The sequence below is a fragment of the Lynx rufus genome, unplaced genomic scaffold (assembly GCF_022079265.1).
Source record: "Lynx rufus isolate CCGP_SWC_20201006 ecotype Redwood Valley unplaced genomic scaffold, mLynRuf1.p SCAF_31, whole genome shotgun sequence".
In the NCBI taxonomy this organism is placed as follows: domain Eukaryota; kingdom Metazoa; phylum Chordata; class Mammalia; order Carnivora; family Felidae; genus Lynx; species Lynx rufus.
The window spans coordinates 1,882,671-2,026,276 of NW_025814847.1; the positions used below are offsets into that span (position 1 = coordinate 1,882,671).

Genomic DNA, 143,606 nt, shown 5'->3' on the forward strand with positions numbered 1-143,606 from the left:
TCTTTGCCGAATGCTTTTGGCTGCTTGACGCGTAATTTATCGAGAGCGTTGTGCTGTCATCTACTATCACAGTGATTCGTCAGTTTATTCCTGCAGGGACCATCACTTTTTGCGTGTATCTCTACTGAGTCTATTTAATAACGTGCATCCGTGTTTAGAATTGTTACATTGCTTGGGTAACTTTAACCTTTTTTTTTTAATGATTATTTTTTAGAGAGACAGAGAGAGAGAGAGAGAGAGAGAGAGAGACTGAGCACGAGTGGGGGAGGGGCAGAGAGAGAGGGAGACACAGAATCTGAAGCAGGCTTCACGCTCCGAGCTGTCAGCACAGAGCCCGACGCGGGGCTCGAACCCACGAACCTCGAGATCATGACCTGAGCCAAAGCTGGTAGGCGTAACCGACTGAGCCACGCAGGTGCCCCTTTGCTTTCTTCATTTAAAAAATCCTCTCCTAGGATCAATATTCATATATTTCCCTTGACCCCCGCTTCCTAAATCTCACGTCACAGATTCTGTGGGGATGTGCCATTTTCTTAAAGTCCAACCGAGTTGTTTCCAGATGCAGCCTTTCTGTCTACGTGTTTATCAACAAGTTTTTTTTTCTCTTTTGTAGATCGAGGTGAAACTCACACACCATAAAATTAACCATTTTGAAGGGAGTAATTCTACAGCGTGTCGTACAATCACAGGTGTCGCAGCCACCTCTGTCTCATTCCAAGTTATAACAAGCTCTCCCCTTGTTCTGTTCTATGATGTACAGATGGTCCCCAACTTACGGTGGTTTGACTTGCAATTTCTTTGACTTTGTGATGGTGCAAAAGCACTATACATTGAATAGAAACTGCACCTCGAGTTTTGAATTTGGATCGTTTCCCAGGCTGGAGACACTCCCTCGTGATGCTGGGCGGCACCGTGGCTCACAGGTAGCCACGTGATATCCTGGGTCGACCATCAACACAGTGTCAACCATTCTGTCTCCATACAACCCTTGTGTTTTTTTCAGTACAGGATTCAATGAGGTCACATGAGATATTCAACACTTTATTACAAACTAGGCTTCGTGGTGGATGGTGTTTCCCAGCTGTCAGCTCACGTAAGTGTTCTGAGTACTCGTAAGGTTGGTGAGGCTAAGCGGTGATGCTCGGTAGGTTATGTGTTATAAATGCATTTTCAGCTTATGATGTTTTCCATTTACAACAGGTGCACCAGGATGTAACCCCACTGTAAGTCGAGGAAGATCTGTATTTTATTAGGCCTCATTCTGAGTTCTAATTTTGTTCAAAAAGATCTATGCACACCCCGTATCTTCTAGAGGAGGGGTGGCTGCCCTTGCCCTCAGTCCCTGTCCACTCTGCTGTTAGAATAACCATACATCTCAGCTGAGGTCAAAACGCAGATGAATGTCTCCAATCCTGCCTCATCTGGCTATGGTCGTTGTCCTGAGCTAGGGTTAACTAGGGTGGCTTCTTCTAACTCAGAGGAGTCCTGTCCTACTGACTTTATTTAATTTGTTTTTGCTTTTCGAAATTGACATACGATTAGGGGGCCTGGGTGACTCAGTTGGTTGAGCATCTGCCTTTCATTTCGGCCCAGGTCATGATCTCACGGTTCGTGAGGTCGAGCCCCGTCTGGGGCTCTGTGCTGACGGTGCGGAGCCTGCTTGGGATTCTCTCTCTCCCTTGCTCTTTGCCCCTCCCCTGCTTGTGCTCTCTCTCCCCAAATAAATAAATAAATAATACTGCTTGCTTGTTATAGATGCTGAGTGCTGGATTCCAAGAAAACCACAATGCCCACTAAGGGTTGTTGCTAGAGCACTGAGTGACCCTCCCCAGCTGCGTGCATTAGAGTGAGGGTATGTAATTCCCACGCATGGGATGGGACACTGCGGGGATCCAGCACCCTCCCCCCTTCCCCCCACTTTGTCCCCGTTGCCCTCCAGACATCCCCATAGGCAGAAAGGAGGGGGATGTGAACAGATGGCACTTTGGCCACTAAAATACAGACACACAGGAGGGGAAGGGTCTGATTTCCTCTTTCTGTTTGGTGCAGACCCCACTTCTGTAATCTGGAGCGGTAGGAATCGGGGGAGGGACAAAACGTCTTCCAAAGGTTCTGATTGTAGGTGACAGGTTTGGGTGGGATACACCAGGGCTTCTGACTGCTCTTGCCGAGGTGTTCCGGTCAGGTGCTCCCACTCTGGCAACAGGTTGACTGCTGGCATGAGAGCCTTGTGATTGTGGTTGCTTATTTTCGCAAATTTTGCATTTGGCTTTCTTGTCATAAATTCTTTAATCCACTGGAAAGTTGGGAGGGCTGCATCAGGAAATCTGCAGAGTTGTTGTTGCTGCTGTTGTTGTTGTTAAATGATACTCTGAGGCCCATACACCCCGGTACCAAGGGCACAGCATGGTGGTTGGTGGGGGGCCGTCTGGAAGATCGTCGAATTGGGGCCTTTCATGAATAAATGGTGCCTGAACGTTTGATGGCACTCAGGTTCTTGTTCCCGAAGCCTCCATTGGATAAGGGGTCCTAGGATGACTCTGAAGGCACGTTTCATGCGGAGGAAGGGTCATGGTCTTAGTCTCAGCCACCTGGTCGGACATCAGGAAGAGACTGAAGGGAGAACCCCCAGTCACCGCCGTGTCCTCTGTCCTGTGGGCCGGTCACTGCACAGCCATGTCCCATGACTTGGCAAGGTCACCGCCGCCCTGGGAGGACACACACACCGTGGGTTCTGGAAATTCTCACTTCTTCGCAGCTTCTGCAATACTGTTCCCTTCCTTCTCCAGGGGGATCACCCACAGCCCCCTGTGTATTCGCAGGTCCATGGCAGCGACCGAACAAGAGAGGCAGCTCCGATGACCTGAATTTCATTTATAAGCTCAGTCATTTTACTTCGCTTCATTGATATTTTTTTTCATGGATCTGATCACCACCTCACACATATTTTTTTCTATTTGTTTCTCCCACTAAAATAGAAGTTTGCTTTTTTCTGAACTGTATCACGATTGCTGAGAACATGGCAAAATAAGTTAATGATGACAAGAATCAATATCCGTGGCATTAAGGCAGGTCTTTGGGTGGCTCGAGTGGCAGTGGCGTAGAGCTGGTTGTCAGGACGCCCGACGCCCATCCACGGCCGGCCCCCTTGCTCCTCTCCTGAAGAATGGAAGAGTGCTGTCTTCTACGTTGGCTGGCCTTGGGCTCACTCTCCTGCTATGAGGAGCCATCTTGCTGAGCGTGTCAGGCAGAGTCAGCCCTGCCCACACCTCAAGGCTCCTGGCTCACAATATCAGAGGAACGGCTTTTGGCTTTGGAGTTGGCATTGGCTGGAGCATTACATTTTTAGCAGCTTTTTTTGGTTAATGTTTATTTTTGACAGAGAGAGAAAGAGACAGAGTGTGAGCAGGGGAGGGGCAGAGAGAGAGGGGGACACAGAATCCGAAGCGGGCTCCGGGCTCCGAGCTGTCAGCACAGAGCCCGACGCAGGGCTCGAACCCATGAACCGTGAGATCATGACCTGAGCCGAAGTCGGACGCTTAACCGACTGAGCCACCCAGGTGCCCCAACAGGCCACATTTTTAGAGGCTTTTTAAAGTCTACCCGGTCTCAGCCTGAGGGCACACTGCTTTTGTGCACATACCCTTTCCTGAGGACTTTTCTGACCATTCGGTATGGTTTCTGAGCCCAGGGAGAAGTTCATCTACATGTGACTTCCCAGTTGCCTTAAATGAAAAGCCAGAGGCCAGACTGTTTTATTAGTAGGGCCACTCAGTCATCCTGGTTTGCCTGGTTTGTGACTATTGTCCCAGTGTAATTATTTTTTTTTAATTTTTTAATGTTTATTTTTGAGAGAGAAAGGGAGAGCGAGAGAGACAGAGAGAAAGGAAGAGAGAAAGCATGAGCAGGGGAGGGGCAGAGAGAGAGAGAGAGAGAGGGACAGAATCTGAAGCAGGATCCAGGCTCTGAGCTATCAGTACACAGCCTTATGCAAGGCTCGAACAAATGAACCTTGAGGTCATGACCTGAGCCAAAGTCGGAGGCTTAACCGACTGAGTCCCCAGGCACCCCATGTCCCAGTGCAATTATTAAAGTCCCTGTTTTACTCTTGAGTGGATCTAGTTTGGACAAGAAATTATGTCTCCTCCTCCTCTTAGGCTCTGCATGATCCGCCCACCCCTCCTGACGTACTTCTTTGTCTGTATCTCCTAATATCACCCCCCTTCCTCCTCTGCTGTGGCCACACTCAGCTCCCTACTGTTCCTTGAGCTTCTGGATGCGTTTCCCCCCCACCCCTTCACAGGACCTGTTCCTATTTCTGTGAACCCTCTTCCATGGATATCTGCATAATCAATTCGTTCAAGTCTTAAATTTTACCTTCTCCTCGAGACGTAGTCTGACCACCCGATGTAAAATCGCAACCCTCCCTCCTACATCACTGACCCCCTCATTCCACTCCGGTGTTTCTTACCTCAGTAAGTTTCTATAGCCTTACGTGTACCTCATGTTTATTGTTCCTCTTCCCGCTAGGAAATGGGCTCCGTGAGGGTAGCGACCTCGTGTTGTTCTGTTCCCCAGTGTAGCAGAAGATCCCAGAATGCCTCACACAGAGCGAGCATCAATACACATTTGGTGAATGAATGAGTGAAGGAAGGAACGAAAACTTACATTGTCTGTGTTCTGTTTCCTCAAAGACGTGGCAGGTGACTGTCTATCTGTGAAGATCCAAGGTGTTACTAGCTGGTGACAACTTACTAGTTTCCCTAAACTGCATATAGCTTTTTCATTTTTATTTCCCAGGGGAGCTGCACCTTTTCACGGCATAGGGCTTGGCCGTTTTCTCACAGACCAATTTAGGGGAAATTCGGAAGAGAGGCAGAACTTTCAGAGCCCTAGAAACGATCCCACAGAAGCAACTCTCTATTTTACCTAAAAGACAGGCTGAACCAGCAGAAATGGTTCTGGAAGTAAAGAAAGTATCAACGTTGGCATCATGCCATGCGGTTTATGGAGCTCTCTCAATCCCACTATCCAACGGAATCCTGATTGCAGCACTTCCTGCCATCCCTCTTTAGTTCAGGCGGAAACAGAGCCAGAGGAAACGATGACTTCCTGTATGATATATGGCTGGTTCAATGGCAGAGTGGTGAAGTGCCAAGGGGACTTCACACCCCTGGTTTAGTACCACACTGTCTGAGGTCCCTTCGTAACTTCTGTCAGGCCACCTCTGCGTTACGTGTGCCTTTTGGGGTCTTCGGGAAAGTGTACAAGACGCAGAGCGTGTCGCGACCCACAGTGTGTGAGAGGATGTTGTCTAGTTCCGGGATGGACACCAAGGGAGCAAGGCCATGGGCGTTTCCTACCCAGATGCAAATGGACATTTTATGCAAGATTTTCATGAGAGACAAAGACTCTTTCTTGGGACATTTCGCAGTCCCCTCCTAGTGTCTTTCTACCCTCAGGACCATGACAACCGCACACACAATAATAACGAGACTTACCAGGTAACAAGCACTATGTGTTGTGGGACTGTTCTGAGTGCACTGCACCTGTTAATTCGCCTACATCTTACGTCAACTCTGTGTAGCATGATTATCAGCGCATTTCCCACGAAAGGTCCCAAAAGCACATTTGAGCCCATGCCACAGCTAGAAATTGGTGGACAGGGGATTTCAACCCACGTGGCCCATGCTCCAGAAAAGTGCCTGCTGTCCAATTGAAATATAATGCAAGCTGCATGTTTGGCTTTAAAAAAAATTTTTTTTAATGTTTATTTATTTTTTTTAATTTTTTTTTTCAACGTTTATTTATTTTTGGGACAGAGAGAGACAGAGCATGAACGGGGGAGGGGCAAAGAGAGAGGGAGACACAGAATAGAAGCAGGCTCCAGGCTCTGGGCCATCATCAGCCCAGAGCCCGACGCGGGGCTCGAACTCACGGACCGCGAGATCGTGACCTGGCTGAAGTCGGACGCTTAACCGACTGCGCCACCCAGGCGCCCCAATGTTTATTTATTTTTGAGAGAGACAAAGAGACAGAGCGCAAGCAGGGGAGGGGCAGAGAGAGAGAGAGGGAGACACTGAATCCGAGGCAGGCTCCAGGCTCCGAGCTGGCAGCACAGAGCCCGACGCGGGGTTCGAACTCACGAACCATGAGATCATGACCTGAGCGAAGTCGGACGCTTCACCGACTGAGCCACCCAGGCGGCCCACCGCATGTGTGGTGTTCAATTTTCTAGTAGTTACATTAAAAAGGGAAAAGAAACATCCATGTAGGTACCTAGGGAGTCTTATGCTGAGTGAAATAAGTCAGAGAAAGACAAATACCATGTGATTTCACTCCTAGGCGGAATCTAAAAAGCAAGCAAACAAAAGCAGAAGCAGGCCCATCGATACAGAGGGCAAACCGGTGGTGGCCAGAGGAGGGGGGATGGGAAGAGATGGGCAAAACGAGGGAGGGGAACGGGAGGTACAGCTTCCAGCTCTGGAAGGAATAAGTCACGGGGATGAAAGGCACAGCAGAGGGAACACAGTCAATGGTGCCGTAATAGCCTGTAGGGTGACAGATGGCAACTATGCTCGTGGGGAACGTGACATAATGGATAGAGATGTGCATTCAGTGTGTTGTACCCCTGAGACTAATGTGACATTGTGTGTCAATCATACTGCACTAACAAATAAGCAAATGTACAAAGAAACAAATGAAGTCAATTTTAATAAAGTGTGCGATTTAACCCAATATATCAAAAAATTAATACTTCAACGCACAGTCATAAAAATTATTCGCATGATCGTTCACGTTTTGGTCCTAAGTCTTCGAAGTATTGTGTGCATTTTACTCCTAGAGCACGTCTCAGCCTGGATTCTAAGTTTTAATCAGAAATCCTTAATCTGTATTTAGATTTCATTAAATGTCTGGTTGAAAAAGTAGGTTTACATATTCAAGTTACTTCAATCGTACCCCAGGTATTCCAGTAACCGGATCAAGTACGAGTTTTTAAATTAAAATTAAGTACAGTGTAAAGTTCAGTTCATCTACTGCACACGTGGAGGGTCCCATTGCCCCTGTGGTTGGTGGCTGCTGTGCAGGGACCACCAGCTCCCAGGCCCGTACCCCTGACGCCAGACTGCTCTGATTTCTGGGAGAGCCTCCTGCCCCCCGCCACTGTGGCTCAGCCCCGACTTCCCCATCCCTCAGCAGCTCCTAGGATCTCCTCCCGAGCTTTTCAGATCTTCCGTCATTCGGCCCATAATCCCCATCTTTATTTTTAGCATTAACATCAAACGCCTTGAATTACACAGATGCCCACATCATGGGTGGAGAGGGCCGAACAACATCATAAAACTAAGAAACAAATGACTGTGTCGGTTTTCCCTGTTAGCTCTGCTTAACATATGCGAGAATTCAGGACAAGGTAGGACTATCTCTCACCTGCCCCCGCCCCCGGGGTGGAAATAATAGCTAGATTAGTTTGCATGTCAGAGCCTCTGCTTAACGAGGGTCCAAAATAGCTCCTTTGATGATGACCGAAACTCCTGCACAGCCTCTCTGCCTCGGTGCGGGCGAACTGGGGAGAGGGAGACGACTGGCAAGAAATGGAAAAGACGAAGCGGCACCTTTCCGATCTGGTGTTCAGGGAGGAAGTCCTTGCCTTTCTGCAGCCGAGAGGGCAGAGAACAAGAAGAGAAGGGAGATCTGTCCAGCACTGGGAGGGTGGTTCATGCAACTGGGGAAAGTACTTTTACTCTGATTTGATCTCACTCGGTTGTAAGTTCCAACAGCCACATGTGGTCGGGGCCGCCACGCTGGGGAGCACACAGAGGTCTGTAGGGACAGACAGACGAGGGACAGCGGCCCCTCTTCCGCTGTAGACCCCGCACGAACTGGACGTGGTTGAGCCCTACTGTGGTGAGATGGGGGCCGAATACGAGAAACTTCTGTTTCCTGGGACTTGGGCATCTGTGCCCGGAGCTCAAGAGAATGCAGTCACTACCGTGTGTGAAAAGCCTCAGACGTGAGCGGGCAAAGCTGCAAGGGCCCCAGGTAGGTGAGTTCCTGATAGAAGACGCTCATTCTGCTTCTGCTCTGAACATTAGGAGACGTTCTTTATTTTTTTTTTATTAAAATGTTTTTACTGTTTATTTATTTTTTGAGAGAGAGAGAGAGAGAGAGCGCGAATGGGGGAGGGGCAGAGAGAGAGGGAGACTCAGAATCCCAAGCAGGCTCCAGGCTCCGAGCTGGCAGCACAGAGCCCCATGCGGGGCTCGAACTCACAGACCGCGAGATCGTGACCTGAGCGGAAGTCGGACGCTCAACCCACAGAGCCACCCAGACGCCCCAGGAGACATTCTTTAAAATGGACTTTCATGAATCGTCTGACGGTCTGTGAAATAAAAAACAAACAAACAACGAAGGCTGTCCCTCCCCGGAGTGGAACGCTACCTCAGAGGGAGAAGGCATGTCTTCTGATGGCCTTTTGTGATTGGGTGGCTGTTGTGCCTACGGTTCCCGAGACAGAAAACGGATTTGCCAAGGTGGCGATGTGAACCAGTGGGGTTTGAGCCACACAACAGGCACTGATCTGAGTGATTTATATGCATTCATCTGTGCGACCCTCAAGTTCCGCTATTATTCCATTTTCCAGGTAAGGCAATTCAAACATGGGTTAAGTGACCTGCTCAAGGTCGCAGCTGACGCAGCCAAGCCCAGGAATGGGGCTTGAACCCAGGCATCGCGGTCGCCTGGACAATCACTGGTTCCCTCTCGCTCTACTGAGTCCGCCTCTCGGGGGTTTGCTGTGGCTGTGACACTGTGTGTGGCTGTGACACTGTGTGTGGCTGTGACACTGTGTGTGTGCATGCGGGGCGAGCCTCCCAAAGACGGTGCATTTGTGCACAGCCTGGCAGGCGAGGAGCTGGAAGAACCAGGCACGGGCCATCGGTGCTGCCGTCGAGTGGGAGAGAATTGGCCTTGGAATTGGAGCCTCTGGTTTCGTACTACTGAGGTGCTGGGAAATATTACTTATTTCATTTGGCTCCTGAGATTGCATAAAACATGCATGCAGAAGGGCTTTGCAAAGCATACGGTAGGATGGATCCTGAAGAATCCAGAACACTGGCCCACTGGCCATTAAGGGATGCCACAGACGTCTCGGAGATGACACGGTCACAGGACTTAGTGGTTTACCTAAGATTTGGGCGCAGTTCTGAATTTTTTACATCCTGCAGCTCAAGGATTCCTCCCCCTCAAGTGTGAAAGAGAGGCCTGAGGGCTTTCTTGTAATTTCAGATTTCCTGTGTCTTTGAGTTGCCTTCATATCAGGGCAACCAAACGTCTGGTTTGTGACCCCGATCGCAAGCAGCAAAGCGATTCAAGAAGAAAGGGATCCCTTTGTTTATGTCACCACAGGCCGGCACAGCCCCTCAGAGCCCGTCCCGGAGACCGAAGGCACCTGGGTCCCGGGTGGGTGTCGCGTGTGTGCGTGGCTGCCACACCTCTGAGGCGCCACGCCTTCGTTGCGCCTGGCTCCAGCTGCGACCCGAGTGAGGGGCCCTGGGTGCGTCTCCCGAGCGTGCCACCATGCTGTGTGGTTGTGGTCACACCTCGTGGAAGAGCTAGAAGGCCATGGACATACGCAGAGGGTGGGGAGGCTGCCTTACCAGCAATGAGTTTAAAGTGTCCCTTAAAGCTGGAAAAGGACACTATGGATAAGTTGCATCAAAACCCATAAAAAAATGTTTGCAGTGAGAAATAAAGGGCAATTTGTCAGATCCTGGAGGATCATTCCCTGGTTATACGTGACACAACGGGCAATGGTTAAGCTCAAACGGTGGGCTAGCCTTTGGGCTGCAGAATGTTGGCACGTTACCTTCCTCCTCTTCCCCACATTGCTGCAAAATGGGCGTTATATCTTCCTTGACGGAGAAGACTCAGGCTAAGAGATATCCCCAAAGCCCAGAGCTGGTGACTGGAAGGATGTGTTTTTGTTTGTTTGTTTGTTTGAAGCAGGTTTCATGCTTAGCACGGAGCCCAACACGGGGCTTGAACTCACCGCCCTGAGATCAAGACCTGAGCTGAGATCAAGAGTGGGATGCTTAACCGACTGAGCCACCCAGGCGTCCCCTGGAAGGATGCAAAGATATGTAAGAGTTGTAGAGTCCCTGCTCTTTGCTCTACACCTGCTTGTCCGCCTTGAGTCTCAGGTGAGAAGCCTTGGGTAACCAGTTCTGGGGGATATCTCTAGCACGCAGTGACACTGTTGGTGGACAGCAGCAGATGACTCACCAGGTTCACAGGACAGCTTAGGGTATATCAGGGACCAGCCCCCTCTTTCAGTAGTAGAGACTTCTTAGTGCCAAGGCCTACTCCACCAAGAGGAGTTCCAGTCTTGTGTATGCTAACGGAGGGAGAGTTTCTAAAAATGCATGGGTGTGATGTGATGGCTCAGATTTTGTTGAGATTTAATATGTGAAACCCTGGTCCAAATTCTATATTCTCTGCAGTTTCTTCTCAGGTTGGCCCTTCCGATCACCATAATAGCCCTGGTTTGAACAGGAACGTCTATAGTCATCAATATGAAGGACAAATCCAGGCTGTGATGTTTTCCTTTTCGATGTTCTTACCTCCTTCTTAGGGAGTTCTTGATAGTATGCAATGTACAACGTTGCCAATTAAGTTATTAAAATTTTAAATGCTTCTAGCCATTACAGATTTCCAGGCACCCATTATGACATTTTAAGAGTAGGTCTGTCTACTTCAACGCAAGGGTGGTACTTAGAGAGCTCGAGTTACAGACACTTTGGGTATCAGAGGAATCAGGTTCAACATGGGCTGTAAAGGAGGAGGACAAACGGGGTGAGGCTATCGTGAGTGGAGCCTGGGAAAATAGAGAGAGCAGAGGGAGCTGTCACGTGGACAGAGGCCTGCAGGCTGGGACGGCACCACTGGGCATGAGCCCTCTTGTCCTGTCCTCTCACTTCCAGAGCCCTGGGCACAGACAGAGCTTGTGGCTCAGCTCTGTCCCCACCGAGTGAGGCAACCACCACCATCCAATTGGCATGGACCCTCACAGGGGCAACTCTTCTCCATCTCAGCCCTAGTTTGGTAAAACAACGGGATTATTTTACAGATCCCTCAGGTCGCGGAGGCAAAAGACAGAGGGCAGCCCAGAATTTTCTGCACTTTGAATTAGATTGACTAAATACATTACATTAGATTAGAAGACATGTGTGACAAAACACCACTCTTCCCACGACTACAGGAACTCGTAGCCAGTGAGGAAAATGGTCTGAAAGGCTTGCCACAGAAGGGTTATGGGCTTGTCTCTCTCTGGACGGTGGGTCATGAGTGTTGGTTTTTTGCTACTTTTGTTGGGCTACATTTTTTGATTTTCAGTCAAGACTCAAATTGCTTTTGTAATAACAACAGAAAGAAAATGGCGTGCACTTAATGAAAGAAATAATAAAATAACTTTTTGATATTCAGGTGGTTTTACTTTTGTTTTCTAGCATAAACAGTCGAGAATAAGAATAAACTGGCTGAAAATAAATTGGACTTACAAAACAAAAAGGCAGAGCAAAATCTTTAATTTTAGAAAAATTTTAAAAACGAAAACCTTGGGGTGCCTGGGTGGCTCAGTCGGTTAAGCATCCGCCTTTGGCTCAGGTCATGATCTCAGGGTTCGTGGGTTCAAGTCCCGCATCCGGCTCTGTGCTGACAGCTCGGACCCTGGAACCTGTTTTGGATTCTGTGTCTCCCTCTCTCTCTGCACCTCCCCCATTCATGCTCTGTCTCTCAAAAATAAATAAAAAACGTTAAAAAAAATAAAAAACAAAAACAAAAACCTTTCTAAATAGCTGCAGGAGAGTGTTATGGTGTGCCATACCACCAATGCTAAAAAAAAGTATCGAAACCTTTGATTTTTCAAAATTGTTAAATACTGCATAGATACACACAGCACCTGCTTAAGATGCAAAAGGTATATTGGCACAATAAATATCTATGTGCCTGTCACCCGATTTATAAAATGCAGTATTACCTTGATTTCTGAAGCTCCCCGGTTGCCCCTCCAGTCCCACCTACCTCCTGCTCCCCTGAAATAACTACTATCCTAAATTTTCTGTGTTTTTATCCCTCTGCTTTTCTTTGAAGTTTTGTACCAATAAATATTATTGAATCTGTACATTTTTAGACTTTAAATAAATGGAATAATATTACATATATTCTTCAACAACTCACTAAGATTCATTCATGTTATTATTGTGACTGCAGATCTTTTCACAGTTGTATAATATTCCACTACGTGACTGTATGGATATACCACAGTTTATTTCTCCATTCCACAGTTGGTTACTTTTTTTTTCTTTAACAAACAAGCTTTCTTTAAAAAGCTTCCCTAGGACTTGGAGTGCAGTGTCAGAGGATAGGTGTATCTTTAAAATTAATATGTAATGAATATTTGTAAACCACACATCTGATAAGGGTTAATATCCAAAATAAATAAGGAGCTCATACAACTCAATAGCAAAAGAACACATACTCCAATTTCAAAATGGGCAAAGAACCTGAACAGGTACTTAGCCTCGTCAAAAAGACAAGAGGTTACAAGTGTTGGCGAGGATGTGGAGAAAAGAGAACCCTCACGCACTGTTGGTGGGTTTGTAAGTTGGTGCAGCCACTGGGGAAAACAGTACGGAGGGTCCTCAAAAAACTAAAAATAGAACTACCATGTGAGCCAGTGATTCTACTTCTGGGTATAAACCCAAAGGAGAGGAAATCACTGTCCCGAAGAGGTACGTGCACCCCCCGTGTTCGTTGCTGCATTCTTCACAAAAGCAAAGGCGTGAAAACAACCCAAGGGTCTGTCAGTAGATGAATGCGTAAACATGCGGTGTAGATGCACGGTGGAAGGACATTCTACCATTTGAGGATGGACCCGGAGGGCGTTATGCTAACTGCAATAAGTCGGAGAAAGAAATATTATCTGACCCCACTTACATGTGGAATCTGAAAAAAGCCAAACTCCTAGTAATAGAAGTCAGATGTGTGGTTGCCAGAGGCAGGGAGTCAGGGGTGGGGGGACTGGGTGAAGGTGGTCAAACTTGCCGTGACAAGATAAAAACCTCCTGAGCATGTAGCGTCCAGCCTGGTGACAGTGGGTCGCAATCCTCTATTGTACATCTGAAAGTTGCCAAGAGAGAGCTTAGGAGTTCTCATCACAAGGAAAAAAAATCGTAACCATGTGAGGTGATGGATGTTATAGACCTATTGAGGTGATGGTTTCACAAAACATCCAACTATCAAATCATCATGCCATATGCATTAAACTTATAAATACTATGTCAATTTTATCTTTTTTTAGGTGTGTTTATTTATTTTGAGGGAGAGAGAGAGAGAGAGCAAGCAGGGGAGGGACAGAGAAAGAGGACGAGAGAGAATCCCAGGCAGGCTCCATGCTGTCAGTGCAGAGCCCGATGTGGGACTCGAACTCACGAACTGTGAGATCACGACCTGAGCTGAAATCAAGAGTTGGACGCTTCACCAACTGAGCCACCCAGGCACTCTGTCAGCTATATCTTAGTAAAACTGGAAAAAAAAAACCACCCAAATTCATAGATAACACCACAATATGCTCCAAACACGCTGTGTGGACGTGTTACAGCCTGCAGTTACAAGCTTTTCCGTGTGGCCACATCTTCAGCATATTTGGATTTGTCAGACCTGTATTCGCGTCTCTGCCGATGGGGAAATACGGCCCCACCGTGGTTTACGCGTTCATGTCCTTGATGACCTGTACTGAGGTCGAACAGCTGCTCATGTGTGAGTCTCACAGCTGTGTTTTCTCCTGTGCCGCCCACACCCCTGGCTCATTTGTCTGTTGAGCTGCGTGGCCGCCTTCTTCGAGATTTATGGGACCTCTGTGTACGTTACGGGCCTGCACACGCCTTCTTCCAGTTTCTGGCTGGGTCTTCCCACTTTCTCTGACATGTTTTAATTAACAGACGGTGCCAATTTTAATGCCATATAATTTATCAACTTCTTTTTCCATGGTTTTCATTCTGGATCCGTCACCGCCCAACTGCCGTGAAGCTACTGGTTTATGTCTTCTCCTAAAAGTGTTATGGCTCTGTCTTTCTTAAGTTTTCAATCCACTTGAAACGGATTTATGCGTGTCGCTTCCTGTCTATTTCATATGGAAATAGGCACCGAACTGTTAACCCAGTTGGTCCGGTCAGACAAGCACTTACACAGATCAGGTTCCATAACTTCACTTGATGAAAATGGATTTTGCCAACTTCTGGTGCCTGGGTTTTTTTCTAGTCCTTTTAGGTTATTTGAGACTTCTACTGTGCTAACCAACACAGGCAAGCTTCCCTTCCTTCTTTGTGTTTTCAAACATGTGTGTTGAGTATTTTCTGCAGCTCCAAGGGAAACACAAACAGCTTGATCGGAACAGAATCCGGTGGCAAGCCTCTGCAAATTGTTCTTCCAAATGGATTTCTCTCCACTAATCAAAACTCTAGAGGTGCACCTTTTCAAGCACCTGCAAGTTCACTAGTCAGTATTACGAACTGACTTTCTTCTAGGTCATCTGTTGCAAAGATGAAGTCTAGTTCTCCCCCCAGAATCTGACGTGCCTGGCTCCGTCACTCCACTGACCCTCAGGAAATTCAGGGGCCTCTGACGGTTCTCTAGCCAGGAGGAGAGCTGAAATCACCTGCTTCGCTCTGTGGAATCAGACATGCCTCCACGAATATTTTTTCCATTTGTGAATGACATGGGGGGGGGGCGTGTGCGGGTGCGTGTGTCTGAGCATCTTCCTAGTATTTTATTTGTGCAGAAGCAGACTGGTATTTGGTTAAGATTTCAGGTCCCGGAGAAGGACTACTTGGGATCAAGTTCTTATTCCTCTACTAGACCTTTGTGACCTTGGGCAGGGAACGTCATCTCTTCACATCTTAGTTTCTCCAGCTAGACATGGACACCAGAATTGTTGCCATCCGTGGGGGGGATGTGGTTGGGCCTGGAGAATCCCCGAAATGGCATAAGGGTGCACCCCCTCCCTCTCAGATCCCCCACATGGGCTGTGTCCCCAGCCCCCACGTCTTCTGCTCCCCCGGAAGAGAACGCCTGCCTGCTCCTGTCTGATGGTGACGGGCTGCAGAGAATGGGATCCAGTCTCTAAAGTATGTCATGTGGGGAGTGTTTTGTTAGGGCTGAAACTGCTATGAGCTGCAACAAGGCTTTGCTGCCCATATATTCATGGCACTTAGGTCACCTTGTAATAACGCAACACGGTAAATCAGTCGTGTGACACATGTGTCACATTCTTCCACCGCCACTTTGGTGGCTAGTCTCTTAGTTCTGTGAGTTCAGGCATGTTTTCATATTTTACTGTTAGAATTGTGTTAGGGGGCACCTGGGTGGCTCAGTCAGTTAAGCATCTGACTTCGGCTCAGGTCATGATCTCATGGTTCGTGGGTTCGAGCCCTGTGTCGGGCTCTGTGCTGACAGCTGGGAGCCTGGAGCCTGCTTCGGATTCTGTGTCTCCCTCTCTGTCTGCTTCTCCCCTGCTCACGCTCTATTTCTCTCTTTCTCAAAAAATAAATAAACATTAAAAAATTACGTTAGGATGAAGAGCCATTTATTCAAGTATGAGCTCACATGTGGGTTTCTTAAGTTGAATACTGACAAGTGGATTGCCGGACTATAATCATTTGCTCTCCCTTTTCGAGAATCTTTATTTTAATGCATTGTAAGACCCAGACCAATCTGGGGGTTTCACATCAGTCGTTTCCTTCCTTAGTTTGTGCGTTAGAAGCAAGGGTGTCTTTAGGACGTGTGTGTCTTTGGACAAAGCACCCTCTTTGCTCCCGCTGCCTCTATCATATCGCAAAACTCCAGGGACACCGTTCACTTTCTGTTCTATGTGTCCCATAGAAGTCCCCTTTGTGACAGAACATTTTTACAGGTGAGATGGGTTTAAAGGTCCACCTCTTTAAGACGAACTTTTCAATGGAGAGGGACAAAGCCACTTCTTTTGGTTTGGAAATTATAGGCATTTCGATGAACAGCACACACACACACACACACACACATACACCCACCCCACTGGTTAACGCTTCCTTTACATTTTGGCCTCCTAAGGTACTTTCCAAATAAAAGGCAATCCAGAGAGGAAACCTTGGGCCGTTTGCCTTGATTCACACCCTCCTACGGATTGCTCCCCATACAGAGATAATGAGGTTACATGCAATGATTGTATCTTATAAGTGTGTAGTTTTATTCATTGTCCTCGGTGACCTGCCATCTGCCCTCAAGCATACAGGGCGCTCTTGTAACTTGGGAATCTTCAGGGATCACGAGACCTCCTCCTCCGCTTCCCCAGAGGGCACAGTGGGAAGGAACCCAGCCTATCACATGAAAATGGAAACACGGTATTACCGTGAACTGACTCTGCCCTGCTTTTTTCAGGGGTCCCGCAGCCACACACGGAAATAATCCCTTTGGAGAACAGCTTTTCTGTCCTTCGCACCTGTGAGGCCAAGACTGGCCGAATGTAGCAAATTTAACTTTTATCTCATAATTTCTTTCTACTGTATTTCCTACATTACTTTATCTTTTACTTTTTTTCCCCCCACTTCCCTCCTAAGTTCACCCTTGGCTCAGGACGTCGCAAGCCGAGTTCTACAAACCTTAAGATTCAGAACGAGATGTCTCACTTAACCAATTCGTCTTTGCTGCTTTCACAGCCCGCGTTTCGAATTGAAGAAGAAACTAGAAGGAAGGAAGGTTAGTGGGAAACTATTCCAGAAGAGCTGGAGGCTTTGAGGCCGAGACCCTTCATGCCTATGTGGTTGAATAGACTGTTTCCTGGCGAACGTGTTTAGTACCCACTGAAAAGAGAGCTTCCCCCCAAAGGGGGATCAAAAGTCACTGCCCCAGGGGTTTCCTAGAGCTGAGACTTGCCTTACCCGTGTCCCATGCTGGCACTGGCAGAAAGCCCCGAGTCCCTAATCACAGCAGGGGACGCCAGATCCGCAGCTCAAGGCCAAAACAAAACGAACACACAACCTTCACGCAACCTTCTAGGAAAGACAGTGAGAGTTTTCCCTGTGCAAATTTAAGGTACAGTTTTGGACTCGGCCTGGGGTGGTCACAGAAAACATGTAACGAGACCCTTTCACTGAGAGATTAAAAAGCTGGAGGTCAGCCAAGTCAGGTGGCACGAAGGCCATTACGACGTCATCGAATGTGAAACCACCGCCCGCTTCTAGCGCTGCAGGACAAGGGCTCATCCCCCGCGGTCCGCGACTCGTGTTATTTCCACCTTCTGGCATGTGCCCTTGTGGTAAGTGCCTTCCTGCTGCGGTCCTGGCTTTATTTTAGGAGGCGGTTTCTGTAAACGCCGCGGAACCAGAGCTGAATATTGTCTCAGGCCGGTTCCCCAAGAAGCAGACAAGATTTGCTGGAGGAGGGCTCTGGGCAGGTGTGCTCGCGACCCCTGGAAGGAGGCACGGGGGCAGACCGGGCAGAGGGCGAAGGTGGACGGCGGTGCAGCTGGGACAGGGGCCTCGGCCAAGCTCCCTGGGTTCCCTGGAGTTGGGGAGGCTGGGACTTCGAGTTTCCACTAGACCCCTGGCTGCCGGCGGCTTCCAGGGCGGGGACAGGGCAGCTTCCTCTGGCTGCCCCCGCGGGCAGCCAGAACCAGTGCTGTGGTCGTGGGCTCCGGCAGCCGGCTGGCTGCAGCCTCTGGCCAGTCCCCGTCATGATCTGGTGATTCAGAGGCTCAGGGAAATGCCTTTGTCCAGGCTGCTGCAGGATTTGAATAACCAAGCTGAGCGGCCCTGTGGTTTGGGTTGCATTAGCTGTCCTGAGCGCGAAGGGATGAAATCAGGAAGTGTCTTCTTAAGGGAGAGCCGGATAGTGAGACTGAGCAGGGAAACCTGCATGTAGCGGGGCTGGACTCACGACCCCCAAGAGGGGCCTCTTTAAGCAAGACCCCCCTCCGGGTCTCCCACCTCCTCCTGGAGGTTGGTTCCTGTTGGGTCGAGTTGTACTTCTGCACGCTGCCACCGGGCGGCAGTGTTGTGTAACCTTTAGCAGCAGGTGCTCCGGAGATCAGACCCCGTTTCCACCCTGTTCACGTCACCTAAACCGCGATCACCTCATCTAGAAAGCGGGGATAGTAATATCGCTTACTTTGCACGGCCGTTAGGAATATTGATTGAAATATACTTGTAAGCACCTAGATGAATGGCTCGGAAATAGCTGGTCACTCAGGCCAGAGGGTGCTATGGAAAGCGGGTCCATCTCGAATGTGAGTGACAATCCTTAGCAGGTTTTCTTAAGAAGGATGCTGTCTTTTCTGTGACTGAAAGACAGAGGTGGGCAGAGAGACGGAGTGGGTTGGATGATGGACGAAAATCCAGCTTGAGAATGGAGATAAACTGAAGAACGGCTACTTTTATTTTTTTATTTACTTTTATTAAAAAGTGTTTAATGTCTATTTATTTGACAGAGAGAGAGAGAGAGAGAGAGCAGGGGAGGGGCTGAGAGAGACAGGGAGACACAGAATCAAAGCAGGCTCCAGGTTCCAAGCCGTCAGCACAGAGCCCGACCCGGGGCTCGAACCCACGAACTGGGAGATCATGGCCTGAACTGAAGCCGGACGCTCAACTGACCGAGCCACCCAGGCGACTTAGAAAAGCTACTTTTAGCCAACAATACGTAGGAAACAAGCTGCACAGCGTCATTGACCTGGGGGTATTTGAACAGCACAGCGTCATTGACCTGGGGGCTGGGCAGAGGAACAGCATTTGCCTCGTGGGAGGTGTATGCTTTGGGACTGAATTGGGATAAACCAGGCTGAAGGTGTAGGTCGCGCCCTTGATGTCATGACCCATCGGACACCAGGCTCCCAGCGCCTGCACACCTCCGCCCATGAAAAAACATCCTGGCCTCAGGGCCAGGGTACGGAGGGTCCAGGCGTCAGAGACACAACTTGCGTGCTGCACCTACACAGACGTGACTCCATCTGCCGGAGCCACTTCTGTCCCCCTCGATGGTCAGCGAAGGCTGATCGTGTCACAACGACCCGATGCTTTTTTCTGTCCCGTCCCCTCTTCCCGCCCTCCGGATGTCCTGGTGAGGGCCGCTCTCCCCTCTTACCGCAGGCGGGATTCACTCAGTACATCGTTTCTGTTTTCCCTCAGCGGTAACAGAAATAGAGGAGCCAGAGTAAGCTGGGAAGTTTCTGATGATGCAGAAAACCTTAGGGATCAAGGACCTTTTGGCCCTGCAGACGTCTGTCTGTGCGACTTGTCCCTTGTCAAGTTCAAAACTCGAGTCTCCAGAAGGACGGAGAAGCCTGGGGTTGCCTTTCGTAACACACAAATGGCGTGACAGATTATCACCATTAAAAATCCATTAATGCATGATTAATATGAATGTTGGGATTTAAATACCCGAATCACCATGCTGCTCCCTCTGTTCTTGTCTCAGCACAGGATGGTTCCTTCAGACGGGCTTCCCTGGGGGTGTTTAAAGGAGAACTTAGCGTCAGGAAGGATGATGGTTTTTATTTATGAAAAATAAATATTTTTCCGGCTGCCGTCACCCCCACCCTCACCGGCCATGTTGATAGCTGTTCGTGTGAATGGTATTGGCCAGATGTGGGGGCCCAAGGAGGAGGGCAGAGCTGCACAAGACCGTGGGGCCGGCGTTTCGCCCGCTGGGGGGGTGGGGTGGGCGGTGGAGACTTCACGCACAGGAGGGGTCAGGAGGCGAAGGTAAGAGAGGCCCAGATCGTCGCTGATCCCGGATTTGCTGAGGTTGGATTCGTCATCCTGCCCCTGGGTGGAAAAGGCCAGTGTGACCTTGTGACCACAAGCCTTGTGTTTTCTGGTGGCGGGGACGCTTGGTCCTCTGCAAACGGGGTTATTTTTTACACGGAGTACACGGGAATCACATATTTCACAAATTTGCATTGAAGTCTTAAGATAGTCTAGCCCCTGTGCCGATTTTCTTTTTTTACTTTTGTTTTTCAACAGAATGGATTCAGTTTCTGCCCCCCCCCCCCAGGGTTTACATTTCGGTGAATAAGGCGGACGCGGACAAGACATCAGGCCGCATAAATCGGTGCATCGATATGATGGCGGCGATGATGCTGATTATTGGTACCGGACTGCGTCTGCCGAGAGCCGTGGGCCCTCAGTCACTCGGCTCAGTGCTTCAAGCGCATCGACTCTGTACGGTCGAGAGCACCTGCGTGGATTCGGTGCTCTAGGTTAAGAGACTGGCCCCAGGTCGCACGGTCAGGTGTGCGGCAGGACGTTTCATGCGTGCGGCGTGCGGCCAGCGCCCGGGTGCTTCTTTGCACGCTATTGCCATTGGAGACGTCCCGGGTGCGTGCGGATGAACGGGAGGCGCAGTCAAGCCAGAGTGAGGCCGGCAGGATTTGAGCGAAACGCAAGGAGGGGAGTGGGAACTAGTGGGATGCAGGACGGTGAGATGGATGGAGGGGGCCACGCGGGCTCAGGGCGGCCTGGAGCTTAGTGCGCTGGGGTCCGGGGATGCGGGGAAAGGCCTGGGAGGAGGTGGCCGCGGGGAACAGAATGGCGACCACACGCCGCAAACACACGGTCCCGAGCTCGCGGAGAACAGGCCCTGAGAACTCGGGCAAACGTGTAGGATGCAAAGGCCGGGAAAGCGTCAGGGTCTCCTCTCAGGCTGACCTTTGCGTGGCCCGTGCTGACCTTTCCCTGCTCCGGGTCAGTGCGCGGTGAGCCGGCATGAGCAGAGCAAACCAGACGGAATCACGGAAGGAGGGGGGAGATGCGGAGGAAAAGGACAATTATGGAGCGACTCTTCCCGGGAAGGGTTTGCTAGGTCTCAACCTCGTTCTTCTTGAAACTCTGGCCTTCAGGGCCTCCGGAAGTCCCCCTGGCCTACGCTTCCTCCTGGGCCCGATGGCTTACTGTCCCAGCCACGGGGGCCTGTAGGCCCACCGTCTCCTCACTCGCTGGCCCCGTCCTGGCTCTCGCCCTGTTCACCATCACCTGCCGCTGGAGTCATCACCAGGAGTCCGGGTCATGGGTTCCATTAAACACCTGCCTTTGCATACCTCACAGGGGCCCACCCCCAAGGACTCTCGCACCCCCCTTTCTCTGTAATGACCCCCCTCGTTATGGCTTTATAGCAGACACCTGCCGTGCTCGTGGGTGGCCATGGCCAACGTCTTTTACATACTTCGCATGTAGGAAGTTCACCTCCGCATTCAGAAGCCAAGCTCTCCAGCCCTGTCCCACGTGGGAAGCACACCGCCGGGGGGTGAAGTCTTGCCAGTCCCTTCCTTCCGAGGGAGGCCTGGTTTGGAGGTCGCCAGGCGAGCCAGGCTCCACGCGGGGCTTCGGGCCGGCTGATGCAGCTGGTTTCAGACGGGTCTGGGTTTGGGGGACAGCAGCAATGACAAGATGGGATCCCTGCCCCGGAGGTGACGTCAGGACTCACAGGTCTCAAGGCAGGCGGGTCTCCACATCCTGGGTGTGGCCGCAGAAGCGCTGAGCCCGAGTGGAGCTTTGCTGCCTGGTGTGGCGCGTCCTTGCAGGCGTGGGGGAGGGGAGGTGATGGAGGCACAGGGGTGGGTTTCCTCGGCCTTTGACTTGACTGCCCTTCAGCCTTCCCAGCGATCAGAGAGGTTCATAGTCCCACTAAAGCTGCTTTGTATACGTGCACTAAATCATCCCGTTGCACACCTTTAAAAACATTACATGGTACCAAAAAAAATTTTTTTGTTTTAGATAAAACAAAACGTTGCCGAGCAGACCCTTGTTCGCAGCGGAATCTCCAACGGTTGGAGACTTTTGCCTCCTTCCCCGCTGGTGGAGAGTCGAGCTGAGTGCCAGGCTGCCTAGCGGTGAGGGGTGTGGTGGGCATCGGCTTCAAAGGGCGGGTTTACTTCTGTTTTACCGTCCCTCGAGGCTGTGTCACCTGGTGTCCCTGAGCCTGTGTTGTCCCTCTTAAGCTTCAGCCTCCCCAGCGGTTTCCCTACCAGTCGATTAGTGACAGTGCCCTTTATGCCACGGTGCCCCTGGCGGGGTCCCCAGGCTGTGACCCAGTGATCCAACTGACGTGACTCAAGTCCTGCATAGCACCTGGAAGTCTCTCAATAAAGAACGTCTGTCCGCACGCAGCGCGAGGCCCCGTCCTCCTGACCAGAGCGTGAAGCTCCGGTCTTGCTCACTGGGTGACTGGAGCGACTTCAAGGCCGTTTCTTTGTCACTCTCACCACCACCACGCCCTTGCAGCCAGCACAGCTTCTCTGTCCCCCCCGCCCGTGCACCCACCTCCCCGAAGTCCTCTTGTCTCTGTCCTTTGGGGAGGCATCTTGTTCATGTTTGTTTATTTATTTTGAAAGAGAGAGAGAGAATCGCGAGCAGTCTCCACGCTGTCAGCACAGAGCCCAACGCAGGGCTGATCCCACGAACCATGAGATCATGACCTGAGCCAGAATCAAGTCAGACACATAACCCACGGAGCCACCCAGGCACCCCAACATTTTTTGTAAAGTTTATTTATTTTGGGAGACAGCACACGCAGGCACACATGCAGGCACGCGCGCGCACACACACACACACACACACGCACCAGCAACGGAGGAGGAGCAGAGAGAGGGGGAGAGAGAGAATCTCAAGCTGGCTCCAAGTCAGTGCAGAGTCTGACTCGGGGCTCGATCACATGAACTGTGAGATCGTGACCTGGAACTGGATCAAGAGTCGGACGCTTAACCGACTGAGCCACCCAGGGGCCCAGGGGAAAGCATTTTCAAAGGATATCCACCCACAGTCTCTTTGAAGTCTGGAATCCAGGTTATCACACCCCCCCCACCCCAGGTAAAACTGTTATTTGTCACAGGAATATCGCTACTATATACCTACTTCCGTCGCGTTGGTACTGATGGCTCACTTTGATTGAACGGCTGCTCCCCCCCCAGACTCTACTACACGGTCTGGACCTGCACGGAATCATCCGATTCCAATGGTATCCTTCCGTGCAGGTTGATAGCATTTTCCCCGCTTTACGGTCGAGGATGTAGACACTTTAGGGAGGCTATGATTTCCCAGGTGAAACGCGTATATGTAAATGGCCAAAGCAGGATTTGCCTCTACGTCTGTCTGACTATATTGCCGTCGGCCTTAGGAGGCAGGTTGGCATGGCCTGAGATCCTTGGGGGATTCGGAAATCCTGGAGTGAAGATGGAGACCACCTCTCTCGCCCGGCAGGTGCCACACGGGGAAAACAGCGGGCGGGCCTCCTTTACACAGGGTGTGTGTCAAACAGGAACCCTTCTGAGGTATCGCTTCCTGAAGCAGTTTTCACTCCGGTCTTCTGCACCTCTGATTTTCTACCCCTGCCAGATCCTTCTCAGTGGCGTGAAAACACCTGCCATGTCTCCCTGGCTGGGAAAGCAAGCAGACCCAGAAAGGAGCCTCTCAACCCCACAGCTCCCTCCTGCTTCCAGCACATTTGCTGGCCCCTTTGCAGTCCAAGCACTGGGTTTGCTAATCTCCTCCCTCATCTCTCTGCCTCTCCCTCAAGTTCGCCCTCGTTAACGGCACCCAGGGAGGCCACACTCAGTCTGGCATTTCTATAGGCCTCGTCTTGCCTGGCATATTCAGAAACGTGAGCGGCTTGGTCCCTTCATCTCAAGAACTGTCCCCTCTTAAGACCTCGTCCTAAGAGACTCTTAAAAACTGATAACAAACTGAGGGTTGATGGGGGGAGGGAGAGGAGGGTGGGGGGTGGGCGTTGAGGAGGGCACCTGCTGGGATGAGCACTGGGTGTTGTATGGAAACCAAGTCGACAATAAATTTCATATTAAAAAATAAAAGACCTCGTCCTGGTTTTCAAACCCTCCCAGAGGGAGTGGGCCCCCCCCCCACTTGGCTCTAACTCCTGCTACTCGTATGCTAATGACTCCCAAACTGGTCTCTCCAGACTAGCATTCTCCTGGGACTCTGCCTGCGCCCCTGAAAGGGCGCCCTTGAAGCTCCCACAGACGTCTCAAGTTCACACTTCAAAACGCAAATTCCCGGACCCCCGACACACTCCACACCTGCTCCTCTGACATCCTTCTCGCTGCTCAGTCCAAACACCCAGGTGCTTCCCTTAACTCCTCTTGGACCCTCCACATCCACCCTGTCCGTAAGTCGCATCTGGTACAAATCAAACCTGTCTGACGCCCCATCGCTCCTTAGACTCGTCACCGGCACGCGCCCAGAGCCGGGCACCCGCACCTGTCACCTGCGTCACAGCAGCCCGTGAGCCGGCCGTGTGGCTTCCGTCCTGACTGCGCCTCGGCGTATTCTCAGGCAGCCGGAGAGATGTGCTTGAAGACATGGGCCACGTCCACCGCGTGGAACCGTCTAATCCCAGAGAGCAAGTTGCTTACGGGGCCTTCGGGAGCTGGTCTAACTCTTCCTCTCTGGCTTCCTCTCCATTCTTTCTTCCCCTTGTCCCCCCCCCCCCCCCCCATCCACGCCGATTTTAACCCCCTGGAATGTTCTGGAAACACTCTTGACCAGGTGCCTGCACGTCCCGTCCTCTCTTGTGGAGCCGCGTTCCCTGTGAAGCCGTGGGCTTGCCTTCCTCTCCCCAGTCCTCTGCGTACATTCGGCTCTTCCCCTCTCCCGTCTCCATCTCTCTACGGTACCAACCGCACCCGTCGCTGTGCCGGCTGCCCGTCCCCGCTACGCCTTCCGCGTGGGCTCAGTACCATCCAAGCTGTTTTTTAATACTTGTCTGTGTGTTTCTCGTCAGCTTCTCCTCCCGGCAAAGACGCTCTGTGTGAGCTTGCTTCTTCACGGTGCCAAGAGTCATATCATATCTCTGGCATTTGTTAAATATTTGTTGCATTTAATGAAATGGGGCAACAAGCCTCTCATCCAGGCTTGCGAAAACACGCAGGTGTCTGCCTGTCTGTGAGCGTGTGTGCGTCTGAGCGACAAAAGCCAAACTTAAGGGTTGCAGACGATATTATTCAGCTGCATCACCTAAACCACAGACCTCTGTTAACTCGCAAGTTCCAACTCCTTTCTATTGTCGTTTCCTTCAGGGGCTGAAGCCCATGGAAGTCCTGAGCCCTTGGTGGCCGTGGCATGAAGGACCCAGCTCCCAGAGGAGTCTAGAATTTGTCTCGCTGCCATGGATCGAGTTATACACATGTAACTGCTGATGTTTTCTGGCCCCTCCTATCCCTCCTCCTGATAAAGTCCCTGGGTTTGTACCATGGGCTGCCTGCCTCTGCTTCCCTGCTGGACATTCAGTCCTCCCGAGAGTGAGATTCTCCAAAGCTTAACTTGCCTGGCAAGTCCTCGACTCCCACCCCCTTACCCGAAGCCCGATTTCTTGTGCACCTGCTGCTAAGTAAGATGCTTCTGTGTGAGGTCAGACGGCTTGAAGTCTGGCCCCGATTTCCTCCTGACTCTGAGTTCTACATCCTGCCTACACTCTTGGTTTAAATCAGCATTACTTCCTGCCGCATCGGATCGTCCCTGTCACTGATACATCCTAAGCCAAACTCTCTTTTGCTCAGGGGGGCAATTGCACAGAAATCGAAATAGAGCGAGGGAGCAAGCTGTGCAGACGTTGCCGGCGAAGAGAGGTAAATGGTTTAGGCAAAGAAAAGAATGGCTAATGTTAGAATTTGAAGAGGGGTAGATATTGGGGCGGACGGGATCCTTTCACATTATAGTCAACGGCACCAACGTTTTTGTTTGTTTTGTTTGGTGCTTTGTTTTTGCTTTTTTTATACAGGGAATCATTTTACACTTTTTGCACACCCAAAAAAGGTAGATATCAATAGAAAGAGCACAAGGCCTGGATTCGGAAGCCTTCGACTTTATACCTTCCTACTTCCCCTTACTATCTGTGTGGCCTCAGGTATGTCACTGCACTTGAGCACCGAATTCAACCTGTAGCAACGGGGAGATGATAACAAATGAATCTGCTGTGTGTCAGGCACACCCCGCCGAATGCTTACACCCCCCGTTTTCCAAGCAACCCTGAAAGATGGAACTACTATCCCCATGTCAGAGGTGGACGGGTCGTTTTCCTCTGTGTCGGCCAGGCCCAGTGAAAGTGCTTTGTGAATGGTAAGCCACCTGCCAGTGCTCAGTCACACGCGAGGCCAGGTTGGTTCCCCGCTTCCCAAACCAGCGCGTGCGCTCCTGAAATCACGACGCTGCCAGAGAGATCCGAATGCGCTTTCGTTGGGCGTGAATGTTACGGTTTGACAAATATTTAAGAAACAGTTTTTAAGGAGGCAGATCTTCTGGAGTACAATGCAAATTGTATATGTACAAGATGAAAACAAAACTTTGGAGAGACAGCCGGGCCTTTGTCTCCTTATACGGTATATACAATGTATCAGAATGTGATTGCTATTATGTAAGAGGCTTCTGTGAAGATGAAATTCTTAAGGAGAAGGGGGAAACAAACAAAAAACAAGGAACTGGAGGGGCGCCTGGGTGGCTCAGTCGGTCGAGCACCCGACTTCAGCTCAGGTCACGATCTCGCGGTCCGTGAGTTCGAGCCCCGCGTCAGGCTCTGGGCTGATGGCTCGGAGCCTGGAGCCTGTTTCCGATTCTGTGTCTCCCTCTCTCTCTGCCCCTCCCCCGTTCGTGCTCTGTCTCTCTCTGTCTCAAAAATAAATAAAACGTTAAAAAATTAAAAAAAAAACCAGGGAACTGGATGTCTACATATTGTAGATCCTCCACAGATGTGAGCTCCTCTTCCTCCTTCGTCCCCAGGACTGGGGAGCTTCAATGGCTTTATCACTCCAAGGATTTCAAATGGGTGTGTTAATTTGAAAATAGTTCTGAGAAGAGTTTGAGTTCCCACTTAGGATCTGGACGCGTGGAAGGAGTTTTCCTGTCGTCAGCTGCCTGCGGGGAAAGCATCGCGAGGACACAGTGACGGGGACCATTTGGATGCCTCACTGATGGGTCACTCAGGCTCCCTTGAGGCCCCACCTATTATTGCCGATTCATGACCATCCTTTCTTGTTCCGTGGCTTATGTCCTGTGGCCTATGTTCTGTGGCTTATGCCCCATACGGTGTTGTTCTGGAAGTCACTAATTACTGGTGATGCCAAGCATCTTTTTTCTAATGTTCATCAGACCTTTGACTAAATTGCTTATTTATACCTTTTGCCCACTTTTCAGACAGACGGACTGTCTTTCCTTATTGACAGGTGGTTCTCCATGCATTCTGAATTCAAAACATCTATGAGGTTTATACACTGCAGATATTTTCCCAGTTTGGGGCTTGTATGTTCACTCTGTTTAGTGCATCTCTATGTGTGTTTCTGTTTCCTCCCTCAAAGATTTCCATGTTGCGTGCAGGGAAATCCGACCAAGTGTTTCTCTCTGCTTCTCTTTTTGTACCTGGAGTAAGAATCCTCCCCCACCTCGGGGTGTGAGAGTCTCCTGTGAATCCCTCAGGAGCGGTGCTGTTCTGATTTAGGGATTTGGTCCACCTCGATACACATATTTTTGTACGATGTGAGAGAAGGCTTCGGTATTATCTGTCCCCATATAGATTGCCACTTGTCCCATTCTTATAATTTCCCACTCTTTCCTTGTGATTTGTAATGTCACTGAATTATATACCATTTTCATGCATTTGTGATTCTGTTACCCCATTCTATACTAATTAGTTGATTTTTCTCTGTGTGTGAGAGATATGATATGTAAACCACCATCATATTGCTTTAACTGTCACGTATTCATAGTAAGTGTTGATATCTAGTAGGGACAGTACTTCCCAATGAATATCTTAAACTTGTTTTGGGGTAGTTTTGTCCTTACTCCTTTAGGTAGGCCTTGGGCTCACCCTGATGAGCGCAAGGGGAAGCCCTTTGAAATTCTCCGTGGAGTTTACGGGTTACTCTGACAAGCTGCCATTTTCATTTTCCTGAATCTTTATTGGTTAAAAAGATCATACATATCCTTCTTTACTTAGATCTTCATATAAATCTTTCAATGACACTTTAAATTTTTTCTCTTTAAGGACTTTACAAATCTTTTGTTAGATGTCCTTAAGTATGCCGTAGTTTAGTTGTTACTGGAAATTGTACTTTTCTATTCCAGATTTTTTTATTTTCTTATTTCTTGAGTTTATTTATTTATTTTGAGAGAGAGAGAGAGAGAGAGAGAGAGAGAGAAAGCACAAATGGGAGAGGGGCAGAGAGACAGGCAGTGCGAGGATCCCAAGCAGGCTTCAGGGCAGAGCCCGACGTGATGGGGGGCCTGAACCCACGAACCGTGAGATCATGACCTGAGCCAAAATCAAGAGTCAGACACATAGCCGACAGAGCCACCCAGGTGCCCCTCCAGATCTTTTTCTATTGGCGTCTTCCTGAAATAAAAAAAACGCCATTTTTGAATATTTGTCTTCATATCTAGAAACATGGCTGAGTTGTTATTTTTAATATTTTGGGTATTATTTTGGATATTACACACAGATAATAAAATTACTGTAAGGTGGTCTGGGCTCCAGGACAGAAAAGTCAATGGCACAACATAAGGAATCCGGAAGTGGACCCACTCGTATATGGACAACTGATTTTCAGTTGAGGGGAATCTGTTTTTAAAGTACCTGTAGATGATGTGCTGTTGTCTAAGAACTCCAGAGGCCTTGCATAACCTCCGGGGAGTCCCTTTCACGGCAGTCCCGACCCTCTTTCTCAAGAAGCTGTTGCTTACATTTCAACAGGATCTCCTCTGCTGTACCATAAACATTCTGCTTCATCTTCCCTTTAAAAAGATACTGACCACTTACCATGCTTTACTTTGAAAGGAGAATTCTCTTGGGTGGTGTCCCTCCGTGTGGGTCCCACAGTGGGGACCGGGAGTAACAGTGAGGAACTGTGTTACTTCCTGGCCTGGGCACCTCACTCCTGGGCAGCCGGGCAGGTGTGGGTGCGTTCTTCCCCGTGGGTTGAAGATCTCTTGTTCCCTGAGCGCCATGGCTACATCTGGCTTTATATCCGGATGAAAAACAGAGCCAGCCAGGGAGCATGCCCCCCAAGGACCCCTCCCAAGGAGAGTCTCCAAATGCAGCAATCCCAGGGTTCTACATGCGACTTTGGTAGCAAAAGTCACAACACCTTATACATAATATTTGTGTGCATACCACGTGAACAGCATGGCTTCTCACACACGAGCCTATAATCGGCGAGTGGCAAATGTAAGCAATGACGTGAGCACAGGGGCCACGCAGAACCACAGACACTTTATCAAAGCGGCCGTGTCCGGGAGTTTAGTTGCCTCGGCTGTCTGAAGTCAGAAGGTGTAGCTCTTGGACTTGGCCTCGAGGGGGCGGTAACGACACGTAAGAACCGACCCCACTGGCTTTTCTGATTCTGAGCCGAGGAATCTAAAAGTGTGGGCGGACCACAGGCTGACCACATTTAGGAACGTCTTTCGGTTTTTATCTCAAGAATTCATTTTCCCTGCTGGGGTAACACGCAATTTCCTCTGTTGAAGACTTTCTCCATTTTGCTGTAACAGTGATCCTAGGATCTTACTATCCCAACTCGGTAAAAGCGACCCAATCTGGGACTGGTGGGAGACAGGGATGTCTGGAGCTCTGTAGCCATAGAAGAAGTCGGCTACGTTCCGGTTTTATAAATCTAAAATTCCTTCCCGGGTCATTCTTAGGCCTCCTTTGGGTGCGAACACTTATCTGTGCTCCATGCTGTTCTGAACTATTCTGGTAGAAAACCAGTGATTGTTGTGTTTCCTGTGGGTCTCACCTTTCAACCTGTGTGGAATGTTCTCTCTGCGTAGCCACTGCCCGTCTGCCCTCGGACTGCTGAGTGCTGTCCTACTCACGCCCTCACCTCATGGAAGGTGGAGGAGAGCTGTATGGAGCTTGCATGGAGGGAGAGTCAATAATCAGCAGATGGAACAGGCTTGTACAGAAAGAGAGATGAAGGTCACCGAAGCCTGGAAGTTCAGAGGAGATACAATCAGTGTCTGTGAAAGCCGTGGAAGATGAAAAGAGAAGGTTGAAAATGATAGGTGAAATGGCGAATACAAACACACACCCGAATGTTAAGGAAAATGAGATCCTTGGGACCCCAAATACTTCCTTGGTACCACATGTGTGAGAGGAAAAGGGCTGCCATGCTGAGGGAGACGAGGAGGAGGATTCCCTCGGTCTCTCTTGAGTCTGTTGTCTCTCCCACACTATCCACATGGACGGGAGAGTTGATCTGCATACCTCTCTGAGACACCTGTTTCGTGGAACTGACTTACCTTTGGAGGGTTAGTTTCCCTTCTTCCTAGAGCAGAGATCTCTCTGAATGGCCTGTGACAGAGCCCTGACCACTCTGTGCTCTTTGAAAGGTAGTGACAGGGAACCCACCACCTCAGAAGACAGTTCGCTCTACTCTGAAACAGCTCTAATAATTAAATCCTTCTTCTTTTGAGTAAATTCAAAGTTAAAAAAAATTTTTTTAATTTGATTTGAGACAGAGAGAGTGTGTGTGAGAGGGGGAGAGGGACAGAGGGAGAGACAGAGAATCTTGAACAGACTCCACGTTCCGTGCAAAGCCTGACATGCGGTTCGATCCCATGACTCTGGGATCATCACCTGAGCCAAAATCAAGAGTCGGACACTCAACCAACTGAGTCATCCAGGTGCCCCATCAATTCGAAGCTTAACTCCAAAGGTTGCCTTGTTATTTTTAACCCAGAACTACTCATTTCTATCAGAAACAACATCCAATAACCTTTTGCCCCTTCTGTCTGAGAGTATCTCAGATAATTGAACAGGGCCATATTGGTACATGGTATTTAAAAAAATTATCACTGGACTTTGGCTTTTCATGATGCAAGATAAGTTGGCCATCGACCTGGGGCACCCAAGGTGCCTATTATGGCGGCCTTGGTGAGCAGCGAGCCCATCACCCACCCATCCGTCCACCTATCCTTCCAGTAAATATCCATTGAGCTGCTAATAGTTAATGGGAACTCTTTTCAGTTCTGGTGATAAAATAGGGAGTTGTAAACAAATGCAAGTTTTGGAAACTTACACTCTAATGATGGAGGTAAGTCTTTTTCTAACTAATGAAAATTATGAATTAGTAAGCTGAGATAAGAGCTCTCAATGAAGGAGATGGTCATTGGGGAGCATGTGTCAAGGGAACATAACAAAAGCCAGGAGGAGGTGTAGGCTGGGAGGGGGTGTCAGATGAGGGGAAGGTGTCAGATGAAGTTTCTCGTGAAACGTGACCCTTCAGCTCAACTCTGAGAAATAAATAAGAGTGGACAGTGTCTTCAGTAGAGGGAACACCGTGTGACGAAGCCTTGTGGCAGAACTCATTGGCTTACTTGAGGGCTTGAGAGAAAACCTGTGTGGCTGGAGCACAGTCACCAGAGGGTGGTTGAGATACCCTTTGAGAGACAGACAAGGTAAGGCTGTGTGGAGCATGATTAGAATTCTCGTTGTTTTAAGAGAAATCAGAAGTGATCAAAAGGGGAACGATACCAGATTTGCACTTTGGATTGATCCCTCTGGATATCGTGGGGGAAAATGTGATGGGCCAGTTTGACTTTGGGAACAACAACTGGAAGTCAGGAAGAGCTATCATGAAGTGGAAATGGAGGGAAATACACCGAACTGAAAGAAACTTGGGAAGAGGGATTAGGATTCGGTGACACGTTGGAAATGAAAGGCTAAGGAACAGTCGCTGTCAGGGAGGGTGCTTTGGTTTCTTTCAAATAACTAGGTTTTCCGGCGTGAAAAATACACATGCTGCAGTGGCTTTGGGCAGCCAATTCTTTTTTGTAAAAGTTTGCATACAGAGCTAAAAGGTAAACGCACTCCAAACAAAAAATAATTATAATATCAAAATGTTATTGACACAGTGGTTTCCTGGAAGTGAATGGTGCCTTGCTTGTGTTTGATGTGGACCAGTGTCCCAGAACACATTATTGGAAAAGCTGGTGAAACCCCAAAGATCCATGAGTTTCAAGCTCAGCCCCTTGGAACAATTGTAAATGGGCTGTTTGCAGTCCCGAATATATATATATATACACACACACATATATATTATATATGTATAATATTATATATGTATTATATATTATATTATATATGTATAATATATACATATATATACACATATATATTTTATATTGCTAACTAAGACTAGCTTATTCTCCACGAGGAGCTTGGAGAAGACTTAGAAATTATTCATTTCCAACTTTCTTTAGAGAGAAGAAAACAACAACAGCAGCAGCAGCAACAAAAAACCTCAAAACTAAAGAGCTGCATGGTGAATGTGCTAAAACCAAAATACATTAAAGTGTTTTTATTCTCAAAAAGCCTATCACAATCCCATTTCAATTCTCCTCCATCCTTGCAGCTTTTGAAAGAGGGATTACTTCAGACACAAATCGTGTCTGCTCTCTGGGTTATTTTTGCACTTTATACAAAGGATCTCTATTTAAGGCTACTAGTTTTGTGAATACACAATCAGTGTAGTTGAGTGATAAGCCAGATTTACTGACCTGGAAGACGAATTGGTGGAGCAAGCTAACGAGCTGTGAGGCAAAGGAGAAGAAGAAGAAGGGGCATAGCTCAATTGGTTAAGCATCTGACTTCGACTCAGGTCATGATCTCACGGTTGGTGAGTTGGAGCCTCCCGTCAGGCTCTGTGCTGTCGGTGCAGAGCCCACTTGAGATCCTCTTTCTCCCTCTCTCTCTGCCCCTCCCCCACTTCTTCTCTCTCTCTTCCTCTCCCTATGTGTGTCTCTCTCAAAATAAATAAACTTTAGAAGAAGGAGAAGGAGAAGGAGAAGGAGAAGGAGGAGGAGGAGGAGGAGGAAAAGAAGGAGGAGGATTAGGAGGAGGAGAAGAAGAAGAAGAAGGAGGAAAAGAAGGAGGAAGAGAAGAAGGAGAAGAAGAAGAAGAAGAAGAAGAAAAATAAAAAGAAGGAGAAGGAGGAGAAGGAGGAGGAGAAGAAGGAGGACAAGAAGGAGGAGGAGAGAGTCTGTGAGGAGAGCCCTAGAAGTGAGGACAAATGAAGTGTTTGTCTCTGAGCCTCAGAGGGACTGGCCATGTCTGCTTCCCTGGTCTAGGGTTGGACCTGAAGGACCACAAGGAGGGATCCCACTCACTCCACCTCCATGAACCTTAGATGAGCCCTGCTGTCTTGGGGTTAGCTGCAGAGGAACCAATAGGGCGAATCTGTCCTTCTGGAAAATTCAGGCCAAAAATGACCTTGGTTAACAAGGTGATAGCCTCCATTCCAGTTTGGAGCCTTCAATCTGGCCAACCACCTGCAAACATGCATTCATTTAGTCCATTAAATTAAACCTAAAGAACTGTCAATCTTTTATGTAACCGATCAACACCCTGCTCCCTTTTGATCTGTACTTGATTGTGACTGTTTCTTGTCTGTGATTCCTATAGGAATGGCAAACTTTCCCCTTCTTCCTTTCTAGGTTCTTTGGCTGATCTAATAATTACATTGCCATGAGACAGGTGAATAGGAGAAAAACTTAATTTTGTATGTACTGGGGCCCCATAAAAAAATATGAGACTCTGAGATAGTCAAGCATGTGAGGCTTATAATGCCATCTTGAGCTAAGGAGAAGGGGACAGGGGTCCAGGGCTTCAGGAGGAGCAAGGCAATTCACGGGAAGATGAGAAGACCCATTGTTTGGTTCACACATGTTTGCCCTGCCATGCTGCTACACCTGTCTTTTATAAAAAGTTGTCTTGGGTAATAGCTCTTTTCTTGGCATAGGCTCCCATGGAAAAAAATTTTTTCATAGTTAAAGGAGATGCAAAAAGCTTTTCTTGAGTCTTGTGGATCTTAATTGCCTTCAGCTCAACATAACCTATGTGTCAAAGTGGCACATTTTGGGGTGACTTTTTCTGCTCTCTTCGTTCTTCACTCTTGGACTAGATTCTGCACCATCTGCTCGTGTCTCTCCTGGAATGGCTGCTTCAGGTGACTCTCCTCCAACCGTGGGATCTCCTTTCCGCTGTCAGCTCTGGTGACTGGCCCTGGAGAAACCCCAGCTTCTCCGGCTGTCAGTTATCGGCCCACGGGCCCTCCTGGCCTCCCAAAGGAGGGCAGCTGACAGACACGGGAGGCCATCATTCTTAGTAAGACAGTTATGTTTACCCGAATTTGCTAACATCTATTACATACACACCTGCCACTTTCAAAGCTGGATTTTTTTCTTATACAGACCTATGATGGTTCAACTTACATTTTTTAGACTTTATAACGGTGCAGGGCCGATACGCATTTAGTAGAAGCTGTACTTCGAGTTTTCAGTCTGGGTCTCTTCCCAGGCTAGCGACGTGCAGATGATACTCTCTCGTGATGCTGGGCAGTGGCCATGGCTCTCGGGGAGCCGTGTGATCCCCAGGGTCAGCAAGCTACACACTGACAACCGTTCTGCCCCGTAAAACCTTTTCATTTTTCACATTCAGTACGGGATTCAATAAATCACGTGAGATACTTCAACGCTTTACAATCAAATGAGCTTTATGTTGGACGATTTTACCCAACTCTAGGCTCATCGTTCAGTGTTCGGGGCACGATTAAGGTAAGTGAGGCTAAACTGTGATGTATTAAATGAATGTTTAACTTCTGGTGGGTTCATCGGGATGTAACCCCATCACAAGCCAAGGGAGATCTGTCTTTCCTTCTGGAGGCTGTTGCTGGCACTTCTGGTATCTGATTGATGTGGCGTTTCTTAATCAGATGAGCAAAGGTTGGGTGTTGATTGATTTTTGCAGAAAACAGAAGAGTCATATATTATTTGACCTAAATGACAGAGCGGGAAGCATGGAAGCATCGATGCTTGGAAAACAGAACACAGTCAAACGTGAGGAAGGGGATATATCTTGACTTACGTTCTCTGAGCTGTCAAAAACGAGCAAAAGTACAGCTGAACTCTGGAGTTCACCATTTCGTTAAGGTGGGAGTTGCATGGAAAGTCACTCCTCCAAGGGGATGTATTTTGTATTTACTTTCACAAAACTGGACAGGTCCTCTTGTACCCCTGCATCTCACGGACCTTAGGGATCTCTCTTCTCCAAAATGCATATCTTACATACACAGTCAAGAGGACACGGCTTTCTCACAAGGCAGAGACACACATGAAGGTGCCCATACAGCCCCACAGGGTTCATTGGAGACCCTGCACGTCTAATGCAGTTTGCCCAAAGTTGGGAAAAGTATTCTGACAGATATATATATAAAAGTAGGAGTAGCCCAAGACATTTTGAGGACGCATTTCTCAGAGTCAATCCAGCCATCCCTGCATCTACCATAGTCCAGGGAAACTGAGTCAGGATAAGTCCCCTTCCTCTTCCTGTCCTTTGTCTGTCCTTTGCCACCAGTTGGCCTTCTTCCCCATGCCCCAGCATTGTTTGCACAGGCCCCTGCCTCCCTTTGTAAGAGTGGGAGTGCAGACAGGAGACAGTGGCACGTGCCCCTGTTAAGCAGGAGTGTATATCTCAGGCCAGACATAACTCAAAGAGAGAGATCCGAGAGTGAAAAATGAACTAGAAGGAAGGGAAGAGATCATTTAATGAGAAGAGAAGAAGGGTGCACTTTATGAGGACAGAGGCACTGTAAGCAGAGAAGGAGCGACTGATAAGCGGCTTCACAGACTGTATTTTTTCTTCATGCAGGTTATTAAGGGAAAAAAATTGAAATGAAAAGGATCAATTCAGATCAACTGCTCTAAACAGCATTTAATTGAAGAATATCTAATACAGCCTCTTCAACCAGACTGTGAGTTGCCTGAGAACAGCAGGGCTCAGGCTCCCCCCACCACTTCCGGATTAGCCAGGAGGGGGTCACTGCTGGATAAATAACTCCAAAACCACAACATATTATCACAATAAAAGTTGATTTCTCATTCAGCGCAGCCCCATATCAGTTTTAGTTTGGGGTAAGGATAGGACTTTGCTCCGTGTGGACATTCAGGGAGATTGTTGTTTTTCAGTAAATGCCTTTGAATGAATAAAATGGTTAATAGAAAATATTTACTATATACGGTTACACACGTCAGATAACCCAGAGTTATAATTAACCAAATTCCCAGAGCAAATATGAAAGGCTCGTAGCATAAAAACATTCTCAACCTCACCAATAATCTGTGACCCAATTAAATAACGAATAAGAGGACTCTGATCCTAGTTAGAATGTAGAAAAGTTAGAAAAAGTCTTGCTCCCACCCTTACAATAACAAATTTAAGTGGATAATCTACGAAAACCACAACTCTTTCTAAACCCATTAGAGAACTAAGGCTGCAGAACAAACATCTAATGAAAAATCTAAGGAAAGAGAGAGGACCCCTCCAAGGAGAGAAAAGCACTTGCTTATGTGGGAGCAGATGACAGACACTAAGTTCCCCACATGAAAGAAGAATTCAGCTAAAAGTTTTAATGGATTTCTCCAGGCTAATGTTGGACTAGCATAAAAGTGTAGAGTCCCTGGGAGTCTCAGCCACAAGGAGAGTTTGTGCGTACTTGTAGGTACTTCTCGGTGGGCCTCATTGGATGGTTATGAGAAAGATTGGAGATGGGGAGACTAACCATTGTGGGGCAGACATGAAACTCTGTCTGGAACCTTCCTTAGAGAACAATAACCAACCAACCAAATAAAAAAAAAACAAAACCAAACAAACAAACAAAAAAACCCTCTAGTGGAAGAGAAGCAAATTCTGCCGTCTTTAGGACACAGAGGAAGACCTATTAAAACGGAGGGAGGGAAGAAAAAGTTGTTCTACTCTTGGAGAAAGGGTAGAAATAGGTTCTGGGAGCAGAATGTAAAGCAGAATGCAAATTCTACACGTGAGGGAGGGACGGGATCAGAGGTGACAGTCTCACCTGTAAGATGTAGGACAAAATGCCTACCAAAGACTGAATGATGTTGAGTCAGAACAACAGGAACTCCCCCATCACTCCTCCTACAACCTGCTGCCGACTGCCAAGACAAATAAGTACCAAACAACAAATCACAGCAGTTCGTTGCTAGGGGATGATCAACAGTACATAAAAAACATCTTCTTAGGTTCAGGTGTGAAGGGAAGACCTTAAGATAATGGTATAGATAACACTAGAAGAATTTCAAAGCATGCGGTGCCCTGAGAGTAAATAGCACCAATAGATCTCAAACCCATCTCTACTCCTGACCAGATCAATTCAACAGGCATGGTAAGATCATCCATGCTCATTTCGAGGTATAAAGACTCTCTGCCTCAGTCTCCACCATCACAGATGGCTTTCAATAAAATTTGTGAGGCGTGCAATGAAGTAGAAGAAAAAAAAATCTGTCAAGAGACTAATCAATCAACAGAAATAAAACGTTGAAACTATCAGGTAGGGTATTTAAAACAGATGGACAACAAGCATCTTTAGGTGAGCAATTTCAGGAGAAAAATGTAAACAAGGAGAAAGAATGAAATGGAAATACTAGAAATGAAAAATACAGTCATGGGGATGAGGGAAGTCTACGACAGTATCATCAGTAGACTTGACACGACCCAGGAGGAGATAGATTAACAAAATGGAAACACAAAAAAGAAAACACTGAAAAGATTGGAATATCCAGGAGATATGGGACAATAGCAAGTAGTTTAAAATACTCATAATTGGAATCTCAGAAAGAGAACAGAGAGAGATTGAGGCATGAGGAGTATTTGAAAAGAGACGGTGGCAAAGAATTTTTCAAAACTAATTATAGACAAATAACCACAGATCCAAGAATCTCAGAGAACATCAGGCAGGGTAATAGACTTTTGGCAAAAGTATAAAGTAAAATAGTCATGGAGATGAAAAATGCAGCATAGAGAGTATAAGTCGATAATATAGTCATCATGCAGTGTGGTGACAGATGGTTACCTCACTCATGGTAAGTATCCAGCAAGGTATAGAATTGCTGAGTCAATATATTGTCCATCCAAAACGAGTATAACATTATATGTCAATTATACTTTAATAATGAATTTAGCTTTTTTAAAAAAGAGAAAGGATATCAGTGGTGGTTAGGAGCTTGGAATTGGGGGAAGAGTTGACACTGTGTCCTATCTATTGATTTTGTACTGGTAAAACACCCGCACGCATTGGTAAAAACCCAAAGAACTTTGCACTAGTAACTGAAGTTTACTGTATGAATATTATACCTTAATTAAAAAAATGGAAAATAGGTACTACATAGGAAGATAAAATTGTGGAGGTTTTTAAATACTCTTTTGACTGTGATTTTTGATTCTTCTGGAATAAGCACCCATTTTTTTATACTAAATAAGATGAAACTTTTTGTAATGTTTGTTTATTTTTGAGAGAGAGAGAGAGAGAAAGAGGGGGGAGGGGCAGAGAGAGAGAGGGAGACATAGCACAGAGCCTGACAGAGCCTGATGCCGGGCTTGAATCCACGAACTGCGAGATCATGACCTCAGCTGGACGTTTAACTGACTGAGCCATCCAGGCACCCCACGATGAAACTTTTTTTTAAAAAAGAACCACAAACCTGGATCAAGGATTTTTTTTTTTAATTTTTTTAATGTTTATTTATTTTTGAGACAGAGAGACACAGAGCATGAACGGGGGAGGGTCAGAGAGAGGGAGACACAGAATCTGAAACAGGCTCCAGGCTCGGAGCTATGAGCACGGAGCCCAACGTGGGGCTCGAACTCACAAACCGTGAGATCATGACGTAAGACTCTTACATAAGAGAAAGAAGGTGAAGACGATGAGTATGTAGCTCAGAATACAAACATCATTTCTGTGTGAAGCCATCCTGATCCTTAGGGTCCATAGATCAGGTCGGAGGTGGAGGAAGTTTCAGCAGTTGGCGACATCTCTGCATGACATCCGTTCCCCAACTAGCTGAGCGGCGTTATGATCTTGATGACTTCCCTCAATCTCTCTTCAGTGAAAACTTCAGTTTTCACATCGCAGATGGAAAAATGGGATTCTAGAACTTCTAACTTCCTTCCAACTCTGATTTTCCCCAAATGCCCAAAATGATATGAATGCTATTAGGTTGGCATTGTGCAGGATTTTTTTTAAGTATACACATTACTCTTGGCATCTAAGCCTCCCAGAATAAAAGACACGCATTCAGAAAGGAAGCCGTACAGGGGAGAAGCACTCATTACCTTTCCATGGACCTGGGCCCCAAACCATAAAGGCAGGCCTGTAATGCCTCTTTTCCTAGATCAGTGCACACGAGCAGCCTTGGACCTTCGCGGAGGGAGACACCTCATGCCATTCTTCTCAACTTCCGCCTGATCCTCGCTCCCCTCCCCCTAACACGCCTACCCCAACCGGGACCATGGCCTGATTCTCCTTCAGGGACAGCGACCGACCACCCGCGTATCATTAGGGAAGTGATTTCACCTTTCTCTTCCCTGTTTTTCTCACGTTAGGAGAGTGAAAAGGCGAAACCTCTCAACCATCTAGAGCTAGGCTGGAGATTAAGTGACACAAAATAATTGCAAAGCACCAGGAAGCGAGTATGTGATCAAGAAATCGATTGTAAACGTCCGGTTTTGGATACCTCCTTCCTGCCATTGAACGCCACAGTACGCGAATGATTCTTCAGCGCTTGCGTGAAGCGAGCGGGTCTCTGCCCGAGGCAACTTCCCGCTGGAATCCACGCAGGGGCAGCATGAGAGCCAGGAAACATGGCTGGAGAGCCACCAAGCTGTTGGGCCTTGAGTGAAGGCGCTCAACCAGGCAAGCCGCCTCACACGGGGCTAGAACCACATGCAACACGTACGTGTCTTCTGCAGATTGCCCGGAGGTGACTTATTTGGCGGAACAGTTAGGCGTTATGCCCGCTCAGGGGCACCAGTTCTGAATCGACTCCCATCCTTCTGAGCTACAGCAATCCTTTCCTAGGAAAACAGGGCTTAGCAACTGCAGCGCAGAGAATTTCTGTGCTGACGTGCGCCCTCAGCAGGGTTTCTCTGAGCAGGGCACAGCCCGTTCAACACGCCTGTTCTTGGCCCCAGCCTTCCTTTGTCAAGGTCGCACCCAAAGCACAAATGCAAATATTGCTTGGGGCCTGTGTGCTCCAACCTGACCTGCAAGTTACACATGATTTACTTTTAAGCATCACACCAATAAATTAGACTCCTGTTATAGCACTCCTTTGGAACAAAATGTCTATTATTTTTTCCAAATTATAAAAACTTATATATACATGCAAAATATGGCATTAAAAAAGGGCACATAAAAGTATTTAAAAAAATAAAAAGTACCTATTAATACTCTATCTCTTAGAATTGATAGCCGGTATATATATCTCTAAAATTCAATAATTTTATATACTATATATTATATATATGTAATAGATAGATACTTTTAATAATATGTGTATATCTATCTATCTCTGTCTATCTATCTCTATATATACTTTTGTTGTACTTATATTTTATCTCCATAAACATCATTGTTAATGGCATCCAGGTTTTTAAAGGACACCCTAGTGTGGTTTCCATGTACAAGTAAGGATTGAGTGGTTGTTTCTTGCTCTTCCTGGGCTTGATGACCTTGAAGAAGAAAGAGGTGAATAGAGGACACTTGAGTTGCAGCTGATTTTACCTTTCTCCTTGCACTGACACGGTCTCCCAGCCACCAGCCACCTCCCCATGAGCACTCTATTGTCACTGCCATCTCACATATGAGATTACTGAAGCTCATAGGGTTTAAGTCTTCCTCAAGACCACAAACTTAGTGAGAGAGCCCTTAAAACCCAGCCTCGATGACCTCTAAAACATGAGCATTTGGTGGGCATACAACGCTTCAGCACCAAAGTTGCAATTGTTACAAGGGCTGCAAGTTGTTCCAAAAACAATTCACAGTCCAATGATCTGGTTGTTTTCCTTTTTTGATTTTCCTTAGCTCGGTTTCTGCAAGTCTAAAGAGGAAGACGTGCTTGACGTGGTTCACAGATATTTTAATCATTCCACCCACAGGGATTTCCAGTAGACACCTCCTACCTCTCTGTCAATAGGTGGCATTATATGAATTAGATTACTGAACGCCAGATGGTAACTCAGTGGCAAATTAACCTCAAAATACGAATGTTAGAGAAAGGCTTTCATTAGTGATATTGAAGGTAATCGATACAATATGAGATTGCTCACACGTGGTATAAAAATCAATGTAATGGCAATGCCCTTGAATTGTGTTGACTATAGTTGACACAGCTAAAGGATTCTATCTGTTGGATGCAGACTGCAAGGACCCCAGAATCTTTTCTCTGAAATTTTGGCTTCTAGCAAATTCCTCCAACAGGGTGATGATAAGATCGCACCAAAGATTGGGGAGCTATTATTTCCTGATAACTGAAGATCAGAGGACAGAACTAATTTGAGCATTTGGTTAATGGGCAATATATAGTTAATGAATGTCCATGAGTGTGGAAGTTTGTGTTCTGAGACTTTTTCTTTATAACCTGGGAGGACTGTCAACTAAATAATACCCTTGAGAATTCTGTCTGCCCCAGTAGCTCAGGCCACTTTTAATCTCAAGTAGAGCAGGACCCATCTCAGAACGATGAAGTTTCAATCATGTGGTCCTTTGACACCTCGGAGGGAAGTATTCGATAATGGGGGAGGGGGTGAGAGCAGAGGAGACGGTGAGTGCATCTGAAAACGTGCTATTATTGCTGAGAAAACGGCAGAGTTAAGATTCTGTTTTCATTTTCATTTTTTTAATGTTTATTTCTTTTGAGACGGAAGGAGACAGAGTGCGAGTGGGGGAGGGGCAGAGAGCGAGAGGGAGACACAGAATCCGACGCAGGCTCCAGGCTCCGAGCTGTCGGCACAGAGCCCGACGCGGGACTCGAACTCACGGACCGCGAGATCGTGACCTGAGCCGAAGTCGGACCCTCCACCGACTGAGCCACCTGGGCGCCCCCGAAATGTTTTTTTACTTGACCACCAGACGTGAGGTTAGATAAAAAAAAATTTTCTAATACTTAGGAAATTCTCAAACCTACGTTGAAATCTTCACATTCCTCTGGAGCGCATGACATGTGCTTGTATACCAGGCTCTGTAGAAAGGCTAAAGCATTTCACAAGGTAGGTAACCGATTAGACTCCAGCCCTTCCTTCCTAGAAACATTCATCACCAAATTTGCCTGAGCCTTTGATGAAGGCGGGCAGGGGGACCAGGAAAGCCTGGGATGCAGTCGTGTCCCCATGGTGGCACAGAGCTAGGACACTTAGGGATGTGCTAAGGTGCCCTGTACCCTTGGAGTGCCCTTGTGACCCTGAGAAATGTTCTACTCCCTGTGTGTGTGTGTCCTCATGTTTCGTGAGGTGGGGCCAATACCATAGAATACGGTTCTATGTCCAGATGCGTGTTGTTTTTATCTTTTTATTATCAGTGCATAATGCTTTTTCCCTCCCACTGTCCTGTCCCCTACCCAGGCCCCCACCACAACCACCAAGCCTCCAGGCAAGAAAGCCAAAGCCTTCGTCTAACTATACTCCTGTTGTAAACGCCCCCCGAGTGAATTTTAGAAGCTGCAACAGTCAAATGCTGTGTTCAGGCCTCAGTTTTAGGAGAATACAAGATGTCTACTCTCTCCCCAGGTAAGTGAAGGATTAGAGGCCACTGAGGGTTTCAGGTTTCTTAGCACAGTTGATTCCGGCTTCCCTTCCCCATCCTCGCACCCCCACCTCGCACTCGGCTGATTCCGCATGAGGCTTGGTTTGGGCCTTGTTAGGATGCGTCTAGAGCTGTCCTCAGTCCACTCGTCGTCCCATATGGACTCCTAACGTGCAGCCTCCCTGCTTCGTCAGGGCGTTGTCCGGGTCGGGAAGACGCGTCTCTATTTCAGCAGCCTCCATCCACCTTGCCAGCTCCCCGCGCTCTCTCGCACTTCTGCCCTGCGCTCGACCCCCGGCAGCTGGAGGCCTCACTGGTCTCACCCCCAAGTGCGGGCCAGGACTCAGCCAGTGAATGCCGCCCCCCCACCACCCGGATCGCTCTCTTCTCTCTACGTTCCCGCTATCGAGACGCCGTGAAAACTGACGTTTACCGTCCTGGGCAGTGCGACTGCCGGGCTCTGCACGGACACCTGCTCCCTAGGCGCCGTCGGGAAACCCTCCCAGGGGAGACCCGGGCGACTGTGGAACCTGCCTGCGGAGTCTGCTTTCTGGCGGGGATCCTACCCTTGTGCTGCCTGTTGTTCAAAGCCTGAAACTGTCGTGTCCTGATTGCGTCCTAGCATGGCCTATGGGGGGAGGCTACTCTGCTCTCTCCGGGAACGGAAGTCACCCGGTATGCCTCAAATACTGACTTTAGAGATTTCATCTCGTTAAGTGTTATTTCCCGTCATTTGGGGTAGATTTCATTCACTATTCGTGACTCTGTGCTCTTGACATGTCCCTCCGTGGGTAACACGGCTCAGGAATCCGCACACTTGAGATATGACAACAGGAAAATACAGTTGAAGAATAAATCATGCAATGTACCAGTAAATCAGAGGATGGGACTAAATATTTCATAGCACTAAGGGTAGGGATCCTTCCTGAGAGTATTTGTACCTTTGCACAAACCCCCAATTGTGCTTCCTCCAGAGACCCCAGTTAAACAAATGCTCCCCTTTGGTGGGGGGGTTCATTGCAGAAAAGGGTTATTTTTGTGGACCGAATAAACCTTTTCCCAGGGCACAGGACCCACTGAGTTTTATATTGTTGTAGGACTAACGTACATAACCTGAGACTGACTCCAGTTAGGGCCTTGCCCTCTGGAAGTCACAGAAGGTAGCCCCCCATATTGGTGAGGCCCGGTGTACCCCATCCTGTGTGGCTCACAGTGCACAAGTCAACTGCCCCCATGCAGCTCACTCCTGGATGAAAGAGACCACATCTGGCACTTTGGCAGAGGATGCCTTTTGAAAAAGCAAATTTTAGGGGCGCCTGGGTGGCGCAGTCGGTTAAGCGTCCGACTTCAGCCAGGTCACGATCTCGCGGTCCGTGAGTTCGAGCCCCGCGTCAGGCTCTGGGCTGATGGCTCAGAGCCTGGAGCCTGTTTCCTATTCTGCGTCTCCCTCTCTCTCTGCCCCTCCCCCGTTCATGCTCTGTCTCTCTCTGTCCCCAAAATAAATAAACGTTGAAAAAAAATTTTTTTAAAAAGAAAAAGCAAATTTTATTTTATTTTTTTTTGTCCTACAAATGTGTTAGACGTGAAATCTAATCTGTTTGGTAAGTGCATAAAAACATGTTAATCTAATGCTTTTTTGAAGGAAGTAATGAAATCTATCATGCGGATAGAAGGAGCTCTTAATGTGCTGGACCACTTTCCACCGAGACTATTCTTCATTGATATTCTCCACTTTGACAATACAATTAACGCCACTCGATGGATTCAGAGGAGAGTTCTTCACTGCAATGTCCAGCTTGAAAGTTACACTGCCTGGTTGCTGTTTGCATCCGTTCCTCTTGACGACCTTCAAGGAGAGAGAAGAAAGACACGATGAGACCCTAAGGGTCTACAAGAGGGTCTCCTGTGTGGCCCACCCCCTAGCTCCCTGTCTCCTGCTCCCTAGCATCCCCTGTCCTGTCTCAGAGGCTGCTCATTCTGTTTCCCATCTCCCCCAGCGCGTGTTCTCTCTCCTCATGCCCTGGCACCCGAATCTTTCTTGGTGCCCCGCCTAAGCGTCCACCGGGGTGGGGAGGAGGAACCAGGAAAGAAAGGGTGGAGCTGGTGCTCGCAGTGCTGAGTGCCGAGTCCTCAGGGAGCACAGAAGCGACGGGAAGCTTCCGCGGGTAAGTATGTTTCTCTGTGCAGTTGCTCTAGAGGAGAGGAACGTTGATGAGCGCATCCACAATTCCTACGGGGACTTTGTGAGTATGTGTGTATGTTCCTATGTGCATGGGAAAGAGTGTGGTGTCATATGGGTCAGGATGTGCACTGCACGACAGTGTGGTACCTTTGTCTCTAAGATACAGTTAGTGATTCAAGATCTTGGGGCTCCATGGGTCATTAGTGTCTGGTGTGAGTTCTATTGACCCTCTTTCTCCTTACACTTCTCTGTGACGCTTATTAGACACACTTTCTGTTTTCCCCTTGACCCCTGTGCTCACTTGTTTTCCTTCTCAGGTGTGAAGTATTTCACCCCCAAGAATCAGTTCTTCTCAACGCTTCACCCTTATGTGTCTGGGCTTTTCAGTGAGCGTGCCCGCGAATCTGACTCTGGAACCCAAGCACTGGGGCCAGTGTAGGAATGGCGGGTCGACCACAGACAGGCAGTGCCAATTAGGGCAAGGGCCTACCTTTCTCTGATGATGATCATCAGTATGTCTATTAATGACGGTGTCTGCATCCCTGTTTCAGTTCCCAGCACACAAGAAGCACTCAGGGTTTTCTTATTGGGCCGCCTGGGTGGCTCAGTCAGTTAAGCGTCCGACTTCGGCTCAGGTCACGATCTCACAGTTCGTGGGCCTGAGCCCCGCATCAGGTTCTGTGCTGATAGCTCAGAGCCTTGAGCCTGCTTTGGATTCTGTGTCCTCTCTCTCTCTCTCTCTGCCTCTCCCCCGCTCATGCTCTGTCTCTCTCTCTCAAGAATAAACATTAAAAAATTTTTTTTAAAAAGTTTTCTTATTATATCAATATACATGTTATCACCTTGAGATTTCTCACAAGCAGCATCGTTACACCCATGACTTTAAGAAAGATCTCTAACTGACAAATATTGCCGCTTCTGCTTTGGTATCTTTGTCCCTGAACCTCGCCCCTCTCCCTAATGCATCTGTCCAGGTAGTCACTACAATATGTTTTGCTAAAATCTCAAAGAGATCAAGCATTCTTCTGCTCCCCCAACAATTTTTCAAGTTGTCACCTATCTTCACAGGGATTTTTCCACTGGTTTCTGAAACAACGCTATACTACCTGCTCGGCTGACTCCTCCGTGTACCTTTCTGGCCTCCTCTTCCCACTGTGTTGACACCTGTGGTATTTTTCGCTTGTACAGAAGTCATGTTGTCTCTCACACTCTTGAGGAAATGCCTGAATCATTTCCTCTGCCTGGAGCGCTTTCCAACGTCCTCTTTGCTAAGAAAAATACTGCCGACTACAGTTTGATTTCCCTTTTCTGCCAGGCAGTGAGATAATGTATATGTACGTTTTCACTGAACCAGGCAGGGTCTTCCGTTCACCCGTGAGGCAGAGACTTTGACCATTTCAGACGACTGATCAGGGCAGATTGCCAACATCAGGCAAGCGGTGAGTGCTGGAACCAGGACTCAAAGCACGACTGTCCTATTCAAAGCCTTGCTCTCAGCCACCATGAGAAATTCCTTTCTTTCCCGCCTTCCTAATTTCTCCCAGTGTTTGCTTGTTTCACGTATCGTATCCTTTTGAAATCTGTGTGAATGTCATTTCCTCAGAGCCTCTTGAAACTCCTCCACTTAGACATGAATGCCAGGTATGGTTCTGTTCTCCTCCCACCGGCTGCACCCCGTGTGTAAGAAGACAGGAGTCTGGTGCTCTCAAAACCCAGGCCAAACGAATTGCCTCCTGGGCAAATGAATGTTGTTCTACCAAGGTCTCACCTCCATGAGGCTGTACTTTCCACTTGTCAGTTTTAGCTTCTCCTTAATTTTTTTCAGATAAAAGCAGAAGAGTCGAACTGTGTCTCCTTCCGCACACTCGATGCCGTAGCATATTTCACTCCCCACGACCTCCATGGTTCCTGTATCGTCTTGTATTATATAGACTGTTGTCTTCTTGTTATCTTTTTTCTGTAACAGAAATTGAACATCCCGTTTCTCTTTCGGCTTTGTTCAATGTTTTATTATTTATTTTTGAGAGAGAGAGAGAGAGACAGAGACAGAGCACGAGCAAGGGAGGATCAGAGAGAGAGGGTGACACAGAATCCGAAGCAGGCTCCGAGCTCTGAGCCGTCAGCACAGCGCCTGACGCGGGGCTTGATCTCACGAACCGTGAGGTGGTGACCTGAGCCGAAGTCGGACGCTTAACCAACTGAGCCACCCAGCCGCCCCCAACATCCTGTTTCTGAAGACATCATAACGTTGATATTTGAAGGAAGACCCCGGGGACACAGTGAATACAAGACATAAAAAAGCAATTAGAGGAACAGATACACATACAGCTTCGGCAAGGTCTTCTCCAAGAACTTTCGGCTTATGATCTTGCTTTGATAGTTTCCCCTTTCTTGTTCTAGATATTTTCTATCTGGCAGTCCTAGAACAATGAATTTTCTTCCTATTTCCTACTGCTTCACCACCAGGGAAGCTTTGATTCCTTCAAACACTGGAATCAGAGGAACCCGAGGGCTTTCACGGACTCCTTTACCTCCTGTCGTTCTGCAGAATGGAATGGACATGACTGCAAGTCTTGATTCAGTAGATTATACAGAACCAACAGAACAAGTAAGGTTCCAGTAACTCACTCTTCTCCAAGTCTTATCTCCACTGACCTGGATCTTGCAGTTCACAAACGACAGTCTCACTTCCTTAAGTTGTAACTCATCCATTCTAGAAATGCATTTCTCTTAAAGACAGAGTTGGAGGGTAATGTAGGTAACTTAAGGGGCTCTCCCAGAAGACAGATGTGTAAGATTATGAAGCAGTCAATCCTACAAGATGCCAGGTAAGTTCATGAAAGTTTGTGAATTCTGGGGAGACCTGAACACATCATACTAACTATTAACCTGAATTTGGACGTGCCGTACAAGTAAACTTCTCTGACACACGCACCCCCTTTTGGGGGATATAATGGAGTTGGACTGCCGTGTTTTCAACATATCTTGCGATGTCAAACCTTAGTCTTCAATAAACTGTTTAAATAACGTGTTAAATAAATAAGCTAGAGGAGACAGCCTTGCCCATGTCTATCGTTTGCCTATGTGGTAAAGGTATTCATATTCAGGAGGACATGAGCCGATATATTTATTACTCCGATTATGTGTCCCAACCAGAATGAACCTTTGGGAGGCTGATGGATTATTCAAAGATTTAAAAAAAGAGAAAGATAGATTTATACAGTTTTGGAGGAGCTCAGAGATAAGCACATGCATACTGATTCATGCCCTGATAACAGAGGCTGAAAATAATCCTGACCAGGGACACGACAAGATTTCTGGTGACACTTTTTCAAAGAACTTGCATGAAGGTATCTTGAGTACAAGACTACCAGGTCACTAGTCCCATTTCCTGTCACGTGGCTCTCTTGACCACCTGCCCGTGGTCAAGAGACAGGCCTGAGAACTGGGCTCACCCGTCAGTCACCACACACAGAACCTGGCGATCAAAAACAGTTAATTTCAGGTGTGGGTGGAGAACATGAAAACGAATGTGAAGAGATTACCTTCTGCAGGAGAAACAATCCAGACACGATTGTTGGAAGATTACCCGGATCTTCCTGGCAAAGATCTCTGATCTTGGGAGGGGTTTTTGCTCTTATCCAGATGTCGTCTGGGACCGCAATCCTCCGGTCATCAGGAGCGTTCTGCACAACCGACCTTTCGTTTATCTCCAGGACATTTTTGTATCGAATGTATCCTGACATGGTAATGACATTCTTTTGTTTGAATTCCTTTTTCAGCTTGATGTTTAAAACCTTCACTTGGAAAACTTGATTGGAAGTAGCCACCGTAGCAAGAAACACTTTTTTTTTCCTCTGCCCTGGGAATTCATACTCAATTGGATCTGTTGCCTTCAGCACCACCACTGTTATGGGGTCCTTTTGAAGGGTAGGCCTCCTAGGAGCCACCTGATTTGGGGCTTGCATAGCTGGGTTCTGTGTTGGACAGAAATAGGAGAACAAAGGTAGAAGTTTGAGCATGGAATACCAGGTCATTTACTCGTGAGTGACACTTCGCTTATGACACTGGGGCCACAACAACCCTCGAAGATCGTTGGAGCTGGGGCCAGGTGAAAGGAGTCGCCTAACAGAAAGGAAAGGCTAATGAACTGAGAGCTTAGATAGTAAAAGTGTAAGGCAGCAGACTGGGATGAGAGTCCAAACACCCTCAGTTGAACAGAAGAGCCTTTCCGAATTCAAGCACGATCCTGAGCCCGAGACATGCACAGAACTGTGGATGATAAGAGCATTGGCCTGAGCTAATGAGGGACAGATTCAAATATTTCTTTGACAGAGCAGATTCAGAACGAGCAAATAGAAAATGAATGTCAGGCATGTCTGGGCACAACTCAGACTGCCAATGTGCACATGCTGTCAGTGGTAAAAAAGAAAAAAATTGACATGTAGCGTGAAAAGGAGAAAACATTTGAGGAAATAATGAGAAATGTTGAGACCCCGGAAAATACCTAAAACAGCCAGGAAAGTTTGATTCCCAGAGAAAAAGTACAGATCACTTAACAAAGTTGCAGAACCAGATTCTCAACAGCAAAACTACACTGCAGGACCTTTGTACAGCATTCTACCCAAATTCCATATCTGCGGTTTGGAAATCCCCCAAAAAAGGGAATCCAAAAGGGGTGTGTGTGTGTGTGTGTGTGTGTGCGCGCGCGTGTGCGCGTGTTAGTTAGGTGACAAAACTTATGAGGAAAATATCTGATGTGAGGTCTCAGGAGCCTATGTATATATTTTTTAAAAATCCACATTAGTGTGAGGGCACATACGTCTTGCTACATAAACATGACTGCATGTGAGCTGAGAGACAGGACTCAGATCTTCCTAGATCGTCAGTATAGTACATGATAGATAGTGTGTGCATTTGTTAACCTTTCCTAGGTCACTCAAATTCTGAATTCCACAACATATGTGAACCCAAAGGCCTCAGAGCGAGGTTGTGAACAGGTATTGAAGGGAAAAACTAATTTTGAGACAAGAATTTTGTAGCAAACTGAAAATGGCATTTAAATGTGATGTCCTATAGGTGAATCTCTGATGTTGACCAACATGATGAACAGTCAGAAGATTTAGCAACACAAAGATACCTATCAAGCACTCTTTTGGAGATAATATTCCCCAAGAGATTAAAGGAGGTTAACATAAAAACTAAAAAGGAAGTGAGGACAAGACCTCGGTTGAGTCTTTCAAAGTTGTAAAAATCAATAAAGCCCCAACGGAAGAGAAAGAAAACAGAAAGTAGGTCAACACAGTGGGGTGAATAGAGGAAGGAGAGATGGTATCTGTTCACTGAGCTGCTTGCCCGGGAAGAGGAGTCAGAGACATTAACTTAAAACTATTGTTGAGGGGCGCCTGGGGGGCTCAGTCCGCTGAGCATCCGACTTGGGCTCAGGTCATGATCCCATGATCTCGCAGTCTGTGAGTTCGAGCCCCGCGTCGGGCTCTGTGCTGACAGCTCAGAGCCTGGAGCCTGCTTCCGATTCTGTGTCTCCCTCTCTCTCTGCCCCTCCCCCACTCATTCTCTCTCTCTCTCTCTCTCTCTCTCTCCCCCCCCTCTCCCTCCCTCTCTCTCTCTCTCAAAGGCAAATAAACACTAAAAAAAAAAAAAAAAACCTGTTGGTGAAGAAGACAGCAAGACAACATAGAATAAGCACTCCAGAAAAGTGCTCTGAATTAATCAAAATGGAGTATTTCACCGAATGGACATAAAGTGATAAACCCATTAAAAGACAAGATTTCAATGTTCAAGTAGCTTTACTATTTTTTTTCTTTTTTTTTAATTTATTTTTCAATATATGAATTTTATTGTCAAATTGGTTTCCATACAACACCCAGTGCTCATCCCAAAAGGTGCCCTCCTCAATACCCATCACCCACCCTCCCCTCCCTCCCACCCCCCATCAACCCTCAGTTTGTTCTCAGTTTTTAAGAGTCTCTTATGCTTTGGCTCTCTTCCACTCTAACCTCTTTTCAAGTAGCTTTAGATGGTCCTTAAGTCAAAGACTAATCTGAACTGAGCTTCGCTGCCCAATGATAAAAGTTTTCAATTCCAGACAGATGCAACAGTTTAATTACATATTTGCCTAATAGTTATAGGTACAGATTATTTATTATTAGTTTATATTATCCTCATTATTATGAATAGTGTTATGACACGAGCACATTCCCCTCTCTCTCACTGTATATTCATATATGTGTTAACAGCTGAGAGAACCACAGGGAAAAATGGACAAAATCATGATTATACGTTGGTGCTCCCCTATGTCAACTACTGAAAAAAGCAAGAAAAAAAAACCACTTAGAAAAGTTGACCATCACTGTTCAGCTTAAGTAAAAGCTTGATGTAATATTTAGAAATTTCTGAAAACCAATATTTGAAACATAACATTTCTCTCAAAAGCACACGACATGTTTGAGTACCAGGCTCTACAGAAGGACAAGCATTCCCCAGATTTGTCTCCAACCACCTCTTTTCTACAAACTGTACTACCCCATTTGCCTGAGCCTTGGAGGGAGGCTCGGAGGGGGTCCTGGGGGACCCGGATGCAGCCCCGCCCCTAGAAGTGGCAGGGGACTAGGACAGGTAGGAAAGTGCTAAGGTGCCTTGTACCCCTGTGAGTGCCCTGATGAACCCGATCGATGCTCTATTCCGTGTGTGCGCGCGCGCGCGTGTGTGTGTGTGTGTGTGTGTGTGTTTGTTCCCAGGTTTTGTGAAACATATCCAGACATGGTTTCTATTGAGTATCATCGCATACTACTTTTTCCCCACCCTGTCCTGTGTCCTGTCTCCTCTACCCCGGCCCCCACCGCAGCCGCGAAGCTTCCAGGCAAGAAAGCCAAGGCCGTCCTCTGAATAGTTACTTTTGTTAGAAACAACCGCAGCATGGATTTTAGAATCTACAACAGTCAACATGTATTTCCCTTCCTTCAGGCCTCAGTCAGATGGAACGAAAGATGTCTGGCATCTTCCCCTAGCAGAGAAGGCTTAGAAGGAGCCACTATGGTTTTCAGTCTTCAGAACACAGCTGATGGCAACCCCCCTCCCCTGCGCACTACACACGAGGCTCAGACACTCACCCTTCCCCCGTACCTTGTGGTATCATCGAGCTGCCCAGACGTCCCCCACAGAAGTCCTGGCCAGACTCACCTCACTGACGACTCGCCACAGTCGTCCAGCTATGGAGATTTTCTTCCGAAATACAGCGATCGATGTAGGTTTGGTTTGAGTAGGAAGATATCACAGCAAAGCTCTCACAAACTGAACTGCAGGATTCTGCAATCTGAAATGCTCTAAAAAAATGGAATCCTTCCAAGATAACTTGGGAAATTGCCATTGGTAAACGTCACAGAAGAGCTAAAGCCTGGAGCCCGCCCAGTGTTAGGAAACTTTTCCTGAGGCTCCTCCCATCCATGCCTTTAGCTTTGTCTTTTCTTAGTGAGAGAATGTGAGTCAGAGAAGCTTTCTCTTAAACATTTCAGTGACCATGAAAAGAGCTAAATTATCACTTTTTTATTTTATTTTATTTTATTTTATTTTATTTTATTTTGTAAGAATGTCTGAAAGGAGTTTCAACTTAGAACTTTCTTATCCCAGCGGACTTTACTGTTGGTCAGTGGACCCTGGAGCCCCTTCAGTGAGGCTCAACTATCAAAGAGGAGAAGTGAGTCACCCACCCACAACTTCCTGTTTTCCTGCTTACATGGCACTCGATGGGAGGGAGGAGATCTTAGGGAAATTATTTCCAAATAAACCTAAGTGACTAACAGGTTCATATCCTTGCTGCAATGAATCATCAAATCCCGGCAGATCAGGAAGATTCTAGAAGAGAGGAGGGCCTACTAAAAAGGTTGTCTGCAATGTTGTGATCTGTATAGGACTGCGGGTACAATTTGGAAAATTGTAACCCTGAGAGGTCAACTAGATGGAACCAGGCAGCATCATTGTATGGCGATTACACACCATCTGACTTGCAGGAAGGCAGAGTCAGTGAAATGTAAAGGGGTCCCAAAAGCAGGGCACGTGAAGGGAGGGAGAAGAAAACTGATGGAGACAATTGAGGCAATTGGAACTAGGTTTGTGGAGGAGAGAGTTGTAGTCTGTGTCTGAAAAACATCTGCAATCAGTGAGTGAGGCAGGGATGCAGGGTGGGGGCTGGCAGGAGTCCCCAAGGCTCTAGTGGGTTGTCACAATTCTTTATTCCAGACTTAAGTGCTGCTTATATGGATGCATTGAGCTCTCTTCACATTAAGAGTGGAGGGACTTCAGGGAGACCAGAGGGTCCCCGACCAGAGACCAGGAGGCAGAGGACAGGAATATGGACGACTCAGGACATTTTCTTCCTGTTGAACTGGAAACTACCTTATGTGGAGCGATGCCCTCTGATGCTTCCCCCTAAGAGAACACACACATTACTGGCCCACACAACGGGGAGTCAGGACAATGCTCCGACATGCATGTGTGTGCTTAGGGTCGTAGAAGATGAACCGAAGCGACCAAAAACAAACGTGCCTTTTCCCTGACTCTTAATCAGTGGTCAAACATCAGCGACCGGGGCCATTACAGAGATAGATACAAGGTGATCGATCTGGCCCTCCACCCACTAAAAGATCAGTGTTCCCTAATTCGCAAAGCTTCATCAATGTAATGATAAGAGCCACCTGGGAACGGAGAGAACATTCAACATGGGGCAAAAGCCTGGAAAACGCTTGTGGACCTGCTGTCATCTCTAGTTCTGGTCTCACGTACTATTTTAGAAGATCGCTGAAAACCCCCAGTCAAGAGTCACCACCAGGTTGATGTGCTAAGTAGGTCTCGCTGTTAGGAGATGCTTCCTACGGAGAGGAGCTCGAGCAGACGCAAGAGCACCCGCCCCAAGAAATCACGGGAAGATCCTTAAAATTCCATATTCAATCTTGGGTTAAAGGTATTGGGTAAGTGCTGTACCTCAGAGAAGAATATGGGAGGGGACGATGTGCTGGATGTAGTCCAACCACCTCCTACTCTTCGGGGCCAGAATAAACCCTTTTACTGTGTGAGCCTGAGCCGGCCAACGTGATTCACCCATTTACCAAGTTGTCAGCCACCTGAATTTATATTCTGTAAGAACCTACCCTTGCCTGTATTAAAGTTGTGTATGGTTTTTGTTTATTTTCCTGTTCGTTTGCTGTTTACTCTTCTTTTTTGTCTGTGTAGCTGCATTTTACAATATACAAAATCAATTCATGTATCGATCTCTTCTTATAGCTCTGTTATTTCTAAATACCATTTATTGTTTGCTTTGCTCCATTTTTTTCCTAGTGGTAGGAGACATAAATTTATATGAATTATATTAGTACTCTCCTCTTTTAAATGAAAACACTTAAAGTAACATTCTTTTCTGGTCAGGACTACTTTTGCTTTGTTCCCTAGGTCCTATGGAGTCTGGTCGTATTGCCCCTCGTGATCCTTGGCATGTATTAAGAAATGGCTTATTTTAAAATTTGTTATGTCATTTGAAGAAAGTTGTACCTTTTCTAGATATCTTATTGTTAACTTCCAATTGGGGTGGTCATTAAAGACACTGTAAGATTTCAGATGTGAATTTTACTGAGGCCAACTTAAGTCCCTGCACGTACTTACTTTGGTGAGCATTCCATGTACACTTGAAGAGACAATGCGGAGAATTCAGTTGTTTTTACGGCGTCCTTTAAATGAAAATTAGATCACACTGGTTGAATTTGGGGCTACATTTTGCAGTATGTTCCTGGTGTTTTTCTTCTTCTTCTATCACATATTGCATTGGAGGCTTAAATACCTATCTGTGATTGTCGATTTATCTTGGACCACATCAGTGCTGTTAGGTTTTATTTTACAATGTGAAGGTTTCATTAAATGGGTTGCTAACATTGTTACGCCTTTCGGAAAAGTTCGCCAAGCTCTTTCCCGAGCTTCTCTTCTTACCACACCTGTAACCAGCTTTCTCTGTATTGCGTCAGAGTTTGGCTCAGGCTTTATTTAGGTGGATTTGCGTGAATCTCGCCATGTTTCCCTCGTCCTTCTGATTCGTTAGAACTCAAAGTCTGAGTCAAGTCAGGGATCCGTTTTGGGCTTTGCTAGTGTGTGTTTCATACCAGTCCCTTTTCTGGTAGTTGGGCCTTCTTCCTAGGATTCAGTCTTACTGGTGTCAAGCTGGATGGCAATGGCAGTGAGCTTACATCTCTACCTAAGCAATCGGCACAGGCCCCAGCGCTGTGTGCTCTCTTGCCCCTATGTTGTTTTTCAGCCTTGTTGAGATAGAATTGACATATAACACTGGGTACCTTTAGGGCATGTGTGTTGATTTGTTACCCTTATATGTCGCAAAGAGCAAGATTTCCTTCTTTCTTATGGTTGATTAAACTTCTATTGTGTATTTACATTGCGTTTTCTTCATCCATGCATCCCTTGACGGACACTTAAGTTGTTTCATATCTTGGGTACTGTGACTGGGTCTGCATTCACGTGGAGATACAAGCATAGCCCTTTGATATCCTGTTAATACTTTCGGACGTACACCCAAGAGCGCGATTGCTGGATCATACCGTAATTCTATTTTTAATTTTTTGAGGAATTTCCAATCTGTTTTCCAAAATGGATCACCTGTTTGCATTCCCGCCAACAGTGCATGAGGGTTCTCTTCTTTTCCACATCTTCACCAGCTTTGGTTATCTCTTGCATTTTTAAAGAAAATTCTCTGTATTGATTTTGAGAGAGAGAGAGAGTGAGAGCACACTAGCAGGGGAAGGGGCAGACAGAGGGAGACGGAGGGAGTGGGAGAATCCCACGTGGGCTTCACACTGTCAGTGTAGACAAGCCTGACGTGGGGCTTGATCTCAATCTTGACCTGAGCTGAAATCAAAAGATACGTGCTTAGTGGAATGAACCACCCAGGCCCCCTTGTTTCTTGATCATGGCCGTTCTAACAGGTGTGAGGTGATATCTCACTGTGGTTTTGATTTGCATCTTCCTGAGGATGACTGATGTTGGGCACCTTTTCATATACCTGTTGGCCATTTGTATGTCTTCCTTGGAAACAGTCAGGTTAGTTCCTCTGCCTGTTTTTTTTTAATTGGATGGTCTATCGCGGGGTTTTTGTTTTTGTATTGCTGTTGATTTGTATGAGTCTGCATACATTTTGGATATCAATCCCTCATCAGACATACGGCTTCAAATATTTCCTCCCATCCCCTAGGTTACTTTTTCATTATGTTGATTGTTTCTTTTGCTGTGTTTTCATTGGAGACAGTCCCGCTTACTGAGTTTCTGCTTTTGCCGCATATTCTTTGGTGTCATATCAAAAACTATTAAGGGTCTCTTCTGTGTTTTCACCTTGGATTTTCATGGTTTCAGGTCTCTTGTTTAAGTCGATACTCCTTTTCAAGTTCTTTTTTTTTTTTTTTTTTGAGTGGAGTAAGATAGGAGTCTAGTTTCATTCTTCTGCATGTGGTGATCCAGTTTTCCCACAGCTGGGTTTTTTTTTTTCTTTTTTTACTTGTGAAGTTTTATTTTTCTTTCTTTTTCTTTTTTTTTCCTTTGTGACCTTCTGGCAGACAAAGATTTCTTTTCTTTTTTTTTAAATATGAAATTGATTGTCAAATTGGTTTCCATACAACACCCAGTGCTCATCCCAACAGGTGCCCCCCTCAATGCCCATCACCCACCCTACAGCTGTTTATTGAAAAGACTACCCTTTCTCCAATCAGACAAGGTACCCTTGCCTCTCTTGCCAAATATTCGTTAACAGGGGTTTATTATTGGGTCTTGATTCTGTCCCATTGATTTCTGTGTCTATTTTTACGCCAGTTCCATACTATTTTGGTTACTACAGTGTTGTAGTATAGTTTGATCGGGAAGTGTGATCCTCCAGCTTTGTTCTCCAAACTCAAGATTACTTTGGCTATTTGGGGTCTTTGTGGTTCCATTAAAAAAATTAGGGTTTCAAAAATTTTATCTGTGTGAAAACACCATTGTAATGTTGATAGGAATCTATAAATCGCCTTGGGTGGTATGGATGCACTAAAACTATCGATTCTCCTGCTCCATGAACACTGAGTTTCTTCCCATTGGCCTGTGTCTTCAATTTCTTTCACCAAAGTCACAATCATGTACAGGTCTTTCACCTTCTGGATTACATTTATCCCTAAATATTTTGGTATTGGATACTATTTGAATGGGATTGTTTTCTTTATTTCTCATTTAGATAGTTTGTTGGTAGCATAGAGAAATGTGACTAATTTCTGTGTTAATATTGTAACCTGCGACCTTACTGAATTCCTTGATTAGTTCTAATAAGTTTTTGGTGAAGTTTTTAGGATTTTTCTCTAGAAGACCATTCTTTGCAAAAAAGACAAGTTTACTTCTTTCGTTCTGATTTGCACGTCTTTTATTTCTTTGTCTTGCCCGCTCACTCTGGCTGGGAGTCCCAGGACTGTATGAATAAAAGTGGACACCCTTGTCCTGTCCTCATCTTAGAACAAGGTTTTCAACTTTTGACCAGTGAGTGTTTGTTACAGGATACAAACTTGTGGGTCGAAGACAAATAAGTTCCGGGATCTAATGCACAGCATGGCCACTGTAGTTAACAGTACTGCGTTGTATACTTGAGAGTCGCTAAGAGAGTAAATATTTAATGTTATCAACACACACACACACACACACACAGAATTATGGGAGGTGATGGAGGAGTTAACTAATCTTATTTTGGTAATAAATTCCCACTATACACATGTATCAAATACTTGTGTCAAACACTTCAAAATTACATAATGCTGGGGCACCTGGGTGGCTCAGTCGGTTGAGCGTCCGACTTCAGCTCAGGTCACGATCTCACGGTTTGTGGGTTTGAGCCCCGCGGTGGGCTCTGTGCTGACAGCTCAGAGCCTGGAGCCTGAATTGGATTCTGTGTCTCCCTCTCTCTCTGCCCCTCCCCCGACTCATGCTCTGTCTCTCTCTCTCTGTCAAAAATAAACATTAAAAAATTTTAAAATTAAATAATGTCATATATCAATTATATCCAGAGGGAAGTGGAAACCCCTCCCCACAATTCAGACTCATTTCTTTTTTGTGATTCCGCATGAGGCTTGGTTTGGGCCTTGTTAGGATGCGTCTAGAGCTGTCCTCAGTCCACTCGTCGTCCCATATGGACTCCTAACGTGCAGCCTCCCTGCTTCGTCAGGGCGTTGTCCGGGTCGGGAAGACGCGTCTCTATTTCAGCAGCCTCCATCCACCTTGCCAGCTCCCCGCGCTCTCTCGCACTTCTGCCCTGCGCTCGACCCCCGGCAGCTGGAGGCCTCACTGGTCTCACCCCCAAGTGCGGGCCAGGACCCAGCCAGTGAATGCCGCCCCCCCACCACCCGGATCGCTCTCTTCTCTCTACGTTCCCGCTATCGAGACGCCGTGAAAACTGACGTTTACCGTCCTGGGCAGTGCGACTGCCGGGCTCTGCACGGACACCTGCTCCCTAGGCGCCGTCGGGAAACCCTCCCAGGGGAGACCCGGGCGACTGTGGAACCTGCCTGCGGAGTCTGCTTTCTGGCGGGGATCCTACCCTTGTGCTGCCTGTTGTTCAAAGCCTGAAACTGTCGTGTCCTGATTGCGTCCTAGCATGGCCTATGGGGGGAGGCTACTCTGCTCTCTCCGGGAACGGAAGTCACCCGGTATGCCTCAAATACTGACTTTAGAGATTTCATCTCGTTAAGTGTTATTTCCCGTCATTTGGGGTAGATTTCATTCACTATTCGTGACTCTGTGCTCTTGACATGTCCCTCCGTGGGTAACACGGCTCAGGAATCTGCACATTTGAGATATGACAACAGGAAAATACAGTTGAAGAATAAATCATGCGATGTACCAGTAAATCAGAGGATGGGACTAAATATTTCATAGCACTAAGGGTAGGGATCCTTCCTGAGAGTATTTGTACCTTTGCATAAACCCCCAATTGTGCTTCCTCCAGAGACCCCAGTTAAACAAATGCTCCCCTTTGGTGGGGGGGTTCATTGCAGAAAAGGGTTATTTTTGTGGACCGAATAAACCTTTTCCCAGGGCACAGGACCCACTGAGTTTTATATTGTTGTAGGACTAACGTACATAACCTGAGACTGACTCCAGTTAGGGCCTTGCCCTCTGGAAGTCACAGAAGGTAGCCCCCCATATTGGTGAGGCCCTGTGTACCCCATCCGGTGAGGCTCACAGTGCACAAGTCAACCGCCCTCATGCTGACATATCTTTTTGAATTAGTGTTTTCATTTTCTCTGGGTAAATACTCAGCAGTGGAATGACTGGATTATATTGTATTTCTATTTTTAGTTTTTTGAGGAAACCCCATATTGCTTTCCACAGTGGCTGCACCAATTTACATTCCCATCAACAGTATACAGGGTTCCTTTTTCTCCACATCCTCAGCAACACTTGTTTTGTCTATAACATAGAATGTAAGAATATACAATGGAGAAAAGACCGTCTTCAACAAATGGCATTGGGAAAACTGGACAGCTACATGAGAAAGAATGAAACTGGACCACTTCCTTATACCATACACAAAAATAAACTCAAAATGGATTAAAGACCCAAATGTGAGACGTGCAACCATAAAACTCCTAAAAATTATACAGGCAATCATCTCTTGGACATTGGCCTTAGCAACACATTTATAAATATGTCTCCTCAGAGAAGGGAAACAAAAGTCCAATGAACTCTTGGAACTACACCAAAACAAAAAGCTTCTGCAAAGTAAGGGAAATAACTGACAAAACAAAAAAGCAACCTACTAAATGGGAGAAGACATTTGCAAATGATTTATCCAATAAGGGGTTAATATACAAAATATATAAAGAACTCATACAGCGCAACACTAAAATGGCAAATAATCTGATTAAAAATTGGCAGAGAACCTAAATAGGCATTCTTCCAAAGGACAAATCCAGATGGCCAACAGACACATACAAAGATGCTCAACATCATCAACCATCAGAAAAATGCAAATCAAAACCACAATGAGATATCACCTCACACCAGTCAGAATGGCTGGTTAAGTGATTTTTGACCCGGGTACCAAGACCTTTTGATTGATAAAGGACAGTTTTTGGTGTTAGTTTCTTCCCCAAAATGATGGTGGGCCTGGGGCCCCTGGGTGGCTCAGTGGGTTAAGCGTCTGACCTCGGCTCAGGTCATGATCTTACGGTTCATGGGTTCAAGCCCCACACTGGGATCTGTACTCACAGCTCGCAGCCTGGAGCCTGCTTTGAATTCTGTGTCTCCCTCTCTCTCTGCCCCTCCCCTGTTCACACTCTGTCTCTCTGTCTCTCTCAAAAATAAGTAATAAACATTTAAAAAAACTTGTAAAAATGACGTTGGGCAGTCAGGATATTCATATGCAAATGAATGAAATCGGACTTACGCCATATACCAAAATTAACTCAAATGTATGAAAGAACTAGACATAAGGGATAAAATGGTAAAACACTCAGAAAATATTAGAGAAAAGGTTTATGACAGTGGACTTGGCAATGGTTTCCTCAATGTGGCTCCCAGCGTACAGTCAAGAAAAGATAAACACAGAAATCTGACCACATCAAATTGAAAAACTGTGCATGAAGCTACAAAATCTACAGAGTGAGGAGGAAACCTTTTCCTTTGGAATGACAGAAGCCATTTGCAAAATATATATATCTGCTAAGGGGTTAATATCTAGGCTATAAAAAACCCTTACAACTCAGAGAATAACAACCTGATGTAAAAATGAGCAAAGAACTTGAATAGACTTTTTTTTTAAATGCTATACAAATGGACAATAAGCATATGAGAAAATGCTCAATGGTAATCCATACTCATTATAGAATAGTCATCGTGGAAACTGAAGTAAAACACAACGAGATACCATACCACATCGACTAAGATGGCTACTCTCATACAGAAAAGAACAAGTATCAGTGAGGATGTAGAGAAGTCAGGACGCTTGTTGTGCCGCTGTTCGAAATGTAAAATGGTGCCATGGTTGTGAAAACAATATGGAGGACCCTCAAAAAATTACAAACAGCATTATTATGATCCGGGAATTCCACTCCTAGGCATACACCCACAAAGAAGTGAAAACCGTACCTCAAAGAAATATCTACACACCCATGTGTATTGCAGCCTTATTCACAACAACCAAAACATTGAAGCAATGTGAGTGGTCGTTAGTGGGTGAGTGAATAAATAAAACGTGGTATATGATACAATGGAATATTATTTCACTTTAAAAAGGAAGGGAATTCTCATCACAATAAGTGCATTCTTTTGCTGTGGCTTTAATTTCTTAATTTTCATTTATTTTTTTTGAAAGACAGAAAGAGAGAGAGAGTGCACATACACAAGTGAGAGGCACAGAGGGAGAGAGGGAATCTTAAGGAAGCTCCTCGCTCAGCACAGAGCCCAATGTGGGGCTTGATCTCATGGCCATGAGATCATGACCTGGGGTGAAATCAAGAATTGGACACTTAACCAACTGAGCCACCCAGGCGCCCCAATAAGTGCATTCTTAACCCCTATCACCCATTTCATCCATTTCCTTCCTGACCTCCCCTCTGGCAACCACTAGTTGGTTGTTTATATTTAAGAGTCTGTTTTTTATTGTACATCTGAAACGCATATAGCACTATATGTTAATTATACTTGAATTAAAATAAATGACTAAATGATTGAATAAATAATAAATAAATATGTTCATTTATAGCAAAAAGAAAATCAAAGGAGGGAAATTCTGACACCTGCTGCAGCGTGGATAAACTTTGAGAACATTATGCTAAGTGAAGTAAGACAGTCACAAAAAGACAAATACTTACATGATTACACTTGTATGAGGTACCAAGAGTATTCAAATTCATGAGGAACGAAAGTCATATTTCTGGTGTTTGCCAGGGCCTGGGGGAGGGAGAATTGGGAAAATGTTGTTAGATGGGGACAGAGTTTCAGTTTTGCAAGATGAAAAGAGGTCTGGAGATTGGTCACATGACCATGTAAATGTTCTTAACACTACTGAACGGTATAGTTAACAATGGTTAAGATGGTACATTTTATGTTACATGTATTTTACCACAATTAAAGCAAAATAATTCTCAGATTCAAAGCTTCAGAAATTTTGCGTAACAAAGACCCATGCCAACAACTCATTGGCAAGAACTATTTAATAGAAAAGAATAAATCTACGAAATGTTGGAGGTCAGAAGGGAAGTAAGCATTAACAAATATCTTCATCAGCAGTCTTACAAATAAGTGAAGCCGGAATGAAAGAGAAGAAAACAGGAAGTATATCAACATAGTAACCGGAGGTCAGGAACCAGAGGATACGGGAGTGTCCTAAGGCATTTGTATTTGAGAGAAGATATATTAAAAAAATAAAATAAAATAAAAAGGAAAACAAACTTCTTTCCAGTAGATTAAAAAAAAATTTTAAGGGGACTTGGCAAGAAGGGAGAAAAAGAAAGCAAATTGAAATAAACTAAGATGGCAGAATCAAATTAAAACATCGTCATATACCATATGTTTTCACTTCTATGTGGATCCTGAGAAACTTAACAGAAACCCATGGGGGAGGGGAAGGAAAAAAAAAAGAGGTTAGAGTGGGAGAGAGCCAAAGCATAAGAGACCCTTAAAAACTGAGAACAAACGGAGGGTTGATGGGGGTGGGAGGGAGGGAGTGTAGGTGATGGGCATTGAAGAGGGCATCTTTTGGGATGAGCACTGGGTGTTGAATGGAAACCAATTTGACAATAAATTTCATATATTAAAAAAATAAGTAAATAAAATAAAATAAAGCTAAACTTGGAAAATATAAAAAAAATCGTCATAAATACATACATACGTGAACTGAAGTCAGCAGCTCAGAGACCAATGTTTTCCATTTGGATTAAAAAACAAATCCAGCTACGCATCATTGACAAAATGCACATAAAGCATTAAGTCACTTCACAAACACTTAGAAAAACTTATATTATTCAAGCCTTACCTTGAAGAAAGCCAGGTTAGTAGGGTAGCTTAAAATAAAGATTTACAAAAAAAAAAAAATGTCAGTACAGGTAGTTTCACTACAGAAGGACAAAATATTCAACTCTCAAAATTAAATTATGTTCTAATATAATAAATAAATATATATATAATTTATCACTTTACATTTATGGCAGCATTAGTCAATTTATTTCCTTTATTTTCACATATGCACACGTGGTGTATACACTTGTATAGGTATGCAAGCTATATATAAAAACATATGGTTGAAATCAGAATGACAATGAGAAACTGACAAAATCACCATTAGAGGTTGAGATTTTATCATCTCTCAACTGTTGAAAGAGCAAATTAAAAAAAAATAGTTGAGATTTAGATTTAGAAGATTTGACCAACACAATTAACAAGCTTAAGAAACTTTAACCTACAGGATTCTGAATCCCACACTTATAAACTCTTCTCAAGCACACATGAAATAATTCGAAAATATTCATCATGTACCTGACCATAACAGACACTTTCCTGAGGAAGACATCCAGATGGCCAACAGACGCATGAAAAGATGCTCAATATCTCTCATCATCAGGGAAATAGAAATCACAACCACAATGAGATACCACCTAACACCTGTCAGAGTGGCTAAAATTAACAACCCAGAAAACAACAGGGGTTGGTGAGGATGCAGACTGCTGGTGGGGATGCAAACTGGTGCAGCCACTCTGGAAAACAGTATGGAGGTTCCCCAAAAAGCTAAGACTACAACTACCTTACAGTCCAACGATTGCACTGTTGGTATTTACCAAAAGGATACAGAAATACTGATTCGAAGGGGCACGTGCACCCCAATGTTTATAGCAGCACCATCAACAACGGCCAAAGTATGGAAAGAGCCCAAGTGTCCATCAGCTGATGAATGGATAGAGGAGGTGTTATGTCTACACTATGGAATACTACTTAGCCATCAAAAAGAATGAAATCTGGCCCTTTGAAATGACGTGGATGGAACTAGAGTGCATCACACTAAGCAAAATAAGTGGGTGAGAGAAAGACAAATACCGTATGATTTCACTCATATGTGGAATCAAAGTACCCAAACAGATGAACATAGGGGAAAGGAAAAATAGGGAAGCAAACTAGAAGAGACTCTTAATGACAGAGAACAAACCGAGGGTTGATGGAGGGAGGTGGGGGTGTGAGTGGCTAAGCGGGCGATGCGCTTTAAGGAGGGCACTTGTGTGAGCCCTGGGTGTTACACGTCAGTGATGAATCACTAAATTTTACTCCTGAAACCAAGACTATCTATATGTTAACTAACTTGGATTTAAATAGAAGCTTGGAGAAAACAAAAAAGGCAAAATATATACCAAAGCTAAGTGACGCACTTAAAATTCTCCCTTATCCATTGGCACCACTGAAAGTTGTCCATGACTAAGTAAAGGAGTTCCAAAAGTGTTGAAATAATGCCTCTGGCCCTTGTCATAGAATAAACCTCAGAATAAATTAAACAGACTCGTGACGAAGAAAAGAAGCCCCATTTTGGTGCAAGCTTGTTTGTAGAACTGAGAAAGTATCTCCTCATGCGTACTCTAAATTCCGGATAATACCACAGTGTTAATACCGCAGAATAGAGCTTTTACGTCCTGATTCTTCTTTTGCTTAATATTAGCTCATGCTGATTTTCTCGTGCTAATGTCCTGTCTTTTACACAGGTCCAACACCAGTCCCCAAGTTTCCTACTCATCCTCCGGTGGACAAAACAAAACTTTCCTCTAAATGCCAACGTATGTCAGTACACACGTGAGAATGAATTTTCAATTTGTTATAGACAAAACACATTTTCCTTTGTTCAGGCCTCAGGGGCGGTAGAATAAAGGATGTCTATTTTCCACCTACATAGGGGAAGGATTTGAATCCATTTTCACTTATCTGCATATTGTTGACACAGCCCTTATGCTCCCAGACAATCTTATGATTAATTCTCCACTGTGATCTTGTGGTTTCTGACTCTACCCCCCGGGGGCTTTTCTGGAGAAATTTTCGCAGACCGCACCTCACTGGATGCATCCTCCACCCCAGTGCTCAGAAATGCAGACACCACCCTCTTGACTGAATGAATAAAATGTCAGAGAACCCCTGCAGAGCACCTTCAGGATGCGATCATCTCAGGAAGGGCGGAGAAAATGAAGCTTTCTGAGAGATAGCAAGGAAAAATGAAACCAGCCAGAAAAAACCTGGCGAAAAACCTGGTTGTTGACATCTGTTTCACACCGTGCTCACTTCTAAGGGGAAAGAAGTTACATGTTTAGGGAGCGATTTTGAGGCTCCACATCTCAGGCTTGTAGATTTCTATCTCAGCAGCCAGAGAAATCGAAGTTTCCTGTCTGTAAATAGTAATTTCGCCACAAGGAGAAACAATAGCTAAGTAGTTCCTCTTTTGCTTTTTTGACCTAAAAATATCAGGGGCTGAAAGGATTTTGAACATTAGATTTTTCTTTTTCACCTCACTTACATGTGGGTCCTGAGAAACCCATAGGCCCTAGAATGAGACCCAGCCTATTGTCGGGGAAAGGCGTGCCACCCAGCTACGTCCCCGTATGTTCCCGTTCAAGGACCAGCAGTGACAGGAGACGCTGGTTGAGGCACCTATATCTACTAGTACTTGACTGCATCTTCTGGAAAGGGGGCGGGCCATCTGTGACATTGTTTTGGTTCAAATGGTACCTATGCATTCACCCCGTTTTTAATAATTGGCAGGCCGGAAACTTCAAAGACATAGAAGGTCATTATAAATAGAAGTTCTTACTCAAACATATCAAAGGAGTTTGGCACTAGCTGCCTCTTGACTAGGCTGCCTTATCGCAATGATTAAAATCTCGATCACACACGCTTTCTGCATTCATCGTGAGTAAATACAATTTCTCTTTCCCAGGGAGCTTCTTGAAGTTTCGGGGGCCTGATGAACCCTTTGTTCTGTAGTGTTTTTTTTCTGAGACACAGTGGATGCATTCTGGAGTACCATAAACCCTGACATGGCAAATAAATGGCACCAGCTCACCGACAGTATTGTGGCAAGCCCCCACCTGATCCGCAAGACGGATGAGGCTTCCCAAGAGCTAATGTGGGCAAACGTTCTGAGGCTGTCTGCAGAAAAGAAAGCTGACTGTCTTAGCCCAAACTAACATCACACATACATTCAGACAACGGACCGTTATAAACAGCGATGAGCTGTGAAGCCCTGGAAGGATCCGGAGGTGACTTAACTGCATATTATTAAATGGCAGGAGCCAAACTGCAAAGCCTACATACTGAAAAATTCCAACCGTGGGACATTCTGGAGAAGACCAAGGTGCGGAGCCAGTAAAAAGATCCGTGATTGCTAGGGAGTAGGGGAGAAATATGGAACACAGCGAAACCACAGCGAATGAGACTGTAATGGATACATGTCATTGTACACATGTCCAGACCCACGGATGTGCACCACCAAGACTGAGCCCTAATGCAAACTATGGGCTTTGGGTGATAATGACGCGTCATTATCAATTGTCATAAACAGGCCACTCTGGTGCAGGATGCTGACGGTAGGGGAAGCTATGCATGTGTGGGGCAGGGGGTATAATGGAGATCTGTAATTTCTGCTCAGTTTTGCTGTGAACCTAAAACCTCCCTGAAAAAAATAAAGTCTCTTTCTTTTTTTAAAGAAAAGGCTGTGCTATGTTATTCAAAGGCAGCTGAAGATTTCTTTGCAACAGAACACACAGGAAGACCAGAGCTAATGTGAAACCCCGTGGGCAAGCTGAGAAGTGATCGAACTGTGGTGAGGGGGGCGGGGGGTGGGGAGGGCGGATTTCAGCAGCCTGGGCATTTCTAAAAGGGGAAGAGACAGGGCCTTAATACTGACTGAACTTCAGCTTTGGTCAGGGTCCTTTCTCACGCCCCTTGATTCCTCCCGATAACTCATGAAGGCTGACGCGTTAGTTGTGATGCCCTATGTTCTACGTGGGATCTCCTAGAAAACATTCTGGTGTGCTTGCCTCTTGTCCGGAGCAGGTAGGATCCTAGAAGGGAACAGTCTGGCTCAGTGTCACAAGTGGTTCTGACCACTTTTAACTAATCTCTGTGTGATCGTAGGACTTGGGAAGGGACACGCTGACTCCACAGACCTAACACTCGTTTGGATTTATGCCCTTTGTCAAACGCTTCAAAGGACGGCTACTCAACAGATGTCAAGAGTCATCTCTTTGGTTCTGTTAGGAATTGGGTGCGTAAGTACAATGCGGATAATAACAGCGATCGACCAAGTTCGATGTTGTTCTTGCAGCACCTAGGGCAGGCCAACGTAAATGATCCCAGTTCCTGCGACAACCTTCGAGGTAGGCGTCATTGACATTAACAGTTTTCAAAACGAGGCCAAAAGGGGTTCGCTAAATTGCACAACATTTCATAACTGCTGATTTGTGCACAGTGGAATTCAAACGCAAGGTTTTCTCGACTGCGTGTTCTTCCCTATGATTGCCAACACCGAACGCTGCCCTTGTGGTTCTGATGGCTGAGTCGCCCGGAGAGCCGGGAGACTCAGTGCTGTGTATGTGTGAATAGGTACACAGACAAGCAGGCATGTGCTGACAGGCAGGGGACAGGTAGGGGACGAGACCATTTCATTTTTTTCTAGAAGGAAATTATAATCTTTTTTTTTTTCTTAAAAAGGAAGTGAGAGTTTAAAAAACTCTCTGAAAGGGCAAACAAGTGTTAGCAATTCCTTCCTTTGAGCTCAGATGGTATATGCCCCTCTTTTGGGGGGAGCGGGGCACACATTTGTCTATCATATGCCCTGTGTCTCTTTCACTTCCCCCACCCTCAAGAAACTTCTTTTTTTTTTTTTTTTTTTAAAGCATAAGTTAGTCTACTACTCTTGATCCTTGATGCTGTTTTCCTGGGTATCAGAACAAAAAACACATTTATCATGGTTGCTAAAATTAGAGTTCAAAGAAGCCACGCAAAAATCATAAAATCCGACCTCCACGTTTCAGGTGCTACGAAAATATAGATCAGGGAACATGTGTGGCCGACTCTGAATCTGTTAGGCAGAGTCCGAGCCTAGATTACAACTCAGGCCTGCGGAAGCCACACCGCATGCACAGTGCCTCGTGTGACGGGAGGGACAGTTCGGTGTGGCTCAGGCGAAGCTGGGACCCTGGTGTCTCCTGACCGGGCCTGGGGAAAAGTCTCTCCGCAGTATGGTGTTCTGAGGCTGTCTTTTTGACATCCTGGGTCTGCGTTCCCATGTTCCCAATTAGTGTTAATTGAGGGAGGCAAGCAGAAAAGAGTCCGCCGCTCACAACTCCGGCAGGGGGCGGGGGGGGCGGTGTGTGTAGCAGGATGGAGGCAAAATGCTGATAATTACCAAGTTCAGACCGTGCATCATTAAGCAGGCAGAGGCCCCTCCGGGGAACAGGACTCTTGCCTCACCCTCTGGCTTCCCCAGCTCAATTAAACAGCTCGTTTGTCTTCTTATTAGCAAACTTGTTAGCCCCTTACTCTGTCCCCTGAGGTGCTCAGAAGAAAAGTGTCGTGGGAGGGATTCCTTGGCTGGATGGGGCTGGCTGTCAGGCTTCCCTGGGGGAATCCTAGGTACCCAGCTCCTTCTGACAGGATGCCTATGGCAGGGGACCATTCAGCGGTGGCCCCAAGGTGCCTCTGCTGGACCAAAGTGGGCTGGTTAAGGATATGGAAGGTCAGCAAAACTGCGTGAGATCTAACCGAGAAGCAGGGCAGTGTCTGAGGCTTGTTCCGGACACACTGCTCCAAGATCGCCAGGGCCATCTCACGCTGCCGGCGTGAGCAGAGAGGCTATTGACACGCCCCGGGATCTGTGTCAGAAGTGGCAGAAACAAGACCTGCACTAGTATATCGGAGGCCTCAGTTTCCCCCTCCTCTCTGCCCTCTACCATTAATAGGCGTTTTTAACTGACTTAGGCCATCATCCAGTCCTTGGATGCTGATCCTTCCTAGGGAAGGATTCCCTTAGGCCCCACATGTGGGCACAGCTCTGTGCTGCCCAGCACACACTCTCCTGCCTCTGGAGTGCTTCTGCACCGAGGCGAGGAGGACAGGACACGCGTGGCCTCCCCATCTCGCAAGTAGAGGCCTGAGCCTCTGGGGGCTTTCCCAGAACAGACACTATGTGGGTTTATTCTTTGAGGTCTGTTGAAATGACATTCAGAGTTCCCGATCTCTCAGCCCATTCAGACCAACCATCAGTAATTTTTAGTCCGTACCTACATATTTACCGCCGACAAACTAGTTGTAATAGATAGCAGAAATATTACTTACTGAGTGCCCCCTCAAGTGGGGATATAACCTTATACATGAGGAAACTGAGGTTCAGAATGTTTTCACTAGTCTAGGCTACTAGAAAAAGGACGGATCTGGTGTTCATGCCTGGGGTGGGGGTGTGTGTGGGGGGGAGGACATTGTTTGAAAAGGACCCATATAGGTAGGTAGGGAGATGGTTTGCTGATTTGGGACAGTCTAGAATGGATGGAGAGGAAGGGCATATAAGCAGGGGGTAAGTGGGAGACGTAATTCAAGACAACAGATTCAGAAAATGTCAGAGCTCATCGCTACCCCAATTCTCCCTTCCCTGGCCTGTGGCTCCCAGATATACTAACAGACTCATCCCTAGTTTCTTAGTGCACCCAGTTTCTCAGAAACAGAGGAGTCATGAGTATATACCAGAGGGCTCAGACCTGCCTCAGTTTCTCCATCCTCAATGCGCCTCTCCCCCTGGCCTTTAGTAGGGATTTTTAACTAAGTTAGGCCATCATCTAGGCCCTGGTTCCCAGACCCCAACCCATACGCCCGAGGCCCTACTCTTGTTGACTCTTTGCGTGAGGACGCTGCATTGTGTTACCTGTTCAGAATGTATACTTGTCTGTGTCCGCCGTGGGTGGGCGGGCAGCCGGGGATCGGGGACGCTTTCCTGCTTCATGTCCTTTCCACATCCTGTGGCCTAGCCTGATGAGAAGCAGACACTCTTCAAGAAACAGCAGAGACACCCAGGAAATCGTCTGATCTCCCGTTTTCAAACAAACGGCCTTAGAACATAATACACGAAGCAGACGCGCACCAAAGTGGAAAACAGACTGAAAGGGAAAGTAGAGATGGGGACCGGAAGCCCAGGCCTCTCCCTACACCCTGGTTTCTCCCCTGGCTCCCAACTGCTTCCTTGGCTGAGATCATCTAGGTCAGTCTTTTCACTTTTCAGACCAGTGAATTGAGGGTCAGGGAGGTGATAGGCCCCGCTGTTCGTGACAAAGACATGGCAGACAGGTCACTGTCCTCGTAAACTTGTTTTTAATAGTTTTGCTGTAAAAATTGAAAAAAAAACAAAAACAAAAACCCAGAACAAGACGCCACAAAGGTTCCGGCACTTGCTGTGAAAAGACACGGACCCAATCCCAGGTCAGCAGTTCACCGGGCGGGCATGACCTTGGCAAGACCTGCGGCCTTGTCCTCCCTGCAGCGCGTGGCCGGTCACATCGCCTCCTGCTTGCGGAGCTTTGATTCCACGACTGCAACACTGCTTACAGAAAGCAGTGCCCAAACGAGGCCCCTGTGGGTCAGATCTGGACATCCAGCACGGAGAGGGGAAGGTGCTGGCCCAAACCCCATTTCTTTCACTTTCATTGATGTCAGTAAAACACACAACCTCTCTGCAAACATCCATTTTTCTCACCTTTTACATATATATCATTTCCACCACACCGTTCTATCACCATGAAAGGAAACAAAACATGCAAGGTGCCGAACACTTCAGTGCTCCCGATGGCTAAGAGGTGTTCCACATGTAATGAAGAAGCCTCACTATCCTGGAGGCAGGGCAGGGTCATGGTTAGAGAAGGGCCTTTGAGCCCGTGTCCCTGATTCAATTGATCATTGTCTCTACCACTTTCCTGCTCGGACCAGGCACTCAGTCCCATCTGGAAAATGGGTTGCACAGTGGAATCTTATTTAAGTAATTCTTGGGAGGGTTAAATTATTTTGTACTTGCAAAGCAAACACTACGTAAGCAACGGTCATTATTCCAATTTGCCATATAGGTTTCTGCAGGGGGATTCCTTTCCTTGGAGAGGGCCCAGTGTTTGTTTTGTTTGTTTGTTTGTTTTTAATGTTTATTTATGTTGAGAGAGAATGCAAGTGGGGAGGGGCAGAGAGAGAGGGGGGGACAGAATCCGAAGCAGGCTCCAGGCTCCGAGCTGTCAGCATAGAGCCCGATGCGGGGCTTGAACTCATGAATGGTGAGATCATGGCCTGAACCGAAGTTGGAAGGTTAACCGCCTGAGCCCCCCGGGCACCCCAGAGCACGCCCAGTTTTTTCCGTATTTCTCTTTGCTGTCCCGTGTGAGTCAGTGGACCTGTTAAGACTCCAAAGCAAGTGTTTTCTCCTGGCCTAGGTTCCCAAATCAGCCTGGAACCTTCTGTGTGCTTCTCCCTGCCCTTGAAGAATCTACACTTTGCCCTCAATGCCTGGATTGGGGTCTTCACCCTTTTTTCTTCTCCTGCACGGTGCTCTCTCAGTTCTTCTTCCTGAGGGGTGGTCATGGGCCAACGCATTTCCCCAGCGATGGTCTGAAGGCATTGCTGGCCATTGTCCAGGTCCTTGCAGGGAGCCCTGGGGCCTGTAGTCCTCTTGTGGGGACATGCATGCCTACCTGACAACCCAGAGGAGCCCCAAAGTCACCGCTACCTTCTAGCATGGGGTCTGCGTGTCTGCCCACTGCTGAGTAAAAAAGGAATGTGTGATCGGATCCTAAGGATCGAGCCAGGGTGACAGGGACCAGGTCCCCTTCCCAAAGCCCGGCCAGCAGCCATCCCTCTCACCCACATCAGTCTAGAAGGAAAGAAATAAGAATATACACCTATTTCTATGCACTACCTATGTATATTTATTTCTACATATACTCTATATGTATACCTATTTCTATAGACTAAACTATTTATATACTTATATATAAATATATATATACTCATGTCTATATACTATATCCTATATACATCTTTTTCTGTATACTATATATATACACTAGATACAGATAGATATGTCTATACAGTAAAACCTTGGATTGGGAGTAACTTGCTCTGCGGGTGTTCTGCAAGACGAGCAAACATTTCTAACGAATTTTAACTTGATAACGAGCGATGCCGTGCAATATGACATGATGTGCGTGATGCCAAGTGTCACGTGATCACAACTGAGCCAATGGTTCTTCTCTCTTGCTGAGGGATTGTGGGTGATCGTCTCCCATGCTCACATGCTCGGTCTCAGGCCACGGTGTTTGGCAGAAATCGCTGATTTTTTCAGAACGTTGGAAGGTGCCCACACTGGCACTCGTGTATTTTTTTGTCACTTCAAAGCACGTAGGGACAGTCCTTTGCTTTTCCGTACGAGAGTAAGCTTAGGAATGTTTTGCTTTCTTCTAGGTCAGGCTGCCTGCGGATATAGACCTTTTCTCTGATGCCTTATTGCCAGTTACGTTAAATACAACCTATGACAAGAGTTTATTGCTATTGTATTGTAACCAACATCTGTTAGTGATAGTGAAAGTCCTACACAATAACCCTCCTCTCTCTTGTCTCCCCCACACCATTCACAAAGGTTTTCAATGGTAAGTGCAGGTTAACTTGTTTATTTTTTTAATAGTTTGTATTTTCTTTATTATTTTGTATTATAATCATTTTAATATGAATATTTTGGGGTTTGGAATGAACTCTCTGAGGTTCCATTATTTCTCATGGGGAAATTCACTTTGATACACAAATGCTTTGGATCGCAAGCATGTTTTCGGGACGAATTATGCTCGTAAACCGAGGTTGTACAGTATTTTATTGACTTATTTCTCTCATCTGTAGTGATAGACTGTTGTCAGCACAGAAGAAGGAAGGAGCCAAAGCATGATGTGTACAGGCACACATACATATTCAGACCACAAACTCTGTGGTAGCATTAAAGCTAACACTCCATCACCCAGATGCTTATATAGTTTCCAGTTAAATAAACCCAAGCACTTTTCAGAACGAAGTGGGGCTCTATGGATAATTATCCCTGAAAAACAGGCATTGACTGGAACTCACCTGGGCAAACCAGGATATATGATTGCACTGTGTCGCTATAATGACATGTCTTGGTATTACAAACAGAATCACAATGAAAACCTCTGTGTCCATGTCATTTCACATATGTGCGCACGCATATCTGTAAGACAGATTCTTAGAGGTGGGATTGCTATGCGGAAGTGAATGTGTCGTGTACGGAAGCATTGCTAAATTTTCCTTCAAATTTCTTAACTATTCTGTCCTCCTGGAAGCAATGCGTGAGAATGTTTCCCTGCAGCCTTGACAGCAAAGGGTATTTTTAAACTTTTGGATCGTTGTCAAAACCGATGGTGAGGAAAGTACCTCGATGTATGTGAATTTCTATGACTCTTATGATGAGTCAGGTTGAATACCTCTTCATACACTTAAGTGCCCATGTTCTTTTATAAATGCCCATTTTGGGGTCTGTCTCCCTCACTCCAAATCAAGCATCTTGAAGAAAGGGATGTTTTATACACCTCATACTTTCCCTGATAGGCAGTGTGGAAAATAAAGAGCATTCAATAACTTAAATATACCTAATGAATAACAGAATCACTGTGATTTTTCCTCTCTTCATATAATTTCAGCTGCTTTTGATGAAACTTTTCTAACCTTTGGATCACTTTTTTCTCTTGGAGAACAATATTACATCTACGTATGTCCATGATACAGAATATTTATGAATAAAAATAAAAAATCACTTATAAAATGATTTTATTTATTATTATTATTTTTTACTATTTATTTTTTATGAGAGAGAGAGACAGAGACAGAGAACAAGCAGGGGAGGGGCAGAGAGAGAGACACACACACAGAACCTGAAGAAGGCCCCAGGGCCCGAGCTGTCAACACAGAGCCTGATAGGGGGCTCGAACTCAGGAACTGCGAGATCATGACCTGAGCCTAAGTTGGATGCTCAGCCAACTGAGCCACCCAGGTGCCCCATTATAAAATCATTTTAAACACTTACTATCTGTTATTTTTCATCTTTCCCTGCCCAAAGGCTTTTTAAGAAATATTAACACTCATATTGTAAAATGTCGGCACTTTGGAAATCCTTTCTTCCCTTAACACCGTAATAGCGTTCTCAGTAGTCTTTTTTGCTACATTATAAATTTCTTAATGGAGGCATCGGAAGTTGCTCTTTACTCTTGCTCAGTTTCTAACGCAGAAAAAATATTAGGTGAGCCCACCCTGCTGGTGGAGGATGACCCGAGAAGAAAATAAATACCTTTCTGAGCCAAGCAACCCTCCAATTTTTATTTTCTCTGTTTTTTTTTGCAATTAGGTCAAACACCTCACTTCTTATTCATATAAACTGCCAAGACTTTGGCACATATTATTGGATTGATCTGGGTTTGTTTCTTATAAACACATGTGTGTGTCACATTGATAGGTTTCTGAAGGCAAGCGCACAGTTATTATAATACACTTATTGCCAGACCAGGTGATATCCAGCTGGGCTCTACAAAGCATGGGGGAAGTCTGTCTCAGAATCCTACAGATCTATAAATAAGACTGCAAATCAGGGGCATTTTGGTGTTTGGGACTACGGAGAATGCAGAAATTTTGTCAAATGTCAGTTGCAAGCATCCATCCTGCAGGAAAGTCAGGTGTTCAGATGATGTGGAATATAGGCTCAACGCTGGAAAAGACTGAATGAGAACCCCTAATTGCCCAAGCACCAGAGAATTTTTTACTCAGGTCGAGATTCTTCCAATCTTGAGGTTACAATGTCACTCCTCATCAGGGAAATACAAATCAAAACCACATTGAGATATCACCTCACGCCAGTCAGAGTGACTGAAATGAACAGATCAGGAGACTGTAGATGCTGGAGAGGATGTGGAGAAATGGGAACCCGCTGTTGGTGGGAATGCAAACTGGGGCAGCCACTCTGAAAAACAGTGTGGAGGTTCCTCAAAAAATTAAAAATAGATCTACCCTATGACCCAGCAATAGCACTGCTAGGAATTGACCCAAGGGATACAGGAGTGCTGATGCATAGGGGCACATGTACCCCAACGTTTATAGCAGACTTTCAACAATAGCCAAATGATGGAAAGAGCCCAAATGTCCACCAACTGATGAACGGAGAAAGAAGTTGTGGTTTATATATACAATGGGATACTGCCTGGCAATGAGAAAGAATGAAATCTGGCCTTTTGTAGCAACATGGATGGAACTGGAGAGTGTTTTGCTAAGTGAAATAAGTCATACAGAGAAAGACAGATACCCTATGTTTTCACTCTTTTTTTTTTTTTTTCAATGTTTATTTATTTTTGGGACAGAGAGAGACAGAGCATGAACGGGGGAGGGGCAGAGAGAGAGGGAGACACAGAATCGGAAACAGGCTCCAGGCTCTGAGCCATCAGCCCAGAGCCCGACGCGGGGCTCGAACTCACGGACCGCGAGATCGTGACCTGGCTGAAGTCGGACGCTTAACCGACTGCGCCACCCAGGCGCCCCCTATGTTTTCACTCTTATGCGGATCCTGAGAAACTGAACAGAAGACCATGGGGGAGGGGAAGGGGAGAAAAAGTTACAGAGAGGGAAGGAGGCAAACCATAAGAGACTCTTAAACACTGAGAATAAGGGGTGCCTGGGTGGCTCAGTCGGTTGAGTGTCCAACTTTGGCTCAGGTCATGATCTCAAGTGAGTTCAAGCCCCGAGTCGGGCTCTGTGCTCTCAGCTCAGAGCCTGGGGCCTGCTTCGGATTCTGTGTCTTCTTCTCTCTCTGTCCCTCCCCCACTTGCGCTGTCTCTCTCTCTCTCTCTCAAAAATAAATAAATGTAATAAAAAAATTAGAAAAAAAACTTAGAATAAACTGAGGGTTGATGAGGGGTGGGAGGGAGGGGAAAGAGGGTGATGGGCATCGAGGAGGGCACCTGTTGGGATGAGCACGGGGGGTTGTATGGAAACCAATTTGACGATCAATTTCATATTAAAAAAAAAAGAGAGGTTACATAATTTTCTAAAGAAACTTCTCAAAACCAACTAAACAACTCCAGCTCTCTCAAGATTTTCTAGGTTGACCTGAAGAGAGTTTGTTCTGCGTTTATGTGGTCTATGCGCAAATCTTTCATGGTGAATGTCCTGATAGCCGGGTTACTTTTGCTATTGTCTTGTCCTTTGCTTCTGATTCCTAGATGTTAAACCACGTTTGAATCCACAGACGTAGGCGGTGGGCATCCAGTAGTCTCCAGTGGATTAATGCTTTCAGTCTACTATTTATATGGCCTCTCTACCCGTCCAGTGCAGGCACGTGCATGGTGTCCAGTTGAGGTCAGGGTGCCACAGCTGACTGCAGGACCTTTATGACGATGATCCCGGTGGTTATAAATGGAGCGTGATGGTGGGAAGCGGGGTCAGCAGCACGTGGGCGTCCCGTGTCGTAGTCACGATGGTGGCGGTGGCAGCGATGGCCGCGTCTGCGATGGTGCTGGGCACACAGTAGACACGCAGTGCTGGGGGGCTCAGTGAATGAGTAGTAGCATATGTGCTCAGGAAGGAGCGGCGATGCTTGTCATGGACAAGAAGAGAATCGTGTGCAGCTGATCTTCCTCAAACCAGGGCAAAGCTAGTTGCGGGCAAATTCATGGCTCAGTCCTCTGGGGTCACCCAGCCTTTGTCTTTGGTGCAAATGAAGCTGATAGAGAAGTCTCTTACCAAGGCAGTTTTTAGGAAGGAGACACTTCTGGGGTCCCCAAGGTGTTACTGTCCGTGTGTGCCCGAGATTATGGGAGGTGGGCTCTCTCTCCTTGGAGAAAGCTCTCTGGAACTTGAAGACACGGGACTCCAGAACCCAACAATCAGGGTTGCAGGGCTGAGAAAAGGTGTTTGAGAAACAGAGTGGATCTGCTTCACTTTTCCCGTGCCCCACTTCCTGCCCCAGAGGAACCCCTTGGAGACGGCTAGTCACCCCGGCAACCCCAGGGAGCACACAGCAAGGAGCCCCAGGGAGACCAGTGTGTCCCGGAGCATGAGATATAAGTAGGGCAGAGTCTTGGGGGGCAAGCGATGTTGAGGAGGGTGCCATGAGTGTTAATGTCATCCACACGGTCAGGTAACGGGCAGGGACAGGGCAGCAGGGGTGAGTGTAGTAGAAGCAGAGGACCAGGGAGGGCGTCGATCTTTCCTAGGGGAGGTTCGTTAGGGTGAAGGGTGTGGGAGGAGAACTCTGGGCATGTTAGTGTAGATCGCCTCCCTCCCCCCTCCCCCCAAACCATTTTTCGGGGACTTTAGGGGACCATAAATGCTCTGTGTTGTAAGAGTCTTAGAAAACATCTGTTCAACACTGATTTTTGTTTATTTTAGGGAAGTTGAGGGTATGTGAGGAGAAGTTGCTCAGCTCAGGGTGCCCTGCCGGTCAGTGACAGAGCAGGTGCTAAAACCAAATCGCTGATTCAGAGAAGGCTCTTCTTTTTATGCTATAGGACTTCTTGCTTGGGACTTTTGACCTTATGGTTTTCCTCTCTAAGAGATCCCAGTGCCTGTCTCCTGTGGAGATCATACTTCAAAAGACACGGTGAGTCTACTAAGGGAGGTACCGTCGGGCACCGCGGACCTCAGATGTCAGGCACTGTTGTCAGAGTGCCCCCATCTCTGCCATTTCCCACCTCTCCTTCCAGCCCTTATGGGCACGGTCTATAAACTCCAGTGGGGCTTCCTCAAAGAGGCCCTGGAAGTCACCTTTAGGGGATGACTTCATTCTTCTCCACAGCCCAGATTTGCTGGTTGTTTCATCATCGGAAACTATAGGAAGGATAGAGGTAGGAATTTTCTGGCCTCTCCTATTTGCTGATGGGGGACTGGAGACAAGATCCAGATGCCCAAGTATCTAGAACCCAATATTATAAATTAGAGAGGATTCAACTGGGACCAGGAGCCTTGGTTTCTAGTTCCAGCCCTGTCAACAGCAGATTCTATGATGTGGGTCCGTCCACTTCCGCCCTTGGGAGTGCAACTCCTCTATTGTGAAGGGACTGGCATTGGTTAGACAATGTCAGGTTGCTGCTAGGTGCTCATACTTCGTGTTCTTGGCACCAGGAAGACTTTTCCAAAGAAAGGAAGATCCTGAAGTACTTCCTAGGTATCATGGATCCGCTCAACCACACGTGGACCCAGAGTTTCATCCTCTCTGGTTTCAGTGTCCCCGGAACCCTGCGACCTCTTGCCTTCTTGGGGACCCTGTGCCTCTATCTCCTCACACTGTCCGGGAACCTGTTCATCGTTGTCCTGGTCCAAGTGGATGCTGGACTGTCCACGCCCATGTACTTCTTCATCGGTGTCCTCTCCTTCCTGGAGCTCGGGTACGTCAGCGCCACGGTGCCCACGCTGCTGCACACGTGGCTCCGTGGGCGCTCAGCCATCTCGGCAGTGGTGTGCTTCATCCAGCTGTACGTCTTCCACTCCCTGGGCATGACCGAGTGCCATCTGCTGGGCGTCATGGCGCTGGACCGCTACCTGGCCATCTGCCGCCCGCTCCACTACCGGGCACTCATGACCAGAAAGGTCCGGTTCTGGCTGGCAGGGGCCGCGTGGGTGGCTGGCTTCTCAGCGGCACTGGTGCCAGCCAGCCTCACGGCCACCCTGCCCTTCTGTCTGAAAGAGGTGGCCCACTACTTCTGCGACCTGGCACCGCTGATGCGGTTGGCGTGCGTGGACGCAGGCTGGCACGCTCGAGTGCACGGGGCGGTGATTGGTGTGGCCACTGGCTGCAACTTCGTGCTCATTTGGGGACTCTACGGGGGCATCCTGAGGGCCGTGCTGAAGCTGCCCTCGGCTGCCAGCCGGGTCAAGGCCTTCTCCACCTGCTCCTCCCACATGATCGTGGTGGCCCTCTTTTATGCCTCCGCCTTCACGGTCTATGTGGGGCCACCTGGGAACCGCTCTGAGGGCACAGACAAGTGTATCGCCTTGGTGTATGCCCTTCTCACTCCTCTCCTCAACCCCATCGTCTATACCCTTCGCAACAAGGAAGTGAGGGAGGCCGTGAAGAGGGTCACTGTCAGGGTCAGGACTATTCTGAAGGGACCCTGACGGGCTGTATTGGTCACAGCTCAGCTGCTTGGCCGCAGTGGGAACCGGCCCGTTGGTTGGTCAATCATCTGGTCAGGGTTGAAGTCCACACCAGTGAACGAATCCATCAGATTATTTGTCGAACGTGCTGCAGACGCGCACTCAGGGGGACGTACCTGGGTTCATCAGACGTGAACATGTAGGGAGAAGGGAGGTGTGTGTTCGATTCCATTCCAATCTAACGGGGGGAAAATGTCACAGAGGAGAAAGGAAAAAACCAGGGACCCCATGCAAATGCTTCTGCTGAACTTCCAACCTGGGGAGACAGAGCAACGCTGAGCAGATGAAGATAATCTAAAGCTAAGGTGGGGGCGGAGCGTTGCCCAGACGAAAGGGTGGGAGAGTGGAAAACAGGAGCCGGAAGCTATGGCTCCCAGGTGTGAGCACAGGCAGAGCCAGGGGTGGTGGGCTATTGGGTGGGGGAGGGCAGCTCCGTGGGGGGAGAACACCCCCCCCCCACCCCGGGAGCAGGAGGCCAGAGGCTGCATTTTACAGTGTGCTCTCTACTGGGGCAAGAGGGAGATGGTGACGACGGGGGGTGTTGTCTGAGTTCTCGCCCAATGTCACGGACCATTCCAGAGAAGGGATCCGCAGCCGTGCTAAGGAAACAGCAACAGAAACAAAACCCGAGCAGCAAACAAAGAGCTTTGCAAATCTTGCGTACTAAGCACTCACCTGCGAAGTAGAAAACAGGTTGAAAGAGAAAGCAGGGTCACGTTCTGTGCCTTCCTCCCCTCGGCTCTTCCTCCTGCCCCCCCCCCCCCCCAAACCAAGTCCTCTGTTGAGCAAAGTCTGAAAGTTAATGCTCAGGTTCAACCTCCGGACTCTGGTGACATGTGGACTGAAGGTCAAATGCCTGCCAAAGCGTGTCACAGGGTGAGAGACAGGACCCAAATTTTGGCAGAGCCGAGGCCGCTGTATGGCTCTTGAATACCCTATCTATTTTCATTTTTATACAAGTAACTGCTAAAAAACTCAAACCAATTATGTTTGGTATGTCTGCCCTATTTCGGAACACAGTGCTAGCTTCTCTCAAATGTATGCCTTTAACCTTCAAAATATCCCTCGGAAGAAGGAAGAAGCATCCGAATATCTATGTGAGGAAAATAGTACGATTTCTGGGCTGTAGTGAGGAGACACGGACCAGACCGGGATCCGTGGGGCCACGGGTCTGAGGGTCAGTGGGTTCACCCTCATGGGCATGACCTTGGTGAGTCGCACGGTCTTGTCCTCTCTGTGTGAGCGCGTGGCCATTCATATCCCTTCCTGCTTACGGAGCTTTGATTCCATGATTGCAACTCTGCTTAGAGAAAGCAGGGCCCGAAGGAGGCCCCCGTGGGTCAGATCTGGACATCCAACACAGAGAGAGGAAGGTGTTGGTCCAAACCCCTGGTTTTGCTGCTTTTCGACTATGTCAAAAAAAGACAGACCAAAAAAAAAAAGTAACTTCTTTTTTACTTCTTTTTTGTTTTCCTTAAAAAATTCTATAACCAACAGTTCTAAAAATTAAGTGAAAGGACGCATCCTAAGTGTTCAATATATAAGTTAGCCATATTAGTCTAGAGGCAGGGCAGGGTAGTGATTTAGAGCGTGGGCTTTACTGGCTATCTGCCTGGGCTCGGACATTAATTCTACCATTTACTTGCTGTGTGACCTCAGCAACGCACTTAACTCCCTGTGCCTCAGTTTCCTGATCTGCAAAATGAAGACAATACTAGAACTTTTAAGCACTGTGTAAACACTGTTCCCCCACATACAGTTCTGCAGTGGAAATTTCTTTCTGTGAGGATGCTTCGTCTCACACAGGGCTCACATTTTTATTATGGGTGACGTCAGTAGAATTGGTAACATGCCGAGCGAGGTATCTTCTTTGGACCTAAGCATCCGACGTCAGCGCTGCAGGAAGTCCGTGCCGCCTCCCTAAATGCAAGGTGCAGCACTCCGTTCTGCTGGCCGGTTATGTCTTACTTTTCTGCTCTGGTCTTGTCTCTCCTCTGTACCTCTTTTCACTCAGACAGCTCTTGTCGCAGGTGCGGTTATGAGCACAATGGAAACAGCTTTGTTCTCTGCGGGGGCAGCACCAGAGAGTGGCTGGGGCCGCTTGCCCTTGCAGTGGCTTGGGTCATGTTCATTAAGAGCCCTGGGGATCCCGTCCCTGTGTCTACACTCTGCAGTGTGCCTGGGGGCTCACAATCCTGTTTTGGAGACAAGCAGTTAACAACTCAAGGCAGCATCATTGATTTCTAGCACAGGGCTTGGTGTTCGATGATTTATGAACAAATCAATGAATAAACGGATGAGAGTCCCAGGAGCGTCATGGAGATTGAGCGCCCCTCTTTGAACCGCAGACGGAGACAGGGCCTTTCTTAGTCTCTCCACAGCTCCAAACTCACCTCGCCTTCATTTTATCATCTTTCCCCTCTTGCAACCTCGGGTCCTTCCTTCTACAACCTGCAGTTTGGATCATCCCTAGTGCCCTTTCCCCACTGATACAAAGAACTGGGGTGCTGAGTTGCTGACTCCTACCTCTAAAACCTGCCCTTTGAGTGGTCCTGTGGGGCCCGAAGGGGCTGGAGTCCCGGCCTGGCTGCCTCTGGCAGAAACCCAAGGGTTTTCTACAGATAGCATCACTTTTAATGTGTGCTATGACGTGAGAAAAATGTTTGAGAAGCAATGCCTGGTTGGGGTGAGCGCTGAAGGCAAGACCCGACTTTGTCGACTTCTCCCTCGGTGACCTCCGGAGAAGACTGTAGCAGGAGAGGCGGTGAGAACAAGCCAGCGCTTATGATACCAGAACCAGGCTAGCCGGTCTGCACGGGCATCAAGGCTAACATTCTGGCATGCAAAGGGCTTGCCACACCGGCTGAATGCATCTGACAGCAAAGGAGGTGTTACTAGTAACTACTCTGGAATATCAGGTGTAATAAACCAGAGATGTCTGGGGGCAAACAAGGACATATGACCGTAGCATATCATTGACGTAACAAGTTTTTTAATATATACTTTTTTTTTGCTTCAACAGATAATATTCCTGAAGGGCTTGTAACATTTGCCCTGCAGGATTAGCGTTTCTATGTGCAACACTCAGAAGATGACTATATTTCATAGTCCCCGATTCTTAGGCGTAAGGCCCCACGCCATACATTTCATTCCACCCTTCCTTTCCTTTTTCTTAATGAGAAATCTCAGAGATCTTTCCATCTCCTTGTAGAGAATGCTTTCCATTTTTTAAAAAAATATTTGTTTTTGAGAGAGAGAGGGGGAGAGAGAGGGAGAGAGAGGGAGAGAGAGAGAGAATGGGGGAGGGGGAGAGAAAGAGACAGAGAAACCCAAGCAGGCTCCGCACTGTCCGTGCCGAGCCCGCGCTCGGGGCTCAAACCCACGAACCATGAGATCATGACCTGAGCTAAAACCAAGAGTCAGACACTCAACTGACTGAGCCCCCCAGGCGCTCCTGCTTTCCCATTTTAAAATTAATCCCATCGTACTCCATTGTGTGTTTAATCTGACTGGTACTCTATTGGAGGACCCTTGAGTTCTTCCAATCTCTGACTATTTAATACAGACCTACAGGGACAATCTTGTGTATATTTCACTTCCCATATGTGCACACACATTCCCGGGAATGCGGCTCCTGGGCCATAGTGAGGCTGCACAGAGTATGGGTAAATATTTCTAAATTTTCCTTAAAAGGGATTATGCCCTTAGTTCTTTCTCCAAAAGTGGATGAAGTCTTTTTTCCCCACAGCAACATCTATAAAGTGTGCTTCTAATCGTTGGACCTTCATAAATATGAAAATTTAAAAATAGTATCTCATTGTAGGTTTTGTTGTGGTTTTGGTTTTGGTTTTTTTGAGAGAGGGAGAGAGAGGGAGCGTGTGTTGGGGAGGGGCAGAGAAAGAGGGAGACACGGAATCCAAAGCAGGCTCCAGGCTCTGAGCTGTCAGCACTGAGCCCGATGTAGGGCTTGAACCCATGAACAGTGAGATCATGACCTGAGCCAGAATCAAGTCGGATGCTTAATCGACTGAGCCACCCAGGTGCCCCTTACTTCTAATTTCTAATAAATATATACTGTTTCCAAATACAAACAATGATGCCATGAATCTTTGAACACATTGAATCCTACTTTTTCCACTTATGTTCTAAGCATAAATAATTTTAGATGTCATCGTCCTTCCCAAATCATGAATGACTTAGTAGAGGCATGAGGTCTTGTGCCTTTCTCTTGTTCCATTCCTGATACAGAATAAATGCCAGGGAAGCACTCTCTACAAAAAGGGGATGACATACGGAGAGGAAACAGCTTTCTTGGGTTGGCCTGTATTTAGAAGCCTTTGGCCCTTTAATATATATTTTTATTTCTACATGACTGATTCCAGGTAATGTCTACAAGTCTTTGTTCAGTCATTTGTATCACACTGACAGCCTGCTAATCTACTCAGTTAATGCCAAGACAGCCGGGGGTACAACTGGACACAGCAAATAAGGAAGGAAGTCTGTTTCAGAGTCTGGCTCATAAAAGGGGATGTAGGAATATCAATGTGATGTGACACAGAGACAACAAAAAATAAGAATTAACGTGACCACTCTGGGTCCAGCCTGATTATTCATTTGAAGAGTCTAGACAGGTGGATAATCTGTATAGACTCATGAAATGAAGGTAAAACGGAAGAGTCTTTTGGTATTTGGGACTGTGGAGGGTGCAGTGATTTAGGAAGAGGGCAGTTGTAGCTCCCTACCCTGTAGAAAGTTCCGTATTTCACAGGAAGTGGGATATGGGCTCACTGCTGGCTGAGCCTGACCTCCACTCTCTGTCCAAATACTTGAGATTTCCGCCCCCGCCCCGCCCCCTGCCCCAAAGGGACTCTTCCAGTCCTGGAATTACATTAGCATTCTCAAAGGCCTCAAATGCATTCTCAAAGCATTTTCTTTTTGCTCAAAACTCTTCAGCTCCCGTAGGAAGCTTCTCTGCTTGGGTCTTAGAACATTCAATGATTCCCTCCATTTCAGTGTTGACGTAATTATTCATCTTCTACGGTTACCTTTTTACCTTAAATTTAAGTTAGCATTTATTTTGTCCCCTCCTTTGATTTTAAAAAAATAAGTACACTTGGATTGATGAATGATTCACGTGCATTACTTTCAACAGATAAATGCTTTCATTCTATCATTGTTCTGAATTCCATATTTATTCAGGTATATACTCACAAGTAGTGCCCAACTGAGATCAGAGCTCAGATGCTAATCCCAGGGCTTTTGTTTTTTTTTTTTTTTGTTTGTTTGTTTTTATATATATGAAATTTATTGACAAATTGGTTTCCATACAACACCCAGTGCTCATCCCAAAAGGTGCCCTCCTCAATACCCATCACCCACCCTTCCCTCCCTCCCACCCCCCATCAACCCTCAGTTTGTTCTCAGTTTTTAACAGTCTCTTATGCTTTGGCTCTCTCCCACTCTAACCTCTTTTTTTTTTTTTTCCTTCCCCTCCCCCATGGGTTCCTGTTAAGTTTCTCAGGATCCACATAAGAGTGAAACCATATGGTATCTGTCTTTCTCTGTATGGCTTATTTCACTTAGCATTACACTCTCCAGTTCCATCCATGTTGCTACAAAAGGCCATATTTCATTCTTTCTCATTGCCACGTAGTATTCCATTGTGTATATATACCACAATTTCTTTATCCATTCATCAGTTGATGGACATTTAGGCTCTTTCCATAATTTGGCTATTGTTGAGAGTGCTGCTATGAACATTGGGGTACAAGTGCCCCTATGCATCAGTACTCCTGTATCCCTTGGATAAATTCCTAGCAGTGCTATTGCTGGGTCATAGGGTAGGTCTATTTTTAATTTTCTGAGGAACCTCCACATTGCTTTCCAGAGCGGCTGCACCAATTTGCATTCCCACCAACAATGCAAGAGGGTTCCCGTTTCTCCACATCCTCTCCAGCATCTATAGTCTCCTGATTTGTTCATTTTGGCCACTCTGACTGGCGTGAGGTGATACCTGAGTGTGGTTTTGATTTGTATTTCCCTGATAAGGAGCGACGCTGAACATCTTTTCATGTGCCTGTTGGCCATCTGGATGTCTTCTTTAGAGAAGTGTCTATTCATGTTTTCTGCCCATTTCTTCACTGGGTTATTTGTTTTTCGGGTGTGGAGTTTGGTGAGCTCTTTATAGATTTTGGATACTAGCCCTTTGTCCGATATGTCATTTGCAAATATCTTTTCCCATTCCGTTGGTTGCCTTTTAGTTTTGTTGGTTGTTTCCTTTGCTGTGCAGAAGCTTTTTATCTTCATAAGGTCCCAGTAATTCACTTTTGCTTTTAGTTCCCTTGCCTTTGGGGATGTGTCGAGTAAGAGATTGCTACGGCTGAGGTCAGAGAGGTCTTTTCCTGCTTTCTCCTCTAAGGTTCTGATGGTTTCCTGTCTCACATTTAGGTCCTTTATCCATTTTGAGTTTATTTTTGTAAATGGTGTGAGGAAGTGGTCTAGTTTCAACCTTCTGCATGTTGCTGTCCAGTTCTCCCAGCACCATTTGTTAAAGAGGCTGTCTTTTTTCCATTGGATGTTCTTTCCTGCTTTGTCAAAGATGAGTTGGCCATACGTTTGTGGGTTTAGTTCTGGGGTTTCTATTCTATTCCATTGGTCTGTGTGTCTGTTTTTGTGCCAATACCATGCTGTCTTGATGATGACAGCTTTGTAGTAGAGGCTAAAGTCTGGGATTGTGATGCCTCCTGCTTTGGTCTTCTTCTTCAAAATTCCTTTGGCTATTCGGGGCCTTTTGTGGTTCCATATGAATTTTAGGATTGCTTGTTCTAATTTCGAGAAGAATGCTGGTGCAATTTTGATTGGGATTGCATTGAATGTGTAGATAGCTTTGGGTAGTATTGACATTTTGACAATATTTATTTTTCCAATCCATGAGCAGGGAATGTCTTTCCATTTCTTTAAATCTTCTTCAATTACCTTCATAAGCTTTCTATAGTTTTCAGCATACAGATCCTTTACATCTTTTAATCCCAGGGCTTTTGATGAAAATATTGGGGATATGAATATAAGTGAAAGTAATCGTGAATGAGTAGATAAGCCTCATGAGGAAGTCCGGGGTAATCATAATGGAGACCGTGTAATTAATGGCAGCCATACTGGTAATGGAGATTTGGAACATGGCGATTAGAGCAGTGTATTAGGTGTTTAATAAACCATGACTGAAACAATGAATGACGACAGGGGGCACAACAAATGTGACAATAAGGAGGTGGTGACGTTGGGCACAGAAGTGATAGTGGTGGCTAAATGGACTGTGCTCATATGGTGCTGAGGTTAGGGGTGGTCAGAAAGAGCAGCTGATTGAGGAATCTCTTTGCAAGGAGAATTTTGAAAAGATAAAACTTCCGGGATGCTCAAGGTGTTACTGTCCGTGTGTGCCCGAGATTATGGGAGGTGGGCTCTCTCTCCTTGGAGAAAGCTCTCTGGAACTTGAAGACACGGGACTCCAGAACCCAACAATCAGGGTTGCAGGGCTGAGAAAAGGTGTTTGAGAAACAGAGTGGATCTGCTTCACTTTTCCCGTGCCCCACTTCCTGCCCCAGAGGAACCCCTTGGAGACGGCTAGTCACCCCGGCAACCCCAGGGAGCACACAGCAAGGAGCCCCAGGGAGACCAGTGTGTCCCGGAGCATGAGATATAAGTAGGGCAGAGTCTTGGGGGGCAAGCGATGTTGAGGAGGGTGCCATGAGTGTTAATGTCATCCACACGGTCAGGTAATGGGCAGGGACAGGGCAGCAGGGGTGAGTGTAGTAGAAGCAGAGGGCCAGGGGAGGGTGTCGATCTTTCCCAGGGGAGGTTCGTTAGGGTGAAGGGTGTGGGAGGAGAACTCTGGGCATGTTAGTGTAGATCGCCTCCCTCCCCCCTCCCCCCAAACCATTTTTCAGTAGGTTTAGAGGACTGCGGTAATCCAAGGCTACCAAGACATCTACTTAAACTTTTTCATTTTAGAGAAGAGGAAGTTGAGGCAAAGAAAGCAGAAATGGCCAGGCTCGATGTTCATTTTCAGTTAACGGCAACACAAGTTCAGAAAGCCAATTCCAAAGGAGAATGAGTTTTCTCTTATGCCACCACCCTTCTAGAACCCTACCATAGAGTCCTGACTTCATCGGTTCATAAGCGCCTGCCTTAGGGACTTCCCGGTGCAGAATTCTCCCTGGGGACCCTTTCTCAAAATGCACCGTCTCTACTCACTGATTCCTCTTCTGGCCTTACCATTCTGAGCTCTGTGGGGCTCTTCTGAGAGGACTCACATTTCCCTCTTCTTTCACTGCGTCTTCCTCCAGCTCTTACTGAGAACATTCTGGAATTCCAGAGGGGCTCCTCCAGGGAGACTCAGCAGGCGCCTTTGAGAACGCGGGTGTTTCCTTCTTCCACAGTTCCGCACAACTGACTGTTGGATATGGGGACTAAGGTGTGGAGGCCCTAATGAATCGAGGGATGTTTCCTTTGGACTGTAAGGGGGTGAGTATGAGGATTCCTGATGGGGAATGTGAGAAAACACTGGAACCTGACTCTAGGGTCACATTCCGTCCCCCCAGAAAAGCACTGGCTGTGTGGCAAGAAGCTGGACTCCACTCCAACTGTCAGCAAGACTGAGATGCAAACCTCTTGTGCCTTCCGAAAAGTGAGGGCTTGAAAAGTGATTTTATATCATTTATGTCATTTTCAGGTTTATTCCTTCTATACTTTTGGCTCTGGGGAAACTTTTCAAGAAGCAAAGTTCTGAAGCAGTTAATCTTCTGTCTCTGCCCCAAAGAACCATTCTCCACCTGCTCCTCCCACATGACCGTGGTGGCGCTATTCTTTGGCTCTGCCTTTGTTGTCTATGTGGGGCTGCATGGGAGCCGCTCTGAGGGCACAGACAAGCATATCGCCTTGGGGTACGCCCTTCTCACTCCTCTCCTCAACCCCATTATTTATAGTCTTCGTAACAAGGAGGTGAAGGAGGTTGTCAGGAGGGTTACGCCGAGGATCAGGGCTCTGTTGAAGGGACCCTGAGGGTCTATGGAGTCATTTGGTGACCATAGGGTTCAGTTCGTTAGTCGCTCAAACAATCCATCAAATAATTTTTTCAAATGCACTGTGTATTCTAATGTATATAAATAAATTCCAGTAGATGTTCAAACACCCTGCATATTCCAACAGACAGCATCTTGGTTTGAAGCAAACTGAGAGTTGTAGAGGTCAAGCCAACATGGCCTCTGGACCCTTTCCTGTCCAATACGGGTGAAAAGACACATCTTATAAAAAATAACCAAAAGTAAGGATGCGGGTGCAGATCTTTAGGCAGACTTAGAACTTAGGGAGAAATGGAACTATGTTTGAAAAGATTTGGAAGACCAAAGTCTGACTGTGGGATTATGTCCAAGATGGGGTCCTGGAAAAGCATGGAGAAAGGAGAAAAACAAGGCTAGCAGAAGAAAAGGGAACGAGCTTCTCGGGCACGTGTTCCGATGTGGATCGGGAAACCATGGGAAGGGGGCTGATACAAGTATGGGGTTCCACGTCCCCAGGAAATCCCGCAGTCCAAGAGACTTTGACGCTGGAGCTGGGAATTTATTCTCCAAAAGGGAAGATCGAAGATGGGAGATGAGGGTTCTGGGGGTGCTGGTGGTTAAAAGCGAGTTAGAGGAATATGCCCTGCGGTGTGAATTGGGAATCATCAGGTAGGCATCTGGGCAACCCCACTGACCGAGTCCCGTGAGTGCAGAACTAGCTCTGGGAACCAAGAGGAGGTAATCAAAAGGAGGCATCATTTATGTTTCAGAGAGTTTACCGTTTTGTGTTGAAGAGTCAGTCCTCCTCCCCCCCCGTCTTTCCCCCTCTCTCACTCTCTCTCTCACACACAGCACCACCACCATAAGTGACATAATGACTAATATCAAGAAATGGATGTTTCCTTTGTGCTTTTCGCTCCATGCGTATGTGTGGTGGTGGGAGGTCATGAAGGTAGAGGGAAGTGGCGGCAGGATTGGCAGAAAAGGGCTGAGGGAAAAATAAAGCAGCTTCACAGTTGTTGATTTTGATAAATCCCCCCAAGTCTCAGACTGTGGAATCCTAACCTCCTGGGTGCCTAGTTGGGACTTCTCTGGAAGTTCCCTTCAGACCAGACACGGAACTGTGGGATCCGCAGAGGGGACGCCTTGTCTGAAGAGAACAGGACAGCATCTCTACTGAAAATACGTAAAGGAAACTTGCTTTCGAAAGAATTCTTCTGGGCAGCGTTTAAAACAATGGTAGAATGAATGATTTGGGGGTTTTCTTGTTTTTTCCTAATGATGTTGAGACACTTTCTTTCTAAGGCAAAGATGACTTGGTGTTTATTTTAACTTATTTTTAGTGGAAGGAAAAGGTATGTGGGGTGATGTACAGTGACACTGCCCTCCTTCCCAAATCAGTAATCCTCACTAGAGCCATAGAATGTTCTGGAATCTCCACTTATTTCTTTAATATTTATCTATTTATTTTGAGAGAGGGAGAGAGAGAGAATCTCAAGCAGGTTCCACACTGTCAGCACAGAGCCACACACAGGGCTTGATCTCATGAACCGTGAGATCGTGACCCGAGCCGAAACCAAGAGTCGGATGCTCAAGGAACTGAGCCACCCAGGCACCTCTGGAATCTCCATTCATTAAATGGAGATGGGCTGTCGACCTTGAGGTTTTTCTGACAGCAATGTAGCCTTGGCTTCAGGTCAGCTCCCTGACCATCCAGCCCAGATCTGGACTACATTCTCTGCTCTGACCTTTGTGGGGGTCCTGAGCGAAGAGAAACCCATTTTAATACTATTAAAGCATGAAAGCTAATCTTATGTGTGGTAACAACAACAACAACAACAACAGTGGCAGAACTCAAAGTGTCCCAAGGGTCCCCGGGCAACGTGATTGTTGTTTTCTTGTGGGAGTGGGGTGGGGTGGGGAGAGGCCTGTCCTGGTAAGACAAGCGGACCAGGTTCAAGTCCAGATTAAGCCAGCACAGGATTTACGAAGACTTACTTGGAGCAGACACCATCTGCCGCCAGGAAGTCCCTGAATCACTGAACTTCTGAGTTGGGTGGGGCCTAGGCAGCCACGTGGCCCAAACTCCTCTGTCTTTATGGAAGATAAAAGTGAAGTCAGTGGGTGGGAAACGCCCTGCCCACGGTTACATGGGAATTGAGAAGTCGTCTGGGGATGGAACAGTACCAAGGGTTTCTAACTCTTCCCGCTGTACCACTAGGCCACGTGGCCTCTAAGTGGCCTTGACCTGAAGCAGAAAGTCCGTGGCCCTGATTGAGCTCCACACAGCAGGAGAAGGGGCAGTGGTGCAAAGCTGGTGTGTCACGGGTGGTCCGTGGCAGGGTGGGGGTGGGGCCTGCTTGTCTCCTCCCACATACAAAGAACGTGGCCTGCCACGGGGTATATACAAGGCTTTCTGTGGCCAGCGCTAGGGGCCCGGCCTCCTGCCGTTTCTACTTTGCCTTCCAGAGGTAGGAGTAGGTTCCACCCTTCCCGAAGCCTTCCTGAGCTCCTGCCCAGCTCCATAGTCTCTTATGCAGACCAACCATTTATACTGGGCTATTTTGTGTCCTTTTTCTCACCGAATTTCCCACAGCGGGAAAATGGGTGAATGACTTAGCGAAATCAGTTAGTAGGTGAAGAGTCTGAACTCATTTCAAAAATGTGAACTCTCCTGAGCAAGAGGGAAGAACAACAGTTAACAAAACAGAGTCTGGTTGTGCTGAGTTTTCACTTTCTCTGCCACCCCTGCCATCTGTGGACCTTTCCGAGCCTGTGGGAACCCAGAAGGGACTTTTCCTTAAATGTAGGCTAATTGCAGAACAGACTTTTAAACATGATTCACATGAAACTGCAGAGTCATTACTGGCAAAGTGTTTTGCTCTCTACAATCATAAGGTCTAAAAATAAGAAATTATAGGTAACAACTCCAGGTCTCTGCCTCACTTAGTGAACAAGTCACAACACGTTTGAGTTTTCCCAAACACGGGGCATTGATTAGCCGTGGCATAGATGAGGCTCAACAGCTCGCCTGGAATCTTCGCAGGTAAACCGTAACCACAAGTAATGAATTTTATCCTAGTGAGGACGTGCGTCCAAGAACTACCTAAACGACAAAGCTTGAGGGCAGGACCTGGCAGTTTGCGTTTCAACAAGCCTCAAGATGCTTTGGAGCAAAGTCAAATCAGAACCACTGATCTGATCTGATTGGTGAAATTGGGAGATGTTGTGGGAATGTGTGGCCCACCCGTTCGCTCTGCTCCCGTCCTGGGTCCCCCCCCCCCCACCACCACCACTACCAGTTTGCATGTTCTCTCTGCCAGGGAGTGGAAGGGAACTGTCCTCATGGACGATGTCCAATAATCAGACGGGGAAACCATAAGCAAACTAATCATAGCCACTGTCAAAGAAAGATATTCGAAAGCCCTCTCCTGAGTAAATAATGCATCAGGCTGATAAATCATAAGTAAGGATATAAAACATTTCATGAGAGTAATTAACACAACCCACCCACTGAAGGCACATGAAATCCAGATCAACTTTAAGCACGCACGAATTAAACTCATTCCAGGCTGTAAAATAAGGCACACTAAAGTTGTGTGCCCTTTGTTCTGGAGATCTACTGCACAGCACGGGGACCGTACTTAACGATACTTTATTGTATATTTGAAATTTGCTAAGAGAGATCTCCAGAGTTCGCTCCACAAAAAAAAAAAAAAAAAAAAAAAAAAAAAAGGAAAAAGAAAGAAAGAAAATAGTAAGTATGTGAGCTGATGGATATTTAATTAGCTTGATTGTGGCCATCATTTCACAGTGACTCCCTTATCCGTGGTTCCAGGAAGCCGTGGTCAGCCATGGTCTGGAAATAGAGGATCCTCTCTCTGACGGATCATCAGACGGCCACTAGTAGACTGACGCTGTGTCACAACGCCTCCACCCTTCACCTCCTCCATCTCATCACGTAGGCATTTTATCATCTGACATCCATCCTCACAAGAAGGAGGGAGAGTGCAAGATAGTCAGGTGTTTTGAGACAGAGAGAGATAGAAACCATACTCATATAACTTCTAGCCCAGTATATTCTCATAATTGTCCTATTTTATCATTAGCTATGGTTGCTAATCTCTTACCGTGCTTAATTTATAAATCAAACTTGATCCTAGGTATTATGTACAAGAATAAATATAATAATGTATTTGCAATTTCAGGCATCCACTGGGGTCTTGCAACATATTACCTACAGATCAGAAGGGGCTATTGCACTTGTAAACTGAAACATCAAGTTGTACACCTAAATACACGCAATTTCTACTTGTCAATCACATGTCAATAAAGCTGAAAATAAGTTAAAGTAAGCCTCAACACAGTTAAGAGAGTTAATATTATATAGATATTTTTTATAAATTTTTATTTTATTTTATTTTTTAACTTTTAATATTTTTAATTTGAGAGAGAGAGAGAGAGAGAGAGAGAGAGAGAGAGAGAATGTGCATCAGAGTGAGTGAGGGGACAGGGGGAGAGAGAGAGAAACTTAAGCAGACCCCATGCTCAGGGCAGAGCCCAATGCAGGGTTCCATCCCATGACCGTGGGATTCTGAACTGAGTCAAAATCAAGAATGGGACATTCAACCAAATGAGCCACCCAGGTGCCCAATAGACGGGTTTTTAAATTATAACATAGTTTAGTTTGTAATAAATAACTATATGATAAATTTTAAATGTCCATATGTTTGACATTTTAATTTTTTTTTTTCAACGTTTATTTATTTTTGGGACAGAGAGAGACAGAGCATGAACGGGGGAGGGGCAGAGAGAGAGGGAGACACAGAATCGAAAGCAGGCTCCAGGCTCTGAGCCATCAGCCCAGAGCCCAACGCGGGGCTCGAACTCATGGACCGCGAGATCGTGACCTGGCTGAAGTCGGACGCTTAACCGACTGCGCCACCCAGGCGCCCGTTTGACATTTTAAAGGGCACTTCTAAACAACCTATGAATCTAAGAAGAAATTGTAAAAGAAAGTGGAAAACTTTCAGACCCAAGGGATAATAAAATTAATCATACTTTCAAAACTTCAGGATGAACTTATAGTGCTTCTTGGAGAGAAATTCATAACCTTAAGTGTTTACATTGTAAGAGAAGGAATGTGCAAAATTGATCTAAAGTAGGAACTTAGAAAACTAATATCAGGAGAAAAAAAAAACAAGGAAAAGAAGAAAAAGATAAATATGGGAACAGAAATTAATACATAAAGAATAAACAAAGAGGATATATAAATTAAAGAGTTGGTTCTACAGGGTGCCTGGGTGGCTCAGGTCATGATCTCATGGTTTGTGAGTTTGAGCCCCAAGTGGACATTCTCTCTGTTTGGGATTCTCTCCCCATTTCTCTCTGCCCCTCCCCTGCTCACCGTCTCTCTCTTTCTCAAAGTAAATAAATAAACCTAAAAAAATAAAGAGTTGGTTCTAGGAAAAAAGATAAAACAATTAAAATAATATAAGGGGAAAAACAAGTAAAGAAGAAAAAGATAAATATTGGAGCAGAAATTAATATAATAAAAATACAATACAGAGGATATATAAGTTAAAGACTTGGTTCTAGGAAAAATAATAAAATAATTAAAATAATATCAGGAGGAAAAAAAACAAGGGGAGAAAGAGAAAGATAAATACAGGAGCAGAAATAATATAATAAAAAAATACAACAAAGATATATAAATTAAAGAATTGGTTATAGGGAAAATATGATGAAACAATTAAACTCCTGATAAGACTAACAAACAATAAAAGGGAGAGGGGGTAAGAATATGGATATTAAAAATGAAAAATGGATAAACTGCAGGTTTAAACTACAAAGTTTAAGTTGATAACTATTGTTTAAAGTATTTTTTTAAGTTTATTTATTTTGAAAGAGAGAGAGAGAGAGAGAGAGTGCATGGGAGGGGTAGGGTCAGAGGGAGGGAGGGAGAGAGAAAGAGAGACAATCCCAAGCAGGCTCTGCACTGTCAACACAGAGCCCAAGGCAGCTCAATCCCACGAACCATGAGATCATGACCTGAGCCAAAATCGAGGGCTGGGCTATGAACCAACTGAGCCACTCAGGCGCCCCCCAGATGATAAGTATTAACAATATATGCCAATTAATTAAAATGTAATTAGCTAGACCCATTTTCGGGAAATTTAAAATCACCGATGTCAAGTTCGGAAGCACTAGAAACTCTTAACAGTGAATTAGTTAAACATATTACTGTAAAAGAAAATGTCAAGCCCAGATAGCTTAACAAGTGAGTTCCACCAAATATTGAAGAAAACGGTAACTCCTACTTTTAACCCCTGCAGAGAACAGAAACCTGGAAATTCCACTCAGCGATGCATTTTATGAAGCTCGCCTGATGCCTGATGCTGATTCCAAAATAAACAAAACCAGTGGAAGAAGGAGACTCAGAGGCCGACTCACTCGTGAACATCAGTGCAAAATTCTCCCTCCACATACTCCTGAACCAGATTCAGTCCTGTGCACTAAGTGGTTACGGCTGAGTTTGGTTTATCTCAGGAATTCAAGATTGATCTGACATTTGAAAAAGTGAACAATGTAATTTATCATATTAACAGATTGAAAGAGAAAGAATGATTATCTCTTTGACGCGGCAATAAGGAAACCATAATCACTCATAAATGTAAAAATAAGAGACAACAGTAAAGCTACAAATAGAAAATACAGTTCTTGATAAAGGCACTTTAAAAAAGTCACGCCGTGGATCCGAGAGTGAACTGTGAAAAGCATTTCCTTTTAAGGAACATTTAAGGTCAAGAGCAAAACACGATTAATGGCTAACACAACTTCCATTCAGCGTTGGAGGAGATAGTGGCTATTGCAGCAAATAAACAAAAAAGGTTAAAGAAATTAAAAGAATAAATACTGGGAAAAGCTGTAACTATTGGTAGATGTACTCTTACTTGTGTTGAAGCATCATAACCACAGATAAATTATTAAAATTAGTATGGAGTGTCGACCAGCTTTGCTGGATACAATTCAATTCAAAAAGCCAATGTCATTATTGCATAATGACAACAATCGTAACATATAATTAAAGAGAATTCACAACAGCAATAAAAAATATATAAAGTACTTAACAAAAGATGTTCAAGACTTTTGGAGAAATTCTTGTGAATTTGTATTCAACATCATTACCTAACACTTCTATGTAAATGATGAGACTGAACACATTTGTGTGAAGGGAAATCAATATTAGGAAAACCTCTCCTTACCCTGTATTGGCCTTTTGATAAGACAAAATCTCATACAAGTTCCGGAAGTGGTGTTCATGGAATTTGACAACCTTCCCCAAGGTCATTCTCCAAGGTCAAGAGTAATCATGACATTCAAGAAGAAAAAGGGTGACCTTTTTCTTGTTTTGTCATGTGGGGTGACAGGGATCCCATTGTAGATCAGGTGAGTCAGGTTTATAAGATAATTTAGTTATACTCAGTGGTCTAGGAAAGTGACAGTACTAAAAGAAATTGTAACTTAAACTTTGTTTTGTACGATAAAGAGCCATTTTGAATGTAAATCTTTTCTCTAATGGCTTTTTAGACACAGAACTAAAATAGACCATGTGGGAGAGTATGAAATCCACATGAGGAGCTGAACCATGTTCGGCATCTGGAATCCTCAACAGGAGGTTGTAAGGTGTCCGCCATAGTTTATAAAAAACTCCACATAATTTCAGCTCAAAAATTGCCAAAAGATGGGGCGCCTGGGTGGCTCAGTTGGTTAAGCTCAGGTCATGAGCCGATTTCGGCTCAGGTCATGATCTCACAGTCTGTGAGTTCGAGCCCCGCATCGGGCTCTGTGCTGATGGCTCAGAGCCTGGAGCCTGCTTCCGATTCTGTGTCTCCCTCTCTCTTTGCCCCTTCCCTACTCATGCTCTGTCTCTCTCTGTCTCAAAAATAAATAAACATTAAAAAAAATTGCCAAAAGAACTTTTATTTTTATTTCTTTTAGACTCCTACAAGTGTGAACAGAAGGGAGGAAGAGAGTGAACGTGATTACCACGTTAGAAATCAAGTGATTACCACTTTAGAAATCAAGAGCTGTTACGAATTTTCATAATTTTTTTTACCTTGGAAAACAAAGGCTATTTTTTGTTTGGTTTGGTGGGGAAATACCCCCTTCAGATATAGCTGAAATGATTAACCACGCTTACAGGTCATGAGCCAATCCTAATCCCTCATGGTGGACACACTTTACGATGCCCTCAGATCTATGAAATAATGTGGATGATGCAAACAAACATCTGTGATTCCTATGCACAGTGGTCTAGTTTCCAGGGACTTACCTCTTATATACTTTACACACACACACACACATACACACACACACACACACAGTTTTTTTTTAAGTTTGTTTGTTTGCTTATTTATTTATTTATTTATATTGAGAGAGAGAGAGAGAGAGACAGGGAGAGAGTGCACATGTTGGGGAGGGGCAGAGAGAGAGAGAGAGAGAATCCCAAGCAGGCTCTTGGTCTCTCTGATGCGGTCTCAATCTCATGGATTGTGAGATCCTGACCTGAGCCGAAACCAAGAGTTGGACACTTAACTGTCTGCACCACACAGGCGACCCTTATATCATTATGTCTTTATGCTTCTCTTATTAACGATCATCAGGAGATTTATTAAAAAGTTTCTAAACAAACTTTGAGGTCCAAGCGATGGTTTTGTAGTTTCAACTCTAGCTAATTTCCTTCCTCGTGGGCTGGCTACTCTGAAATTTTCATTTTTCTTCTTCGAAAGGGGGCTAATGCGACAGGCCCACTGTGACCCTTGCTCTCATTAGGGCTTGTGAGTGCATCTCTGCCATCAGCAAGCCACACAAAGGGCTCTGCCTATGAGCTCTAAGTGACAGGGTGCAGGGTGGGTGTGGGCTCTCCAAGTTGTGACAGGCGACCTGAAATGGGGTCACTTATGTCAGGGGGTTTACAATGGAGCTGGGGGGCCACTGGGGAAGTGGGCTTCATGCACGTCCTCACCGAGTGGAACCACGAACATTTGAACTGGGCCAAACCACAAATATTCCAAGGACTCTGCGCGAACATCTACAACCTGCTACATATCGGATTTGCTTGGTGAGAGCCCTCACGACCAATTATGCTCAGCCAAGATGACTTTCCTGCTGCCGACACCGATCCAAATTCTTTGTAAACAACACACACACACACACACACACAGAGACAGACAGACAGACAGACACACACACACACACACACACACACACACATTTCTCAATTTTCCTTAAAAGTCCCTCCTGTTTTTTTCCCTAGGATGACACAATCTCGGTTGCTACCTGAGTCTGTGCTCTCCAAATCACTATTGTGAGACCCCAAATAAATGCTTTCACTTGTTTTATTTCAGCTCTGCCTCTTTTTTTAATTTTTTTAAACATTTACTTATTTTTGAGACAGAGCATGAATGGGGGAGCGTCAGAGAGAGAGGGGGACACAGAATCTGAAGCAGGCTCCAGGCTCTGAGCTGTCAACACAGAGCCCGACAAGGGGCTCGAACTCACAGACCACGAGATCATGACCTGAGCTGGAGTCGGACGCTCAACCGACTGAGCCGCCCAGACGCCCCAATTTCAGCTCTGTCTCTGTTCTCGGTGGGCGACGTTTATATTTATAGATTGCGTTGAAGTTCACGGAAGAGAAAACTTGTAGAAGGATATCTGTTTGCTCTACATACACTTGAGGATTTTAGGCTGTATAAAGGCTTTCTGGGATTGGGTGAGATACCTTTTCAGGGGCGATGGCAAATAGAAGCAGCATCCAAACACTGGAGTCGGAGAAATATTATTCAATATAAAGTGTGTGCGCGTGCGCGAACGTGGAAAGGGTTTCCAAACTACAGCTCCAGATCCATCTATGCTTCATGGACCCAATGGGATCCCTAGCCTGTTTGTGGAAATAAACTTTGGTTGGAACACAGCCGCTTACATTCATCTGGGTATTGTCTATGGCTACTTGTGTCCTACAAGTGCAGACTGAGTGGCTGTGTCGGAACCCAAAAGGCCTGCAGAGCCTCAAGTATTTACCGTGTGGCTCAATAAAAAGTTTGCCCATGCCTTTTACAGTATTTACATGTTATCCTATAAAGTATAGACTGGGAAACTTTAACAGGTTACATCATAGTTCTAGGGCAAATTATATTCTTAGCACAAATTAATGAAGTGTTTGCTTATCGTTTTTATATTTGTTCGCAATTTGGCATCTCACCACTGGTGGCTCTGGTGCGGAGACGGCATCCTTAGATGTGTTGCGGAACACTTTTATTATTCTTATTATTATCATTATTATTATTATTATTTTAAATATTTTTATTTTTTTAACGTTTACTCATTTTGGAGAGAGACACAGAGCATGAGTGGGGGAGGGGCAGAGAGAGTGAGAGAGAGAGAATCCCAAGCAGGCTCCACGCTGTCAGCACAGAGCCCATCGTGGGGCTCAATCTCACGACCCTGAGATCACGATCTGAGCCGAAATCAAGAGTCAGATGCTTAACAGCTGAGCCACCCAGGCACCCCAAGAATGTGTTTTACATAACTTTGAAGAAAAGGATCCAGGGCTTTGTCACAGGGATCTCTACTCAGTCAGCAGTGACACTCAGAAGTTGTCCTAATAACCTCAAAGGGAAACCTAAAGAGTATATTCATCAAGTTTGTAGGTCACATGAAGTTGGCAGATGACAGAGTCAGGATCTAATAGTGTCCGAAACCACTTGGGAAACAGATGAGTGACACAAGATAGACTGTAATGGAGGTAAGGAAGGGACTTGTGTCTGGGCAGCAAAACAAAACAGAAAGTACAATAACCACAACAAACCCTCCAAACAAATATGGATAGGAAAAAAAAATCTTTGTATCCATTCGTTAAGGCATTATTAGGGTCTTCTCTATGCCAGGCACTGTGTTAGAAAGAGGGATTTAACGTGGAACAGACAAATATGGGATAGACAAACATAATCTCTGCCTTAATGAAGCTTACAGTTCCATTTGGAAATAGATAGTGGATGTAAGTTACTAGAAATGAGATGAATTCATAAATACAGAGTTTTCTGGAAACATATAACAGAAGAATCTGGCCTACTCTGGTTGTAAACGTTGAGTACATTTATGGAGGGTGGATGGGGGGGACAATTATCCGGGAACCCTTTTTAGAAATTCTTATTTATTTTATTTTTGAAAGAGAGAGAGAGAGAGAGAGAAAGAGAGGGAGCAGGAAGGCATAGATAGAGAGGGTGAGAGAGAATCCCAAGCAGGCTCCACACCATCAGTGCACAGCCCAACATGGGGCTTGAATTCACAAACCATGAGATCATGACCTGAACCAAACTCAAGAGTCAGACGCCCAATGTACTGAGTCACCCAGGTGTCCCAGGGAACCCTTTCCTTAATTCATACAATGAACAGTAATTGAATATCTACTTGGTCTCTGTCTTCACTGACTTTGTAATTTAATGGTAAATAGCGAGAAATAAGCATATAAATCAATAATTAAAATGTGTGCTATGGAAAGAATCTCCTAGTTGCAATGACAAAATAAAGGTTGGAAGATAGGGTGTTTACGTAATGTGGTCAGGTAGGACGTCTTTGAGGAAGAGACATTAAGGTGGAGACCAAAGAATGAGGAGGGGCTACCCTGGAGGAGGAGACAGAGGTACACAACAATGGGGTTTTGTTGTAGAATGTTCCAAGCAGAGCGGAGCGTGATTCCAAAACTTAGGGGATGTAGCTGATTTCTCTTTTTATGTGAAATCTGTGTAGCCTTGTTGCTGTTTTCAGTGCCAAGGCAGTGACAAACTCAAGCCCATCTGGGATAGGGTGACCGGTATGCTGAAGGACTTTGAGGTGGGACAGTCGGAGGTCCTTCCACTAGAAGCAAAGATAATCAAGTCAGGACATGAAAGCCGCGCTCTAGCGTTGGTGAAACGAGAGTCATATGGGGTCCAGAAGGTCACTTCAGGACCAATGTGAGTGACAAAGAGATGAGTTTCAGTTCCTGGAAACTCCCATTTCAACAATTCAGATTGGTACTTTTATTTTGTAACAAGTCAACTCCTCAATCGGGAAACTATAAATTAATGCTGGACACAATAGACAGGAAAATGGTATAATGGCAGGGAGGGGAAGAAACTTAAAGTATATGGATCACCTAGTGTGTACTTTTATGCACTGCCTTTTATGTATTTTATCGGAGAAATGGAAGACATTGAAAGGCAGCTATGGTGTTCTCACAGGAGACCACCATCAGACTAAGCCACTCTGTGATCGTGATGATATGAGGAAAAAAAAAAAGGAGGCCACTTAATAATCTTGTAGAAGTATGTATAAAAATGAGATCCCATACAAACTATAAAAAATAATCTCCCTCTCCTAGCTAATATGAATGACTGCTGCTTCTCTATCAGTTACAGCTTTTGCCTGACTTCTAGATAAGATTCATTAAGATGCCCGCTCATAGATTTATGTCCAGTAACTGACGGGGTTCACTCAAGATGAGGCCCTGCTTCCAGGAGCCTGACCCCAGATCACCTAACACGAATCCATGAATCCTTTGGAAATTCCACTGTGTGACCCCCCTCATGGCGGTGAGTCAGTAGAACCCATTCCATTAAACAACAGGTAGGTGGACACATTTTTAGAACGAATGTAGTTTCTTTTTACAGTCCTCTCACGTAACCCTCACCACATACATTTATACACAAGAAAATACAGACTCAAGGACACAAATGACTCCCTAAGGGCAGGCAGGTAAAGAGCGGGGGTCAGGAGTACAAGCCTTGAGACAGTCACCACTTGGGACTTTGGTTATGTCTCTTCAACCGCTACCAACATTCCTGAGCTCAGAAGCGATGAACAACGGTTCTGAGGCCAGAGCGTGGGCGCTTATAGCTGTGTGATCTGGGGCACATCATGAGAGTCTCTGTGCCTTGGTTTCCTCAAACGTGAAACGGAGTAGCCACGGCACCAACCTCACCGGGTAACTGCGACGGTTAGTGCAAGGACCGTGCCAAGCAAGATACGTGTGACCTAGCAGAGGCTCAGTAAATGGGTATTTTATTAGAGCTGCGGTTGAGGTGAACGTGTCTGAGGCTCCAAAACCCATGCTTCCTCTGACCCCCAGAACAGGCAGCTCCAATCAGAGAGGCATCTCAAAGGAAGAGAGATGTAGGGTTGAATCAGGCACACGATCGGGGAAGTGATTGCTCAGAAAGAGGTGGGGAAATGCGGTCTCTTCGGGCCTGTGAGGTGAGACAGGAAATGCAAGGGTGCATTGGTTATGGGAAGGGGGGTGATAGGATGGGGCTGTGTTTTTCAGAGCCAGAGTCCAAGAGTCTGTGTGCAGAAGTCAGTGGTGATGGGAGTGGGGTGGGCATGGAGGAAGCGGTGACAAGATAGGGAGTGTTTGGGGACAGCCTCTTGGAGCCCAGGTGGTGGAAGGCAACATGGCATCTGTCCGAGTGCCTCCCAGGAGGCTGGCTTGAGCCAGATTCTCACCTGCCTCTGGGGCTGGAGGTCTCTCCCTCGCCTGCGCCCCTTGTGGTCTGAAACAGTCAGAGTGGGCTCAGGGGACCCTGACCCATGGGGATAGGACTCTCTGATGAGGAGAAAAGGCTCCTGGATCCAGTCTTGGTCTCCCACGTATGTCTGAGCCAGGAAAGACGGAAGCAGATGTGGGCGATGTTCAGCTGCTGGTAGGTGAGCCGACCGCCACACTAGCTATGCGATTCTGGGACCCAGAACACGGGATTTGAAAACAGCTAATATTTTGAAATCAGAGAGTTGGCTTAGTGGAAAGATGACTGAAATAAGGACTTGGAATGTCCTGTTGTGAGAATCGTAGACTACCACATTGGAAGAGACTTTGAAGGCATCCTGTCCATAGTCCTCCCCATTCGATACTTAAATTCACTCTATAACCGAGAGAGTGGCTAACTGTGCTAACACCTGCTTTGAAAATGTTGAGAGACAGGAAGCTGCCTTGTGTGTGCTGCACGGAGGGCAGAACGTGGGGGCTCCTGTGAAAATTATTCATGACACAGGAATGGTGAATACAAAGATCATGAGGTGTTTTATCATCTCGGAAGCAGACGTATTTGAAAAGACTTCACCCAGAGGTGCTTGGGTGGCTCCGTCAGTTGAGCGTCCAACTCTTGATTGAGGTTCAGGTCATGATCTCAGGGTCTGTGGGTTTAAGCCCTGAGTCGGGCTGTGAGTTGCCAGCATGGAGCCTGCTTGGGATTCTCTGCCCAACCACCACCCCTCTCAAAATAAACATTAAAAAAAAAGAAAAAGACGGGGCGCCTGGGTGGCGCAGTCGGTTAAGCGTCCGACTTCAGCCAGGTCATGATCTCGCGGTCCGTGAGTTCGAGCCCCGCGTCGGGCTCTGGGCTGATGGCTCAGAGCCTGGAGCCTGTTTCCGATTCTGTGTCTCCCTCTCTCTCTGCCCCTCCCCCGTTCATGCTCTGTCTCTCTCTGTCCCAAAAATAAATAAATGTTGAAGAAAAAAAAAAAGAAAAAGAAGGACAAAACTTCACCTAGAGAGGGGCGTATGCAGTGTCTCTAACTGGGGGGGTTAAAGACACTTGCTGACATAAGAATTTTAGATCCAGAAGGTGGGTGCTTCTGGAATTATTCCATGTTTGCAAGACCTTACCGATCTACACAAACAGTTGGTTTCAGAAAAGCTAATTGGCAGAAGGATAAAACATCATCAATAACAATTACACACAAAAGATGATAAAGAATACTTGTTGAATTTAACTTCTCTGGGTGGACAAGGGTAATGGGTTCTTCAACAGGGTTACAGGAAGTGATGCAAGAAAAAATTATGATGCTAACTTCCTGTAGAAAAAAAAATTAATGTTTATTTATTTTTGAGAGAGAGAGAGAGGGAGAGAGAGAAAGGGAAAGAGCACGAGCAGGGGAGGGTCAGAGAGAGAGGGAGACAAGAATCCAAAGCAGGCTCCAGGCTCTGAGCTGTCGGCACAGAGCCTGATGCGGGGCTCGAACCCACGAACCGCGAGATCGTGACCTGAGCTGAAGTCTGCCCCCTACCGACTGAGCCACCCACGTGCCCCATTAAGTTCCTTTAGATATATGGAGCCCATGATGCCATGGGGACAACAAGAAGGATGTGTTCAGGGGCAATTAAAAAATGTAAGTTAAATTCAGGCTACAAAAACGTTCAAGCACATTAGAAAAACATTAACGAGTTCATAGGTTTGTGCTTTGTTATTCTGGGCATTGGTGCGGATACACAGCAGTTAATTAAGTACTACCTTTACTCTCAAGGATCTTGCCAATTCATGGGGAAGAGCACACTCATTATAAAGGTACTACAGCGTGTTTAGCGGGCACTGTAAACATTACGAGGACATAGAAGAAGGAACAAGGGAGTCAGGAAAGGCTTCACTGAGGAGTTGACACTTGACCTAATATTGAAGGATGAGAAACAGTGGCCAGGTGGAGGAAAAAAAGAGAGAGGGGCAAACAAAAAGCGCACGGTTAGGAGGGGCACAGATGTCAGAAATGCAATGAAGCGAAGATTTATGTGTTAACATTATTTGTCTCCTATAATTAGAGAGGTGAATGCGCGTTCTCTGCAGATCCAAGAGGTCCAAGAGAAGTGCCTTAAACACCGATTGCTTTGAACCAATTGAGCATTTTAAAATCTCAAACTCAGAAGTTTATTTGCACCGCGGGGCACTTGGGTTTAGGAGTAACATTTGAGTTTGAGTGAGTGGTATGGGCTGAAGGCAAAGCGTATGGGCTGCGTTAATTGTTATATTAACTAGTTTGATTTAAAAAATGGTTTCATTGAATACCTTGAATGTGAAAACCATTGTCCCAAGTATTAGGACTACAAAAAGAAGACACAGCAGCTTGTCAATATGGAAGCTAGAGTTTGGACCGCCTTCTCCAGAGGCACTGTGACCTCTACCGGGCATGACATGGCTGACACTGGCCACCATTTTTATGCATTTGTAGTCACATTGCGATGTTTTGTGTCGGTGGTTTCTTTTCTCTCTCTCCCTCCCCCTCTCCCTCTCCCTCTGTCTCTCTCCCTCCCTGTCTCTCTGTATCTACTGCACACTGTGCTTGAAAACAATTAGAATGCACCACACTTTTTTGGCATGAAATTTCACCAAGCCAGCTCTGTATCCCCAACCTCTAGTCATGCAATCAGTTTTGTGAAAATGCAGGATGTATGTTTCCTGCCACCTGATCGGTTCTTTTGGAGTCCGCAGTCTCACCAGATTTGTGAACCACCCCACTCCTCTTTCCGCCAGAAACACCCACAAGGCAAATTCACACCTTCACCTCTGAGGTTGAGGTTAGAAGAGTTAAACATCAGTGATGCTTTAAAAACTGCATCTGATGATGCCAGCCATCTGGCTGGCATTCTTCCTAAGGGGGTAAAGTCCCAGGTCACTGGGGAACCTCCCCCGTTGCCTCACCATAGAGGAGAGCACGCATTTCCCTAAGTCTGGCTCTCTCCCGCTCAGCATTTGCCCATGTACTTCTTGTCTGAACTGTCTATTTTCTTCATTTCTCTAACTAACTGCTACTGTGCCTGGAAAGTTCTGGAGCTTCCTCCTCTGAGAAGCCTCTCAGTCACCCTGGTCTGAGAAACGAGGGGTTCTGTGTCTCCCTCTCTCACTGCCCCTCCCCTCTCACTCTCAAAAAGAAATACACATTAAAAAAAATTTAATGAAAAAAAGAGTAATAAAAGGCGGCCTTTAAATAAATTTAAAAACACAATAAAGAGAAATGAAGTGTTGAGTTGGGCTTGGCGGTCACCTCCACTCAGTTTCTTCTCCTTCCCTTCCCCACCCCAGCCTCCCATGGAACGGAGAAACCATTCGAGCCTGGCCGAGTTTGTGTTCCTTGGTTTCCCCAAAGTGGGACATGTCAGGGGCTGGCTTTTTGCCCTGTTGCTGTTGGCATATCTGTTCACTTTCTGCGGCAACTTGCTCACCTTCTTGGCCATACGACTGAACGCAGCCCTGCACACACCCATGTACCACTTTGTCAGTATACTCTCCTTATTGGAACTGTGGTATACAGCCACCACCATCCCCAACATGCTAGCCAATCTTCTCCGTGAGAAGAAGACCATTTCTTTTGCCGGATGCCTCCTTCAGACCTACTTCTTCCACTCTCTAGGGGCCTCTGAATGCTACCTTCTTACAGCCATGGCCTATGACCGATACCTGGCCATCTGCCGGCCCCTCCACTACCCTGCAGTTATGACCCCGACACTCTGTGGCAAGTTGGCTGCTGGTTGTTGGACTTGTGGCTTCCTGTGTCCCATTTCTGAAGTCATCCTGGTCTCCCAGCTCCCCTTTTGTGGCTATAATGAAATTCAACACATCTTCTGTGACTTTCCACCTCTGCTGAGCCTGGCCTGCAAGGACACATCCACGAATGTCCTTGTGGACTTTGCTATCAATGCCTTTATCATTCTCATCACCTTCCTCTTTATTATGGTTTCTTATGGAAGAATCATCAGTGCTGTACTGAAGATAAAAACAGCAGAAGGAAGAAAGAAGGCCTTCTCTACCTGTGCCTCACATCTCACTGTGGTTCTCATCTTTTTTGGGAGTATCATTTTCATGTATGTGCGCCTGAAGAAGAGCTATTCCCTGACCCTTGACCGCACACTTGCTGTAGTCTACTCTGTACTAACACCACTCGTCAACCCAATTATCTACAGTCTTCGTAACAAGGAACTCATTAAGGCCATCAAGAGGACCATCTGCCGGAAGTCAGGAAGGGCTCACCATTGACTCTCTACCAAGGTCCTTCTTCCATTTTAGAGTTGGCCTCAGAAACGTTCTATGTACCTTGGTCCTGGCCTTGAATAATCTTCCCATTACCACACATGCTATGGATCCCATCTCCTCTTGCCTTCTCAAAGTATGTTTTTCTTTTATTTCCTATGTCTTTATGTTTTGCATTTTTCACTTGATCAGTGCTTTCAGCATTTAAGAATACTTTAGAATCTTCCTTCTTAGAAACAAGCACCCATATTTCCCTGGGCACACATTCCCAGCCAGCTACAGGTCTATTTCTTATGCTCTCATTTCCAATTACACTTCTCAACGTGATTAATGACACAGTCTACCTCCTCGTCTTCACTCCCTACACATTTTGAAACCCACTGCCATCTGGCTTTGGCTCAGAGCTTTCAAAAAATATTTTGTCAAGCTCATTAATAACCTCCATGCTGCCTTATCCATTAGACTCGTCTTTCCTCTTATATATTTTTATTTATTTATTCATTTTAAATTTCAATCCAAATTAGTTAGCATATAGTGTGATAATGATTTCAGGAATAGAATTTAGTGACTCATCACTTACATATAACACCCTTGCTCATCCCAACAAGGGCCGGCCCGTTTAACCCGTCCCCCCACCCCCAACGTCCCTCCGGCAACGCTTGGTTTGTTCTCTGTATTTAGGAGTCTCTTGTGGTTTGTCTCCCTCTCTGTTATCTTATTTTTGCTTCCCTTCCCCTATGTTCATCTGTTTTGTTTCATAAATTCCATATATAAGTGAAATCGTATGATATTCATCTTTCTTGAGCTCTTGATATACATGACCAATTCTTTTTAAATTTTTTTTTTCAACGTTTTATTTATTTATTTTGGGACAGAGAGAGACAGAGCATGAACGGGGGAGGGGCAGAGAGAGAGGGAGACACAGAATCGGAAACAGGCTCCAGGCTCTGAGCCATCAGCCCAGAGCCCGACGCGGGGCTCGAACTCACGGACCGCGAGATCGTGACCTGGCTGAAGTCGGACGCTTAACCGACTGCGCCACCCAGGCACCCCTGACCAGTTCTTTTTAAAAAAGTTGGTCTCTTCGCTTTGATTGCATCATTATCTCTTGATTTTCTCCTTCTTCATTGAATCCATCTTTCTGTCTTTTTTTTGTCCTATCTTACTTGATGCTTCCTCAAGCATCAAGTAAGATAGGAAAGCCTTATGGGTTTCAATTTCATACCTATGCCAGAACTCTTTGAATTCTTCAAATGCATTAAGACTTGAATGGATCCGAGAATTTGCACTGATTTCCCACCAGACCTTCATTTGGTTCAATCCTTCTCATTGTGTGAGTTTCTGCTCAACTGTCACTTTCAAGTGACATTAACTTCTAGAGGACTTCTTGAACGCCCACCTAATGTATGTCACTCATTTGTTTCTCTTTTGAATTATGTTTGCTTTCTTCAAAATGTGTTCTACAACTTATATGTGTATATGTATTAGATAGGTATAGATATTGGTATTATATAGATATTATATGTCATTCTTTCCTACAAGTCCATAAACTGCATTTGGTCTGAAATCATGTCAGTTTTGTTACTCAATGTATGTCCAGAATTTAACGAGTGTTTAAACGTGCTGAGTATCGATAAAAATGCCAAGAATGAAAAATGTAATGAATCTTACCTACTCCTATCACTCACACATTTTGATCCCTACTTTGATCACTACTGGAACCCACTCTTTTCTAGAATGCTTTGATCCACACCAGTTGAACTCACCCGTGTTTCCTACACAACCAGCCTCAACTTGTCCGTAACCATGTAACACTTTGCCATTTAACACTTTTTGGCTAATAACTGACAACTAACCCTTATTAACCACTAACTGTATGCTGCTCTCAGTGATTTTTCTGGATCTCTATTTCTTTATTCACAAACGGTGGTGGGTGAGTAAACCAGCATTAGGTGACGTTCCCTGCTAACATGATACAGTTCTAAGACCCCATTTAACCCTTTACTTTCTTAGATGTTCTTTGGGGGGCCTGGAATTCCAAGGCTAGTAATTTATCACAAACATAAGAGTTTTTTTCTGAGTCACAAATTTCCCAGAATCTTTTAAGATTCCTCATACATTTATTACATTTTCTAGGTGTTCAAACAATTACCTCAAATATAAGACCTTTCTTAGCCATGCAGATTAATTGAACATTGAAACTATTTTTCTTATGTATAGCATATGGATATGAAGTTATAAAAATTCTCTCTCTCTCTCTCTCTCTATATATATATATATATATATAGTATGCAAACATATTAACACACATATATATGTAACTTTCAAAACTCCTTGGAACAAAGAGGGAAGAAATCATGATCCTCATTTATAGATGAGACTGCTTTAGTATTTCTTTGCCTATATTTTAATGCCTCACCTTTCTTATTTCTGTATCCATTTTTCTCTCTATATTATTGTGTATTGCAACTATTACTTCTCTATATGGTCCTTAGACATGTATGGGGAGTGGGAAGCTTTCACTCTATCCCTTCCTACTTCCTACTTCTGAGAAAGCCATCATCTTCCTTTCTCATCCAGCTCCTCCACGCTTACGTTAAATATAGCAGAACCAAAATTTCCATGGAAAACAGAAAGCAAAGCATTCAGAAATGATAGAAGAGAACATTCTCCTTTCTTCTGGCCTGTTTCCTAGTTTGTTTTACACCCACTCTGATTTTTTTTTTTTGTTCTGCTACACTCGAGTAAGTTATGACCCACGTGCAGCTACTGTTTTTGGAACCACAACCCTTGTATTACATGGAATCTACAACTTGGCAAAGAAGTGAAAACGTGCAAGCTAGATGGTAGACCACTGATATTCAAAGGCATTGAAATTTACATGCAGAGAACCGTGCAGGACATAAGTGTGCCACGCCGTGAACTTCCACAGGTTAATAAACTTTTATGTAAGGGACATTCAGAACAGAACTTTGGAGACATCTCCAAAAGTTCCCCCACACTCCTTCACATCCGACACAACTCCTCTCCTGCCCCAGGACATCTAACCCGACATCTAACATTGAAGGTGGATTTTACATGTTCTGGTATTTTATAGAAATTGGTTCTGATCATTTCCAGCCTTTTGTTTCTGCTTCCTTTCACTCAGAATCATGTTTACGCGATTCACCTCTACTGTCTTATTTTGCTGTAGTTCTTTTACTTTCTTGGCTGCTATAGAATACACCGCAATTTGATGCTAGTTATTTGCCTTATGCTTTTTCTTGTGCTCTTACATTTCTTTGTGTGGTTTGAAATTTCTATCTAGTATTGTTTTCCTTCTGCGTGAAGAGTTTTCTTTACTATTTCGTGTAATGCATGCCTACGGACAGTAATTTCTTTCACTCTTTTCCTGAAAATGTCTTTATTTCACCTCTTTAAAAATGTTTATTTTCTTGGGGCGCCTGGATGGCGCAGTTGGTTAAGCGTCCGACTTCAGCCAGGTCACGATCTCACGGTCCGTGAGTTCGAGCCCCGCGTCAGGCTCTGGGTTGATGGCTCGGAGCCTGGAGCCTGTTTCCGATTCTGTGTCTCCCTCTCTCTCTGCCCCTCCCCCGTTCATGCTCTGTCTCTGTCTGTCCCAAAAATAAAAAAATAAAAACGTTGAAAAAAAAAATTAAAAAAAAAATGTTTATTTTCTTTATTGTGCTATAGCCTGCATGCCATACGGTTCACCTATTAAACTGCGCAACTCAGTGATTTGTAGTGCATTTTCAGACTTGTGCAACAATCATAGCAATCTAATTGTAGAATATTTGCCTCACCCTATCCTCCCCCGGCCCCCTACCCCAGGCATTTGTCCGTTCTGGCCATTGCACAGCAATGGAATCATATGATATGTGTTCTTCTTTCAATCAGCTTCTGTCACTTAGTGTAATGTTTTCAGAGTTCATGCATGCTGTAACATAGATTTTAATCCAGCCACATCGATACTTAAGTTAAATGCTAACATACATTTAATGCTAAATAATCTTCCGTTGTGTGGATATACCATATTCTATTTGTCCATCCATCATTTGATGGGCATTTAGATCATTCCCACTTTTTGACTATTGTGGACAGTGCTTCTGTGTACGAGTTCTGCTTCCGTTCTCTTGGGTAGATGTGCCTAGAAGTGGAATGACTGGGTCATACGGTGGCGGCAGGTTTAAATTTTTGAGAAACCGTTCAACTGCTTTCCAAGGTGACAGCGCCATTTTACATTCTCACAGCGGTACCGAGGGTCCTAATTTTTATATCCTCACCCCCACTTGTTACTGTCTGTCTTTTGCTCATGGTCATCTCAGTGAGTGTCATATGAGGCAAGTTGTGGCCTCTCCCTACGAAATACAGGAAATCAAACCCTCGTTGAGCAGCCAATGCCACATAAATAGCCGGAAGAACAACTGAGATTTAAATCCAATATTCCGAAGCAAGGCTCGTTTCCGGGCAAGGTAACAGGAGAGTAGAGGGGTGGCTCCCGTGTGCAAGCGAAGATAAAGCCACTGCAGGTAGGAACAAAGGGCAGGATCAAGGGTCTGCTTCGAGTGTCGTGTCCTCAGCCCATCCCTGCCCTCACTCAGGGTCCAAGAAGCCAGTCACATTTTAGAAAGACCCTGTTATGATTGGAAGGTATGTGCTTTCTCGCAGGTCCCACAAGAGAAAGAGGTTCTCGCAGGACCCTGTTTGCCGCCCATACCCCCACCCCAATGACTGTATTGTGTCGAAGAAAATCATCTCCCTGAGAGATGTTCTATCTCAAGCCGGGCGGGTAGTTCCTATTACTGAGGTGAACTCACAGGTGATGAAGGACCACTGGTTAGTGAACTTCCTGTGTCTCAGTTCCCTCCCTGAGAGAGCACTTTGAAAACCCCAGGAGGGCTGCTCCGAAGGCCCAGGGGCTTCTGTCTCTATGAGGACCTATCAAGGACACAGTCACGAGAGAGGAGTCCCTCATGCTGGGACGGACTCCCACGGGCCCCATCAAAGTGCTTCACTCCCTTCCAGCCCCAGGAGTGCCCCATGTGACCATAAACGAGAGGGGAAGAAGTGAGCAGAGAGCTTTCTCCCAGCTCCAGACTCTGAGCCATGACTGGACTGCCCGTGGCAAGACGTGCAGAGTGCTCCCCACCATTGGGCTCTGGGTAAGGATGCTGTCGCTCAGGCACATTTGCCCCCAGGTCCTTTTCTGGTTGGGGCACTGGGAAGAAACTGAGGGAATTCAGAAATAAGGAGAAGTATCGGATAATTAGGGTCCACAGACATATCATTCAGAACACGAAACCTATTTAAAATAAAACACACACAGATATTCTGCCTTCCTAATGCTGTCGTTCAGTCTGCGCGCAGAATGAGCAAATAGGGCTCTTTTAAAACTAGCATGATCCTGCGCAAGCCATCTCCCTTGTCTGGGTCCCAGTTTCCTCTCTTGCGCCATGAAGACGCAGAATGAGATCATCTAAAATGGAATCCCCTCCTGACCCAGCGCTTTGGCCCTATGCGTAAATAATTAGATACTATGGAGAATGCAATGGTGAGAACTAGAGCATAGAATGAAAAAGATTTGTTCTAAAAGCATTTTGGAGTAAGAGGAACACAGTATGTTTGAAAAGGACCCGCGTAAGATAACTGCTAATTCATACATGAGATGCACGTGTTAGGTTTCTCCTCCAATATCAGGAGACCGAAGGGAGGAGACGAGTAGTTGTGAGCTAAGGGTCTGGACAAATCACCCTGGCTGCCATCGATTCTTTCATTTCCCACCACAACTGAGACATTGGTCGCTGTGCCAAATCCTCCAGGAGGTAGGGCGTAAAGTGAGACATCTTTAATTTCAAAATCCTCACGGAAAGTTGCTTTGGAATAAAATAATGAATGGAAAACACTGCAGCATTTGACGGGGTATAGTTGGAGGCAAAGTGAGGAAGGACTACTGGGAATTCAGCAGGGGAGATTGGTGGGGGAGACTGGTGTTCACCGTAGACACTCAAGGAAAAACAGTGGTGGACTTGAACCCCCAAATGGTTAGATGTCTACAGACTGACTCGGGAAGAAGTGTGGTCTTGGGGGGATGCATTGCAAACAAAAAGATTAAAACGAAGTACAGGTACCCATTTGGCAAACGGTGAAATTTCTATGATGATGGTGAAAACAGTGTCTAAAGCACGAATCTGGACCAGAACGACAGGGATTTTCCGTAAGCAGAACTAGGGATAATGGGTGGATCTCAGACTTCAGGTCACTGGAAGGACTCAGTTTACAGACTGAAGTTCTTTGACAACAGACAGAATTGTCTTATGGGGCAAGAAACTTCAGCCTCCTTATTATTCTTTTTTTGTGGTAGTGTTAAAAGATCTTTTATTTTTATGAATTGATGGGAATGTCTGATACAGTTAAGATATTTTTCATAATCCACAATTTCTGACAACTGATGAATGGATAAAGAAATTGTGGTTGATATATACAATGGAATACTACTTGGCAATGAGAAAGAATGAAATCTGGCCTTTTGTAGCAACATGGATGGAACTGGAGAGTGTTATGCTAAGTGAAATAAGTCAGACAGAGAAAGACAGATACCATATGGTTTCACTCTTATGTGGATCCTGAGAAACTTAACAGAAGACCATGGGGGAGAGGGAGGAAGGAAAAAAAAAGTTAGAGAAGCAGAGAGCCAAACCATAAGAGACTCTTAAAAACTGAGAATAAACTGAGGGTTGATGGTGGGTGGGAGGGAAGGGAAACTGGGTGATGGGCACTGAGGAGGGCACCCGTTGGGATGACCACTGGGTGTCGCATGGAAACAAATTTGACAATAAATTTCATATTAAAAAAAGATATTTTTCATGATCCAATGAAACCCAAGATTATGGGAGCTCCAAAGAGAATTGGTATTTCCTCAAGTTTCTTCCAACACTGACTCAATATCTCTCAGTTTTGGAAACTGAATTAAAACAGTAATTAGAAATATTAAAAGAAAATTAAATAATAATTTAAAAAAGACAATGTAAGGGGAAATCATCAGTTTTTTTTGTTTTGTTGTGTGTGTGTGTGTGTGTGTTTGCTATATTGGGTGGGGTGTGAGGGAGAGAGATGAGTAGCCAGAATCTCTGTGAATTGTGACCTGGGGATTGAAGCAGGTGTGGGGAACTAGTTTCAGGGAGAAATAATGCTTGGCCTGGTTATGCTGACTTTGATTTCCCAGGTGGAATATCCAGGGAGTGAATGTCAACAGGACATCAGCGAGCAGAGGAACAAGGTCCTTTATCTCTAGGGGATACGTTCCAAGACCCCGAGTGATGCCTGAAACAACAAATAGTCCTAAATCCTATATATGCTATGTTTTTTCCAATACATACATACCTATGATAAAGTTTAATTTATAAATAGAATTAAATTTGTAATTAACACACAATAGAGTTACCAACAACAGTAATCAAACAATTACGACAATATATGGTAATAACAGTGATGTGCATGTGGCTTTTCTCTCTCTCAAAATATCTTACCGTACTGTACTCACCCTTCTTGTGATGATGTGAGATGACAAAATGCCTAGGTGATGAGATGGAGGAGGTGAATGATGTAGGCGTTGTGACACAGCGTTAGTCTACTAGTGGCCTTCTGATGATAGGTCAGAAGGAAGACCGTCTGCTTTCAGATGGCAGTTGACCACAGGTAACTGAAACTGTGGAAAGGCAAACCGTGGATAAGGGGGACTATTCTGTAGCTCGAGACTAAGTCTTTGGAGTCATGTGGAAACCTTACCCTCTGAGGAAGGAAAGGGCAAGACGTTGCCTTCCATTATTCAACCTTGAGGCCAGCCCCCATATATCTGAAAGTTTAGCTAAGGTCACTAAACAATTCATCTTGAGTGTGGTTGGGAGGCCGGAGATGGAGCAGAAACTTTATATTTATACTTGGAGGGGAAGGAATGTAAAAAGCCTAGAATAAATATGATCTGAGCTGGATAGAAATGTTGGGATAATGTTTTATAGGAGGCACATCTGCACCTAAGATTTGAAGGAGGTAAAGGCAGAATTGGACAATGGGCAGGTATGGATTTGAAGCAAAGAAAACTAAGGCAAAGGGGAAATCTCTAATATTAAGATGGTTATTAGGGCTTTGCTGAAGCAAGATCACTCAGAAGGATCCTGCCCGGAAATGGTCTTCTGACATCTTAGTAGAGAAACATCCTATCTTTGGAATGAGCAAGTTTTGGCACAAGAAGACGGCATGTTGCCTGGGTTTAGAAGACGGTGCAGCCAGGAGCAAGCAGGGTAAATAACGTAGGTTTGGATGGGATGAGAGAGAGAAGTGAAAAGCAGCTTGGAGAACAGAGGAGGAGACTGGATGCGTTTGTAACACTTTGCCTTTGAGCAAGTGTTCCTTTCTGCCTAGAATACCTTTCTTGCGTTTTTTTCCACCTGGCGTTCTGACCCTTTACTTCAAATAAAAGTGATGTCTTCTGATGTGCCTTGGTGGCTCTGTTGCTTGGGCATCCAACTCTTAATTTTGGCTCAGGTCGTGATCTCATGGTTGATGAGATTGAGCCCTGCATCAGCATGGAGCCTGTTTATGTTTCTCTCTCCCTTCCCCACCTCAATAAATAAATAAACTTAAAAAAAAAATGATGTCTTCTGTGAGGTGGTCCTGATCTCCACTTCCAGCCCAGGGCTCACTCATGGTTCCTCCTGCATATGCAAATAAGCAGTTAGCTACCTTACCCCATTTGCTTATTCATGTAACAAATATTTCTTGATTCATTCATTATCGTGGTCCAGACCCAACTGTAGGCACCTGAGATTCATCAGTGAGCAAAACAGAAAATCTCCCTGCCCTGGTGGAGCTTGCGTTGTCATAGGGGAGAGAAACCACAAATAGTTGAGATGACGAGTAAGCTCATTTGTATCATTAGGACACGTAAGAACCGTGGAAAGGATTAAATGGGGAGTACAGAAAGGTGGTGCTAGGACAGGACCTGGGCGTGGGGAAGGAGGCAGGCTCCAGTTCTATTTAGGGCAGCTCAGGCAGGGCTGCTGGGGAGGGCAGATCTGTACCAAGGCTTGGAACAAATGAAAAAGCTACCCAAGGGGAGATTAGGCAGAACATGGCTCGAGGAAGAGAAAGCTACAACAAAGACTATAAGCCGTCAGGTCGCTGAAGAGGTTTGAGCAGGGAAGGCAGGGCCTGACTTGAAATGGAAAGGACAGATGTGGCTGCAGTGCTGAGGACAGGCTACAGATGGGCCAACATGAGTAGGATCTGTTAGGAGACCGTTACAGTGATGGAGGTGAGCGAGGTCATGGCTCGAACCCAGTGAAAATTAGCTCCTGGATTTGGCAGAAATACAGAAGCAACGACAACTGTGAGAATTTGGGTCCATGAGCTGCAAGACTGTGACGGTCCATGGGAGAGAGGCGAGGCCTAGTAGGGGAGACCGTGTTGGCTGGGGAGTCTATTTAGAAAGCTGTCTAAACATCTGTGTTGTTTTCAGTCATGACATTGGATGGCATCGGCCAAGGAGTGAGTTTACAGAGAAAGGAAAAAAGGAGAACCAACACTGACCGCTGTGAATTAGGAAGGTAGGTCAGGGAGAAAGAACTAGCAAAGGAGGTAAGGAGGGACCAGTCAAGGAGGAAGAAGCCGAATGATGGCACTCTGATAGGAAGATGTAGCCCTGAGAACCAATGAGGCGAGTGTGTCAAAGGGCAGGACAGGGACCTCTGTCAAGGCTGGAGGATAGCCTGGGCAAGCTAAGGAATGGGAACTGGATGTGGTAAATGTGAGATAACTCGTGTGTGTGAAGAGGGGTGGTCTGATGGAGTGGTAGGTGGTGAAAGTCTGACTGGAAAGGTTTAAGAGAAAACCAACCCTTAGGAATGAGAGTGGAGGCAGCTCTTTGAGGGGGTGTTGTTGCAGGAACAGGGGAGGAAACGGACCAGTGGCTCTGGGATAAGTGAGTCAAGAGAAGGAATTTGGGGGGCTTGTCTTTTACTTGTTTAACAAGTGACAACAGGAGCACGTTTCTGTGATGATGGAGTGTTCCAATACAGAGCTGGTTGGCAATGAGTGGCCTTCTCTATTTTCTCTAGTAGAATATTAGTTGCCTATCTTCACTTACTGTTTCAGCTCCCGTTCTAGGAACAATACCTCCAATACAGAAAATGTTCAGTAAATTTTTGTCACATGGACCTCTCAGTACAAGTTAGATATTTGCCATCTAAAAAGCAGTAAACCAGAAGAACACATTCCAGGTGGGTGGAGGAGGAAAGCGGAAGGAAGGACCAACAAAGTGGCCACAGCTGGGAATAGAAATGCAAAGACATAGATTTGCCTCCTTGTTTTCTGTGGCTCTTATATTAACTCAAACCCCCTTGCCTTGACTGAGATTCACCCCCGAGTCCGAGACAGGTGAAACCCTGACCCACCTGCTCCTGGAGGATGCTGCCAGACCCGAGTCTCCATGAGGAAATGAGAGGGAGCCGAGGGTGAAAGGGCTGATGCTTTGGTATCCAGAAAGTTGAGGAAGAAAATAAACTGAAATTACAAATCAAAATATATAACTGAAATGATGTAATCTTGGTCCAGTATACTACCGATATTTTATCAGTATAAATGACAAGGAATATAGGTAGATAATAAGATAAACCTTGGATGAGGAATACTGAAGTTTCCAAAACCCGTCTAGTTTCCATTAAGCAAGATAACCGGGTTACACAATGGATTATGGAGGCCAAAAAATGGGCCGTGACACCAGAGACGGACTTAGAGTCTGATTATAAGAGCAGATACTCTGAAGGAAGCTGCTGACAATGGTAAGGGCTAGAAAGGGATCCAAACTCTGGCCTCTTAACGTATTTGCTGGGAGCCCTTTACTCTGGAGGTGGCAGAGGGGAGATAAAGTCCTTTGAGGGATCTTGTTCTTAAGATTTCTGTGGTTCAACTTTCTTCCTCATCCCTCCATGCCCCACAGTCTAGGAATATGAATGGTGAGCCATGGGTGCTGGGAATTGGAGCCAGGTAACAGAGTTCGTCATCTTGGGCTTCCCCCATCTCCAGGGTATCCAGGCTTACCTCTTCGTCTTGTTACTTCTAATTTATGTCACCACCGTACTGGGAAACCTGCTGGTATTCCTAGTGGTCCGCCTGGACTCCCAGCTCCACACACCCATGTACCACTTTGTCAGCATCCTCTCCCTGCTGGAGCTTGGCTACACGGCTGCCACCGTCCCCAAGATGCTGTCGAACCTGCTCAGGGAGGAGAAGACCATTTCTTTCTCCGGATGCCTCCTGCAAATCTACTTCTTTCACTCTCTTGGGGCCACTGAGTGCTATCTCCTCACAGCTATGGCTTATGACAGGTATTTAGCCATCTGCCGGCCCCTCCACTACTCCACCCTCATGACCCCAGCACGCTGCGCCAAGATCGCCGTTGGCTGTTGGCTGGGAGGTCTGGCTGGGCCGGTGGCTGAGATTTCCCTGGTGTCCCGTCTCCCTTTCTGTGGCCCCAATCGCATTCAGCACATCTTTTGTGATTTCCCGCCCGTGCTGAGCTTGGCTTGTACTGACACATCTATCAACGTCCTAGTGGACTTTGCTATCAACTCCTGCAAGATCCTGGCCACCTTCCTGTTGATCCTCAGCTCCTATGTCCAGATCGTCCGCACGGTGCTCAGGATTCCTTCAGTTGCAGGCAAGGCCAAGGCCTTCTCCACCTGTGCCTCGCACCTGACCGTGGTTCTCATCTTCTACGGGAGCATCCTCTTTATGTATGTGCGGCTGAAGAGTAGCTACTCACTGGACTATGACCGCGCCCTGGCTGTGATCTACTCGGTGCTCACACCTTTCCTCAACCCCTTCGTCTATAGCTTGCGCAACAAGGATATTAAGGAGGCCATGAGGAGGCAGTTGAAGAGGTCAGGGATACTTATTGAAGTGAAGGTGGGGAAGGCAGGCCAAGGGAGAAAATGAGGTACGGTGACCCAGGGGGTCGCCAGTCACCGCAGATGAGAAGTCAAGCGTTGAGTGCTTTTCTACGTGGGATACAGAACTGGGGCAGGTGTTGCCTGGCTCTCAGCGTCTACACAACCGCCACACTGGAGCCACATGCGGCCAGAGACCAGAGATTGGAATGTGGTTTTCAAATCTCAGATGTTTGTGTACCATACATGGGAATTTCGTCACATCTGGGCCTTACCTACTATACGTCAATATACAGTAAATTTGATAAATATTTAATGTAAATACATTTACTCGTATTCTAAACAATAATATTGAGTAATATTGAGATACATTTTAGAACAAAAAATAACTTGTTTTTTTTCGTGTACCATTTACACTTAAATGGTATTGCATGTATACCATTTGTTTGTGTATTGAAATGGAAAACACCGGTGTAGTAGAGGACAGCGTGTTTTTGACTGTATACATGTGGGTTTAAGTCCTAATTCATTCAGTTACTTTGATGACATGATCTTTAGTGAGTAACTCAAACTCTCTGAGTCTTAATTTCACCATTTGTTAAAAATATTTTTTGAAGGTTATTTTGCGAGTTAGTGATAAGGTCTGTATACCACAGGTAAAGTGTCTGGGATACAACTGATAACTATATATATATATATATATATATGGACACCTGAGTGGCTTAGTTGGTTGAGAGTCCAACTTCGGACAGTTTGTGAGTTCAAGCCCCACATCAGGTTTGCTGCAGTCAGGGCAGAGCCTGCTTTGGATCCTCTCTCCCCCTCTCTCTGCCCCTTCCCCACTCATGCTCTCTCTCTTTCAAAAAGAATATATATATATATACATGTATGTATATGTATATATGTGTGTATATATATAAATGTGTGTGTGTATGTGTGTGCGTGCATGTGTGTATCTGCCCCAAACCTCTCATCATTACTCTGAGCCTTAGAACAATACCCAGGAAAAAGTCATTAAGCAAAAGTACTTCCCAGATACTTTTCCCCAAAGGACAGGAATCAGGGAGTCAGAGGACGTACTTGAGAAGTCAGCTAGCTGACTGCACTTGGGTTCTGCCCGGTTGTGCATGTCAGTCTTGGTGGCCTTGACATCCATTCACAGGGAGAGTGTAGGAGTCTAACCACTAGCAAGAAATATGATTACTCTTTACATTGGACATCTTCTTTATTCTGTTTCAAGCTACTTATGTCCTTAAACATATGAGAATATGTGAAAAATAATCCTATAGCTTAACGTATGACATATATGGTGATTGAATTATTAGCTGGTGTTAGAGGTTATCATGCATCTGAATGTCTACTGTGAATAGAAAGTCAAGTATTGACTATTAGAAAACTTGCAGTTTTATAGAACTTTCTATGAAAATCCCAAAGTTGTTATTCGTACTATCTGAAAGGTACCCATCCAACCACCCATCTTTTCCATTCAGCTCTTTATTTAGCTCTGACTACATACATCACGTGTCTGTTAAGGCCACAGAAGGATGAACAAAACAGATACTGTCCAGTTCCTGCACTTAGGCTGGTTGGAAAGAGTTGAGAATATAAATATTAAAATTACAATTGATTTATACTTAGTTACTGTTAGTTACTTAAAATTGTGGTAATTAGTGATAAATACCCCTACACCCTCTTCTCGAGGAGGTTACAATGAAGATGCAAACTGAGAGATAAACCCGAATCAGCCATTGCATCAAAGCAATGATTGTATCTGTATTGAGACCCAGGTGGAGGGAACACCTTGCCGACCCTACAGAGAAAATCAGTCAGGGATTCTGATTAAGAAAACAAACCCTCAGCCTCCCGGCTTGGTGCCTCTAGTGGTTAAAAGGTCCAGGATAGGACAGGAAAAGGAGAAAAGATGAAAATGACAGTTGAACAAGTTGATAACTGGGTTCTGGGTCTGGAAACAAGCAGACGGTGGCAGCCCCAGGATGTTGGCACCCGAGGACTTGTAGGGGCAGTTGTGAAAGGGGGTCTCACCTTCAAGAAAGTGAAGGACAACTCATAGAATAGGAAAAATTACTTGCAAACCATGTGTCTGATAAGGGACTTGTTTCTAGCAGGTATGAAGCACTCTTGCAGCTCAATAACAAAAAGGCAAATAACACAATTGAAAAATGAACAAAGGGTCTGAGTAGCAGTGCCCTCACACACGGCTTGTGGGAACAGAAAGTGACATGAGCACTTTGGAAAACAGCCTGGGATTTCCTCCAAAGATGAAACAGACAGTTGTCACAGGACCCAGCGATTCCAATCCTGGGTGTATATCCAAAAGAAACGACAATATACGTCCACACAGAAATTTGTACATGAATATTTACGGCAGTATTATTTCTAGTGGCCAAAACAAAAAGACCATCCAGATGTCTATCGACAGAGAAGTGAATGAACTAAACGTGTACATATCTAAGCAACGGAAAATCTTCATACATAACAAACAGTGAAGTCTCCATACACACCGCGGCCTGGAGGAATCTTGCGAGTTTTATTCTACGTGAAAGAATCCAGACACAACAAAGGCCGCATACTCTGTGATATCATTCACGTAAAATACCCAGAATAGAGAAATCTAGAAAACCCCAACTAGATTAGTGGCAGAAAAGTGTGCTGGGGGGCAACTGGCCAGGGAGCGGTGATAGTTAGAAAATACAGAGTTTCTTTTTGAGGTGTTTAAACCTTCCTAAAGTTTATTGTAGTGATGGTTTTGCAACATCTGTGAATATGTTAAAAGCCATTCAGTTTTACACCAAAATGAGTGAACTGTCTGGTTTGTAAATTGTATCTCAATAAACCTGTTTTAAAAAATGGGGCTGAAGTTAAGCTCACCTGACGAATATTTGCTTTAAAACCGACTGAGGTGCACTGTTTGGAGTTTTCTGGGATGCTCTGGGCTTAACAGGTGAATGAACACAGTCTCACCAGAACACAGCCAACCTGTCCAGCAGCTTGTTGACAGGATGGACTTCATTCTAGATGTCTCCACAGGGCAGAAGCCTTTAAACATGATCTTTAGACTTAGGGAGACAGACAGAGAGAGAGAGAGATGATGTGTGGAAAAGGGAAGGGGTAGAGGGCGAGTGAACACGAGAGAACTATTCTAAATTAAAAGAGACAACAACCAAAGTAACGTGAATCTTGGTTCAAATAAACCAAACGTGAGAGGACGTTTATGGGGCAGGTGAAGACACTTGACTATGGACTAGATATCCGGTGATACTGAGAAATTGTTGAATTTTTAGAATGAGGCAATGGTATGGTGATTAGTGAAGAAAATGTGTTTGGGGCAAATGTAAACATCTTCGGAATTTATTTTATTTTTTAAATTTTATTTTTTATTTTTTAAAATTTACATCCAAATTAGTTAGCATATAGTGAAACAATGATTTCAGGAGTAGATTCCTTAATGCCCCTGACCCATTTAGCTCACCCCCTCTCCCACAACCTCTCCAGCAACACTGTTTGTTCTCCATATTCAAGAGTCTCTTCTGTTTTGTCCCTCTCCCTGTTTTTATATTATTTTTGTTTCCCTTCCCTTATGTCCATCTATTTCGTCTCTTAAAGTCCTCATATGAGTGAAGTCATATGATTTTTTTCTTTCTCTGACTGACTAATTTCAATTAGCATAATACCCTCCAGTTCCATCCACGTAATTGCAAATGGCAAGATTTCATTCTTTTTGATTGCCAAGTAATACTCCATTGTGTGTGTGTGTGTGTGTGTGTGTGTGTGTGTGTGTGTGTGCATCACATCTTCTTTATCCATTCATCCATCCATGGACATTTGGGCTCTTTCCATCCTTTGGCTATTGTCGATAGGGCTGCTATAAACATGGGGGTGCATGCGTCCCTTCGAAACAGCACACCTGTATCCCATGGATAAATGCCTAGCAGTGCAATTGCTGGGTCGTAGGAAAGTTCTACTTTTAGTTTTTTGAGGAACCTCCATACTGTTTTCCAGAGTGGCTGCACCAGCTTGCATTTCCACCAGCAGTGCAAAGGAGATCTTCTTTCTCCGCATCCTCGCCAACATCTGTTGTTGCCTGAGTTGTTAATGTTAGCCATTCTGACAGGTGTAAGGTGGTATCTGTTTGTGGTTTTGATTTGTATTTCCCTGATGATGAGTGATGTTGAGCATTTTTTCATGTGTCGGTTGGCCGTCTGGATGTCTTCCTTGGAGAAGTGTCTATTCATGTCTTTCGCCCATTTCTTCACTGGATTATTTGTTTTTTTGGGTGTTGAGTTTGATAAGTTCTTTATAGATTTTGGCTACTAACCCTTTATCTGATATGTCATTTGAAAGTATCTTCTCCTGTTGTGTCGGTTGCCTTTTAGTTTTGCTGATTGTTTCCTTCGCTGTGCAGAAGCTTTTTATCTTGATGAGGTCCCAGTAGTTCATTTTTGCTTTTGTTTCCCTTGCCTCCAGAGACGTGTTGAGTAAGAAGTTGCTGCGGCCGAAGTCAGAGAGGTTTTTGCCTGCTTTCTCCTCTAGTATTTTGATGGCTTCCTGTCTTACATTGAGGTCTTTCATCCATTTTGAGTTTATTTCTGTGACTGGTGTAAGAAAGTGATCCAGGTTCATTCTTCTGCATGTCGCTGTCCTGTTTTCCCAGCACCACTTGCTGAAGAGACTGTCTTTCTTCCATTGGATATTCTTTCCTGCTTTGTCAAAAATTAGTTGGCCATACGTTTGTGGGTCCATTTCTGGGTTCGCTATTCTGTTCCATTGATCTGAGTGTCTGTTCTTGTGCCAGTACCATATGGTCTTGATGATTACAGCTTTGCAGTATAGCTTGAAGTGTGGGATTGTGATGCCTCCTGCTTTGGTTTTCTTTTTCAAGATTGCTTTGGCTATTCAGGGTCTCTTCTGGTTCCATACAAATTTTAGGATTATTTGTTCTAGCTCTGTGAAGAATGCTGGTGTTACTTTGATAGGGATTGCATTGAATATGTAGATTGCTTTGGGTAGTACCGACATTTTAACAATATTTGCTCTTCCTATCCAGGAGCATGGAATCTTTTTCCATTTTTTTGTGTCTTCTTCAATTTCTTTCATAAGCTGTCTATAGTTTTCAGTGTATAGATTTGTCACCTTTTGGTTAGATTTATTCCTAGGTATTTTATGGCTTTTTGTGCAACTGTAAATCGGATCGATTCTTTGATTTCTCTTTCTGTCGCTTCATTGTTGGTGCATAGGAATGCAACTGATTTCTGTGCATTGATTTTATATCCTGCAACTTTGCTGAATTCATGAGTCAATTCTAGCAGTTTTTTCGTGGAATCTTTTGTGAAAAGTCATCTGCGAAGAGTGAAAGTTTTACTTCCTCCTGGCTGATTTGGATGCCTTTTATTTCTTTGTGTTGTCTGATTGCAGAGGCTAAGACTTCCAATACTATGTTGAATAACAGTGGCAAGAGTTATTCCTCCCTGTCTTGTTCCTGACCTTAGGGGGAAAGCTCTCAGTTTTTCTCCATTGTGGATGATATTAGCGTTGGGTCGTTCATATGTGGCTTTTATGATCTCAAGGTAGGCTCCTTCTTTCCCTACTTTCTTGAGGGTTTTTATCAACACAGGATGCTGTATTTTGTCAAATGCTTTCTCTGCATCTATCGAGAGGATCATATGGTTCTTGTCCTTTCTTTTATTGATGTGATGATAATTGTTTTGCGGATATTGAACGAGCCTTGCATCCCAGGTATAAATCCCACTTGGTCGTGGTGAATAATTTTTTTAATGTATTGTTGGATCCGGTTGGCTAATATCTTGTTGAGGATTTTTGCATCCATGTCCATCAGGGAAACTGGTCTATGGTTCTTTTTAGTGGGGTCTCTGTCTGGTTTTGGAATAAAGGTAATGCTGGCTTCAAGAAAGAGTTTGGAAGTTTTCCTTCCATTTCTATTTTTTGGAGCAGCTTCAAGAGAATAGGTGTTAAATGTTCCTTAAATGTTTGGTAGAATTCCCCTGGGAAGCCATCTGGCCCTGGACTCTTGCCTCCCCTGGAATTTATTTTAAAATATTTTTAAAAAGGGGCACCTGGGTGGCTCAGTTAAGCGGCTGGCTCTTGAATGTGCCTCAGGTCATGATCTTGTGGTTCGTGGGGTTAAGCCCTGCGTTGGGCTCTGCGCTGACAGCTTAGAGCCTGCTTGGGATTCTCTGTCTCCCTCTATCTCTGCCCCTCCCACTCATGTGTGCTTTCTCTCTCTCAAAATAAAGAAATAAACACTGGTGCACCTGTTGGCTCAGTTGGTTAAGCGTCTGACTTTAGCTCAGGTCATGATCTTGCGGTTTGTGAGTTTGAGCCCCGCTTTGGGCTCTGTGCTGACAGCTCTCAGAGCCTGGAGCCTGCTTCGGATTATGTGTCTCCCTCGTCCTCTGCCTCTCCCCTGCTCACAGTCTGTTTCTCAATAATAAATAAACGTTAAAAAAATAAAAATTAAAAAAAGAAATAAACATTTACAAATATAATAAAATAAATTATTAAAAAAATAGACGAAGTGGAAATGACAAAATATTTTGTATGATTAAACTTTGAAATCTATGGGTTTAATATTTTCTACACTTTCATGAATGTTTACAAATATTGCGTAATAAAACTTTAAAAAACAAAGAAATAGAATGATCATTAAAAGAGGACTATCTGTGTTTTCAAACTAGCAGAGAAAAAAGTTTGTAGGGAAAAATATAGAAAATTTTATCCATCCAATTAGAAAAGGAAAGGAAGAAAAACAAATTGGAAATGAATGAAAAAAACAGGAAACACAAGTATTTTGGGAGAAACACTTTCAAGCCTATTTAAATCACAAAACATGTAAATGGCTAAGTGTACTTATTATAATACAAAGACTCTCATAAGAGGTCTTTTTAATTAAGCTATTTGCTGCTTATAAGAGATCTGTCTAAACATACAGACATGCAAAGTATGGAAAGAAAGAGAAAATGTTTGGCATAGCAGTATAATAACAAATAAAATAGAATCTATGAGAAAGAAGTATTAGCAGCAATATAGAGAGAAACTCTAAAATATTATAAGGAAAATTTCATTCCAGACATAACATTCTTACCTGGTTGCATTTAACAACATAGCTTCGAAGCATGTAAAAAGCTGACAAAAATAGGGGAAGACACTAACACTTGCTGACATTTCTCTGAAAGAATTAAAAATAATTGTGTCAAGCAAATAATAAGTGGGGATATGGAAAAATCAAACTTACACTTAAATATGCATATTATATCATATAAATATATACCATATTATATGTAATTAAGCTTTAGTTGCATATTACATACATTTCATACATAAAAATAATATACAAGTTATATACATGTTACATATAAAGTTATATACATATATATATGTTCCATGTGTATGTGTGTATATAGATAAATCGATAGCTAGATCGTATATATCAAACTTAAAGAGGAAACACATACATATGAAGTATTTATCAAGTTCATGCAACTCATAAAGAAATTCTCTGCTGAAATATAGATGCCTTAATGACTGCTTTCTCCGAACATATGATTTTAGGTGGACGAGGGGGAGGGGAAGAGACTATTTAAGGGAGAGAAAAACAACAAAATAACTGTTTCCATGATTATTTTACTTTTTAGTTTACCCAAGATGGGAGTTGATTATCCAAAGATATATGACACATGGAAGGCAGTCTAGTGTAGCAAAACAAACAATTAAAAACATTTATTTCTAAAAAGGAAAAATATACATGAATGGAGGGATATCACTGGTTAAACTGACCCAAACCAAGAGTTTGCAAGGCCAGCACAATGTGTCTTAGACAGGCTTGCTGCTTTGTTCCCTGGTGTTTTCAATCCCTGTTTGAGGGGAGGAAATTTCAACTGGGATGAGAATCTCCTGTCCCAGACCCAGAGGAGCAGTGTTTCAGCCCATGCCCTGAGAACGTCTGACTCTTGTGTGAAGGGATTTAGTTATAAGACTGATCATTTTCCAGTTCCAAAATAAAGAGAACCATGGCTTATGAAAGACAATAAATTTCCAACGCGGGGAAGCATCACACATCCTAAACAGGACTCTGTCATCCACATGTGCAAGGTGCTCTTTTGTTCTGTGCCAAAAATCATACAGCCATTGCAATTCTGGGCCCTGTGACACCTACTTTGTGAAACAGAGGTGATCCAGCCTCTGCTACCGAGATCCCGGAAAGCAAAAAGGAAAGACTGAATGGCATCCCCCTCCGTCTTGGTGACCACCTTCAATTCAGTCCAGTAAGGAGGGGTTATCTGATAACTACCCAACTTGGTAGGAGACTGTCTTGACAGAGTGTTCAAATGGAGCCTAGATTACCTTTTTTTTTATATATATATATGAAATTTATTGACAAACTGGTTTCCATACAACACCCAGTGCTCATCCCAAAAGGTGCCCTTCTCAATACCCATCACCCACCCTCCCCTCCCTCCCACCCCCCATCAACCCTCAGTTTGTTCTCAGTTTTTAACAGTCTCTTATGCTGTGAGAGAGAGTGGCTCTCTCCCACTCTAACCTCTCTTTTTTTTTTTCCTTCCCCTCCCCCATGGGTTCCTGTTAAGTTTCTCAGGATCCACATAAGAGTGAAACCATATGGTATCTGTCTTTCTCTGTATGGCTTATTTCACTTAGCATCACACTCTCCAGTTCCATCCACGTTGCTACAAAAGGCCATATTTCATTTTTTCTCATTGCCACGTAGTATCCCATTGTGTATATAAACCACAATTTCTTGATCCATTCATCAGTTGATGGACATTTAGGCTCTTTCCACAATTTGGCTATTGTTGAGAGTGCTGCTATGAACATTGGGGTACAAGTGCCCCTATGCATCAGTACTCCTGTATCCCTTGGGTAGATTCCTAGCAGTGCTATTGCTGGGTCATAGGGTAGGTCTATTTTTAATTTTCTGAGGAACCTCCACACTGCTTTCCAGAGCGGCTGCACCAATTTGCATTCCCACCAACAGTGCAGGAGGGTTCCCGTTTCTCCACATCCTCTCCAGCATCTATAGTCTCCTGATTTGTTCATTTTGGCCACTCTGACCGGCGTGAGGTGATACCCGAGTGTGGTTTTGATTTGTATTTCCCTGATCTAGATTACCTTTTTTTCAGATATGCTGAGGAGGAGTTCCTGCTCCTCTATCCAGAGATAGCTGGATGTCTCCCAAGGCAGCTTCAAGTTCAGAACAAGTGGGGAAAATAGTCTCTAAAACTGATGAACTTAAACAAAAAGCAAGGCTGTAATTATGCGCAAGAGATGCTCCCGTACTGGACCGGGGCTGGGACTAGGAAGCGGTCAAGGAAACAAAGCAATTGAGAACATGGAATTATTAGCTTAGCCTGGATCCTTCGGCTCCTGCCTCCCCACAGATGATAGACCCTCCCCCCCCCCCCCCCGTATTTCTTCTCCTTTTGCTGCCTTGGGCAGATGTGGGGACCGTCTGTCATCATCATCAAGGCTCTTCTCTTTGTTGCCTTTGCCCTTACATCTACCTCTTACATCTACCTTTGCATCCATCTGGCTGTCCTGTCAGCCAGCCCGGCATGTCGATCAGTGGGTCCACAAGTCAAGAACAAAGTTTGGCTAGTAGACAGGCAGTCGGCAGAACCCTGTGCTGAAGTGTGGTGTTCAGAAGGAAGTCTTCTCCTTGTGGTCTGTGGGCCTTTCATCCGAACATCTTGTTTGTGTGGGGCGAACAGGAAACCACAGAAAAGAAGAAAGACAGAAAGCAAGTCATGTCAAAACCAGGGCTCACAGTGGTCCTGAAACCAGTGGTAGCCACAGCAGCGTGAGGAATCTTTCTTGAACATTCCAGCAAGCTGGAGTAACGTGGAGAAATAGGGAACAACAGTGGCAAAAAAAAGAATCACTCCCGAGCCTTGATCGCAAAGGTTGGGATGTTCTTGTGAAAAGAAAAAAATCAAGGCACAGAGTCGAGAGAGGAAAGGACCAAAAGGGGTGCGCATTCAAAGAGAGTTGGAACACAAATAGCACATTTTGGAAGGTCTGAAGGAAATAAAATAAAATGGCTGGGAGCAATGAAGGCACAGGGACCACCGCATCTCATGCCAAGAAAGCTGGCAAATTGGATGGCTAGTGGCATTCTTAGTAAAAGCAGCTAATGGATTATTAGGCTCTGAGGCCTCCAAGGCCAAGCTGTGGGTGTGACGGTCACTAAGTGAGTCCACTGCCCCCGACACAGTCCCTGAAATAGAATTGCCAGGCAAATAGTTGTTAAGAAATCAATCTTGAAATCTGGAGAAGCAAACCCTCTAGCACGTCCTGTTTACTAATTAGTGATCACACTGCCTCACCGAAAGGCCACATTTCCTCCGGATTTCTTCCTGGGTTTAGCGATCTGTCTTGGGAGGCAAGCTGTCTGAAAGGGACCCAGAGCACGGCGATTGGCCCTCGCTGCGGGCGCTCGAGTCATTGGGTTTCTGTCCTGATTTCCTCATCATTAACCCGGGGCACCCAGACCAGTTACTGAAATTCTGTGCTTCATTTTTCTCCTTTGGAAAAGTCAGGGTTGATATTGCTTCTACAGGATTGTCGTGAGGATAAAAGGGACAGTACATGTAAGGTACTTACCGCAAGCTCAGATGTTATTAGAACACGTTAGCTCTTCTAAATACCAAAGGGCCCCAGGGCTGGAGGCGATCTTAGTGATTATCTCATGCAGCTGCTTTCAACCCGAACCCGCCCTCAGAATTTTTGGGTCAGCTCTTCAGAAATGCAGATGCATGGGCTTCACTTTCAGATTTGCTACATCCTAAGTTCCGATGATCCATTGGTTTGGGGAACCGCTGATCTGATCCAACCAAAGGCTTTACAGACGCAGTACTGTTTAGTGGCAGAACAAGGTGTAAAATCTGGTCTGAACGATAGTGTTTCTGGGAGGCCACTGTGACCAGAGTGAGGGCTGGACGCTCATGGAGGGCAGAGTCAATGACTCCTATGACTCATCAGAGACTTGTAGGTTTCCTGAAACTTTGGGGGAAAGTAATTTCATTTCTTGAACACCAAATGGATCAAACGGCTCCAAACCAAGCATTTACTAGGGACGTAGCACAAAGTAGAGCCCAAGGTCAAGACCCGCTCTGTCACTAAGTACCTATGTGACGTCAGGCAAGTCAGTAAATTTCTCTAGGCTTCCGTTCCAACATGTAAATAATGGTGATTTCTGACCTAATTGCTCTAGGACATTTTAAATTTAAAGAGGATTCATACATGCAAAAGGTATTTCAAATGGGAAATTGCTAGAGAAGTAGACTATTGCCACAATTCATTAAAAAAAAAAAATTAACATTTATTTGTTGCTGAGGGACAGAGAGAGTCAGAGCACGGGCAGCGGAGGGGCAGGGAGAGAGGGAGACACAGAATCCAAAGCAGGCTCCCGCTCCGAGCTGACAGCACAGAGCCCGATGAGGGACTCGAACCTGAGATCATGACCTGAGCTGAAGTCGATGCTTAACCCACTGAGCCACCCAGGGGTCCCACCCCTATTCATTTTTATGTCACTCCAACGAGCCTCGAATTCCATCGTGGCTGGTGTATGTGATCAGTGCACTGATGTCGAATCGAGTTTGTGGGTTAAATAAACTGAAAATGGAGACGATTTTAGTGTCGGGAAATGGTTTATCAATGAGGGCCGGGGGCGAGTTGATGGCGGCAATTTTCAGAACCACGGTGTCTTTCATGTCTCTTCTGTCCTGCTGTCTGGCCTCATCTGCATGTGGGGCCACAGAGGAGAAGGCCAGGAGCCCAGCTGGAGGGGCGAAGAGGAAGCTAGCCTGTGCTGTGCTGCCGCAGAGTCTATTTGGGCTGCCTCGGAGACCACAAACACGGCAGGGGCACGGATGCGAACAGGCTGTGACATCGCCACCAATGCCCCGGACACAGCAGTTTTCTGTTCTTGTTTGCAACAACAGAGTGAGTAGTTGTGCCAATAGAAACAGAGCATACTCACGAACAAGTCAAGATCTATCTATCTTGATCTATCTGTCAGCCTCTAGATCTATCCCCGACCCCACTAGCCCTCCTCCGACGGCAGAAAAGCCTTCCAAGAGCATCTTTCATGTCCTTGTTCCGGAGGCTGTAGATAATGGGGTTCAGGAAGGGGGCAAGGATGACAAAAGTGATAGCAATTGCTGTGTCCCAAAATACGGAGTAGGTGGCTGAGAATCGCAGGTACATGACGGCGACACTGCCGAAAAACAGCAAGAACACAGCCAGGTGGGCGGCGCAGGTAGAAAAGGCCTTGCGGCGGCCCTCGGCCGAGGGCATCCCCAGAATCACCACGACGATCCGGATGTAGGATAGGGCGATGGCCAGGAAGGAGGCCACAATCTCCCCTGCATGGATGGCATCCACAATGACCGCCAGGGACGTGTCCATGCAGGCCAAGCTCAGCACGGGCGTAAAGTCGCAGAATATCTGCCGGATCTGGTTGGAGCCACAGAAAGGCAGGGTGGCAATCCACACGATCTCGGCAAGCACAAGGAGGAAGCCACAGACGCAGGACCCAGCGGCCAGCTGCGTGCACAGCCTGGGAGTCATGACGGTCGCGTACCGGAGAGGCCTGCAGATGGCGACGTACCTGTCAATGGCCATGGCCGTCAGGACGCAGCCTTCTGTGACGCCCAGGGAGTGGAAGAAATACATCTGTAGGAGGCAGCCAGCCACAGAGATGGTCTTGTGATCACTGATCAGGCTGGAGAGCATCTTGGGGATGGTGGTCGTGGTGCACCTGATCTCCAGGAAAGAGAGGACGCTGATGAAGAAATACATGGGGGTGTGCAGGGCCCTGTCCAGCCGGACGACGATGAATATCATTAGGTTCCCAGTTACGATAAATCCGTAGGTGAGAAGCAGAAGAACGAAGAAGAGGACGCCACCTTCGGGCAGATGTGGGAACACAGAGAAGAGGAACTCAGTCCCCGTAATCAAATTCCCACTGGTCACCAACTCCGTCATCTGCCAGAGGAAGAAAAGAGACAGAGAAACTCCTGAAATTGGCATGGCGACCACACTCCGGAAACAGCTCTGCTCCTTTCCGTGATCAAGTTACCTAAGTTGACTCTGGGACCCTAGACAGGATAGTTAGAAATATCTCTCAGCTGTAGAGATCTCTAACCTGCTAGAAATATCTGTGATCTTGGCTTTGGGACCCCTCAGTGCATCTTTTAAAAAAATTTTTGCAACGTTTCTTTATTTTTGGGGGAGAGATGGACAAAGTGCGAGTCGGGGAGGGGCAGAGAGAGGGAGACACGGAATCCGAAGCAGGTTCCAGGCTCCGCGAGCTGTCAGCACAGAGCCCGACACGGGGCTCGAACTCACGGACCGAGAGATCATGACCTGAGCCGAAGTCGGACGCTCAACCAATTGAGTCACCGAGGTGCCCCTCAATACATCTTTTGTAAGCATCTTCAGCGGATGCAAAGAAAACACAAAGCGACACACAAATGAATTCTCCAGAAATACTTGCTGGGGGCTCACGTCTTTAATTCCTTGGTTCTCCCCCTCACTCTCTGCCTCTCTGTGTTTAGCTTTAAAATGTGTACCTTTCTTTCCAACTATTCTCCAGTCCTGTTCTTCACAGCGAGTTTAAAAAAAAAATACAGAGACACTGTCAGGAGCCCTTGTCTCAATAATTCACCACGCTGCTCTCCCATTTTTTCTGGCCCTGATCCCTAACGTGAGGTTGGCGGGCTGGTCATCTCCACTTCTGCTTTGTTTCTGTTTTGTTTCACGGTGACATCTGTTTCTCATCAGATGCCAAGTGCCCAGATGCCAGGAAATACCCCTGCTCACATCCCTCTCCTTCTCCCCCTTCTCTGCCTCTCTCAGTGCTTGATCCCGACAGTTCCTCAGACCAAGAGTCTCTCCAGAACCACCTTGTGCCTGACTATTTGTCACTGAATTTTGGGCAGGCATATAACTCCACTCCACACACCGCACACCTCCTAAGCCACATCAAAGAGCCAACAGGAAGGAAATCATTCCAAATAAAAAATCACTTCTAACGTAACTACGCCTGCCACGAAAACCAGTGGCAATGGAAATCAGGCCAGCATCTACCTGCTAGGGAGAAGGGCCAACTAGACTTTTTGTAAGGCTATTTAATGTTCGTGAGAGCAGGGTGCATTACCTCTCGCCTGGACTATTTGATTTTGTTTATTTTTTTAAAAAAAGTTTTAATGTTTATTCCTTTTTGAGAGACAGAGCATGAGCAGGGGAGGGACAGAGAGAGAGAGAGACACACACAGAATCCGAAGCAGGCTCCAGGCTCTGAGCTGTCAGCACAGAGCCTGATGTGGGGCTCGAACCCAGGAACCGTGAGATCATGACCTGAGCTGAAGTCGGACGCTCAACCGACTGAGCCACCCAGGTGCCCCTACGTTATTTCATTTCATTTATTTCTACCTGTGACAGAGAGATTATTATTGTTTTATAAGTAGAAAAGCTGAGAACTGAGAGGGGAGAAATAACTTGCTCAAATACACTTTTCGGGGATCCCAAACAGTTGCTAGGAGCCTGGTCTGTAGGCCTTAAAATTCCACGATTGTTTTTTTGTTCCACAGTGGGGGATTTAGGTCCGGAGTCACCAGTCGTTCGTTCTGTCTGCTTCGTACCCTGAGTACCTCTCTATCCTCAGGACTGTCCTGAGTGTGAGATGAGAGCGTTGTTGGGTTTTGTTCTTTCAGGTCAAAAGCGGATGAAAATAAATGCATTGCAGGTTAGGAAAAGCAATTTATATAAAATGCCTCTCGCCTTCAGCCTCAAGCCTCGAAGAAGGCTTTGGAAGGGAGGAAGCTTCAGTGCTTAGCAGAAGGGCGGAGCCTGCATTGGGAGAGCTGTGAGGTCTGAATGCTCTCGGACTGAAGCAGCCGCTTACTTCTCTGTCCTTTCTCAGCCGGAAGCAGCCAGACAACGGCCATGCTGAGTGGTCTTTATGGAGAACGTAGATGGACAAAGCGGGAGGCTACGGTGTTAGGAGAAAAAGGAAGCAAGTTCAGCACTAAGTGGCTCATAGCGGGCAAATAGAGTGGCCGCTTTGCGGCCCTGAGTGAGGCCCTTCTCACTAGGAAGGCTGCACCATCGGTCACCGTTCAAACATTTATTCAGTTAACACTCACGTATTGACTGACCTTCCGCTAAGTGCCGGTCGCCGCCGTCGGTTCGAGAGCTAGCTGCGGGTGAATAAAACCGCTCTCCTAGATTCTGCCCTTCATTCTTTTGACCGTTTCGCTCATGTAATACAGTTCTAAAAATATGAAGTTTTACCCCAGACATTGAGGAAACTTTACCTTGGAAAACGAGGGCAAATCCGAGTCTGGAGGAGTTAAGGGTACGAAGAAAGCACTGGGTGTTGTATGGAAACCAATTTGTCAATAAATTTCATATATATATAAAAAAAAAAAAGAAAGAAAGCAGTAGGCAGGCGCAGGAGGAGTGGAGGCGGGTTAGCAGTTAGATTGGAAAACTTCCTTTCAACAGTCTTTTGCACTCGCCTTGCCTGAGACCACAATGACGTTCTTCAGAGTCTCTGCAGCTACCAGCCCCTGCCGATTGTCAGCAGGGGTATTGATGTCGGGGAATTTCTAGAGAAAAAATCCTCTCCTGGGACTTTCTCTTTAGATGATGCAAGATCCGAAGGCAAGTGGTGTATCTGACTCTCCCCCTCTGAGGGATAAATTAAGGGGAAAGTGTCACATAATAATTAGAGAGTCCCCAGGGTCGGGTCTCAAAGGCCTCCTTGTGGCCAAATCACCTTGTGTCGCACAGGGGAGTACAGAGCTGGGCCCTGGGGCTGGAGTAGTGGTGGGCGTCAGAACTGACCAGTCGGGGTCCTGCTTCTCTGGAAACACTCTCTCAGCTTTCACCATGCTGTCCATTCCCTCTGCTGCTCTCAGAACAATGATGATAATACTAATGATAAATCACTTGGGACATCAACAAAAATAAGGACCTGTAAAGGATGTGTCACACAAAGATGCAGTACTTTATAAAACTATGTTGGAAGATATCAAACTCCCAAATAAATGGATTGATATGATGTATTAATGAATAGAATGTCTTGATTAGAGAAACACGGCAATTCTACACAAATGAGTCCATTCCTTCAATGCGATTTCCACCAAAATTCCATTTGGGTAGGAGGAGTGGGGAACGTCAGGAGGAGGGACAAGACAAAGATATTTCAAAGGAGAAGATTAAAATGGTAAGGCCTGTCCTACTATGGATCAAAGGTTATAACAGCGACATAACAAGCAAATGGAAGCCAGGGAATAGACCCACGCAGTGTGGAGCTTTGACATATGGCGGAACAGAAACCACAGAGCAGAGTACGGGGGGAGGATGGGCAGAGACGCACAGTGGGTCTACAGAGTAAGAGCTGATTATTACTAAGTGGTGCGGGAATCTCGATTTAAACATACGAGAGACATAAAATAAAACTCGTCCTGACATTACATTCCCATACAGCTACAGATAGAATGAAGGTCTAATATGAGAAATCAACTTTAATGCTTTTTTTTAAAAGATTTTATTGTTAAGTAATCTCTACACCCAACATGGGGCTTGAACTCACAACCTTGCGATCAAAAGTCACATGCTCTACTGACTGAGCCAGCCAGGTGCCTCTCTTTGAAAAAAAATTTTTTTAGTTTTAAAACTTTAATACTTAAAATAAAATTTGAGAGACTATTTTATCACTTCACATAGGGAAAATATCTTAAGTCAACAGAAATATAAATTACAAAGGAAAAGATCATTAAATTTAGGTATATTAGTATTTCCATTTACCAAATGGTACCATTGAGAAAATAAAAAGACAAAGTTCCTGTTAGGAAGCTATATTTGTAAATGATATAACTGACAACAGTATTTGTAAATAGTTCCTGCAAATTAAAAAGAAAATGATGTTTTTTTTTAAGTTTTTTTAATGTTTATTTATTTTTGAGAGGGAGAGAGAGACATAGTGTAAGCCAGGGAGGGGCAGAGAGAGAGGGAGACACAGAATCCAAAGCAGAATCCAGGCTCTGAGCTGTCAGCACAGAGCTGGTCGCGGGGCTGGAACCCATGAACGGCAAAATCATGACCTGACCCAGAGTCAGGTCGCTCAACCGACTGAGCCACCCAGGTGCCCCTAAAAAGAAAATGATTTTAAAAACCAGGTGAATACATGCATATAATATACACACAGATGCACACATATACACTCAGCCTCACTGATAAGCAGGGAAATGCAAATCGAAACAATAGTGCATTATTTATATGTACAACCGAACAGCAACAAATGTGACCACACACAATGATGAACAGTAGTAGAAATTCATGCTTCATTGATGGAATACAGACGTTGAAAAACAATTTGGCCGTCTCTCACAGAGCTGAAGGCGTAAATGCTCGACAACACAAAATGTTCACGCCTAACGAATGATTAATTTGTGTCCCATTAACACGAGATGGAAGGATGTATTTAGAGCTGCAGCCACATGGGTTGATATGAATGATTCTCAAAAATATGCTGAGTGAATAAGCAAGTTGCGCAATAACACCTAAAATATCATTCAATTTACACAGAGTTAAATAGACAAAACTAAACACTGTGTTGTCTTTGACTGAATATCCACGTGCTCACAGGGTAATGAACACAATATCCAGGTTAACGGTGATATGCAGCATTTGAGGGTTTGGGGGCAAGGATCGGATTGAGGAGGAGCATTTAGTGGACTTCAAAGTTATTAATAATGTTCTTTCTCACCTGGGGTCATGGGTTCGTGTGAATGAGAGGTAAAAATGTAAAGCAAAATGGACATAAGAAGGTAAACTACTCTCTAAAGAAAAGCAAGAAGGGGGAAATAAAGGCCATGCGATAGCCCAAAAGCAACCATAAATAGAGGGTGAGTATGTATTTTAAGATGAATGCATTTGAACATATTTATAAGCGGAAGGAGCAGACAACATAGAGAGGAAGCAGTGAGAAGATTCTTAAAATTAGTGAATTCACTCATTCATCCAATTACTTATTTTTTTTTTAACAATGTATCCATTCATCAAGTGCTTATCAGGGGTCTGTTTTAAAATACCACCTTCTTACATGCAAATATTTGTTGAATGAATAAATAATTTTGCTATAATTGATGGGTGCCACCTTAATAAGGTGATTCTTTAAAATTATCTTAATGTTTATTTTATTTGTAAGAGAAAGAAAGAGAGACAGAGTGTGAGCAAGGGAGGGGCAGAGAAAGAGGGAGACACAGAATCTGAAACAGATTCTCGAACCCACGAACCATGAGACCATGACCTGAGTTCAAGTTGGATGCTTAACCAATTGAGCCACCCAGGCGCCACCTTCATAAGGTGATTTATATTGCAAACAGCATGTACTACAAATGTTTAATTAAAGCTTCATTGTATGAAATGAAATGAAATGAAATGAAATGAAATGAAATGAAATGAAATGAAATGACATGGAGTGAAGTGAAGCGAAGTGAAGTGAAGTGAAGTGAGTGAAATAAAATAAAATAAAATAAAATAAAATACTACCTTTTTAAAAACTAGTCACTGAGTCAACAGTGTCACCCTTACTCTACCATGTATATTCCTTTCACTATCAGGGTTGTTGTTTTTGCTTTTGTTTTTGTTTTTAACTCAAATCCATTTTCAAATTCTGTTTCCTTTCTATATGTACTGCTGCCAGTCCATTAGATTTTTTAACACTTCATGCCTGTTTTATATGTCTTTTTGTAAAAGAATAAAAATCATCTTGTGGTGTACGTTTTTTCTTCCTCTGGCTTTGCTCACCTGGAGGTAAATGTTAGACTCACGTTTTAGTTTAAAAGAGAAAAAGAAAGAATGAAAGTATCCTTCTGGTTGTATTCCCCACTCATTATGTGGGGGAACGTGTCGAACCCCAGGTCTCTCCAAGGGCTAGCTCGTCAATACCTCTTTCCAGTGGCAGGAAAGGCACCTGCCACTGAGACCATCGAGGTATGCCACATACCCTCCGTGGGACCCCCTCGTTCTCACTCCTGCCACTACTGCTAATGGCTGTGTGATCCCCGGGATGCCTCTGAAAAGTTCTGCTGAGCCTCGCTGGGCAGCTGCTGGCAGAATCTTCTATGTTGTTCTACAGGGTTGCTGTGTGTCGCTGAACTACTCTGAAGCTGCTTCGGTGCAAAGTGGAGAAAACCTTCTGCCTTTGAACCACATTTTGTTAGCTTCACTCCTCTTGTTCCTCTTCCTTCTGTCTCGGCAGATAATTTCTATATAAACTATCCTCTCACCCTTTGGACAAGAAAGAAAACCAAGTATCCCTTGCCATGTGGTGTCTAGCCAGACTCAAAGACCTGGCTTCCCAAAGGTGTGGCAACTTCACGAAAGGGGAGCATGGCAGCCAGGGTTCCCCTAATTAACCACAGGGGACATGGAGTTGCTTTCTCTGGGACCAGAGAGAACCTTTCTGAAGAGAGCCCTTCTCCCACTGGACGATCCCCTGAGACGCCCGGGGTTGTGCTTGCAGTCATAACTCTCCTGTTTGTAGACTGCACAACCATGGAGATGAGGACGTTCATCAGACAGAGGTGGCCCCTGGGTTCTGGAAGAGGTGGCTTTGGGATGAGGGGTGGGCTCTGTACTTTGGTGGGTGCATGGGTGGCATTTGGGGCTGTGTGTTGGGGAATTTTATTTTTTTCTGTTCGTTTTCAGTGCAGACCTGTGGAAGCTTGGTCTAGGCTTAGCAGCATGAGTGAGGTAGGGGGAAAGGCCCATAGCTCAGGGATGAGGGGGTTGGTGGATTTCCCAGGACTACCAACGGTCATAACAAACATCATTGAATTTTGTCTGGGCCACTAGCTGTATGACTCTCTTAGCCTCCATGATTTCTGGGTTAACTTCTGATGCAGGAAGCTTGCGTTTTATTTAGTGGAATCAGAAAATGCCCTCAAGATAAAGCAATGCCGTGGCAGCCAGAGGAGCCTAGTCGTTGAGATTCTAAAAGGGAGCTCCACTCTTCCAGAAAATACACAAGTCCAATTAGATATGATTGGAAGGCCCAATATTGCCTTCCTATATGCATCTCCTTTCTTAAAGACTCAAGTTTCTGAAGACCTGCCAATTTCCCTCTTTTCCCCGTTTCGATTTCCTAATTCCAAAATGTACTGGCCACAGAGCAAAATGTTAGTTTCCCTATTGGTCTCCCCGCTGCCTCTGAAAGAAGAATCCAGAACATTGTAACAGTGTTAACTTCTGTCATGAGGAGCTTATACAGGGAATAACAGAACTGAGAGATCTTGGGATGTCAAAATGATTTAAAAGTCTCATGTACATTCACATTATTTATCATGCTAGGATGTTTAGGCTTTATTCGGCAGCCTCTACGATTCACCTCCACGTCTGTTTTCAGACACAGTATTGACAGCTTTGCATTTAAGAAAGATTATTCCAGAATCTGAGCGGACGGTAAATTGGGACAAATCAAGTCTGAAAACAATGAGTCTAGATAAGAGTAATTAAGGCAAGACACCATCAGAGCCTACACTACTTTTGCTTGTAAACTTGTTTTTTCTTAAGTAGACGTTTTCTTAAAGAAAAACAAAGGGAAATTTTGCCTTTCGTATTTCTCCTGTTTCAACATAGGTTTAATATTCTGCTGTATTTACAAAAGGGAAGAACGAAAAAAATTAAAAAATATTTGGCTGCCATACACCATGCTGACTCTCCGTTTGTTTAAATCCTGTGGAATTCTGCTTTCAGAATAATTTTATCTATTTTTTGTATCTATTGTCAGCTCACAATTGCCTTGACTCTTTGGGATTGATATCAGTTGTTTTCTCCTTCGAGGTATTTATTTTAATTTAAAAGTTTTGAGATATGACTGGCACTTAACATCGTGTAAGTTCAAGGTGTGCGTGCCGGCGTGATGCATTTGTAGACTGCGGTGTGATTCCCGCCGCAGCTCGATTAACATCGCTCCCCCGTCATGCGACTGTGGAGTCCCCATCTCTGACAATTTCACCCCGAGGTGGTTTAATACAGCGAAGGCACGTCTCAGAGTTCCGCCACACATACAAACATTTAAGGGCAAACAGGCACATTATCACACCTGTTCTTCGAAGTTCATGGAAGTCCCAACTTTATTCTTTTTTTTTTTCTTTTTTATTACTGAAATATAATCGACATCCAGTCTTAGGTTAGTTCGGGGTGTGCGACATCGTGATCTGACACCTGTATGCGTCACGCAGTGTTCACCGCGGTATCTGCAGCTACCTCCTGTCACCATACACTGTCATTACGACACTGATTGTATTCCCTATGCTCTACTTGTCTTTCCCATGACTTATTTGATAACTGTGTGTTAGTGCCTCTTAATGCCCTTCATCCAAATCTCTGTACTTCAGGCTCTCTGATTATGAGAAGAAAGAAAAAATCAAAGACAAAATTAATCAGACAAATTAAAGACAAAATTATCAGAATTCTCTCTGGTAGAAAAGCTAACCTGGTGAGATCAGGTGATGGACCGTCTGTTAAGGGAGGGACACAGAAATGTATGTGTCATGGTCCTATTGCTATCCCCTCCCCTCCAGCCTCAGAGGCTGCTTGGCTTGTTGTGTTATTTTATCATTTCAGATGAGGGGGTAGGTATATTTCTAGCCAATCTACGTATCTTGGTCACCTGGTTTTTTTGCTACCCCCCCCCTCCAATTCTAACATTCCGTATGCCATGGATTCTCAACTGGGGCGATTTTACTCCCTCTTCTCCCCTGCAGGGACACTTGGCAATGTCTAGAGACATTTTGGTGACCATGATTGGGGGAGGGGTCCATGCCACTGACACCCAGGAGGTAGAGGTCAGCGTTGCTGCCAATCATCCTACAATGGACAGGGAAGCTTCCAGCCTTTCACCTCCAGCAAAGAACTATCTGGTCCGAAATGTCAGTTGAGGAGATCTGCTCTATGCTAATTAATGAACCCTATGGTGTAGATACAGACATTGATATTTGACGCTCTTACAAAACCTGTTCAGTGTGGACTGCTGATTAGTCTTCTTTTAAAAACATTTTTTTAATGTTTATTTTTCAGAAAGAGAGAGAGAGAGTGAGGGGCGGGGGGGGGGGGTGGTGGGCAGAGAGAGAGAGGGAGGCACAGAATCTGAAGCAGGCTCCAGGCTCTGAGCTGTCAGCACAGAGCCCAACGTGGGGCTCAAACCCACAACCCCTGAGATCGTGACATGAGCTGAAGTCAGACGCTCAACTGACTGAGCCACCCAGGTGCCCCTAAGATACCCACTTTAAATGATCTTATTCTTACCCACAGAGGGGATCATTCTGTCACAACTCATTTTGTGTCTCCAACATTTCATCTCCAAACAATAAAGATGTCTACCGACTTAAGTTGTTTCTAATTTACTAGTATAACAAATACTCCAATGAGTCTTCGTATACAATATTTTACTCTTCAGAATATTTTCCTCGTGCTATTTTGGTGAAACGGAGGCTCTAAACAGTCTCAAGAGTCTCGATAAAAATTGCCAAAATGCCATTGAGAAGAGTCTGTACCAACTTAAGTGTCCGAACAGCAAAATCACTTGCCTAGTTAACAGAATAGTTGGTCCCATATGGTGTCATAATTACTGCTAAGTATTTGCAAATTAGACAGGATCACCTTATAGCTTGCAGAGCCACTCACAGACACATGTCGGCACTGACTTCGTGACGTCTCTGTCATCTTGTCATCATCAACCCCATTGTGCTTATGGTTCACATTGTCTGAAAAATTCCAGAGTAGGTAGGTACTCTTGGAAGCTCGAAGGTTAAGTAGATGACCTACATAGGTTTGGGACCAAAACAAAAAAGGTACACATCATGTAAACACATGTATGTGTCCATTTTTAAAATTAACAGCACTATATTAAAATGCTCTGTGTTGTGTCAGGCTGTATTAAAATTTCACACCAGTCTCACCTCAGTGTCTTTTTTCCTTACTGTTTTCCTGCCCCAGATTGTTTCTCCCTGCCTCTCTCTCTGCCGTGGAATTTATACTCACCATTACAAAGGCCACACATATTCTATCCCCTGGGATAAAGGTCTCTGCCTTCTCCCCAAACGACACTAGTAATTTTAGGGACTGAGGTAAATGTCTCTAGAAAAGTAAGTGTTGGCCCAGCTGCTCTGGGAAACAGACCAAGGACACAGGGCAATTGTCAGGGGTTTCGTGAAGAGAAGGAAGGCAGCCAGCAGCTGGGGGAAGAAGAGAGACGTGTCAAGAATGGAAATGTCAGTAGCATAGCACACAAGAAGCAGATCTCAGTCACCTCCATCCAGGTAGCTGGATAAATTCTCGGGCCCATTTGGGGGTGCCGACCTGGAAGAAGAAGAGCTTACCTTAACCCCTCAACCCTTGGAAATGCAAATCCTTTCCTATATTATTGTGAGCTTTTTGAAACTCAAGAAAAAAGTTTTCTGTGTGAAGAAAATTGTACAGAAGTTTCTCTGGTTATAAAATCAAACTACATTTATTTGAGGTAAATATTTAAGAATCTAGTTCTTTGATATTTGAATTACTGCTTAAAAACCTTAGTATTCCAGGGGCGCCTGGGTGGCTCAGTCAGATAAGCGTCCGACTTCGGCTCAGGTCATGATCTCTTGGTTTGTGGGTTCAGGCCCCGCGTCAGGCTCTGTGCTGAGAGCTCAGAGCCTGGAGCCTGCTTCAGATCTGTGTCTCCCTTTCACTCTGCACTCCCCCCCACTTGCTCTCTGTCTCTCTCTCTCAAAAATAAACATCAAAAAACATTTTTAAAAATCTTAGCATTCTATTTATAAATCTAATAGATTTTATCCCTCACTATTAAAGATGTTTGACAACTATTTCATCTGATTGATAAGCTTGGCGATTAAATCCTTTTAAACATTTCAATGATATACATTATTTGGTTTTTAAGAACCTCAATATTCTAACTTAAATCACAAAGCCTCTACAGTTTCTAAAAATAACCTTTATAATAAAGAAATAAAAAATATGGCTAATGCGATATCCTTTTTTAAAAATGTTTACTTACTTTCGAGAGAGACACAGAGGGAGAGAGCATGAAGGGGGGATGAGGGGATAGACAAAGAGGGAGACACAGAATCCGAAGCAGACTCCAGGCTCTGAGCTGTCAGCACAGAGCCGGACGCGGGGCTCAAATCTGTGAACCTGGAGCTTAACCGACTGAACCACCCAGGCACCCCTAATCCTAAATTCTTTTAAGTGTTTCCATCCTGTGATAAATATGGTGAGATCCCAATTTTAAATAATAAGCGTAATATTTTGAATTTTATTAACTATAAATTTTACCTCAATAGAGTTGATTTTTAAAAAGTATAAATTACTTACTCTATTACAAATTTAAAATTCGAATTAGAAGTTAGATTTGGTATTCTAATAGGTCAAACTGTTTTAAATAATGCAAATACACAAAATACTAAATGCATAGACTTTTCTTAGGGCAAAAGAGAAATAATAGTTTTGATTCTATTACCTGTTTCTACAGTTGGTTCTAAAATCTTTCTGGGCTTAGAAGATGCTAACCCACTACAGAAATTATTATATGACCCATTTCTTTATTCCTGCAACAATTATTTACTGAGGCTACTATGCCAAGAACTGTTTCAGGTGCTTGGGATACAGTTGAGAACAATTTCCTGCCTTTATATAGCTAACACTGTGGTGAGGGGAGATGTTTTTTAAAATACATATTAATAGTAAACCAGAAAATTGGCAAATTATATGAAACTATGTCCTGTGGGAAAAAGAAAAGAAAATGTTGCAGGACAAGAGGGTCTGGTATGGGTAAGGAGATCATAATTTTAAGCAGAGTGGTCACGTTGGACCTCATTTAGTAGGTCACATTTGGACAAGGATTTGGACAAGAAGTTAGTCGTATGGTTATGTGGAGGGAGAATAATCCAGGCAGCAGGTAAACCTGGTGAGAGAGCCCCAAGGTGGGCAAGCACTGGCCTGTTCAAGGATTCAAGGAGACCACTGTGGTTGGAATGGCGTAGAGGTGGAGGGAGACCACTGCAGGGAGAGTGCAGGGAAATAAAAAAAGATGGAACCTCTAGGGCCTCAAAGTCTATTGTATGTATTTATAATTTCCTAATTTATTCCGAGAATGGGGGCCAGTGAGAGTTTGGAACACAGGAGAGTTATCCTGATTTAGAATTAAAAAAAAACCAAAAAACATGGCTGCTTCCTGTTGAGAAGACAATGAAGGGAGATACGGAGAAAGCTGGAGTCCTGGGGAGGATATTGCTACAATCCTGTGAGAGATGATGGTGGCCTAGGTCAAGATGGCAGCAATGGAGGTGAAGAAATGTGGCTGAATTCTAGATATAATTTGACAACAGAGCTAACAGAGTTTTCTGATGGATTGAAAATGAAGTGGGAAAGGGAAGAGTCAAGGATGACCAACTGGGATGGCAGAGATGCCATTAACTGAAACCAGAAGGGGATGTTGGGAGGAGAGAAATCATAAGTTTAGTTTAAGCATAAGTGGACTTTTGAAAATCTACTAAAAACACTGGGTAGGTGGGC

The 143,606-nt window shown here is 45.4% G+C and overlaps 5 protein-coding genes and 1 non-coding gene across 11 annotated transcripts; 3 read left to right on the forward strand and 3 right to left on the reverse strand.

Annotated features, from left to right (window-relative positions):
- Positions 1-44,193: 44,193 nt before the first annotated feature.
- On the reverse strand, positions 44,194-69,899 carry LOC124521706 (myeloid cell nuclear differentiation antigen-like). Of its 3 annotated transcripts, XM_047092760.1 has the most exons (6): positions 69,823-69,899; positions 62,914-62,941; positions 61,751-61,829; positions 48,401-48,832; positions 46,624-46,812; positions 44,194-44,519 (listed from the first exon to the last, which is right to left on the reverse strand). In XM_047092760.1, the coding sequence occupies exons 3-6, from the start codon at positions 61,790-61,792 to the stop codon at positions 44,382-44,384; spliced, it is 801 nt and encodes a 266-aa protein (XP_046948716.1). In that variant the 5' UTR covers positions 61,793-61,829; positions 62,914-62,941; positions 69,823-69,899; the 3' UTR covers positions 44,194-44,381. The 3 variants fall into 3 exon arrangements, with proteins under 3 accessions (XP_046948716.1, XP_046948717.1, XP_046948719.1); XM_047092761.1 differs by lacking the exons at positions 62,914-62,941; positions 69,823-69,899 and adding an exon at positions 52,056-52,198 and having other exon boundaries at positions 61,751-61,798; XM_047092763.1 differs by lacking the exons at positions 61,751-61,829; positions 62,914-62,941; positions 69,823-69,899 and adding an exon at positions 52,056-52,208.
- LOC124521705 (olfactory receptor 10C1-like) lies at positions 66,767-95,318 on the forward strand. Of its 4 annotated transcripts, XR_006964589.1 has the most exons (4): positions 66,767-66,959; positions 67,041-67,170; positions 87,563-87,647; positions 94,519-95,318. XR_006964589.1 is itself a non-coding variant. In XM_047092759.1 (1 exon), exon 1 carries the CDS (start codon positions 78,144-78,146, stop codon positions 79,086-79,088), a length of 945 nt encoding a protein of 314 aa, XP_046948715.1. In that variant the 5' UTR covers positions 78,073-78,143; the 3' UTR covers positions 79,089-82,378. The 4 variants fall into 4 exon arrangements, 1 of the variants encoding a protein (XP_046948715.1); XR_006964588.1 differs by lacking the exon at positions 87,563-87,647 and having other exon boundaries at positions 66,769-66,959; positions 67,041-67,282; XR_006964590.1 differs by lacking the exon at positions 87,563-87,647 and having other exon boundaries at positions 66,771-66,959.
- A 9,665-nt stretch (positions 95,319-104,983) lies between these two features.
- Positions 104,984-106,026, forward strand: LOC124521899 (olfactory receptor 6N2). The gene has a single exon (XM_047093069.1). The coding sequence runs from the start codon at positions 105,082-105,084 to the stop codon at positions 106,024-106,026; it is 945 nt and encodes a 314-aa protein (XP_046949025.1). The 5' UTR covers positions 104,984-105,081.
- Positions 106,027-116,728: 10,702 nt separating this feature from the next.
- Positions 116,729-118,243, forward strand: LOC124521894 (olfactory receptor 6N1). The gene has a single exon (XM_047093063.1). The coding sequence runs from the start codon at positions 117,037-117,039 to the stop codon at positions 118,009-118,011; it is 975 nt and encodes a 324-aa protein (XP_046949019.1). The 5' UTR covers positions 116,729-117,036; the 3' UTR covers positions 118,012-118,243.
- An 11,611-nt stretch (positions 118,244-129,854) lies between these two features.
- On the reverse strand, positions 129,855-131,003 carry LOC124521855 (olfactory receptor 6K6). Its single transcript, XM_047093005.1, has one exon. It carries the CDS (start codon positions 131,001-131,003, stop codon positions 130,032-130,034), a length of 972 nt encoding a protein of 323 aa, XP_046948961.1. The 3' UTR covers positions 129,855-130,031.
- A 3,591-nt stretch (positions 131,004-134,594) lies between these two features.
- On the reverse strand, positions 134,595-134,667 carry TRNAK-UUU (transfer RNA lysine (anticodon UUU)). The gene has a single exon. It is a non-coding gene; the product is annotated as a tRNA-Lys (tRNA).
- Positions 134,668-143,606: the final 8,939 nt, after the last annotated feature.

What these genes read in the sequence shown, in the direction of transcription:
- LOC124521706 (XM_047092760.1), bottom strand. Translation starts at nt 61,792, where the DNA reads ATGAATTTGAATACTCTTGGTACCTCATACAAGTGTAATCAT. An exon ending in CCTCATACAAGTGTAATCAT is followed by an intron (nt 48,833 to 61,750) that starts GTAAGTATTTGT and finishes TGTCCAACACAG; the next exon opens with AACCCAGCTATGCAAGCCCC. An exon ending in GAAAGTACAGCCTCATGGAG is followed by an intron (nt 44,520 to 46,623) that starts GTGAGACCTTGG and finishes CTCTCCTTGAAG; the next exon opens with GTCGTCAAGAGGAACGGATG.
- LOC124521705 (XM_047092759.1), top strand. Translation starts at nt 78,144, where the DNA reads ATGGATCCGCTCAACCACACGTGGACCCAGAGTTTCATCCTCTCTGGT.
- LOC124521899 (XM_047093069.1), top strand. Translation starts at nt 105,082, where the DNA reads ATGGAACGGAGAAACCATTCGAGCCTGGCCGAGTTTGTGTTCCTTGGT.
- LOC124521894 (XM_047093063.1), top strand. Translation starts at nt 117,037, where the DNA reads ATGGGTGCTGGGAATTGGAGCCAGGTAACAGAGTTCGTCATCTTGGGC.
- LOC124521855 (XM_047093005.1), bottom strand. Translation starts at nt 131,003, where the DNA reads ATGACGGAGTTGGTGACCAGTGGGAATTTGATTACGGGGACTGAGTTC.